The 122,017-nt window shown below is 37.9% G+C and overlaps 4 protein-coding genes and 1 long non-coding RNA gene across 7 annotated transcripts in view; 2 read left to right on the top strand and 3 right to left on the bottom strand.

The window, feature by feature from the left end:
* Nucleotides 1-5,414: 5,414 nt before the first annotated feature.
* LOC115927302 lies at nt 5,415-36,904 on the bottom strand. Its single transcript, XM_030993060.1, has 12 exons — nt 36,454-36,904; nt 19,923-20,081; nt 17,766-17,910; nt 15,947-16,036; nt 14,508-14,885; nt 13,850-13,960; nt 12,527-12,733; nt 11,365-11,721; nt 10,216-10,311; nt 8,862-8,927; nt 7,408-7,569; nt 5,415-6,988 (listed from the first exon to the last, which is right to left on the bottom strand). The coding sequence occupies exons 2-12, from the start codon at nt 20,073-20,075 to the stop codon at nt 6,363-6,365; spliced, it is 2,391 nt and encodes a 796-aa protein (XP_030848920.1). The 5' UTR covers nt 20,076-20,081; nt 36,454-36,904; the 3' UTR covers nt 5,415-6,362.
* A 13,362-nt stretch (nt 36,905-50,266) lies between these two features.
* On the bottom strand, nt 50,267-87,919 carry LOC115927300. 3 transcript variants are annotated; one of them, XM_030993057.1, is made up of 5 exons: nt 87,227-87,919; nt 80,142-80,455; nt 65,672-65,777; nt 64,867-65,020; nt 50,267-55,714 (listed from the first exon to the last, which is right to left on the bottom strand). In XM_030993057.1, exons 2-5 carry the CDS (start codon nt 80,445-80,447, stop codon nt 55,711-55,713), a joined length of 570 nt encoding a protein of 189 aa, XP_030848917.1. In that variant the 5' UTR covers nt 80,448-80,455; nt 87,227-87,919; the 3' UTR covers nt 50,267-55,710. The 3 variants fall into 3 exon arrangements, 2 of the variants coding, with proteins under 2 accessions (XP_030848917.1, XP_030848919.1); XR_004065552.1 differs by lacking the exons at nt 64,867-65,020; nt 65,672-65,777; nt 80,142-80,455; nt 87,227-87,919 and adding exons at nt 69,825-69,920; nt 70,384-70,501; XM_030993059.1 differs by lacking the exons at nt 64,867-65,020; nt 65,672-65,777; nt 80,142-80,455; nt 87,227-87,919 and adding exons at nt 69,799-69,920; nt 70,384-70,775.
* Nucleotides 62,131-64,860, bottom strand: LOC115927301. Its single transcript, XR_004065553.1, has 2 exons — nt 64,212-64,860; nt 62,131-64,170 (listed from the first exon to the last, which is right to left on the bottom strand). It is a non-coding gene; the product is annotated as an uncharacterized LOC115927301 (long non-coding RNA).
* Nucleotides 87,723-98,225, top strand: LOC587189 (arylsulfatase J). Its single transcript, XM_030993763.1, has 7 exons — nt 87,723-87,824; nt 89,607-89,793; nt 90,768-90,952; nt 91,700-91,907; nt 93,039-93,291; nt 95,293-95,492; nt 95,778-98,225. The coding sequence occupies exons 1-7, from the start codon at nt 87,723-87,725 to the stop codon at nt 96,047-96,049; spliced, it is 1,407 nt and encodes a 468-aa protein (XP_030849623.1). The 3' UTR covers nt 96,050-98,225.
* Nucleotides 98,226-116,743: 18,518 nt separating this feature from the next.
* The window catches only part of LOC589185 (arylsulfatase J), a 19,475-nt gene continuing 14,201 nt past the window's right edge, over nt 116,744-122,017 (top strand). Inside the window, exon 1 of the mRNA XM_011669156.2 lies at nt 116,744-117,355. Within this exon, the coding sequence (XP_011667458.2) occupies nt 117,080-117,355 (276 nt within the window). The 5' untranslated portion in view covers nt 116,744-117,079. The remainder of the gene's footprint in view (nt 117,356-122,017) is intronic.

Raw genomic sequence — 122,017 nt, 5'->3', positions numbered from 1 at the left:
CATGGCTCTTGAATGCCTTTATATTCTAAATATGGCATGTAACAGCATACAAATCTGTCCCGATTTTTATGCCACATGTTCGTCTTGTCCCGTATGCATCTGTCTATGTACAGTGCTTGTAACTTTACCAAGACTGGGCCTAAATTCTTATCAATTTGATGATTCCAGAACCTTGCAGTACACACCAATATTTACATGTATATATGCTAGACGAGGTCTTCTGAACTTAGTCTGCAAGCACAAACCCTGGTCAGTCGTAAAAGTGAGTCTGCACTATAAGACTACCATAGGCCATGCAATGTAACTGCTATTGACACAACCATGTGTGTGTGTGTATTGGGTTTTTACAGACGTGTATCAATCAGATATGATTATTTACGTCTGGGACCGACCTTTAAACGTCACCATCCGAAAGACGTGACTCAGTTTCGAACCTGCGTCCTCGGCTGAATCAGTTTGTAACTTCCACTTTTTTAGCTGGATTACAGGCGCACGCCACAACGCCTAGTTGTGGTAGCACAGCTACCAGTAGGTAGCTGTGCTAGGCTTGTCTCAAGGCACAATGATTTGTTGATCAAGTGTCAAATTAGGGTCTGTGCTTGCAGACTATTCTGAACTGTCGGCGCGCGCGCCACTTGTCGCGCTTGCGGTCAGTCGGAGTGGCGCGCGACTGTTTAAATATATATATATATATATATATTTATATACCTCACATACCTCACTTAAGAAATCCAGCCATCTGATTGGTCGAATTGCATTCATAAACTTCAACTGTTCCTGTAAAATTCCCGGTAACCATGCTTAAAACATTTCAATATTTTTAATAACCATGGTTATTAAAAAAATAGGTCAGTCTCCATGGTTACCCCATAGGTTTACATGTTAAAAAATGGTTTGAGCGATGGAGGATACCATACGTGTGCGAAAAATTGGTCGGCAATTTCAATACAATTGAATCTCGATCGATCTTACCGACAATTTTATCTTGCATTGTTGACATGAAGACGAAAATTAACTCTCAAAAACAAAAAAACAACATCTGCCGATAGATCTTGATCTAAGTTCGTGCCAATATGCATTGCAAAAGTAAAAGAAGGGTCCGTTTCATGGAGCTTTTGCGAAGCATCCCTCACGCGGAGCCGTTTTCAATCCATTTTAATGTATATATTGGAGAAAACTGCCAAGCATGTTAACGGCGCGCGATAGCCGAGTGGTCTAAGCGTTCGTTTTCGATACACCTCTTGTTGTACGCAAGAGTTCGAATCCCGTCTTCGACAAAAATGTAAATTATTTTTTATTTTTTATTTTTTAGTCTATTTTTTTTCGGCATATAAAAGTATTAATGACTGCTTTAATATTCGAGAAATAGTTGTTTTCATACGCTCTCGGGAAGGTTACAATTGGGCTATTCCCCTCGGCAAGCCTCGGGGAATAGCACAATTCTAACCTTCCCTTGAGCGTAATAAAACAACTATTTCTCTCAAAGCAGTCATTAATACTATAATATTATTTTAGAATTAAGTACTCAGCTAAATCAAGAAGTAGCAGTCGAATTTTAGCCCCAAATGCCTGCTTAACAAACAGGAAGAAAGTGGAATTTATCGTTTTTTACCATTTTATTCGACTCTAAGCTCAAGCTCTGAACAACAATTAGCTTACGATGGGCTACCAATTTTAACATTGCCAATCTCTGGAAACATCTTGTTTTTGTTTGTTTGATGTTCACTTTATTTTGACATTTCCCGTGTCTATTGCACACACCAAAAAACGACATATAAATTTACCTCCAGTGTAATTGTACCCAGGAATTAGTTTGTTCACATCAATATGAAATTATGATTGATTTTATTATGGAATGAAATGGTGTTAAAAATGCCCCCAAATCCACCAGCTTCAGGGGGCTACACACCCTTCGCACCTGGAACCCCCACCCGTTTTCGGCTCGGTTGCTACGCTCCCTCGCAGCACAGTTAGACATACACTGTGGCACTTCAACTACAAATTCGTTTCGTTTTTGAACTTCTAATAAACTAGTTGAGAAGGCCTGTGCTACATGATGAACCTTTTCTGATCGATTCCACATCGTTTCTTTCACAATGCAATCGCACAACCAGAAGTCAACTTTAGCTTTAATAGACTAGGGAATGTGAGTTTTAATAATAATAATAATACTCAGTTTATATACAGTGCGTCCCAGAAAAAACGAAACCGAGAAGTATCGATGTTTTATCATAACTTAATCACAACCATAATTAATTAATATACATATTTGGAAAGCTTAGAGTCTCCTCTTTTAGTTGATGCTACTCATGTGATGCATATTTCACGCATGAGTAATTAAAAGCAATTTGAAGGAAGGAAACCAAAAAGTAATTTGGCGGGCGGTATCTGAATTTCAAAGAGAAATTCATATATCTAGAAAGTTCATTTTCTGCCCTTTCATATGACACCTCAATCAAGAAAAATGAGCCAGGAATAACAAAGTTCTGTTTGTTTAAAGTAGCCCTTACATTTTCATAATTTTGACAAACGAATTCGTTTTCACTGGGTGCCTGCCGTAGCAAAAAGCAGATTTGACAAAAGACTTAACTCCGTTTCGTTGACAATCAGCCATGCATGAAGACTCTCGTCTACGGCTGATTTGTCAACGAAACGGAGTTAAGTCTTTTGTTAATTTCGTTTATTGATACGGCAGGCAGCCAGTGAAAACGAATTCGTTTAATAAAATTATGGAAATGCAAGCACTATACCTTAAAGAAACATAACTTTGTCATTCCTCGCTCATTTTTCCTGATTGAGGTGTCATATGAAAGGGCAGAAACTCAACTTTCTAGAAATGTGAATTATTCTTCGAAATTCAGATACCGCCCGCCAAATGTCTTTTTGGTTTCCTTCCTTCAAATTGCTTGTAATCACTCATGCGTGGAATATGCATCATCTAAGTAGCATCAACTAAAAGAGGAGACTCTAAGCTTTCCAAATATGTATCATTCATTAATTATAGTTGTGATTAAGTTATGATAGAACATCGATGCTTCTCGGTTTCGTTTTTTCTGGGACGCACTGTATAGCGCGAATTACAATTTAGTCTCTAGAACGGAGCTGCCTATTAATTGGATGATACTCATTGAGAACATGAAAATTGGTTTCTTTTCCAGGTAGTTTGACCCCCCTCCCTCCTTGCTCCCGGACTATAATATGAGGGCTCTTTTGTGCTCTTTAAAAAGAGCACACAATAGGAGCAATTGACTTCAAGTATCAAGGGATGTATCAGGACCAACTTTACAATAAGCCGGCATAATCACCAACGTTTTGTTCCTAAACCTTTACGGTGTATATCAAAATGTCTTTAGGATAACATAATCACACAAACACAAACATACAGCTTCTATGCACACCTTTAAAAGGTATGTTTGTTACATTTTAAGAAATGGTTTAATCACTTCTTCTGACAATATTACAGGAGGTTATGTCCAATTACATTACGCCTACAAACCAAAACAGTTTGGCATACTTTAAACATTTTAACTGATTTGAATGCATAAAGTGATGAACTCTAGCTATCACATTACAAAATACGAAGAGAGAGGATTTATGGTTTAAATCCAACAGTTTGTATTAGGTATATCTGTGAACTAATTCAAATTGTTGGATTTAAAGTATTAATCTTCTATTCTTCGTATAATTTTGCGTTATTTTATGCCAACAAGTGGACTTAATGAAAAAGCTGAGTTCTGGGAAGAGGTGAAAAATTATTTGTGAGCGTTATTGTATTATGCAAGACAGTGTGCAAAAACATCAGATAGAAAATGTTCCCTGAAAAGCATGGCTCTTCAAATGCCTTAATATTCCAAATATGGCATGTAACATCATAATATTCTAGACAGATTTTTATGCCACATATTATGGTAGTCCTGTATACATCTTTCTGTGTACAGTGCGTGTTACTTTACCAAGACTCGGTCAAATTCCTTATCACTTTGATGATTCCAGAACCTTGCAGTACACACCAATTCTTATATGCTAGATGATCAACCTTTCCTGATCGATTCAACAACGTTACTTTAACAATGCAATCGCATGACCAGAACTCAACTTTATCTTTAAGATCGGACATTACATGAAATATATGTGAGAAATATCGAGAAATAATAAGAATGCCCTATTCTAACCCTTTATATAGTACGAAGTCTTCGCGAAAGTGGAGAGCCTCTTTAGAAAAACCGTAGGTAAGGGTTGCGATACATATTCTTTGCGTAGCATAAAAAAACAATAGAAAAACAATTTGCTAGTACCTGTTCATTTAGAAATATAATCATTATCAAATATAGTCATTTACAGGCAAGAAACGATATAAAATGTATAAAATTGTTATTTTAACCAAATATTTAGAATGAGGCATTGCCTTAGAAAAAAATGGTTAAACGCTCCTTGCGTACACACAGACAAATACAATTAAAAACAAACACTTATCACAAAACATTTGTACTACAACGGAAATGTTTTTAAAAACTACTACTTCGAAGGTATAGACCAGTTTCTGAAACGCCCCCTCTCAAAAAATGAAATGGAAGCTCTTATTACCAATCAATGTGAAAGAATATGTTTTTACTAATACAGGATGATACCCATGAGAGAAATAGAGATTACGAAAGCCTTTGTGTTTATAGTTATTGCTTTATGCTCTCACGGTGACCCTAAGTCACCCTATAGTAGGAATACTCCCCAGGGAGTAGAGATGGTTCACATTGTGCGTGAATGAATCCTTTGGCCGGGGTAGTAATATCTGAAAAGTGCGTAGAGACGGTATTTCGTATTAAGCACTATATAAATCAAGATTATTATTATCTTAGTGGCATGTACTAAAAATATAATACGTATAACAAATAAAACTCCTGCCTGTAGATACCATTAATGACATGATATTATATTTCACTTATCATGTTAATAGTTTTCCTTTCACCGATGATGTATCTGGGTGAAATTACAGCAGCCACATCCGTTATTCAATTTATAGATTTCATTTACAAGTCAAGGCTAGAATAAACTCTTCCGAATACACATTACACGGTTTAAAATCACGTGTAGTATATATAAAACAATGTTATCAGCGTGTTCTGTACAGTACTGTATCTCAGACCAATTAGTCCTTGTACAATTCATCCCCAACATAGTGTAAAGCTCCCCTTCTCTTTTTCTCGCGCTCTCTCTCTCTCTCTCTCTCTCTCTCCCCTCTCTCTCTCTCTCTCTCTCTCACTATCAATACATTTAGTTACAACTCAACATGAATGTAGCAGAATTTGCATCTTTTTACCGGAGTATACATTCCCAATGCTTTCTTGTCTAATAACCAACCCTATTGACAATTGCATTCATATTGGTACCACTCAAAATTACGGAAAAGGCTGATATTCTTTTGAAAGACACCCAGGCAGCATTCTTAAATGGATTTATTATGATTGCACTCTCATCTTTTGGTGGGATAAGATCTCGTTATATAGCCATATTAAATTTACATCACAATTAAATATCTCACTGCGGAAGGCCTGGGGCAATGATTGTAATTTTGAATTCCCAGAAGCATGTAAAGTTGGAAGGCGAGAAGTTCGCAGAGATATGCTAGGCCTATTGCCGAGAATATATCATGGCATTATTATTCGATTGTCACTTTTAATTTTAATGAACAAAAAAAATCAAACATGTGATACTTTAAAGCTTAGCTGACGACACTCTCTCAGCTGCAGAGTTTGAATTAATTGTGCGCGCCAAATGTTACCAAACAGACAGAAAGAAACGATTAGAAAAACAAATCAATAATACATGGCGTTTATAAACCAGACCCAAAACGTTTTGGAACAATCTAAAGCTGTTGATTGGAGTCTGGGCCCCGTTTCATAAAACTTGGTATCAATAACAAGTTACAAGCTACTGTTATAAGCTACTGAAATCCTCGCTTCTGATTGGTTATCAGCAGATTTGTCACTGATTTGTGTCATTTGTCATTGAAAAAAGGCTTTATGAAACGAGTCCCTGCACTGAACACAGTTGTTAGGGATCGTAGGCCTTAATAGCTGCTCCTCTACCAAGTAGCTGCTTTTCTACCAAGAGTATGACAGAGCTGGTCATGTTCTTGAAGTAGTCTTTATTGTGACCTGCTCCAGATCCACGTCAAACTAAGGAGGTATTTCCACTACTGGGCCCTGTCTCATAAACAGTTCCGATTAATCGTAATTTATTCAAGGTTGAGATCAATCCAAACTATGTACATAAAACATAGGAGACTGCAAACTTGCAATTAATTGGAGGACTAATTTCTTTTACCAGACGGGGACTTTGTGTTCAAACCAGGTCCAAAACGTTTTCTAGCAATCTGAAGTTGCTGATTGGAGTTTGTAGTGAGCAAATATTGTTGGTCTTTCCACGAGAGCTTGTGGACCAACTGTCATAATGACAATGCAATGGCTCAAGTATCTGCCCGTAACAAGTTCTCTGAAACCCGGTTTACGATCATCAGATGAAGAAACCGATAGAAGTCTCTGGAAGTCATCATCATCCCCCTTCAAGACTATGACATACTCGGTCATGGTGTTCTTGAAGTAGTCTTCAATGCGGCTTGGGTTCAGCTTGAAATCGCGGCATACACGCTGAGATGCTATAGCGCCACCTACGGTCGTCCCAGGATCTATATCCGCAACTTTGAGGACGTAGAGAACATCCACGTTCCCCAGCGGACTCTGCGGATCTTTTTGCATGGCCCAATCGTAGCCGAGTTTCTCTGCTACCATTTGCCGATCCTCGTATCTGCCAGCCTCGATGAAAATACGGCTCGGAAACTCCTTGTCCTTCGTGCGATTGACAACTTCATCTAGCGTTGTTTCTTGGCCAATGTCAATGTGTTGTCGGTTGGTGATGACCCGCGGAATGACGGTTATGTTTCCGGTGACAAACCGGTGTAGGTATTCGTTTTTCAAGTGGTCTTTTATGAGTGCTAAATCGCAAAGAAGACATACGAGAGATAAATAAATAAATGTAACATTATCTACACAAATTATAAATGTCAACATAACAGTATATCTCTAAACCTTAAAGTATACTTTCAGGACGATTTTTTCCCTTCAAACGATACATTTTTATTGTGGGCTCTTAAAGATCAACAAAGTATTGTTTCCAGGAATCTATGCAGGTACGTAAGGGAAACATTAACAATTTATCAAAGAGAAAATGAATGACTTAAATCACGTGTTAGACTTGTGTCTTTCCATTGAGTGATATGGGAACAAATTGACACATCTATTATGCTAAATATCATGATACGAGGTCCCTCTCACGTATGTTACGTCAAAGGCAACGCTAATCGCTGACTTAGTCATGCGTCAACAACATACTCAACCGTCATTATAAACCTACCTATCCATACGGCGTCTGCGATGTCAGTTTGGCCTATTTCATTAAGAGCCTGTGCTAGTTTTATCAGTCCAGCCGTATGGCCCGTGTCACGATCCGTCACACCATAATGGGCTAAGCTGTCCCACGTACCTTCAAGGACAGAGAAGTCTAGGCTGTGAAGTACTAGAAAGGATAAATAAAATAACGAAAGAATATTTTCATCAACTGGAAATTCATCACTGTTTTACCCAGGGAAGCCTCATCAGCATCAATGCTGCTCATCCTGAGGCCCTGTATTTATTTTTCGTTACAATTTGCCAGGTACCCATTTAAACCTGGGTTGAGAGTGGTAAGTGGGGAGCAATGTCTTGCAAAAGGACGCCAGTCCCGCGCTGGGATTCGTACCCTCAACCTTCGATTAAGAGTCCAGTGAATGAATCACTTTAACACGACAGGTCCACGTACCAGGATAGTAATTTGAATTAAGATAAACAATGGGAAAGCCTGTACAAGTAAAATTCGGTCTTTAATGCGACAGGCACATCATACATTATTTTGATCATTCATCCCTGTGACACACGAACTTGACCCAGATAGAAGAATAAAAAAGGAAGAAGAAGAAAGAGGAAATATCAACTACTAAAGAAATTAATAATGATGATATTAACAATAATGATAACAATAATAAATACAACAACAACAACAACCACAAAAATAATAACAAATACTATGAAGAAGAGAAGAAGAAGAAGAAAAGAGGAAGAATAGAAGGGAAATAAACAGGAGGAGAAAAAGCAGAAAAAGAGAGGTGAAGATTAAGAAGAATACAGAGAAAGATAATAAGAGGAAGAAGAAAAGAAAATGTGTAAAAAGAAGCAGAAGGGGAACAAGATGAAGAAAAAGATGAACAATTAGATGAAGAAGAAGATGAAGAACATGAAGAAGAACATGAAGAAGATGAAGAAGAAGAAGAAAAGAGAAGAAAGTAATCGAGAGGAAGAAAAGCGAAGGAAAGGAATAAAGTGATAGAAATAAGAGAAAGAGAAAAAAGGAGGAGAAGATGGTGGAGAAGAAGATGAAGAAGAAGAAGAAAGAGGAGAAAATGGAGAAGCAGAAAAAGAAGTAGAAGAAAAACGGGGAGAAGATGAAAAAAGAAGGAAAAGAAGAACGTAAGGAAAAGAAGAAGAGAAGAAGGAAAGTGTGGAGATAGTGTTTAAGGGGAAGAAGAAGCGGAAGAAGAAGGGGCAGAAGAAGAAAAAAAAGTAGAAAAGGAGAAGGTAAAGATTAAGAAGAAAAAAGAGAAAACGAAGAAGAGGAAGAAGACATGTGAATGAGAAGAAAAGGAAGGAGAAGAAGAAGAAGAAAAGAGAAGAAAAACACAAAGAAGAAAGTGAAGGAGATAATAACGAAAAAGAACAAGAACATCGAAAAGAAGAGGAGAACAAGGAATATAAAACAGTAAATTCTTATTTCACCTGGTATTGTAGAAGTTCCCTGTCGCTTGTCAGATGCACGCTTGGCGGGATCTCTTTGAATGGGATCTAAAGATGTATGAACCAATAGGACACAACTTTGGTTGGAATATTGTTTTCAGATTATCTTTAATATTGCTATCATCGATCAATAAAAGTTTCATTCATAATACAGTACACATACAAAATAGTTTGGAATGAATGCTGTATACCCACAGTTGTGCGACTGAACTCGTCGATTATCAGGACAGCTGGTTTTAGACAGGAGTTTGAAGAAATTTTCATGCAATATTAAAAGAAATAAAGTTTCACGACTATGTTGGACAACATTATATAAGACAAATATTTACGAATGTTAGTGCTTTATGATATATTTGTTCCTTAAATGCAAAGGCTTAGGTGACAGTGTGGTTGACGCTTGGCGTCCGGAACCAACCTTGCCCCCCCCCCCCACCCCCTCTTTGTTCCTATCCTACTTCTAGTTTAGATCACTTATGGTGGTGCCCAAGGAAGTAGATTAGAGCTTATTGACATTATACATTCTTCCCCTGTAGTTCTCGTAACTGCTGATGCTTAATAGCCACCTAAGGACGGGGTGGGGGAGGGGTAAAGGGGCGCTGAGGAACAATCCCTCACCAAAATACGCATTTCCTCAAATATCAACCATCCCTTTATTGTTCGACTGTGCATTCTTCTTTCTTTGAAGAGTGTAGAGCTGCTGTGTAGTGCAGTGCATGACAATACTACATTCCATGGCTAAATAATCATGACAAAAGGGGTATCACTTCAAAGGCCATTAAACACACATTTTAGAGATACTGAACATAGTGATGATTATGCCATTACAAGACATAATCAAGTTTCTAAAGAGGGTTTTAGATGGTAATGATATTTGTTCTGTTAAAGGCATCGTTTAACAATGTTAAATCTGAGATGCATGGCCCTACGTGTTACCAGTGTCTGTGATATGATATTGAAGCCTTAACAAGATTGCGCTTCAAAATAATTATTAAGTGCCTCAAAAAATAAAAAAGATCTTTGAGTGACCGGTTTTACCATACTCATTTTCCCCATTAGACTGTAGTGTTATGAAAACCGTTTGGCAAACGCAAAATTTGGTTTCGATTTCCAATCATAAATATCTTGATAATCAGACAGGCGATCTGCCTGTAAAAGTCATGGGGTGGTTCCCGACTTACCTAACGGTTTATAATTATCATTGCAGCATGAGCTTAATCCAGGATTATGTTTCAGAATCTGAGACAAAGTTACCCTATCCCTTTAAGAAAGAAACATAAATGACAGATTTAATGTTTTCCTTATCGGATTTTGAACTCCGTTTGATAGAAACACTCACGTGGTCTAAGATGTACATCATCATTGACGTATGTGTGATCCACTTCTAAATCCACTGGAGGCGGGGAAGCTTCAAGATCGCTCGGAATCCTTTCATCTACAGGAAAAGAGAACTGTATTTCATGATTCATACAGGTAATACATTCTGGTAATAAACGCTATTCGCAAGAAAGTCCGAAATTTATTTCGAACTTTACATCATGCGGACGTAATCAGGTAATTCTCCTGTGAAATAAATAATACGAGATATGTGTATACAAGGTCAGGTTGCAAGTAGCAGCTGTACTTTACCTTATCATATTTGGACTTTATTATAGAATAACCAACAATATTGGCACAAACATATCTTTGTTTGATGTTTTGCCTGATGTATCAAATATACTGAAATCTCTGTCTAGTCGGTAGCAAATGTTAGCTTGGACTAAATCAGTTCCGTATCCAGACCTTTGCACCGGGAGGGACAATGCATATGAGGTTACGCTGATAGGGCCTTTTTTTATTTGCACGACGATAAAGTGAACTGCTACGTGTGACGTCCATATAAGGCACTATTATGTCCTTTTCAGGCACTGCCAGTGCCTTATAATGACGTCACATGTAGCAATCCACTATGTTGACATGCAAATCTAAAAGTCCCTAATGTCTACAGAACGAGGGTCCACCCAAATTAAAGGCTGAATGTCACTGTTCTACTATCGGCAGAATTTGTATATCTTAAAAATATGTCTGCGTATCCATTTTTTTCATTGGCATATGTAAGAGAAGGCAAATTGGCCCCATGTCTCGCCTTCGAATGCGCTAGTATTCTAAATGGTCCATGGGAGTGTTTCACAAAGACTAGGATCGACTTTAAGTTGGACTTAACTATGGCAGGCTGTTCATGTCACTGTTTGCTCTCAACATTTTTGAAGAAAAAAACGTCTTAGATATAACTCCAGTTTACAATTTAAGTAACTTATTTCTTCAATAATAAACTATCAACAACAACAAGTTATGTACATTTGTGACGTCTCTTGAAGGACCAATGGTGATAGCAACTAGTGGCATGAACGGCCTGCCATAGTTAAGTCCAACTTAAAAGTCGATCTTAGTCTTTGTGAAACACTCCCCAGGAGTGGTGATTGCTGCTCAACACATGGGTCACACTTACAGAGTGGTTCCTCTATAGCTGGTACATCTTCTTGTATACATCCCAGTGGGTTCGCCTGTCCAGTCCGATGTATGACTCTTGCGTAGTCAGGGTCGCCAGCATCCTGTTCTGGGAGAGGGCGCGCTTTATCCTGCAAACTAACGGTGTGTGCGTACGTACGTTGTCCAGAAATGGACTCTTGGCTGTCCTCAGAGGGTGCCGGTTGGGGGTAATTCACGTATCGTGGCAATGGTGAGACTTGGGTAGCTGTAGCATCGGCTGGTCCTGGGAGTTTGGCTCTCGAGAATGGATGGTTCTTCATGAGTGCCTTTAAATCACAAGAAGCTGATGCCCGCTGCAGGTAAGTCCTTCTTTGTTCTGAGTTAAGCAAGAAAGAATGGCAAAACAGAAAAGAAAGAAAGAAAGATAGATAGATAGGTAGATAGGAGAAGAAGATGAAGAAGGAAGAGAAGAATAATATTAAGAAGTTAACGAAAAAGAAGAAGAAGAAGAAGAAGACGAAGAAGGAAGAAGAAAGAAGAAGATAAAGAAAAATAAAAGAGACCCATTACGATACTAGTTGTAGCATTTATTCATTTATTTATTTATTCATGATTTCTTTCACCAGCGTAATTTCATTCAGTTCCACTGGAAGCCAGTGGACCTGTTTTTCAAGAAAGCCCTGCATAATACAATTTCAGTATAACAACATAAGTATATAATGCAATAATTACAAATTGTACATACATGTAAAATATCAATTTAAACATAGGTCTAAAAAAAAAAAAATTGATTATTATTCATACAATATTTATTATCAATTATTTAAAGTACAAAACAATACTGAATTATTACACTAACAAAACCACGTCTAAAAACAGAACAAAAAACAGAGCAAGAAAATCCCAGAACCACACTAAATAGAATAGAAATAATAAAATAATTACAGAAGGAATAGAGCACAGTAGGCCTATTATGTTCATTTATCAGTCTTAAATTCACTTATTCATAGAATCATGACAATTGTTCATTAATGATTAATGATTGGTGACTCCAAGGGATCGATCAACACAAACTTGATAAATCAGATTCTATTTTTTTCTATTGGTTATGGATTGACCTTAGTTTAAATCACATTAAGATTTAATCAATAATTATCTAAATTGGTGGAAATGTAACCAACCTTCCCTTTCGCTTTCTCTCAGCTCTCCTCGCCGGAGTTGTTGGGCTAATAAAGCGGCACCTACCGACTCCAAAATCTCAGCCAGATCGGAAAGGTCATCAATGCACGGACTGTGCTTTGATTTCCAAACAAAAAGCATATGTTCGAATATCGAGCGGCTATTCTTGCCTTGGGTTCGGAGATCACTCATCTCAGACTCCGTTACACCTGGGGAAATGATGGTTGAAATATTGGTAAATTACTATTACTGCGACGTTTATACTATTTGTTGTGCTACTGTTCTACTAACTACTAGTACTACTACTACTACTACTACTACTACTACTACTACTACTGCGAATATAACTAGAACTAGAACTACAGCTAGCACTGCTGCTGCTGCTACAACTTGTACTGTTATTATTACCGTTGCTACTTACTATTACTATTGTTATTTTATTAATTTCATTGTTATGATTAGTAAAGGTAGTAATAGTAGTATTGGTTGTAGTAATAATAATAATAATAATAATTGATAATAATGTTAATGCTAATAATAAGATAATGGTAGTAGTAGTAGCTGAAGTATAGTTATTATCACTTTCATAATCTAACACTCTTATTTGGAAAGAATTGTACCTAATATCGGGTAAATTTTAACGTTCATATTGTGTATTTATGTTCATCAATGTTCATACAATGTTATTATTATTATCATTATTGTTACCATTATCATTATTACTGCTATTACTATTATTCAATTATTATTATCATTACAATTATTATTGTCTTTATCATTACGAGCATCAATCTCTTTATTTTTATTATCGAGGGTAAATCGAATTTACCAAGTTTTGAACCAACTATAGAGTGAGCATACTAGCATCTAATTATTCAATGATTATTATAATTATCACTTCGAGTCTGCTTCTTGTTATTATTTGCATCATGGGTACATCGAACTCACCAAGTTTTAAACCAAGTAGATTGAGCATTTTAGCATCCATTTTTTTTTACTAGTTATCATTACGGTTATGAGTATGATTCTTGTTATTATCCTCATGGGTAAATTGAACTTACCCAGTTTGAAACCTAGTAGAGTGAGCATATTAGCATCCAATATTTTACTAATGATCATTACGATTATGAGTATGATTCTTGTTATTATCCTCATGGGTAAATTAAACTTACCCAGTTTGAAACCTAGTAGTCTAAGAGTGGGCATACTAGCATTCAATTCCTTAATGGTTATTAAAATTATCATTATGGGTATGATTCTTGTTATCATTATGAATATGAGCATGATTATTGATACTATTACCATGTGTATAAAATTGAACTTACCAAGTTTTAAGCCAAGTAGAGTAAGCATATTAGCATCCAATTCTTTGGCTAGTCGGACGATCTCAAAGTTATTTACTCGTAAAGGTGCCGCATTGGAAGATGCCGAGCTTGCTGTAAGAAAACAATACCCCAAGCATTAATTAATTGCTCATTTATTTCTTAATAGATAATATAAATCGTAATAACACTAAAAGCTCGGTGTTGTATAGCGCTCATGTCTCTCTGATTTCATTCTCCCCTGGTGCTACACAATTATTACCCCAGCTTTAGCATGGCTGCCATTTATGACGCTCTAGTATTTCAAGGAATTAATTCATGCCAGGTACCCATTTACCTCACCTGGGTCGAGTGTGGCAAATGCAGATTAAGGTGTATGATTATTATTTATTTATTGCAACCAAAAAGTTGAGGTTTGATTTCAAATAAACTTAATGTCTTGCCAAAGGACATTGAGGCCGCGATGGTACTCGAACCACGAACCATGTGATCCACATTCTGGTACCGTATCCACCCGAAAATTAAAAAAGATCATGATTTCATTTTTGTGTGCACAATTTCGATTTCAAGAGATTTCGCGCCTCATATACCTAATTATTATTATCATCATTATCATTATTATTATCATTATTATTATCATTAAATTGGAAATTGTACAAACCTTCACCACGAAACAATTGGATGACCCGTCCAAACTCTTCTTCAGAGAATGAAGTTTGAAGATAAATTGCAGACTCCTCGATATCAAAGGAAACATATTTGCATATGATCCGCTTAAGGTCTTCTATGAAGTGAATCTGTTGTGACATCAGCCTCGTTCGTAGTTCCTTGACGCCATCTTCATCGATAGCAGCCACGGTGACCTTAATACTACTTCCGGGTCCACTCTGAATCTCCATCCGGACGAGCCGAAGCCCGAGAGCATGTATACAAGCACACAACTTATCGGCGAATTCGCAGGGCATAGAGAGATTTGCCAGTATGAGTGAAGGATGTACCAGCCCCTCTCTCGACTCCATTGAAACATTGAATGATAGTTCTGTAGAAGAAATGGACAGAAATTATGCCAGTGAGTAAGACAGGGTAATAATTATTACCGAAAACATAGATAGGCATGAACTAGGCCTATCTTTTTTCTTTTGAAGTATATTTCCATTTGATTTGATTTGTGAAGCTCGCATATACATAACAACTCAATAGAATAGCACTAAAGACAATATACAAATATACAGTGTCTTGAGAGGTTTTGGTTAAAACTATGCGCAAGAGGTGACTCCAATAGCATTATTTGTTGAGGGGTCCATAGTTTAAACCAGTACCTCGAAAAGAAGGCATGGTATATTTGTTTTATATCCTGCAACAAAATAAGAAAATTTCATAAATCACAATTTTTATTAAAAAAGAATTGAAGAATAAAAACAAATTATTAAATTAAGATTTGAAGGGGAAAACAAATAATTTCAAAAATAAACTAAAATGTCAACTCCCAAATAGTACTTTTTCAGAGTAACCTTAAAATAGTTGAAATATTTCTGGTCATGTGACGAGCTCTCAACCAATCAAAGTCCAATAGTTTTGATGCAGGATATAATAAAGAATGTATAGAGCATAAGAAAATCAACATTTACATGTACTTGACAGTACGGTCCATTAGACTTAAAGAGCTTATTTATAATGATGCCCTTTTTACGAAATCAGCATTTAGCATGTAATTGCAAATTATTTAAAAATTTAGAATATTTCCAGTGATGTTTAATATCAGAAATATACATTTCTTCTACTTTAGTCACCTATCTTTTTTTCCGTATTCAATTTACCTGAGTTTATATCACTGTAGTTAAGATAGTATGAGATATTTTTATAGAATAAATCATGTGTTTAAGATTTGATTTACAAATTAAGAATATTTCCAGTGATATATGAGAAATATACATTTCTTCTACTTTTATCACCTATCCTTTTTTCCGTATTCAATTTACCTGAGTTTAAATCACTGTAGTTAAGATAATATTATAAGATATTTTTATAAAATAAATCATGTGTTTAAGATTTGAAATGAAAATACTGATAGACTCTAACAAAATATTTTAAAAAGCTTACCTCTTTCTTTTTGGCAACTTCGAACCTCATACTCGAATTGTCTTGATGAGTCACTGACTTTAATATGATGAGGTGGTACAAAGCAGACTTCTGAGTATATAAGAGATACGATGAAAACATGGGGGGGGGGGGGTTAATACTGACAAGGGGCTATACATTAACAATAATGACTGCTTCGTAAAAAAGAAAAGAAATCTTTACCAATTAATCAACTTAAGTCGTATTGTGACAATTACCCCCTGGGCAATCACCCCCCCCCCCCCCCAAGGGCAACTACCCCCGGAAAATTTACCATCGAGGAAAAATTACCCAATCCTGAAAGTAATTCCCCTAGGACAATTGTCACCCCGACCCCCAGGACAAGCAAGGACAGCCACCCCGAGGACAATAAGCTCCCCCCCCCCCCCCGCCCCCGTAAATCACCCCCTGTTATTTAATAATAATAATAGCCTAATAGTCCACTCGAAATTTTATTAAACCGAAACGGAAATTGTTTTTGCCCAATTGATCGTGAGCCCGGCAGCCACTGAGCAGCGCCAGATCGACGTTGCTCTATCCCTTATTGTTGAACGCCAAACAAGGTAGCAACAACTCCCATCTTTTAACGTCTTTTGGTATGACGCGGCCGGGGTTCGAACCCACGACCTCCCGGTTGTGAGGCGGACGCTCTACTGACTGAGCCAACACTCTGTGAAAGGGAAAGTCGAGTCTGATAATCAGTTGGTTTTGATCCTCGGGGGTAATTGTCCACGAGTGGTAATTTTAAATGGTAGTTTAGTGGTTTACATGGTTACAGCAGTTGTCAAATTATCTACTGATAAAACAAACTCATAATCGAAAAAACAACGCCTAACTTCAAAACAAAATGTTTCAGTATATTCTTGAAAGACTTTAAGGATAACTATTCTCCATTACATTTGGTCGAGAATGGTTAATGTTTTGCATATACAATTTAAAAGAATAAAGCTTTATTGTTAATGTCTGGGAAATCAAATAAAAAATATTGTTATTCAAATTCATTTCATTGTTGAGAAGAGAGCTATGGAGGCCTTTGATAGATTGATACGTAAACGGGCAGTCCCAAAACTAATGTAACAAATTTCAACAATGGATAAACAAAATGTACATAAATAAAAATAAGTCAAGTATGAAGACATTTGTTGACCCCAAGTATTCGGTGAAAAATACTGAACTGAAAATAACGGTGCTTTGTAGAAAGTCAATATTTGAAAGGGATAGTACATTTTCCTTCGATTCATACTTCTTGACGTTTCTCTTTCTCATTGTTTACTACTCTTTAAATTAATATTCAAAAGACATCCTTTATAGAAACTTCCAAAAGAAAAATCGATTAGACCATATAATGATTGTAGAATGTTTCGTTCTTGCTCGACATGCGAATATATTAACCATCGTATGTCTTGGTGGAGCAACGGGCAAATTGATTCCGTTATTATACGTATTATGCATGTTCATGTATATCTAATATCGGTACAAACATAGCACGGTCCAGGGACATCAGTGTCTTCCCGCGAGGATCGAATCCACGTCCCCCGAATGTCGAGTCAAGTATTAAAACCACTCGACAATGAAACCTGTAAGTGTAGCCCTGAAACAAACTAGGTGTACTGCCTTATCATATATCATACTGTAGATAAGGTTTAAAGACACATATATAGTAGTGAGCTGTCATGTGGAATTCGATACCATTCAACCTTTGGACTCAGTAAAAATGCGCATGGCGAATTTTATTGCAATTCATAAAATATAAAAATTAATGTCTGAACGATACTTTCAAAGAGGCATATGTTTTGCTAACCTGTGTTGATAAGGGAGTACGCCAGGTCGATCTTGTCTATTGCTTTGAACTGATCGGCTAGAAACTTCCTGGCGTCTGGTTTGCTGGAGGTAGGATGGATGCCAAGCCAAGTGACCAGCATATTAAAAATACCATTCTGAATGTTCTGTAGCGTTTGTATGATAAGGAAAATAGAGAGCGGGGAGGAAATGGGAGCGTTAGTGTTTGTGAGACGTAGGGAGGGGTAAAGAGAGCGGAAGGGCCAGTGTTTGAGAGACGTAGAGAGGGGTAAAGTGAGCGGAAGCGTCAGTGTTTGAGAGACGTAGAGAGGGGTAAGAGAGCGGAAGTGTCAGTGTTTGAGAGACGTAGAGAGGGGTAAAGGGAGCGGAATCGTCAGGGTTTGATAGACGTAGAGAGGGGTAAAGAGAGCGGAAGTGTCAGGGTTTGAGAGACGTGGGGAGGGTTAAAGAGAGCGGAAGCGTCAGTGTTTGAGAGACGTAGAGAGGGGTAAAGAGAGCGGAAGCGTTAGTGTTTGAGATACGTAGGGAGGGGGTAAAGAGAGCGGGACTTCAGTGTTTGAGAGACGTAGGGAGGGGTAAAGAGAGCGGAAGGGATAGTGTTTGAGAGACGTACAGAGGGGTAAAGAGAGCGGAAGCGTTAGTGTTTGAGAGACGTAGGGAGGGATAAAGAGAGCGAAAGCGTCAGTGTTTGAGAGACGTAGAGAGGAGTAAAGGGAGCGGAATCGTCAGGGTTTGAGAGACGTAGAGAGGGGTAAAGAAAGCGAAAGCGTCAGTGTTTGAGAGACGCAGAGAGGGGTAAAGAGAGTGAAAGCGTCAGTGTTTGAGAGACGTAGAGAGAGGTAAAGAGAGCGGAAGCGTTAGTGTTTGAGAGACGTTGGGAGGGGTAAAGAGAGCGAAAGCGTCAGTGTTTGAGAGACGTAGAGAGGGGTAAAGAGAGCGGAAGCGTTAGTGTTTGAGAGACGTAGAGAGGGGTAAAGAGAGCGGAAGCGTCAGTGTTTGAGAGACGTAGAGAGGGGTAAAGAACGCGGAAGCGTCAGTGTTTGAGAGACGTAGAGAAGTGGTTAAATGAGCGGAAGCGTCAGTGTTTGAGAGACGTAGAGAGGGGTAAAGAGAGCGGGAGCATCAGTGTTTGAGAGACGTAGAGAGGGGCAAAGAAAGCGGAAGCGCCAGTTTTTTTAGAGACGTAGAGAGGGGTAAGGAAATAAAAGCGTCAGTGTTTGGAAATTGAAGTAGATGGGGTTGCAGAAAACGGCTGTTGTTGCGAGATGCAAGCATTACATTTAATTGTGTTACTGCTTATTTGTTTATTGATCTATCTTTCTATCTTTATCAATAAATAATTTGTTCAAATCCATTTATTGTCTTAGTCCAATATTATACAACAAGATTATAGGTGTAAAACGGCACTACACAGTTGCTTCACCACTTGTGCGAGTTTACAAGGCCCTGGCAATGCATCGTACACGCCTGCCTAAAAATCTGGTATTTCTGTATGAACTCGTAAATGAGCCACTCTAACCAAAACGGGCTAAAAAATGGGGGGGGGGGGGGGGGGGGGGGGAGACATGGAGAATAATTTTTGACGGAGATTCCGGACATGAAAATGATTTTTCCAAGAAATCATCAATAATTCTGGAATCTAGCTTTAAACATTACGACTCAGAACGCTCAGAAAAACGCGCAGTATCGGAGCTGTATTGCGCAACTGTTTATGACGTCGCTGTAGGAGCATCTCCGAAGAAAAGGAGGCATTTATACATGTCTTTAAAAAGGCAATTTATGATATTAATTGGAAGCAGAAAAAAAAACATTTATCCGAAAAAAATATGCACTTGATAATCCCAGTACGTTTTATTTATGAATTACAATGAGATTGTAAGATCCTTAGTTGTAGGGCAAATCGGACATGCCGGCAATGACGTCAAATGCGTCATCAAGGCCACGTAACCGTATTATATATTTTCGAGGGGCGTAGCCCAGCAAGCGTGAGAACTGTGACAAATGGATGGTTATCATCATTTTTTGGTCAATACAGAGATTTTCAGAAGAATCAGAGGCTGGAATATTAATAAGTAGAGGTGTATTCATGTTTTAAATGGCTATGTTAGTTGGGTTAGAGTGGCCCTTTAATGTTTGTTTCAACATATTTCAAGCTTACCCCTTTATGTTCTTCCTTCCACTGCTCTATCTTGTTATACGGGAATCCCAGACGGACTCCAAGGGTTACCCAATCATTGGGACTGACCTTCTCTGCCAACTGGTAAAGTTGCGTTTGGGTTAGCTCCATTGTACCCGCCATCGTTTGGATCATGAATATCTGTTACGACAAAGATTGTATGATAATAAGGAGTTTTCGCAAGCTCAACGCGGACGGAGAATCTGCGATTCATGTGCAAAATCGAGAAGCTAATATGGGTGCGTTCAAGCAATTTTTCGAAGCTAGAATCACAAACATGAATCACAAATCAAAACGCCGTTACAAAACAAGGTCACTACGAAAAGCGTTCAAGCGATTTTCCATTAACGCTGATTCTAGCTCATTTCGAGCCGCCCAGCCACTGCGCATCACACTGCGCAGTTTGGCCCAGGAAGTATAGGTCAACTTCGGCGCGCGCTTTCTGGAATTGTTTAAGGCCAAGGGTGTCGATTTGTATCCGTGGTTGGGGGGATGATAGGTGCCAAAATATTTTCGGCAATGGATCAAAGCAATCAAGAGGTAGAAGCGTGTGGCAAGTTGCACCCCCCCCCCCCCAAGCGCGTAGCCAGGATTTCATTCTAGGGGGCGGTAGTGAGCACGCGAACCGCGGTCCCTAGGGGGTTGCGTGCAGGGAGGGGGAGTCCCCCCCCCGCGAAGCGCGGAAGCTCTGATGTTTCATTAGATGATTAAAGAAAGAAGACGATCACCATTCTCGACTCTTAATCCTTGTTTGAATCAAGTTCCCCTTCCTCCACGCGTAGCGCGGAAGCTCTGGCGTTTCATTAGATTATTAAAGACAGAAGACGATTCGATGTACCATTCTCAACTCTTAATCCTTGCTTGAATCAAAGTTCCCCTTCCTCCGCGCATAGCGCGAAAGCTCTGACGTTACATCAGATTATTATAGAAAGAAGACGATTCGATGCACCATTTTCGACTCTTAATTCTTAATGTTTGAATCAAATTCCCCTTCCCCTTCTGACGTTTCATTAGATTATTAAAGAAAGAAGACGATCCTATGTATCATTCTCGTTTCTTAATCCTTGTCTGAATTCATTTTCGCCCATTCCTACGCGAAGCGCGGAAGTTTTCACATTAGAGAAAGAAGACGATTTGTTGTATCGTGTCCTTCATGAATTCAGTTTATCCCCTACCGCTCTGATGTTTCATTAAATTATAAGAGAAAGAAGTCGATTCGTTGGACCGTTCTCGACTCTTAATCCTTGTTTGAATCGAGTTCCCCTTCCTCCGCGCGTAGCGCGGAAGCTCTGACGTTTCATCAGATTATTAAAGAAAGAAGACGATTCGATGTACCATTCTCGACTCTTAATCCTTAATGTTTGAATCAAATCCCCCCCCCCTTCCCCGCGCGTAGCGCGGAAGCTCTGATGTTTCATTAGATGATTAAAGAAAGAAGACGATCCTATGTACCATTCTCGACTCTTAATCCGTGTCTGAATTCATTTTCGACCATTCTTGCGCGAAGCGCGGAAGCTTTCACATTAGTGAAAGAAGACGATTTGTTGTATCGTGTCCTTCATGAACTCAGTTTCCCCCCTACCTAAGCTTTAACGTTTCAATAAATTATTACTCTTAATCCTTGTCTGTATTCATTTTCGCCCATTCCGCGTTTAGCGCGGAAGCTTTCACGTTTCATTAAATTATTCGTAAAAGAAGACGCTTCGTTGATTATTACGCTTAATCCACGTCTGAATTCAGTTTCCCCACTGAAAATAATTTGTGTGACAAATAAGTTGTGACATAATAATATTTCTCCAAAAATGAAAAATCTTTTAGGAAATATCAGGAAATAAAATGAGCGAAAAAAACAAAAATAAAGATACAATGACGTGAATTTTAAAAAGGGTGAACGGAAACAACATAACAACTAGAGAACTATTTTATAAGTCATACTAATGTCCGAAAATCTTTCTCCTTGTCTCTGATCTCATCACGAAATCGTCACAGAGTTCATCTATGTTTACACTGTCCAGGATTGTCTGATGTGCATTGCAGATTGCTATTTTTGCGCTTCGCGCTTAACATTTAGCTCGTTGCTTTTTGATGCTGCGTCTTTGCATTTGGCGCACTGCATTTCTATGAGCATAAATCGCAATAATAAAACAAAGAATGAGAAGGTGATAGAAGGAAGAACATAAGGAAAGACAGAAAGAGAAAGTCGATAGAATGATTAAAACAAAGAATAACATAAGAGAACGTGAATGTGATATAAGGAAGGAACAATGAATAACATAAGGAATGACAGAAAGAGAAAGTGGTAGAATGATTAAAACAAAGAATTACATACGAAAAGGTGATAGAATTATAAAAAACAAAGAATAACATAAGAAAAGGTGATAGAAGGTAAAACAAAGAATAACATAGAAGGAAAAAACAAAGAATAGAAGGAAGAAACAAAGAATAACAAAAGAGAAAGTGATATAATTATAAAAACAAATAATAACATAAGAAAAGGTGATAGAAGGTAAAACAAAGAATAACATATAAAGACGAAACAAAGAATAACATAAGAAAAGGTGATAGAAGGTAAAACAAAGAATAACATATAAAGACGAAACAAAGAATAACATAAGGAAAGACAGAAAGAGAAAATGATAGAAGGAAAACAAGGAATACCATAACGGAACAGGCCACGATAAAGAGCATGGTATAGTGAACGCAAATTGCATGAAAAGCAGGCGCGAGGTTTTTGCCCAAACTGGGACAGGCCACAAAAATGACGCCATGGAATCATAATTGAAAACTCCGTTCGTTCAATCGAATTTTAGCGACCGTCATTCTGCAGAATCATGATACAAAACGCATCTTTTTCAGCGTTTCATGTTTGTGTTTTTAAACACGTTTATTTTTACGACCGACGAAAAAATCGCTTGAACGGAACGTGTTTTAAACTAAACGGGTGGTATTCCGGTAGCGCGTACTAAGTTAGTCCACACTTTTATGGAGTGCCAGTTGCCAACTCATTTACCCTGTACAGATTATATTAATCCTTCAATGAAAAATGTCCAAAAATAATTTTGCAATGAAATGGGAAGAAAAAGATAATATGAGTATGAACTGAATTTCAACAATGTCTTTGATAGATTATCTTTGTCATGAATATTGAAGGAGGAAGACGAAACCTAGCATTCCATAGAAGTGTGAACTAAAATTCTTGTTAAGTCTGGACTTAGTCCTGGCTTAACTTATGAAAATACCACCCAATGTCTTTAAATATCGTGATTCTAGGGTGAAAAAGTGTCGATTAAGCGCACCCATACCGCTGAGGTATTGAAATCCAGAGCGGTTTTTGGCCAAATCTACGGACGTTCTCAATGACGACCCAAGTGAGTCAATAGCCAATCAGCGGGCTTGCACCAAATTGTACCAGAAACATAAACAAATCTAGTATAATTATAGAAATATCGGATCAATAGACACAATTAAGCGGTTTTGGTATAGACAAACATTCTGAGGTGATACTGTTGCATTGTAAACTTCAGGGAAACGAAAGAGTCGACATTTTAGCTAATCAAGCTACTCTCAGAAAACATATAGATGTAACTGTAACATGGAATAGATTTGGATTAACTAATTACATAATCAGTGGGAAACAATAGAAGAGAATGATTCCTATTTCAGATCCATCCATATATATATATATATATAACGAGACTTATCTGGATTTTGTTAAAATGATGAAGATTATTGAATTAAATGAGTTTAAACTAACTTTGCCAATGTGATGTAAAGAGCAAATTGTATTAAATTTGTTTTACATTATTATATACAGGCGTATACGACAATGTTTATTTTGTATTTATATTAGTTCATGCTCGCCTTCTCTCTCTTTCTCTCTCTCTCGGAGAGGAAGGAAGGGATAAGTATAGTTTAGCACTGCACAGTTAACCTTTAGTAATACTCGCACCCTGTTCACGGTCGACACCTAAATCATTGCCCATACCATCAATTTAACGGTCACAACCAACGAAAGGAAGCTGTGAAACTCAGTGGCGACCATTCGAGGAGCAATGTTGAAGAAAAACAAAACACTTAAAGTACTGAATTAATATTTGAGCCAGAGAAAAACAAACAGTGCTATCTAGTTATAATTCATGATTATGATGTACTCAAAGGAACAGTACAGCCAGGCGGAAATAGTCTTTTTAGCCGGATTGGAAAGCCTCAAAGGTATTACAAAAGTTATGAATTTGGTTCAAATTAAGATATTGGAAGCATATGGCACTGGTTTTTTTAACTATGACCAAATACCTAAATGGCCCTTTGAGAGCCTGAAACTTTTCAAAGATAAAGAATTAGAAATCAATTACAAATTTTTCTTGTAGCATGGACCTAGATTGACCTCCCATAGCTTAATGAAAAATTTTCAACATTGCTTTATGTGCATCAGCTATCCCTGAACAGCCAATTGTTTACGGAATTTTGTAACAAAATTGACATACCATTTTGGTTGGAGCCGAAAAAATATATACCCACAAACATTATGTTTTTTTTCTATTGATGATTAATGAGCATGGGTGGATCTTAAAGAAAGTTAACAGTAATCTGAATTAACTCCTATATTTTGATGGAACAGTGCAATTGAAATGGTGTTTCGGACGTTACATCTTCCGTAAACAATGTAGACCCTCATTTAACCCACTAGAACAATAAATTAATGAGATTGTTTATGGTTTGAATAAGCTTATTAGTTACTCCAAGTCATTAAATTAAAAGAAAATATAATTTAATTGTAGTAGCGCTTATACTAGAAATATACTCAAAATTTGAAAAAGTTGTCTCATTTTCCGTAAACAATTTTGTAACGTCCGAAACAACTTTCAATTTGAAGTAGCAGAAAATATATGAACTACACGACCTTTTTTGTAACATTTGTTAAACATTTCATGGCGGCTACCCACCCCAAAAAAGAAATTTGCAATACATCATTACAATACTATTTTATAGTTAAAACTAATTTTCCGTTAACAGTTGTAACGTCCGAAACAAATGTAACGTCCGAAACAAAAAATACCAAATAAATGATGATAATCCATATTTGAGGGTATCTGGAGTGAATAAATCATTATTAAATATGTTATTATAAGTCTTAACATAAGTCAAGACACAAATCAGGTCTTTCAAATCCAATAATTTTGTGTAAGCTCAAGAAGGGTGTTTCGGACGTTACACTATTTGATTGTTAACACATAGTTTGCAAATTTCAACTAATTATCGATCATATGTGCAAGTTACGATTTCACAATGCACACTCCTGTTAAACACACTATTTTGAGAATTTCATTTAGATCTAAATATAAAAATATGAAGAAATATGATGCAAAAAATGAAATTTTCCGTATAATATCTTAATTTTTCTGCAAATTGACTTATAAAACATCAAATATTGAAGCCACACATTGTGATGCAAGGCATGGCTGGCTGCTTTAGTATATCCTTAATTGTAATTTATCAGAAAAAATTTCAATAAAAGTGACTCATAAAAAAAATTCAGCCATTTTAACAGCACTTTCTGGTATGCTGTTAGCACGTTTCGGACGTTACATTAAACTGTTAACAGACATTTTCATACTTCAACTAGTTCAAATGAGGGGCAAAGATAGATGTGAAAATAGCCAATTTCAATTTTTCAACCTCTCCTCTTGCTATTTACATTGTTGTGTGTTTGCAAATCATCAGGTTTTCATTTTTACAGAGGTTGTTTCAAATTATGTCATATAACCAAAGATTGTATGGTCAATCTAAACTATTTGGAAGGTTACAAAAGCTCAAAATTATCCACTTAAGCAATACACAGTGTACATGTACATGACACGGGTATGATACAGGTACATAAAGTTGATAAAATCAGGCAAATTAAAATGTTTGTCTAAAAATTTATGGGAAATATGGATTTTCATTTGAAAATACCTTTTTAAAAGGGCACTCAGTACACGTAACTAATCTATGTAGAAAGTACATACATCTATAAAAGAATAAGATATTACATTAATACCTTATTTCATGATCCTAAACATATAGTCAGGGGCGGATCCGGGAATTTTTTCCCCGGGGGGGGGGGGGGGGCACAGGGGGGGGGGTACAAACGAGGGGTGAGAGGACATATATATATCTTTGTATTGGTCCCAAAAAATTACAACGACTCAGCCAGCCGCTGAATAAGCAGGGGGGGGGGGGGGTTGGTTGGTAAGAGCACATTTTTAATTTTTTTTTTTTGCTCCCAAATATTTGAAAATCGCGCCGGCCGCAAATTCGTTTAGTGGGGCGGGTGGGGGGAGGAGTGCGGACTAATTTATTTTATTTTATATTTTTTTGGGCCGTGGGGGGGGGGGGGCACGTCCCTGTTTGCCAGTACATTTTGGGCGAATTTGGGGCTGATTTCAACATTTTTGTTTTGGCCGGGGGGGGGGGGTACATGCCCCTGAGCCCCCCCCCCCCTGGATCCACCACTGGTATAGTATCTTCCTCAAATGTATGCATACATACAAAATGTATAAGCTAGTGTAAAATATAAATGGGCTGTCCGTTTTTATTTTCCCTCTAAAAAAGTGTCAAAGTTGGGGGTGCACCGCTGGGGCCTTATCGCCGGTAAATACGGTACATGTTTAACCTACACTGTATACTGTTTGTCACCTGTGATATCGGCACAGCAAGAGTTTAAGCTACAGTCCCATATACGTCCCGGACCGTCCCGGACCATCCCGGACCCCATCCGGGGTGATCCGGGATTCGGTCCGTGTTGACACCGTGTTGACACCGGGGTGGTCCTGGATGGTCCTGGATGGTCCTGGGCGGTCCGGGAGTCGACCCCGGATGTTTTTGACGGTCAAAAACTGCCGGGGTGGTCCGGGACGGTCCGGGACAATAGTTTGATCCGGGGTGATCCGTGTAGCCACCGTGCTTGGTCCGGGGTCATCCGTAGTGGCGCCGGGGCGGTCCGTGTTGATCCGTGGCAGTCCGGGAGTGAGTTATTGACCGCCCAGGACCATCCAGGACCATCCAGGACCACCCCGGTGCCAACACGGTGTCAACACGGACTGAATCTCGGATCACCCCGGATGGGGTCCGGGATGGTCCGGGACGGTCCGGGACGTATATGGGACTGTAGCTTAAGCCCCAGTCCCATATAAAGCCGGACCAGCACGGACGAGCACGGACCACTCCGGACCATCCCGGACCATGGTCTGGGGTGATCCGGGATGGTCCGGGATGTTTTGTTCAAAAAAAGTGTTATGCTTTTAAGCTACAGTCCCATATACGTCCCGGACCGTCCCGGACCATCCCGGACCCCATCCGGGGTGATCCGGGATTCGGTCTGTGTTGACACCGTGTTGGCACCGGGGTGGTCCTGGATGGTCCTGGATGGTCCTGGATGGTCCTGGATGGTCCTGGGCGGTCAATAACTCACTCCCGGACTGCCACGGATCAACACGGACCGCCCCGGCGCCACTACGGATGACCCCGGACCCAGCACGGTGGCTACACGGATCACCCCGGATCAAACTATTGTCCCGGACCGTCCCGGACCACCCCGGCAGTTTTTGACCGTCAAAAACATCCGGGGTCCACTCCCGGACCGCCCAGGACCATCCAGGACCATCCAGGACTTAAGATCTATCAACCAACCAACCAACCAACCAATCAATCCATCCATTCATCAATCGGTCATCAAATAAATAAATAAATACTTATTTAAGAGCATTACAAAATGTTGTCGTTTGAAACAGCCTCCTAATACAAATATTGGTAAAGAATAATTGTTACTACAGTAGTATTATAACCTAAAACATACAAAATTGTAAAATACATCTTAACTGTCTCATTCTTGAGATGTACATAAATTAGGATTCACTTATTTCTTATTACTTACAGGACTGGGGGTACTTTTTTTTTTTATAGTTTTACTTTAAAAGATTTGTCAATGTTTTGCTTACATATATGTATGTGTTAGTGATATTATTGAATGACACACTATATAGTTGAAGAACATTAGCAAGCTGATTAAACATCTATTGTAGAGTTTATAGAAATTGATGATCTCATTGAAATGTTAACATTGTGTAACATCCGAAACAAACCATAGCATGCATGTACATTTCACACTGTTGTTCATAACATGCAATAAAGAGTATGTTTCTAAGTGAATTTTCTAAGGAGTTTTGATGACTACACTTGCTATTAGCTTCATATTTCACTCTGTTAGATCACATAAGCATTTTTAACTACTTGTACACGTTCTTGAAATGAATAATATAAATACCTTACATAAATTGAGTGCTCGATGAAGACAAACTTGGTATACATGTATGTGCTAAACTAATTAAAACTGCACAATTTTTTTCCATAAATGTTACAGAAGTATTTTTCTGCAAACAATTAATGAAACTGAGGTCAATAATATGTAAAGAAAAGCAATTAACTTGAATAAAGTTATAATGTTAACAGAGTGTAACGTCCGAAACATCAGTGGTGTGACATATGACAATTATTAGGCAATGCACTGGTTCCCAATTTTGGGGCATGTATTTACCTTATATCATCAGTTTTTATAATAAAATAAGTTTGACCTAAGAAAAAGCATATTACCTATTGAAATAAAAACTTGTTATTGTCAAAACCCTAATTTAGACCTATTTTTCACTTTCAAGGGATACAAAATCTGTATTTGTCAAGATAGAAACTTAACAATTTGCATGAATAATCTCTGAAACATATTCTTAAAGACCCAACATATTTAAAGGTGTAGTTAATAGCAAATGAGTTTTATATCACAGTTATTAGATATGCTATGGTTCACAATAAAATTGTAAAAACTCAAGTATTCATATTTGGTGAATAAATAAGGAGATAGATTAAGGTCCAGAATTTGCATTTCTCAAAAATATGATTAGTCCTGATCCTAAATATACAAGTTTGAAGTGAGTAAACATATTTTTATTTTGGACCCATTTGTGGACACATTTGGTATAAGTTAAAAAAAACCAGTGCCATATGCGATCCTATAATATTCACAGGTCGTTGTTGCGGTTGAAATCGAGTCTAAAGTTATGAAATTGTAAATGATATACTCTTGATGTTGTATAGCTTCCTCTTAGTTCAAGATATTGATTAAGCTATCAAACAATGTCTCTTGACTAAAATTACCCGATTAGCTATTCCCGTTTGGAAATTATTCTGAGATTTTCATGGTCGCAGCTACCATTGTACGGCCGTAGACGCTATTTGAAATACATCAACATTTATCGGGAGCACCGGTACATTATTATATCCAATTTTTCTCGAAAGCAGAAGTGTTTTAGGGGCTAAATTTTCTAGTGCTTATAATACATCCACAGGGACATCCAAATATATCAAAATTGTAAAGAATCACTATCCACCCAAGTTTCAAAATTTTCAAAAAATGTGTATTACTTTTAAAACCCAACAACAATGGCAACAACAAATTGTATATTATAACGAGACACTTGGTCAAAAAATATTTCTCAATCATAGGAAAAATGATCTTTGCTTATCGCGTTCGTTTTATCCCATGTATTTGGATTCCTTGTCTAAATATCATGTGAGGTCAAATTCTACATGATAATTATGATAAGGGAGGAATGTTTGTAGTCAAGATTATAGCTTTCGTTTTGTACTGATTCACTGCAATATGATCAAATAGCACCCCTTTGTTGATCTTTCATTACCTTTCATGAATATAAGGAAGGGGGCACCCCTCATAATCCAATCTAATTACCGTATCTTCAATAACACTAATATTATGAGCCCGCTATTCAATATCATTATTATATCAATCATTAAGTTGGCAACGACAAGATCAAGAGTCAGTGAGTACTAAAACAACAGTACGATTTGAGGTGAGTCAAATAAATGCCGGAAAAAATATAATAATGAACTGTAAATAACTATAATCCTTCTTCTTTTCCAATCCATGTAATGTTACATATATAAATAGCAAAGAATAGCAGGAGACCTTTTGCACCATACTCCCTCTCATTTCTCAATTTGTAATAACCTAAGTATAAATTAAATATAAATGAAGGAAGCAGCCCCTATTTGTGCCCCTAAAGCTATTTCAACTCCCGCTCTATAAAACGCAAGTACCTGAGTGACATGTGAATGTTAACTTGTAGATATGTGTATGTTAGTGTTTGGTGTTCCATTTTCTAATTTTTGATCATGTCTCTATCTATCTGAGTATCTTCTCCCGGTTCGGAGGTTGATTGCAATATCTCTCCATTTCACTCTATCTTCTGCCATTCTGGTGCACTCTTGCAGTTTTAGTCCACTCTAGTTCTTGACATTCTCTTCCCAGTTGATTCTGGGTCTCCCTCTAGGTCTACTCCCTTCCACCCTTCCTTCCAAATCATCCTTTAAGAGGCTTTGGTGCCTTTTAACATGACCAAAGTATTTGATTTTTCTCTCCTTTACTAATCCTACTAGTGTAAGTTGTTTACGCCCTGCCATGTGCAATATCTTTTTGTTGGTTTTCATTCGTTTCCAGGATATTTTCATCATTCTTCTGTAGATCCACATATCAAAAGATGCTTTTATATGTCCATGGGCTTGTTTATTGGCCATGTTTCTGCTCCATACATAACAGTTTACTAGTCTCAACCTCAGTGCAAATTTCACCTTTCTATTTGTGATCATGTAATTGCTGTCTAGCTTAGACAAGTTTATACCAACACATTTTAGTACATACAGGTTATAACCTCCTTATTTTTCTTGTAATGTTACCATATTGCTTCTGTTTAGAAAATAAAAATAGGCTGATAATTATTATAGTCACTCATGAGGAAGTCATCAGGTGAAATGTAATGATATGTTCGTTTTATGGCATAATAAACGTTGTGGTTGATTGCAAAATATGAATGAATACAATATCGTCACGGATGAATTTCGTATTCTTAAGATTTGATGTATTAGTATTATTAAAGGTATAGACCAGTTTGGAAACGCCCCCTCTTCAAAAAAGTTAATGGAAGCTCTTATTACCAATCATGTGAAAGAATATGCCGGAAACCGCCTACTAATTGATATATTTGGTAAACTATTATATCTATCCGGACTGGATAGATATCGCGTAGTCCCATATACATCTTTCTGTGTACAGTGCCCGTTACTTTACCTAGACTGAGCCAAATTTCTGATAATTTTGATGATTCCAGAACCTTGCAGTAGACACCAATACTTAAATGCTAGATGATCAACCTTTTCTGATCGATTCCAAAATGTTTCTATCACAATACAATCGCATGACCAGAATTGGTCTATAACTTTAATGTTAGATCGAGCCTTTTCTTCTCTGGATAGTGTTTTTCTCTTTAATAGGGATTTTCCCTTTCTATACAAACAAGTCAAAAAGTAAAGTTTGCACCGACGCTGTGCAAATAAAGCAGTGTTTACTCTTTCGAGCTCTGATAAATAAATATTCTTTGATAGTTAGACGTTGGGGTCAAATATTCAATGAGTTGTAATTCATACTCGTCATGACATTAAATTGTTGAATAATATGTATCAAAGCAATCGGGAAAAGTCGACTGAGTGATGGGATGCAGGCGCGGATCCAGGATTTCTGGAAATCAATTTGAAATTTAGTGTGCTGACATTTGAAAATCGTGCCGGCCAATATTTCACTCAGTGGGAGGCGGGCGGGGGGGGGGGGGGTAGTGAGCACTATATGTTTACTTAGATGGGAAGTCTACCCTCATATTCGTTCGTTCGTGTCTCCTTAGTTCAAGATTAATGTATCTTGATCTTCGAAGTATTCCTCATATTAATTTACTTTTAATTGAAACAGAAAAAATGAGAAGAACAGGAAACGATTAAAAATAAGAAAGTTATGAATTTCGAAGTTATCATCAAATTGGCACCAATCTTCTAATTGATCTGTACAGAAATTGTATTAACTTCCATTTTCTTTGTTATTGGTGACGGAATTGATTTGTTTCATACAGGGATTGTATACAAACATAATTGCAGTAATTATATTTACGGTGAATGTATTACGGAATTAATAAGTTTCAAACAAGAATTGTATAAAAACATATTTGCAATAAATATATTTACGGTGAAAGTATGACTGACAATTATATTAAGGGAAAATGGACATTTTCGATGTGTTTTTTTTTGGACAACAAGCAAATGGGGGAGGAGACGTCGAAGAATACGTCACAGAGTTGCCAATTTGTCTTTGATTGATTGCAACTTGTTTTGTTAATCACAAATTTCTTATTTTTAATTGGATCTTGATCAAAATTTTACTTACATGTTCTTATATTTTTCAGCTTCTGTAAAAACCAGGTTAATATCAAAATAAACTTCGCCTTCACGTAAGCACCTTAGGTGGACACATGAATCGCAAAAAAAAAAAAATCATTTTATACACTTTAAGATGTTTCCCTTGTAATCTCCGTAATTAATTCTGCCTATCTTGTATAAAGGGTGTCTCAGAAAAAAATACAACAAACATTTAACTTGCAAATTCTCTTAACTAAACATTGCAGGTGAAGTCAATGTGGTACAATAAAGCATTTAGATGTGATGTGAATACCGTACTCTAAAGAGAAATCAGACATATATTATATGCATTTTTATGTACATGTTTTATTGTGAACCTTAAATTTGTCACATGTTGCATTGACGCACCCTGTAACAGGGGCGGCGGAGCGACTTCCAAAAAAGGGGGGGGGGCACCAAAAAAGGGCACCTACAAAGGGAAATCTCAAAAGCGAAAATATATAGACATTGGTATAAACATGTACCCCTTCATTGTGTTTATATTATCTGGGATGCTTTCGCTTGTTTCTCTTTATACATCATACAAGATATTGCTTGAATATCATACTTTGCAGTTGGGTACTGCGACGGTCTCAATATTCATTTGCGAGCGAGGAAATTTTGAAAGATTTGTGAGGTCGCCCTAGTAGTTTTGTGTGTTGCGAAAATATATTTTTTTCCTATTTTTTCCCTATTTTCTGGAAATGCAGACTATTTTTTTCCTATTTTCAAGTACAAACTATTTTTTCCCTATTTTTTTCACCTATATTTTTTTTCAGACTATTTTTTTCCTATTTCCTATAAGAAAAAACAGGAAAAAAATAGTCCTATTTTTTTTCCTATTTTCAAGTACAAACTATTTTTTCCCTATTTTTTTCACCTATATTTTTTTTCAGACTATTTTTTTCCTATTTCCTATAAGAAAACAGGAAAAAAATAGTCCTATTTTTTTCTTATTTTCAAGCACAAACTATTTTCCCCCATTTTTTTCACCTTCAACTTTTGTGGACTATTTTATTCCTATAAAAATAGGAAAAAAATAGTTCTATTTTTTCCTATTTTCGAGTACCAAACTATTTTTTCCCTATTTTTTTCACATTCATCTTTTTCAGACTATTTTTTTCCTATTTTCTCAAAAAAAATATGAAAAAAATAGAACTATTTTTTTCCCTATTTTTTCATCTTAATCTTTTTCAGACTATTTTTTCCCTATTTTTTCACCTTAATCTTTTTCAGACTATTTTTTCCCTATTTTTTCACCTTTTTCTTTTTCAGACTTCTTTTTACCTATTTGCGATTAATATTTTCTTCCTATTCTTTGCACTTGAATTTTTTATGACATGATACAAATTTGTAAACTATTTTTTGTCTATTTTCTAAACTTGCATATTTTCATTGTTTATGACTGGCATCCTTTTCAAAAAGCCCGCTTCTCCTGCCATTATCTCTGTTGTTCATTTTGCGACTTATTGGTGGTTTTTAGCTGTGGGGTCACATATTGAATAGTGAGCTCAAAGATGACCATAAATAAACAATGTGTAAAAAGAAAATGTACGAAATTTCAATTTTGTTCCTTTATCAATATTCTAGTCCCACTCGTAGAGAAACGAGTTTGTTGTCGAATGACGGACCGTCGACGAGCGGAACTGGCCCCAGAAAACAGCTGAAAAGGTTTATTTCTGAAACTTAATTATATTATGATATACATATTTGTATTGTGTCTGTTGTTGAATATAATGCTACTTCATAGACATAGTAGGCCTATAGAATGTTATTTTACGTATCAATATTCCCATGTAGTGTTGAGGTTGTAGACTAGCTAGATGAGTACTAGATCTACACAACTTCTGAGTGAAGTGTAGTGAATCTCCAAGTGCAGTGTAGTGTCTGTTAGTGAATGAGTGAATGTAAACAAACGTGATTACAATAAATCCACGTATAAATTTCAGATTTTGTACCATTACTACGTCTGTCAATTATATTGCCTTGCATAATGTTTTGATGTGGTTTTAGGCTAAATTGTATCTCAAATTATTTTTCTAGGAATCAGAAAACACAACCTGCTAAAGCACCACGCAAGAAGAAGAGCAAGTCTTCCAAGTCCGAGAGTGTGTCTGCGAGGTATGTCCTTAACTAAGTAGAAATCTAAATCTATTGTTGATAATTTTTTGGGGTTTATTTATTTCATGTTTGTTAGTTAAGATCTGACATCAAAATGTTATAGTAGTTTACCTCATCATTATGCTAGCACAATATTTGCAGGTGGCACAAGTTCTACCTATAGACCTAGATCTACATTATTTTTCTCTTTCCTTTTTATTTTTTTCTTCAAAAAATTGTTCCTTTACTATTTTCTTTTCTGTGTTTTATGTTTTATTTTATGTATGTTCACCCAATATATCTAAGAATAAAATAACTCTATGTTATTCTTTGTGATTGCGAAAAATCACATCTTGTAAAGAGGAAAAAACCCAATCCTGATGGGGTTAAAAGTACACTCTCATAACGGAAGACTGAAAAGACATTGATAAGTAACATAATTATATCGTTTATAAATGTGAGTGAGCGTAGCAAGTGATCTTTGGGGGAAATTGCCCTTAGTCATTTTAAATTAGGAGCACGTTTAATGATGAGAGGAAAAGGGGACACTTATCAGAGGGATAAGACACCTTTTAGAAAAGAAAACGAGCACGTGTCAAAGTACAAAGAGTAAATATCAGAGGTGAAAGTAGGGCACTTCATATACCTGGAAAGAGGCATTCACCAGTGTTGAAAAAACGCACTTATGAGAATGGTAGATGGGCATTTGTCGACGCAAACGGGGCACCCTTCAGTTTTTGATAGGGGCATTTAGGAAAAAGGGATTTGAGGGGGTTTTCATGAGAAGGGGAAAGTGGCTGTTATTAAAAAGAAAAAAAGGGGCACATGTTAAAATAAACGGGGCACTTATCAGAAATGAAAAGGGGTAATTATGAAAAGGTAAAGGGGCACTTGTAGAAGAACGAAAATGGACACACTCCATACTATTCACCTATTAGGTGAAAAGGGGCATTTATGAGAAGGGGAAGGAGCTTTTTTTTTAATGGGGCACTTATCATAAGGAAATGAGGCACTTATTAAATATGAAAAGGGGCACATGTCAAAATTAAAGGTACACTTATTGAAGTTATTAAAAGGGGAGAGGGGCACTTCTTACAAAGGGAAGGGGGCTCTTGTCAACGTAAAAGGGGCATCTCTCAAATGTGAATAGGGTAATTATTAGAGGTAAAGGGGGCACTTATCAAAAGTAAAAAGGGGCACTACTCGTACATGAAAGGGGGCACTAAATACATATTAAAAAGAGCACTTATGAGAAAAACAAATGGACACTTATTGCAAAGGAAATTGGGAACTTGTCGAAGGAAATGTCAAAATAAAAGGGCCACTTATCATAGATAAAAGGGACACCTTTCTAATTAAAATGGGAACTTTTCATATGTAGAAAAGGGCACTTCTGACGAAGTTATAGGGGCACTCTTCATATGTAAAAAGGGTCACTTTTGGGGCACTTGAAAAAGTTGGGGGGATGCGCTGAGACCCCCCCCCCCCCACCGAGCGCCACCTCTGCCCTTTAAACTACTTCTGGTTTCATTATTTCTTGGGAAACATGAATTGCAGCCAACATTTGTTATAAATCCAGGATTAAACTTATCTCTGACACAACACGCATAAAACATCATGAAAACAAATTAAAACATAATCTTTTCATGAGGAAGAATCAGAATAAATATTGCAAGAAAGTTTGGATGCAATATATTACCATTTATTTGATATCTATAATTATATTAATCATTATTACGTGAACAACACATTCGACACTGACCCCCCCCCCCCTCCCACCCCCTCCCCTCCCTAACTGTTCTTGAATAGAAACTAAAAGCTGTCATACGTAGCCTATTTTATATTATTAAATGTCTTCGTGTCAAATCAAATCAACCTTGGTTTAAATTTGGGAGACACATTTACATGTATAACAAGTCTTGAACATGTTTAGGTGGCGATTAAATATAGTTTCTCATGTATACTGCGAAATTATATTTTATTTTTAGCTATCATGCAGGCCCGTTTTGAGAAGAAAAATCCTAGCAAGACATTATTTACTGCCGTTTTATTAAGTCTTGGAGGGGACACATTTGCTGGTAATACTCACATAGTTATGTTGTTCAATTGTCAAAAAAAATCAGCTCAGTAGTATTATATCTCTGCCACACTTCCGGAAGGTCGGATTGTTGATGGAGAAACGCCCATAATTCTCGAAAACCAGTTACTTTGCAGAGGCGACATAAATGTGCATCATGTGAATCCCAAACGTGTAGTGTATAATCCAATCAGAAAGGTCCAAGTTATACTATTCCCCTTTTCTCAGGGTTTTTCCCTAAATGACAACACGAGTTCGAGTCGCGGGGACTTCATGCAGTTCTAATGTGGTGGACTGGTAGCCGCCGAAGTACGTGTGCCTGTCTTGCACCGCTCTACCACATGTAGCAGACACAGAATTATACTCGTGTTATACCATGCCTATGATTATACCAGTTCGTTATACTTGGCTGTACCATGAACCCTGAGCCGCGTCTCACAAAACCGTCATAAGTACAAGTTCCGCGACATCCTGTTGAAACGCGTGTTAAACTTAATACACGCATTTCAAAGGGATGGCGCTGAACGTGTTCTTATGACGGTTTCGTGAGATTCAGCCCAGGTTAATACACAGCTCGTGACATATATAGCAGCGCATCAGACTGTGAGCAATTGTATTGGCCTATTGTATTTACCCATATTCTATTGATCTAGTGGAGTTTGTTTAAATGCCCCATTCACAACGAAGAGCCCGACGCTAGAAGGTTACTTACAAAACACAATTCATGGGGCGCGACGGCTCACTGGTAGAGCAGTGGACTTGTTACCGGGTGCAGTGGCGGAACCAGGGCGGGCGGGGGGGGGGGGGGGGGGGGGGGCGACAGGTAAAAACAGGTTAATTTTACCTTTATTTGGAGACGGGCCTCCTCCCTTGGTGCCACAAAGGGGGGGGGGAGGGGGTGCTTTTTTAATGTTTGTTTTGGGGAAACAAAAATTAGTGCTTAAATACTACCCCCCCCCCCTCCCACCCCCGCTTATTCACCGGCTAGCTGTTTCACCACCTGTTTGGCCCCCTCCCCTGCCGGCGGCTGGATCAGCCCCTGACCGGGAAGTTCCAGTTTCGAAGCTAATTCGATGCACCAAGTCGCCGGGAGAGGACTAAAAAAGGTGCCGGTCCCCTGGTTGCAGGCATTTTAGTAGTCATCAAAACAAATATAGTTCTACCCCTCCATCATAACACAATCAATGTGTTTGCAGTAAAGCAGTCAGCTTTTAAATGCTCTTAAGTACAATTGTTCGTCGATCATCCCCCCAAAATAGTTAGAATGCAAATAAACATTGAAGCATTTTGGCCTATATCAAGATTGTAGAAACCATGGGTGGCATTCTCGAAAGCGGACTAACTTTAGTCCATGGTTTAATTCACAAACTAAGTATGCAATGCCAATTGTCCATATGAATATGTTTTTGAATAGTTTAATCTGTCACTAAATTAAAATAAAATGTAATAACAAAATTAATAAACAACAACATGTCTATGATATAATTATGTTATCATTATAATTTAGGGTCATATCAAATTATTCAAACATAATGGACACTTGGCATTCCATTCTTAGTCGGTGGATTAAACCATGAACTAAAGTTATTCCGCTTTCGAGAATACCACCCCTTGTGTTCTAGAAGCACCCAACTCAAGGGGGCAGATGTTTCCATCTATCAATGGGAAGGGGCAAAATCATTCATCCCCCTCCCCTCCGATGCCCGCAAGGAGAAAAACAATTAGCCATTACAAAATGAATATTTACCGAGTTTGAACATTACAAATTGTACTTTTCTCATTTGCTTGGTACGCTCCCTCGCATTTTAGTAGAAACAGCGAAACATTGTTTCAAGAGACTGTACTGTAGATACTCAGTCCTATCAGGCCATAGAAGCTAGGGTGTGGGTATCGGCTTTCCTCTATTAGACAATAGGGACTTTTAGATTTGCACGTCGACATAGTGGACTGCTACGTGTGACGTCCTATTAAGGCAATGTGACGTCCTTAACAGGACGACGTCACACGCAGCAGTCCACTATGTCGACGTGCAAATTTAAAAAGTCCCTATTTAAATGGGTAACAGGGCAAACTCGCTTTGCCTCCGCCAAGGCTTGCAAGGGGATAATTGCCTTTGAATAATTTTGCAGTATAATAGTATGCTTTTTCGTGCTCCGAAATACAGTTTAAACCTACCCGAATCTTTTGTTCTTCTTCACACAGTAGCTACACCCTCCTGTACAGGGTATGTCAATAGAAGGAGTGTTTCTCACCATGTGTAAAAACGCTGACTACCATAGAGAGGGATGGTGAGAAGGTGCTTCCCTTTATTGAAGGGAGCTCGTACGTATGTAGTCCATAATCTGCTCGGTTCTTTATATTCCCTACACACTTGATTCAAGCGAAGCCGCCGAAGAGGGCGTTATCAACAAACTCATGTTTATGCTCATCAGTTCAGCCATTTCCGACGGGCGCTATTTAATTACTACGCCATCAGCGGCTGGTAGTAAGTAAGTAGGGGGAGGTAGCGTTGGTGTGGTGGAGATCAAAATTAAATAGGCCAGATTTTCGACTAGTACGTATGTGATGAAATCTAAAAATTCTATGTAGCTAGAGTGTTTTCCCTCAAAGCTGCAAAAGAGAAAGGTGAGAATGAAGTAGAGAAAAAGGGAACGGAAGAGAGAATCAAATAGTGAGAAAGAAAGAGAGAAAAGGAAATTTGGAAAAGAGAAGGGACCAAAAGCATGGAAGACAAAAAATGCATAGCAAGGAAAGAATATAAAGATAGTATACAAAACAGGGGCGGGGCACGTGACGCCAATGCGAATTTTGTATATATTTATTTAATATTTGCCTTTTGATCCAGGCACTATTTGTGTACATGTTCCTCGTTTTTAATCATCAATTATCAACAACCTTTAGTGTTTGGTGGGGGGGGGGGGGCATTTTAAGATGTTGTATGTGTTGGGGTGGGCAGGGCCCCAAAGCCCCATTTTTTGGAGCCGCTACTGGCATGGCCTCCCCAAACGTGGACCTGAAACCTGGACCTGGAAACTACATTTACATTGAATTCAAGATGAAGTTTAGTTCTTGTCATGCAATTGCAATGTTAAGAAAGTATGAGAGGGACTAGTTGATCATATATCACATCGATATTTATTATACTGTGAGGTTTTTTGAAACCTTAAAATAAAAAGTGATTAAAGCTATGAGTTACATGCAACGTAAATGTGTATATATGGGACTGCACAAGCATGTGGCATGAGAGCGGTTGTCCACAACCTTTACTACTATTACTTGTCATATTTCGTGACTAGTTGATCATATATCACATAGATATTTCTTATACTGTGAGGTTTTTTGAAACCTTAAAATAAAAAGAAATTAACACAGTCTAGCCATGAGTTACATGCAACGTAAATGTGCATATGGAACTGCACAAGCATGTGGCATGAAAGCGGTTGTCCACAACCTTTATCAATATTACTTGGCATATTTCGAGTATGAGGGCATTTTGAATAAAGAGCCATTCTGTTCAAAGGGGCGGTTTTCTGTGATACTCATCCACACTAACAAACGAAGAATGAAAAAACCTTACACATATAAACCTTACCGAGTGTTTATTTGTTTGCAATATTTTGTGTTGTTCTTATTCTGTAAGTTTGTTGTTGTTGTATTGTTTGAATGGGAATTACACCTTTCAAGTTTTTAAAAACTTTTCTTTGTACTTTCAATTTGTTTCTTTTATTACATACATTTAACAACTAAATTATTCATACCCTTGTAAATGTGATATTTTTGTGTTTTTAATAAATTAAGCAAGAAAGGTGGACTGGACAAATATGAGGGCGTTTGTTGGATTCATTTTAAATGTAAGCTTTAAAGCTTATCTGCCGTAGTTTACAGGAGGGATTAGACCGCTCTGCAAGGTCACTGGACAGGTGGTTATCTCATCAACTCAGCTCTCAGTTAACATAAGAAAAAGAGGATCATGGGGGACCAATGGTCACCGATTATGCGTTGTTTGTTATATAGAGGGCGCAAGTAGCTACCAGTAGTGCAGTGGGCCTTTAATATGTCACATTCTCCCAACAAACATAAATCGGGACAAATCAATTGTTTTGTTATACTTCAACCATTACAACGCTTGGTAGGGGTATGCGTAATGTCGTTGTTAACTGTATGCGTACATATTAATGATATTTACACTGTATATAACATTGTCATTATTTCATTGAGACAAAGCATACATTTTACGGTTGAACATTTGAGCAAATAAAATAAAACGTTGAATGCTTGTCCAGACAGGGTTTCCTTTAAAGGTTGGACTTTGCCCCCAATTTGCCCTAGATATTTCGGCTAAATCTCGGGTCAACGGAATAATAGAAGGGAGCGCTTTGCATACAGAGACAGCTAGACAACACGATGCCAACACGGCACAATAACTTTACAGCCAAAACACTATTTTGTAACATCGTCGTTTTTTTTTTTTTTTTTTTTTTTTTTGGGGGGGGGGGGGGGACTGCTATTTACAATACTAGAAATACCCATAACGAATCGTCGGTGCTTGCTCGGTTCAATTTGTGGTGAGTTGTCCTCATGCGTAACTTGTGACTGTTTGATTGCAGTGTAAAAGCAGCTTATAGATTTTCGCCTTCATCTAGAACCAAACATGCGATACTAGTTTAATAAGTTCAATCATTGCAATAACCCCCAAAATGGCTGTTCGACACCTCGGTGAGATTGTCGTGATTGTATGCCTGACGTTGGTCACATCTGGGTCCTCGTACGCGGAACAATTACCCAATGTCGTGTTCATTCTCGCTGACGATTACGGATTCAACGACGTTGGCTACCATGGTCGATCGCACGGGTCTGCAATACTGACGCCGAACCTGGACAGGCTCGCGGGCGAGGGTGTTAAGCTAGAGAACTACTACGTTCAACCGATCTGCTCTCCAACGAGGAGCCAGCTCATGTCAGGAAGATACCAGGTAAAAACCAGGAATAATTAATCTAGCAACGCCTCTTCAGCCCGCTGTTAATAGTAAGATAAGTAAATTAATAAATTAATTAATGAATATATATATATAGATGTGAATAAATTAGAATAAATACACATAAATATAAGGATTACAAATAGAGAAATTAGTAAATGACTTCTTTATCGTTCGTTCGTGTCTCCTTAGATCAAGATTACTGTATCTTGATCTTCAGAGTAGTTGTTACAACCGGCCGTGTCAAACACGTTGCCCCGTGGTGCGAGATAGGACTCTTGTAGCATGCCCCCACTTTTTTATTAAACTGCTAGACTATAGTTTTGTTCAGACGGAGGCAAGTTACCCTAGGGTAAAGGTCGTGTTAAGAGCTAGTCGGAGTAAATATGGTGAGGTAGGTGTAAAGATAGGAGTAGTGACCGTCTGAACGATGATCGTGTTAGTCACACCCCGACCTATTTACTCCTAGAAAAATCCAGGAGTAACTCACTATTAAATAATAATAATAATAATAATAATAATAATAATAATAATAATAATAACTCTATCTGCGACTTAAGGGGAAGGAAGCGCAATCATCTAAAACTGGCACTTAAGGGCAATGTTCATGGTGGTCACAAGAAAGACCCAATCACTTAGTATTTCGGTCAATAATATCTTCTGGAAATAAATTAATGTTCTGTAGCTTCAAATCCGAATTCGAAGATTAAATGAAGAATATAACTTTTTTTGCCTTCCCTTTAAGTTTTTTAACCATAACTGTAGCTTGCGGAGAATATGTTATAATTCCCCGAAAAGTATCTATTGCTTAAGGGGAATGTTTTCCTCTTTTTTGTTATATTTCCCCGTATGGTCATAATGGGTTACAGGGGAATAATGATCTACAATAATTCCCCCGAAGGGTATGAATGGGTTAAGGGGAATGATTAACAATATCTTTTATATTTCACCATATGGTTATAATGTGTTACAGGGGAATAATGATCTACAATAATTCCCCGTAAGGTTGCAATGCTTTGCAATTAAAAATGGGTTAACCCTTACTGTATTGGGTTATTCTGATGTGGGGGGGGGGGGGGAGAGGGGCTGGGAGCTGAGCTGATCTCTCATGTAAGTAATGGTAAAAAATTGATAAATGTATTTTTATTTGTTCAAAATAGATTATTTTACCGAATCTTTGCCGTCGATATATTATAAGACAAATGTTTTTATACAACCTATGAAATATATTCATTCCTTAATCAAGAATCATGAAAAAAGTAAATTTATGGAATTTTTACCATAAATTAAATGGGAGATCAGCTCGCAAGTGTCGTCACAAATTGCCAATTTATCTTTGATCGATTACAACTTTAGAAATTCATAACTTTGTTATCCTTTATCGGATTTTCGTCAAACCTTCACTAATTATTTTCTCTATTTTTTCTGCTTTTATTCAAACCAAATTAATATCAGGGTGGACTTCCCCTTTGACCTTTTATTTGCCAAGTTCGCCGATCGGCACAAATAATATGAACCAATTAATAGAAGGATTTGCACTGTGCCTTACAATAGCTTTGTGTAATAACCCATTTCCGGTCTTCATTGTCTACACAAGAAGCTTTTTATCACAGGTATATTGTAGTTTTATACTGGAAAATGTAAAATAAGTCTTGTAGCCTTTGGTATAACTACCAGTTGAAAAATACAACTTGGCACAGGGCTATAATTTGCGTGGGTTATAGAGGGTTAAACAGCATATAATTAATTCATTTTAAATCAGTAAAAGCAAAAATAATCATACGAATTTTGGTAGGCAACTCCGCGTAACAATAAATTATGCTAGAAAACAGGTTATTTTTAAATTAATGAGTTTCATTATATATATCTCTGTCTTGGATCATAGACCTGTCAAATCAGTGTAAAGAACCATCTCAATAATTTTACACGCACAAACTAATAACAAGGTGAAATTATCAAATTATGGAATAACTAATATGTGCATAAGTATTCCCCCTGCCATTAAGAGTTATTAATCGGCCGTCCTAAATGATATTAGGAAAATAAAAGTTTGCGAGACTTATCGCTTCGGTATGTAGAGGTTTACGCCCAGCGTAGTCGTATGAAGCGTCGAACCGCGCGATGTCGATCCTTGGAGGGCGTGGCTGGCGTCCCTACTGATACACGACGACGTGGACGACATCTGACGCGATGACTGATGGGTAGCTTGAGCCTTGCATAATAATGACGCCGGAGAGATTCGCGACGACCTTCCCGGAAGGATCTCTGAAGTTGCCTCTCGACGAAAACTCTGCACCCGCAGTAAAGCTTTACATTCCTGGTAATCCAGGAAGTCCGTATCATTCCCAGTAATTATTGTAGTCCTAGTTATCCTATTTATCCCAGTTATCCGCCATCTAAGATACAATAATTATCCAAATAGCTGCCCAATCAATATATCCTAGATCATATAGCTCCGTTTAGTCTCAGAGCCCTTTATACACAGTAAAGGGCTCTGTTTAGTCTCATCGGGCACTGCCCTCTAGAGTCGGCCACTCGTAGCATAGTGTAATATTCTACGGGCTTCCACAAAAAAAATCATAACCGGTTCATTTTTTGGTTAAACAGAAATCACATTCACCCAAACAAACTTTGACACTTGCTCTTTCATTGAAACCCTCATGTCCAAGTTCACCCACCGTAATCTGATCAAAATAGGTCGCCTGCTCGCCATTGCATTAACAACATGTATGAATTAAAGAGACCAATGTTTGGATTGTATTTGCCACAAAACTACACATCCTCCCATCAATCACACGGAGCTGGCAAACATCAACAATCATAGATCAAATTGCACCATTTCGTTTTTCTGTTCTATTCCATACCTTGTAGGGCCCACAAATGTAAAAATCCACCACAAATGTAAAAATACCACAAATGTAAAAAATTGTACCCGCAAATGTCAAAATAACCACAAATGTCATAACATGTCAACCACAAATGTAAAAATAACCACAAATGTAAAACATTTCGCCCACAAGTGTAAAAATTTGTTTAACCACAAATGTACAAACAGTGGCAGAGTGGTCTTGTAGAGAGTTAGCTATCCGAGATAAAGGAATCAATCATACAACGCGATTTATTCAGTTTGTATGATATCAAAACCCTCTTATATAATCGTTGTTTATGTCACCACTTTGAAACTAAATAAACTAATTAACATGTTTATTCCATCAACCCCGCTTTTCCCTCCTCTTCAAGACCACTCTGCCACTTTTAGACAGTTACCTATCCGAGATAAAGGAATCAATCATACAACGCGATTTATTCAGTATGTATGATTTGTATGAAACCAAGATAATGCCTGAAAGTCAGATCAGTATACATTCTCCGCACGACATGGAATACAAATTATTAAATAAAGAGACTTCCTTTATGCAGGCATTAGCAGTGATTTATCACATAAGAAAACAGTTCATCCTACTTTGGAACAACGTCACATGGTCAGTGTTGATCCATATCTATAGCTCCTAATGGCTATACCAATGCTCATTAAACAAGGTTCCAGTACAAAAACTGGACATTTAATATAAGACTAGCTTACTAAAAACAACTAAAATTTCACTTACAGTCTGTTTGGAGAGATTCTACTTTGGCTGGAACGGCAGGATGTCTAAACTGGCATCTTAGCGTTGCTCTCTGGTTAGCTGCCCAGGCCAGCAGTTGGCTAAAAACAACCTTGCTGCCAAATCATACGAAACGAATATGGCCGCGCTAGCATTATGTGCCTTGCCCTAGCCCACTTAACCAGCCAACCTAGCAATATATTCAGAAACTATATTCATAACCGCTCTACCATAACAGCGACAAACACCTTCCCTGAAAATGTATGCCTTGCCCTAGCTAACTTGTGCCCAGCCAACCTAGCAATCCATTCATAACCGCTCTACTATAAGTATGACACACACCTGTCCTAGATAATTATGTATGAGCCTTACCCTGACACTCCCAAGATTTACCTTCAGACCCTTATCAAGCGTATTAGTGTTCACAAAATGCGCTTCATAAGACAGTGTGCATTATTTTTTTTTGCTAGGCCGTATGTAGTTTCGGGAAGAGTGTTATATGCCAACACCAATCATATCGACTGAGATATCGGGAAGATTAGTGTGACTGATGGTGGTATCATATCCTTCATGGAACTGTACAGGCCACATCAAAAAACAAGGAGTCGTCACGATGAGGCTGATACTTTCATATAAAGCAGGATTTCAGATGGCAATAAACCTGGTAACATCCAGTCAAAACAGAATCTCTCTTCATCTTTCTCAACAGGCCTGGGATGCATGCAGTAGCGGGGGGGGGGGGGGGGGGGGAGGGGCGCACCGCTGATTTTCAGATACCAGTGCACCCCATTCAATTTTGTATGAAAAGCCGGCCGATCTAAATATGCTCTCAGTGTGAGGGGAGGGGGCTGGATCCGTGCCTGGAACTATTGGTTGGCAACAACAGGATTGATGTCTCAAAATTTAGCAAAGTTTTTTGAAAGGAAACAGCCCGGTGTTACTGAAACACTGACTGGTCATTAAGCCCTGTCTAGCTTTGACTTAACGTCGCGTATATTCAAACGGACAAAGTCAAAAGCTTTCAAAGCATTGAGATGAACGCCAAACACATTTGCTTTATTCTTTTATTATTTATTAAGTCATGTTTAACCAGGTTGGTCTCATCAGTGGTCGAAACACTGTTCTCAGTACAAGAGGGCCCCGATTCATAGAGCTCAGATCCCTAAGAAGACATAGTGGAGGTGTAATAGCTCTCTTGCAAAATTGAAGGAAATAAATTATTCTTCTGTCATGCGCAAAAACACTCAAACACAGGAATAATTTCTTGGAAATAAGGCTGGAAATCAGCTCAGAACTACGTCGAACCATGCAGAGTGGCATTCAGGAACTGCAGTCCCAGAGTCTCTCACTGACCTAAAGATTCACATACCACACCTACGGAGGATGGTGACATTGTCGAGAACGAGGGGTCACACGACGTTTGTAGGGAGAAAAGTGATTGAGAGCAACTTCGGACTCAATGATGAAGAAGAAAAATGACGCTTAGCAAACTCAGTAATGATTATAAGCCCTTTTGACATAAGTGAATGTTATGTAAACATTATTTTATGGAATTTCAATATCAATTAAGATGGACATGCATGCATTTTTATATTTGCATACCTTGTCGATTTCCTGATAATGGTGAATGCGTCAGAGGTAATATGAGCTTAAAATGTTTCCATATTTCTTTATTTTATTCTTCCATTCGAATATTGACCGCCAATATGCGGTTCACAATCTCAGAAACATAGGAAAGTTATATGGGTGGTAGGGTAAAGTGGGGTTAGTGGGACAGTGGGGTAAGTGGGACAATTGGAGGATTTTTCTCTTTTTCTTGTATTAGGAGATAGAGTTAGTGGAGGGAACATTTTACAACGAAAAAACAAAATACCTAGCCACAAATTGGATGCCTCCTTGGAAAAATTTAATAAACATTAGAGGAACAAGCATAACAAATCTTCAACCTCTCAATATTTTATTCGAAAAATCCCCCCCTCCTTAGCTATTTTAGAAATAACAGAAAATAAATGACGATGTTTGGTGTCTGACTTTTATGAAAAAGAGTAGTTTGGTGACGTAATTGAATGATTGCAAATAAGGTATAAGTAGTTAGTTCAACAAAATATACAAGTATTTGCATATACATTTGTTAATATCCCCCTACATGGTTGTTGTATACCTACATTGTCCCATATACCCCCATCGTGTTGGGGTAAGTGGGACGCGCGTGCAATTCCAATGCGCATTCATGTATCAATCGCGGTATCGACTTTCCCAAGTTCTCTATACGTATTGCACGCTGTCCCACTTACCCCTACATGTTGGGGTAAGTGGGACAATGTAGTGGCCCTGAATAAACCGTCACCCTGACCTTGATTATGAAGATTATTTATCCAAAAGCTTGTCACAAATTTGTATCTATTTTAAGCTCTAATTAAGATGCTTGATTAATTATTTGAACGTTTGGTATTTTTATAAAATGCAATCAAAATCTTAAGTGTCCCACTTACCCCACTTTACCCTAATGGTTTTCCGCACGACTCTATAATGGAAGAAAATAAACAAATTTTATATACTCTATAACTGTAATAGGGTAAACTGGGGGAATATGGAGCCCTTAAGCACAAAATGAGAGTTTTGAACATGTAAAAAATATTCTTTTCACTTCTCTCTTTTACTGGTGGAAGAACTATTTATTCCTTACATAAAAACACATAAGTTAGAAGAAAAAAACAATTGTCTTGTATAAATTAAAGACAACATAAACAAAAGTGTCACAGGATCCATATTACCCCAATGAACGGGGTAATATGGAGCCCACAAACAAATCTCCATATACCAAGATTTTATGAGCTGTTATAGTACAATTAATTTTGTCTCGCATACTATTTATGAATTTTCTTCAGTGACATGGGTTTTTTTTACTTTGATTCAATAATGTTATTCATGTAATAATAAATTATAATACTCCTGGTTGAAAAAAATTCCCCTCAATGCCAGGAAGGCATTATGTCACTGCAAAAACAAGATCAAAGTTTATGGTTGTGATTGCTAAATGTAATTTTGAATGGATTGTGTCCATTCATGTCTGGACATGTCATTAGGCATTATTAAACACCAATACATGGAATGAATCAAGATTAAGTGGCAGTTCCATACAGAAAAACATTAAAAAAACATGGCATTCATAGATCGTTTTTCTCGAAGCAAGCTTCTGCATGTGTGTCCCATGTGTGTACGTACGCTGTGGAATGTCAAGACATAATCCCATGCAAAAGCTGTTGATAAATCATTCACAAAATAAAACTGTAATATCTGAGGTATCAAAGTATTTACTGTTATGACTGTGGTGGTGGGGTATAGGGGGCAGAAATTAACCATGAGTATAGGCCTACATGTACATTGTACAAGAGGGAAACAAACTTGAAATCTTTAACATGTTGGTGATTTATATGGAAAGTTAAATGGGCCTGTCTTGTTATTGTTCATCCACACTACAACCACCTGGCCCCTTGATTAACATCATTAAAAGAAAAAGAGAAGCAATTAGTTAAGCTCTCTCAGTCAGAACAGTAATACTATACTTTAATAGAATATAATAGTTATAATGTTCATGATGATGAATGTATGCGATAAGGGCGGAATGAACGGACAATAAAGGGGAGAGAGGAGAGAAGAGGGAATTGCAGGGGTAGAAAGAGAGAGAGAGAGAGAGAGAGAGAGAGAGGGGATGAGAAATAATGGGGAAGAGAGGAGTGGAGGGGGAGTTATACATCGACAGTGAAAAAGATAGGCTATAGATAGCTATTGGCAGCAGTAGATAAATATGAATATTGTGATAAACAATGATAATATTATTAATAATAATAGTGGCTGCATATGCAACCCAAATGAATGCTCTGCACCTACAAAGTATCACTATTCCCCTGGATATAGGCAATCTGCCTTAGGCTAATTACCCACTGAAGATATTCACGGAATTATTTCCAACCCGGTCACAGGCCTATTCATGTTAAAAACTGATATTTCAAATGATGAATGGTAGTTGAATTAAATAAAGGTATAAAAGAATACAATCTGCAGATGAAAACAATGCATTTTAATATTAGTTTTGTATAAATAAGCTAAGTTTAAAGCATGAAAGTACAATAATCATATGTAACGGTCGGTGAGGGCGCTGTTTATCAGGGACGCAAATAATGAATTTTAAGCCAGAAATTTATTTAACATGCTTTCATGCTCTTGAAAGCGAAAGACTTACTGCATATTCATGTCAAGTTTAAGAGCAAACGGTGAAAACAATCGGAATTGAGAAGAACTTCAAATATTCAAAGCCAAAACTGACATAAAAACAGAAAAAAGTACCGCATTTCGGTGACATCGCCCCCCGCATCGCCCTCGATTTCTATCATCGTAATCGTCGCTCTCAGATGTGCTATCACCGGGAAAAGTTATTGCGTTATCTGGTATACTCTAGGCAAGTCAAACGTTAAACAAAAATCACAAAATTAGCACTTAAATGAGCGAGGGGACGTGTTATGTGTGATGGTGCAAGATACACAGTTCAACCTCCGGTAGTGACGTCACACATTGGGTGATTTTGTCGGGAAAATTAACCCACAGAATTCTGTGGGAAAACCCCGGTTAACCCGGCAGCAATTCATTTTCGTGAGGCCCAGGGTCCATCCTATCGACCTACGAGGTCAGTTGTTCCGGCGCTTTTCACTTGAATAAATCTTCCGGGCTCCCGGTCTATAATTACTCTCAAACGCCTTCTTCCATTTCCAAAACTTCTCCCTCAAACCTTCCATTTTCTCACTTATCAAAAATCATCAGCATAATATACAACATCTCGCTAACCAAACCTTCTCTTGCACTCTCCGCAACCACATCAATCACACAAAAAATATATATATATCAGGTTACTTCTATGTACCGGGCGGCACTCATTACACCCCCCCCCCCCCGGTAATTCTGATGTCCTTTTAGGATTGATTTAGAAACCAGGCGCCACAGTACTCCCAAAATAATGGAAATGTACGACTGAGAGAACCTTATTATGAATACGTAGGGCCTACTCAGTCGTACATTACCATTGTATTGGGAATACTACGGTCAGTTTCAGTACAACCATTGAGTCGCAATGTATGGCAACCTATTTATTTTTTGTATTTATTTTGTTTCCTTGTTTTTTCAATAATGAAAATATTAACATTTTGTTTACATTAACAAAGCACATCACTGCAATATAGAAAAATCTGATCAGGCTAACCGTCTTGTATGTTTAATGTTCCAGGACATAATACAATTTACAACAAGAATTCTGTTTTGTGATATCACTAATTCAAATTTGTAATATCAAGAATTCAGTGTGAATTCCAACATTACTGCACATCACTGCAATGTAGACAAATCTGACTAGTTAGGTTAACAGTCTTGTATGTTTAATGTTCCAGAACATAATACAATTCACAACAAGAATTATGTTTTGTGATATCACAGATTCAATTTGTGATATCACTAATTCAAATTTGTAATTTCAATAATTCACTGTGAATTCCAACATTATTTTTGCGCAGAAATTCAACAATAACAATGTTATGACCTCATAGAAGGCACCAATCCTGCCCAAGCAGCAGGAAAAAGATGTTACTTAGGTGGTGTGATTCGGCATGGTTGCAAATTCAAATTACAAAGAGTCAACCCCCTAATCCAGTACGTGCTTCTCACCCTTTCTTAACTCAAGGCCCACTTTGCCACTTATTAATTTGACAGTAAAGCTGAACTCAAGCTGGTTCATTTTTATTCTAAAACAATGTTTTGGCCATCCTCATGGCCCACTGGTTGAGAAGCGCTGCTCAGTTTAACACTGGCGAAGATTCGAGCAGTGAACCTATTGTTCAGGGGGGGGGGGGGGGTGATCTACTTGAATAGTGTGACGTCACATATCTACGCCCTGCCCGCTGCTCTAATCCATGCTGTTGAGTTTATTACCATAGCCCTCATATCTCAAGGTTTGTTCAGATATGGCGCAACAAACCCAAACAATTTTAATGTACAAGTCAATGGAATATAAGGCGACCAAAAAAAAAAAAAAAAAAATGTTGGCGAGGCAGGAGACAATTTGTTGCCGCCTGACTTCAAAAAGCTTTGGAACAAATAAATTCCTAAAAAGTAAATGCAAAATGATGTCATGAGTTTGTCTGCAAATTTTTTGACAAAGATCCCTTTTATTTGTGATTTAATTCAGGTTCATTAACATAAGTGTGGGGGTTTGTTGCGCTGTATCTATAAACACTTACAATACTGAAGGAATTTTACACATCCTATCCAACAAGCCCTAAAGGCCACCGCACACCTTACGACTGGTCTACGACTGGATTTTGAAAGAAATTATGATAGGATTAGATATAGAATGTTTAGAATGTAAATTCCTACTGATTGAGGTCCCGAATTGTCATGTCAATATCAATATAAAAATTGCAGGGTGTTATGGCCTTTTCAGTTGGAGAAAAGGCCCGATCGGCTGCGAATCGTAGCGACGTCACACAGGCACGACTGGCCACCAACTGGTAACTGGGAGATTTGGCCTTTTCTCTGTCTGAAATACTTCAAATACCATATATTTTCGATAATTATATTGATATAACCATTCTGGACCTCAGTCAGATACAAATTTTCAAATTGAAACTCAATTTCTCTTCAAATTGCAATTTCTTTCAAAATCCAGTCGTAGACCAGTCGTAAGGTGTGCGGTGGCCTTACTCCTAAAGCAACATATGAGACTCCACAGTAAAAATGTCACTTTTCGCTATTCCAGTTATTAATACAGGCATATCATTTCATTTGTCACAGTGTTTATTACAGACCCATGATTGTACTTGTGGACCTACACTGCTTACAACCAGGCCTGCTTACAACTTCCCAATTTTACTGTCTCAGAAACCTGCATCCAAAACTACGTGAAAATTTGCTGTCACACACCAAATTTCAATATCCATAGGATTGCTAAGTGTTCTATGAATGCACAAAAATACATTAATTGATGCAAACCACAATAATTTTCCAATTGAGTCACCAGTTTGATAATTTTCTTGGTGCTATGCAGTTATAAACAATTAAAAATATCTTGTTCTTCATGTAAGGAAAGATAGATAAATAAATAAAATCATAGCAGCAAGCCCAAATGACGATGCATTTACAGATACAGATATTCAAATTGAAGAAATTAACAAAAATATACGAAATAAGTAATATAATTAAATTGGTGTGTCATATAGAATATCAAAAAGATCTTTAAACAAGAGCACCGCAAGTCGGAGCATTATACGCCCGAAGTTTCACCTTTATGCACATCTACACATCAATATCATCCAACCATGCAAGTTTGAGGAAATTTCATTACAAAGTAAATGAGTTATCCACACAAGAATTTTTCAATATTTTTTTAGTAAAATGTGGTTACCATGGCAATGCCTTGTCGTACCCAAGTTATATCACCTTTATGCACATCTACACATCAATATCATCCATCCATGCAAATTTGAAGAAATTTAATTAAAAAGTAAATGAGGAATTATCCGCACAAGAATTTTTCAATTTTTTAGTAAAATGTGGTTACCATGGCAACGCCTTGGCGTACCCAAGTTATATCATCTTTACGCACATCTACACATCAATATCATCCATCCATGCAAGTTTGAAGAAATTTCGTTAAACAATGAATGAGGAGTTATCTACACAAGAATTGGCTAACGGACGGACGGACGGACGTCATACCATAATACGACCCTTCGGCGTATAAAAAGTGTATGTGAAATAATGGTTTATTGGTGTGCTGTTGTAGCACTTACAGTATGTATGTTTTGGACAGTAAAATTACTCAATATTTTAGTTTCAATAAACCAATGATCGTTTTCTTTAAATTGCGTATATTGCATCAGAAATTTATTAACACCATGTATAGTGAATCAAAACATAAACATACACAGTGTAACAACAAAAGTGATAATGAGCATGCATTGGTGTATCCTATACACTGTGAGTAAAAAAAAAGGAACCTAACTTTAGTAGCTTCTTATAAAAATATTATAACATATGAAACCTTGAGATGTATCTAATTGTAAAGAATAACCTTCACTCTGTCTACCGATACCTCATTTATGATGTTTCTGTCACGGATGACTGAGCACTAAGATTTTCAATTTTTGGGGGGTCAAAATCGCCTTGTACCAAGTTTGACCTTAAGCAATGGGTGTGTGTCAAAGGCTTCTAATCACATGTTACTTTGTCTGAAATCGTTTTTAAATGATAAAATATGTTTTGTGTTTCAATTATTCAGAGTTAAGTGATTTTAAGTATCTAGACTTTCACAGGGATTTTATTTTAGGTTTCATTGGCTGTGGATGCACTTTGAACTGCCTACAAACCTCTTATCTTAGAATGTTATCTTGCCACAAAACCATCTGTTTATTGGTCGATTGCACCAACTTAGCTGAATAAGTTATCTAGCTCACAATCTACATTAAATTAATAGTTAACTAACCTAAAAGACTAAAAAAATACAAGGAAGGCCTGTTTAGAACACATATGCTAGTGTTTTGAACTGTGTTTTTACTTCATTTGAAAGAAAGCTTCTTCACTACCAACATTCTGAAGCTGACACACTCAATAAAGAAACTCTTACATACGAGGAATGTTGAGGAAACCAAGATTGTGTCTTAATGACAACAAAGATATCTTAAATATTGCTTGTAATAAGGATATTCTTTCATTTAAAGTTCAAATCAACACCTTTTCTAGTCAAATACACAAAATCAATTTAAAAAGCTTAGCCATTATTTCAAGACTCCAATAACAAATCCATAGTAGCTTTTGACGCACACGTATTGCTTAAGCCCAAACTTGATACAAGGCGATTTTGACAAAGCTTTTTGAAACTCCTGGTGCTCAGTCATCCGTGGCAGGAAAAGTATGAATAAGGTATCAGTAGACAGTAAAGTTACTCTTTACAATGAAATAAATTGCAAGGTTCCATATATGTTATAATATTATCATAAGAAGCTACCGAAGTTGGGTTTCCTTCTTTTTTTTACTCACACTGTATAGGAGAATTAAAAAACAATGTGTGAAGAAGTGGGTAATGGAAGTGCTGTTAAAACATACAGTAGGTATGTTTGATTACATGGAAAAGCTGTTATTTTAAATACGTATATTAATACATATTTTGAGTGGCACTATGCATAGTGGATTGAAACATAAACATAAATAATCGAATGGATAAATCAATATACATGTATAAATCATTAATATTAGTTATGATCATTATATTGGTGTGCCCTATTAAAAACAGATGATTTTAAAAAAATTGTAATTTTCACCTGTAGCAAGTGGATAAAATTTGGTAATTGGGCATGTTTTGTGACATCATTCTTACATCATACAATGGAAAGGGGGGGGGGGGCATACCGAAACTATGTACTGGCAAACATATCAGGGCTTATACCTTTCAAGGGCCTCCTCCCCTCTTGGTACACATCAATACTAAAATGTTTTGGTCAGACCGGAGTTAGCCTGAATTCATGATAAATACTCTTGCAGTGCTAAAACACAACAGACAATGTATGTATACATAAATTTGAAGAACATACTGAAAGATCAATCTAAAATGCCAGCAAACTCCAAATCACTCATTGGGAGTTGAAAACGCTTCAATTTCATATGTGAAGACCCTATGGAGGTATACATGTAGGGGCAGCTAAAGAGACACACAGGCATATATAGTTAGAAAAAAAAACGAGAAATTAATGAAAAGGAGAGAGATGGTTACGCTTAATACTAGGGCCTATTCCTATTGGGCCTAAACTCATTAAAATTATAGTCTACTACATGAAGGAAAGAGAAGAAATGCCAAGAATCTGAGACTTCCCATAACATGACTCTTCTGCAACAGAAAATATCAATCAGTTTGAGGGCTAGTAGTGTAAGCTATATTGTGTGTATACCATAAGCCCGCCCGTGCGCACGGTGCGGTGCATCAGCGCCAAGGGTTACAACATGGTGCCTGTTATCAAGTTGGCCAAACTCTGTGTATAAAGGGCTCTGGAGTGCACTGACAGAAAGTTCTTATGTGGGTGAAACAGGAAGAACACTGAATGACCGATTAAAAGAACACAAAAGGGCCCTCAGATTAAACAATCCAACCCACTCAGCAGTGGCCGGAACACGCCCTCAATACTGGACATAACATTCGCTGGGATGATACACAGATCATAGACTTTGAATCTTATTTCTGGCCAAGGAAGGTCAAAGAGTCTATCTAGATAAAAAGCATTAATCCAGCACTCAATAGGGACACTGGGTACGCATTGTCACCTATCTTCGCTCCAGTGATCGCCAAGACAGCAACTGTGTGACAAATCAGTTGACATGAGGAAGTCTGCAGGAGCAGACGAAAGCTCGCCCCAATCATTTTTAAGTTTGGTAGAAGCGAAATACTTGTATATCAAGAAATCGCTGTGTGTGGCAAACTAAAGAATGAAAAAGTTCACCCGGTGCATTAGAGAATAATTTCCTACTGGTTGCTTTCCATTTTTTTTACCAAGCGATCTCTTTTTGATTTTTCATTCATGACCTTGCTTCTGATGACTTTGAAGTTTCTAATCTTGAAATCAGGATATGCTGCCAAGAACTGGTGAACCTCTCTCTTACCTACAAAAGAAAATGAAAGGGAAAACACATGAAAAAGCATTGAGCAATGTAAACAAAAATAACTAGATTTAAAAAAAACAGAGCGATGATGATGAAACAAAGTTTGATTTTTTGTCCTCTCTAAAGCACAAAATAATTATAATGTACTTCTTTTTTGTTCCAGCAATTTCTAGTCTGTGTATTTCAAAAATGAAACCACTGAAAATATTTCTTCTGGCTCTTCTTGAAATTACACACACAAGGCATGAAAGGCAGTTTGACCACCCTTTGACATTGGATATCCTTAACGATCCTTCTCACAGGCTTTTACCAAAGACTTGGGTCACGTCGCACTCGAAAACACCTGTGTTTTGGCTTGTGCAGCTAATTTTTTTGTAATGGTGTCTGCAATGGGCCAAACACGCTGGGAAAAAAATCTTAATTTAAATTATCAACTGCTCTTAACCATTTTTTTTATGGCTGTCTTCAAAGGGGGCCGTGCGAGGGGAAATTTGTTTTAAAAAGAAGTTAAAGTTGCGATTGTTTTGTTTTTGTCAATGATGAAAAGAAAGAAGACAAGAACTAAGGCTGACATAATACAGAACAAGGCGGTTCACGAACCACGAGTCTCGCCCGATTTCGTGGTCAATAGAACGTGGAAAATTTTACCCCCCAAAAAAGGATTTTAAACAATTAGCATTTTGAGCCCTAGATTCCTTTGACCCCATCCTCCTACAGATCTGCTTACATACATGTACAACTTGACACTCAAACTGCATATACATGTATGTATGCATTTGAATAAATTTGCATAAATTAACCTAATTAATGAATTTCAAAATTCTGTGTACAACTTTTCAACCCTGCACCTAGCCCTATGAGATAAAACAATCAGAATCAAAATCGGTCGAGAAATGAGGGAGAAGAAGCATGTTTTGTGAATTATGAATAAATTTACATAAGCTATAATTACTGGAGTAAAATTTCAAAATTATGTGTACAAGTTTTGTGTAGCCAACGAAGCTCTACCAAATAAAACAATTATAATGAGAATTAGGTCAAGAAATGAAGAAGCATTTTTTGTGAATTTGAATAAATTTGCATAAATTAACATAATTAATGAATTTCAAAATTCTGTGTAGAAGTTTTGAACCCTGCACCTAGCCCTATGAGATAAAACAATCAGAATCAAAATCGGTCGAGAAATGAGGGAGAAGCATTTTTTGTGAATTATGAATAAATTTACATAAATTATGATATTTAATGAATGGAGTAAAATTTCACAATTCTGTGTACAAGTTTTGTGTAGCCATCTAAGCTCTATCAATTAAAACAATCAGATTCAAAATCGGTCAAGAAATGAAGGAGAAGAAGCATTTTTTGTGAATTTGAATAAATTTACGTAAATTAGCATAATTAATGAATTTCAAAATTCTGTGTAGAATTTTTGAACCCCGCACCTAGCCCTATGAGATAAAACAATCAGAATCAAAATCGGTCCAGAAATGAGGGAGAAGAAGCCTAATTTAACATTTTGTACACACACAGACACACAGACAGACAGACACACAGACACACGTACGGAGCCCGTTTCATAGTTTCAAAATGTGTAAAAAAATTGTGTATAAAGCCAATGAAAATTTGTCCAGGTTGTGACATCAAGGAGTTGCCAATTTAAGAGTATGACAATAAGTTGAAGTTGTACATGAAAAAGTTCATTGACCCTTGACTATAATGGACTTCAGAAAAGGATAATATTCTTTACATAACATTCATATGAAACTATAACACTACTGAGCTCTCCTACCTGAAGTTATGGAAGAAACCAAAACTTCAACATTTCCATAATGTCTGTACAGTACATACAGTATATGTACAGTATATATTGTGTATACAGGACACTGGCCTGAAACTTTAACCAAAACTTTAACTAAGTTTAAAAGATTATAAAATCCCTATTCCTTGACAAAACGCAGAGCATGGGGGTGCATATGAAAGAGGACACTCTACTGAATCATTTGAATTAGGTTTCAAGACAATTGGTCACAGGGTATTGGAATTATAGACATCTGAACTTAACCATGCAAACTTTAACCTGCAACAGACACTGGCCTGAAACTTTAATCAAAACTTAACCAAGTCTAAAAGGTTATAAAATCCCTATTCCTGGACGAAACACAGAGTATGGGGATGCATATACAAGAGAACACTCTACCAAATCATTTGAATCCAGTTTCAAGACCATTGGTTGCACGGTATTGGAATTCAAGCCATAGGAATTTGACCAATCAAACTTAAACCTGAAATGTTGACAACGCCGCCGTCGCCGCCGCCGGAAATAGTGACGCCTATGGTCTCGCTTCTGCTTCGCAGGCGAGACAAAAATTAAAGATTTTAAAGGATTTTCTAGACTGACATATGAAAATAAAATGAGGAATGAAACTTAAAGGTATTGCGCAGTGTTGGTAAAAGACGAAGGGGTAAAAAAATAGATTTCCTTCACTTTCTTATTTTTTGATACACTTATGAGGGTAGAACACAACTCCGTAAAAGTTCACTCTGAAATGCCTCCATTTTCGAGAAATCACATGTTTAGTGTTGATTTTTGGGATTTATCGGGTACCCGATGAATACGGCTAATTCGCTTGATGCTGAATATCTCACGGATAAAAGTGTTTCTGATCTTACAAATCACAGGTAAGGTTCTTTTTATGTTGATACATCTCAAAATAAAGAAAAGTTGGGAATTTTTGAAGGAGAACACTGTTTTTAAAGGGGAAAACAGATTTGTCTGGCCGGACAGATATCGTCGAATGTACTTGTCCTTTTACAGCTTCCAAGGCTATTTGAAGAAAATTGATAATCGATTTGGTCTTAGATCATCTAGATGCACCAAGAAAAACACATTTAATCAAAATCCGTGACCTTGGCCAACACTGTGTATTACTTTTAATAGGTTGGCAATTACTAGGAATGATGGAAATATAGAAAGAGAAGATAAATTATGGAAAACAAAGAAAAACTTATAAAAGAAAAAAGGAAAAGAGAGAAATCCAGACACAAAGAGTACTACAAGACGAATGGAAAATTGCAATGATTGAAGATAAACAAAAAAAGAAATATGCATTGCCAAAAGAAAGAGTGATGGGAAAACAAAGGAATACATCAAGAAAGGGACGATAAAATGAAGGACAACCAAGAAATTACATCAAGCAAGCATTTATGATGGGAAAACAAAGAAATACATCATCAAAATGAAGATGATGGATTGAAGGAAAAACAAATCACTCTATCCTCTTCCTTTCATCAATGTAATTCTTTATTTTTTCTCCAATCAGTGCAATTTTCCATTAGGCCTATAATATTCTCTGTGTCTGTAATTCTCTCTTTTTATTTTTTCATCTTTAAGTTATTCTTTGTTTCCCAATTCGGCCAACTTGAAATTCCAATATGTATAGTGCTAACAACTTTCAAAAATGTATAACTTTCTTATTGTTTGTCCGATTTTGTTCAAACTTTCACCAATCTGCTTCTCTGAAATTTCTTTTTTGTTTTAGAACTTGCCATATGGGTTGGATTCCCCTTTAAATGACTGTAGACCACTATCCTTGATGTTGCAACCATATAGATATGCATTAGAGTCAAATAATTCTCTAAGGCTTTGCAGTTAAATGAAAACAAGATGGTTCTCGAACCACGAGTCTCGCCCGATTTCGTGGTCAATAAAACGTGGAAAATTTCACCCCCAAAAAAGGATTTTGAACAATTAGCATTTTGAGACCTAGATGCCTTCTAAAGACCCCATCCTCCTACAGATCTGCTTACATACATGTACAACTTGACACTCAAACTGCATATATATGCATATTCATGCGCATGTACATGTAAATGCATGCAAGTACATTGCATATATATGCACATGTATGCATATTTATGCATAATTATGCATAAAGTTGTATGTAAGCATATCTGTATGCACCATATATGTTCCTATACCCAAGGGTCATTAATTACCACCAAGTTTGATCCAAATTGATGGCAGACTTTACAAATGAGCAATTAAAAGTTGTCCAGGTTGTGACATCAAGGAGTTGCCTATTTAAGAGTTTAATAAGTTAAAGTTGTACATGAAAATGCTGAAGTTCATTGACCCTTGACCTTTGACCTTTAACAGTGGTTACCTCACAGTCTTAACTGCAGACTGCAAAAGGGTAACCATCCTACAAAACATTGTCACCAGTAAATAATCCTAGTTGAAGTTGTACATGAAAATGCAAACATTATGCAAAGTTCATTGACCTTTGACCTTTAACTCTAATGGACTTCAGAAAAGGGTAATATTGTTTACACATAACATTCATATGAAACTATAACACTACTGAAATTTCCTACCTGAAGTTATGGAAGAAACCAAAACTTCAACATTTCCATAATGTCTGTCCAGTACATACAGTACACAGTATATGTACAGTATGTATATTGTGTATACACGACACTCCTGAAACTTTAACCAAAACTTTAACTATGTTTAAAAGATTATAAAATTCCTATTCCTTGACAAAACGCAGAGCATGGGGGTGCATATGAAAGAAGACACTCTACTGAATCATTTAAATTAGGTTTCAAGACAATTGGTCACACGGTATTAGTGATTGAAATTACGGGGAAACCCGCACTATGTCTGTTCGCCACAAAAGACATGAAGAGCAATATGGAATTATTGTATGACTACTCGCTGCCAAAAGATTTCAAGTTCCCAGAACCCTATTATTCGGATCTAATAAAGCAAGCGAGCACATGGGGAAATGCATGTAAGGAGAAGATGCCTCAGGAAGTAAACACAGTAAACACAGAAGACCAAGGGATGCCTGAACAAGTCAACACAGCGGACCAAGGGATGCCTGAACAAGTTAACACAGAGAACCAAGGGATGCCTGAACAAGTCAACACAGCGGACCAAGGGATGCCTGAACAAGTCAACACAGAGAACCAAGGGATGCCTGAACAAGTCAACACAGCGGACCAAGGGATGCCTGAACAAGTCAACACAGCGGACCAAGGGATGCCTGAACAAGTCAACACAGAGAACCAAGGGATGCCTGAACAAGTCAACACAGCGGACCAAGGGATGCCTGAACAAGTTAACACAGAGAACCAAGCGATGCCTGAACAAGTCAACACAGAGAACCAAGGGATGCCTGAACAAGTCAACACAGAGAACCAAGGGATGCCTGAACAAGTTAACACAGCGGACCAAGGGATGCCTGAACAAGTCAACACAGAGAACCAAGGGATGCCTGAACAAGTTAACACAGAGAACCAAGGGATGCCTGAACAAGTTAACACAGAGAACCAAGGGATGCCTGAACAAGTCAACACAGCGGACCAAGGGATGCCTGAACAAGTCAACACAGAGAACCAAGGGATGCCTGAACAAGTCAACACAGCGGACCAAGGGATGCCTGAACAAGTCAACACAGCGGACCAAGGGATGCCTGAACAAGTTAACACAGAGAACCAAGGGATGCCTGAACAAGTCAACACAGAGAACCAAGGGATGCCTGAACAAGTCAACACAGCGGACCAAGGGATGCCTGAACAAGTTAACACAGAGAACCAAGCGATGCCTGAACAAGTCAACACAGAGAACCAAGGGATGCCTGAACAAGTCAACACAGAGAACCAAGGGATGCCTGAACAAGTCAACACAGAGAACCAAGGGATGCCTGAACAAGTCAACACAGCAGACCAAGGGATGCCTGAACAAGTCAACACAGATAACCAAGGGATGCCTGAACTAGTCAACACAGAGAACCAAGGGATGCCTGAACAAGTCAACACAGAGAACCAAGGGATGCCTGAACTAGTCAACACAGAGAACCAAGCGATGCCTGAACAAGTCAACACAGAGAACCAAGGGATGCCTGAACAAGTCAACACAGATAACCAAGGGATGCCTGAACAAGTTAACACAGAGAACCAAGGGATGCCTGAACAAGTTAACGCAGAGGAACCAGAGGTGCCTCAAGGAATATATACACAAAAAGTAATTATTACGATTGTTGAATTTGAGTGTACAAATGTGCAATTTTGCAACATTTGCGTGCAAAGGGTTTATAGAGTAAAACTAAACTTATGCAAAACAGTGAAAATTTCATTAAAGGTAGGGTGTCCCTTTTGCAGACCTCCCCAAATCCAGCAAAACCTTACATGAACCTCAGGCTAGTTATGTTGGACATGTCTGTGAAATTTGAAAGCTAACAGTGATCAGACAAAAGAGCCACATAGTGATATAATATTTGTCTTGCATTTTGCAGCTCGACATGAGTCTGTGGGGGCATATCGGTCATGGCCAACCTTCGACCACTTCACTGGGTGTTGCACTTTGGGCTCATACCACAAATATTTGGACTATTCAAATACTTTTTCCATAAATATTTGAATAGCAAATTTGGTATTCATTCCCAGGCCTAGAGTGTACATGTACATGTATGTCGTCAGTCATACACACTTATACTTAGTTGTGAGGGGAGCTTGCTAGTATCAGTACTACAAGTACACAAAATAATAAAATACATGTAATAGAAGGGCTGGTCAGGGAAGTGTAATTGTGGAATATGATACAAACTGATCTGACATGAAAGCATACATTTTTTTTTTTAATTCCCTCTGTTAATTATACAAATAAATATAAGGTTAGAATATTAAATAATATCTTGAACAAATGATTTTCCCCCAACTTTCCAGAAGTATTAATGAATTCCATGACTTTCATTGACATTTTGCTGTTTGAAAAAGTATTTCAAATTCCCTGACCCATAATTAAGAACCCTGTTCTGTTTATAAAAAAAAAGTTTTTAAAGAAAAATGTAATCTAATTCATTCTTGTTTAGAGAACCATACATTTGAGCTACATGTATCTATTATTTTATATATAGTATATTATTCAGTGTTTAGGTGAGAGATTACTCATCTTTAAAGACAACCTCTCAACTATTTCTACCTATCCCCCTTCCTGGGTTAGTTGGGATCTGTTGACTTTTTAAAGGGTTAGAGGACATCTATGATAATTGCACACCCATTTCATACTTGTTTTTTCTTGCTGCCAAAGTTGGTGTGGTTGACATCCATCATAGAGAACATCATAAACCACAAATCTGGATTTAATTCATCGGAGATCAATCAACATGCCAGCATTTGATGCTTCTTTATAACTAATATAATCATATTTCTTAATTTGGACAGAAATTAAATTCTTAAAGGTAATACACAGTGTTGGTCAAGGTCATGGATTTGGTGGAAATGTTTTCCTTGGTCCATCTAGATGACCTAAGACCAAATTGATTCCTAATTTTCTTCAAATAGCATTGGAAGCTAGAAAAGGACAACTACAGTCGGCGATATCTGTCCGGCCAGACAAATTTGTTTTTCCCTTTAAAAACAGTGTTGTCCTTTGAAAATTTCCCAACTTTCCTTTATTTTGTGATGTATCAACATGAATAGAACCTTACCTGTGAAAGTGTCGTGATATCTGTTTGTAAAGTCTTTGTAATGATAAGCCTGAACAAAGACTAGCCAATGTTTATGTTATTGTGTCATGACCTATGAGTCATACCCAGGTCAGGACACAGGGAGTGTGTTGTTTGGTTCTTTCAACATGGAACCACATATTAAAGACTTACACGCGTGGCGAGCGATTTCATTGGCCACGAGAAATGTCATGTACGCTGACGCCGTCCAACTCCCTTGTGAAACCGTTTCGCCTAATGCAAACTACGCGTGCTCGAGGGGCAAGCGAACACCAAAGTGGTCGTCTTTCCCGCAGCACCCAATTTCAAACATGGCCGTCCGAACTCTTCCGAGCGACGCACACACACAGACGCACGATATAGAAATCAAACCGTGTGCATAGGAATCGCCAGCTCGCTATCCCCGCTCGAGCTGTCTCAGCGATCAGCTCACATTACGTACGCACGAAAGAAACGTGCACATTGCGCAATATCGCAATCTGTGTATGTTTCTTGTGTTGTCAATTGCATCTTAAAAAAGCAAAGAAAATATACTACATTGTTACCGCACAGTTATTTTTTTTCACATTCTAATAATATACTGTATAAGCTATAAATTAGTTAGTAGATTTATAATCTGGATTCTTATAGAGGGTCTAGTTATAGTATACTACTGAATTGAACAGCTGTTGTACTCGGCCGCGCTTTATACTACCAAACGTAAACAAGACCGAAAATTACTGCTGCATGCTGTATGCTGCAACCTGCGATCGCGATTGCACGTCTACTTTCATGTGCGGTGTAAATTTTGGTGTTTGTCTTTATCGAGATCTCGTCACCGGTAATTGTTTTATTATATATCCGATCGTCTCTAGAGGCTTTATTAGAACGTTAAGTTTGAATTATATTTGCTATCTTGCGCACAAAGCTTGGTCTTTGATGTATTTTTGCAATGCAGTGACACTCGACCTGCTGACACTCGCTGCAGTGACACTGACAGGGACACTGACCTGCTGACACTCGCTGCAGTGACACTGACAGGGACACTGACCTGCTGACACTCGCTGCAGTGATACTGACAGCCCTGGACACTTTGATTTTGAAACTGAAAATTTGACTTGAGCAAATTTAGAGTGTCAGGACAGATCAGACAGACTGTTTTGCAGGTCTGATACTGACACTGACAGTGCAGTGACATGATATGACTGAGAATGGTGCGCATACGCACGTACAGAAACTGGACACCCGCGCACGTACAATTCCGCTCGGTAAACAGCTTCGTGACCGTACTTGTGTGTCGCCATCTGCGGCTGAAATTAATCAGGAAATCCCCTGCGTGACTGCCTTTAAATAGTTGCTACTACCAAGCTTACAAATGACTGTCTGAGCCTCATCATTACATTATAACAGTAAGATCAGAAACAATTTTATCCATGAGATATTCAACATCAAGCGAATTAGCCGTATTTATCGAGTACCAGATAAATAACCAAAATCAACACTAAACACGCGATTTCTCGAAAATACAGGCATTTCAGAGCGATTTTTTTTTGGCGGGGGTGCGTTCTACCCTCATAAGTGTATCCAAAAACTATAAAATTAAGGAAATCTAATTTTACCTCTTCGACTTTTACCAACACGGTGCAATACCTTTAAAACACTTACCACAGATTCTTCCCTCTGTACTTGAAGAAATATCTGAATCCGGTTTCTTCAAATCTTTCTCTTTCTTCTGCCTCTGCTTTATCTATTAATTCCCCATGGTAATGGAGTAAAAACTCCCCACTATGAAAGTTTTTTGTAGTGAAAACAGCTCTACCTGCAGAGTACAAGAGATAACAATAAATAATGCACTGTTTTTGAAGATGGTATTACAAAGCCAAACTACATGGATTCTCGACTGAGCGCAGTTAAAATGTATGCCTCTGCTATTGCCAGATCTAAAATATATTACACATTTAACTACTAAAATTTTCAAAAACTTAAATCATCTAATCAGATCATCATCACTTCCATAAGCCTATATGAGCCAAGATTGAAATTGATCCGTCAAACGGTTCTTTATTTATCGCGAGAACGTAGACCTCTGTCACCTTTGACCTTAATACCCCCAAAACTAATCAGATCATTATCCCTCCTACATTTGTATATGCCTCCTATCAATTCATTTCATTATCTAACCATCAAAAAATATACAAAACAAAATAGAAAATTTACACTGACAGACACATGATCAAAATTAAAGTGAAGGTTCGGAGACCCTGGAAAAAGCAAAGCTTACAAAAAGGGGCCACCAAAGTAATGCATAATCACTATTAAAAGGTACAAATTATTCAACAAAAAGAAAATACAATTCAGACTACTTATCCTGATATTGGACACATTGGACACTTAAAATAATCTTGAAGGATGTTAATTCATGAAAAAAGGAGCCTTTCGAAATCACTTATATCTGCACTGGATACCTTACCCTTTCCTGGTAGAATTTTGACACAAAACCCCTTTCTGTCCTTTTCTGTGTAATCTTCTGGGCGGTTGGTATCTGCAGGCTCTCTCAGTCGTCGAGACATTCTTGTCTAGGATAGCGAAGGCAAACAAAACAAAACAAGGAGATTACTGTAATGTGTCTTTCCTATCTTTCCTACTTGCATGTACTCCACCCCGAGATCAAAGATCAAAGATGATTTGATAGTGTGAAATCAATCAAGCATAACAGTACAAATTTCATTGAAATCAGATGGAAAATAACAAAGTTACAGCAATTTGAAATTTGTATTATTTCAAAAAACAATGAATGAGGCTGTGTCCAAAAGTGATGATGTCACAAGCCCGCTTTTTCTTTTGTATTTTATCATATGGAAATCTAAAATATTTCAAATGTCAAACATGGTTTGGCTCCTCATGGAATGACAGAGAAGGAAGGTAGACAAAAAGAGTGAAGTAAAAAAATCAGTGATGGCTGATATGCGAAGATTGGCCAATCTTCATTCAAAAATGAACATGGCAGAACAAGCCATTGGGAGTCTCCCAGACAAAAGTGGGAATATCTGTGATTTGTTCAAGAGGAAAAATTTCCGTCACCTGGAAGAGGCAATTGATGCTTATACGAAGGTGGAGAGTTCGGAGGGTGTAGGTGTGAAGGCAGGCCTAAAACTTGCTCTTTATTACCTGCTCAAACGAACCAGTAAAATACTGAGAGGGATGTTTCTTATTGATGACGAGGATGATAAGGCCAACGATATCGCAAAGTGGGTGACAGTGTTCGAAACGAGTAAAGATATGATTTTTGGTGATGCTGAGTACAGTTTGAGCAAGACTCGCGAAGAGAAGCTTCGGCGACCGGAACAACAGCCAGAGGAAGAAGACCTACGGAAAGTTAGAGACTACACAGTGAAGAAGATAAATGAGCTTGGTGTCAGAGAGAATATTGATGTTCATGAGTTTATAGAACTAAGGAATTGTGTTGTAAGTCGTTTAACACTCTTCAATGCTAGCTTGAAAATGAAACTCGCCCCCATTTATTTCTCTGTTTTTATAACTTTGCACCAATAATACTGGATATTATGTTATACATGTAGATGTTACTTCAGCACTCAGGCCATTTTTTTCTTCTCTAACTAGTGAAAATGTGATGGTTCACGAGTCGTGCCAACACAGGCTCCTTCTTGCATGGCTCCATTGTCGCATCAACACTGTAAAATTACAAATGAAAGAATTTTGAATCCATATATTGTATTTCAAATAATGTTAGAAAGATCGGAGATAATTATTTGATTAGAAAACAACTAGATATTGGCACTCTATAATACTTGGATTGGATTAGATTGGATCCTTAAATTTTTTGCTTTTACTGATTAAAATTAATTTCTTGCTGTTCATGATCGTAATAGTGCAGCCAACATATTTAATAAAAAAAAACAAAGAAATACATAAGAAATACATAAGAAAAAAAAATGATACCAAAAAACTTGTACATTTGATCAGAATCCTACAAAAGTATCTAAAACCAAAATTTAGCAGTTTTGGAGATTTATTGAATGAATTAGAGCATAATTATGATTTTATGCAAAATTAGCTTAATTTATTTATGATTAAAAATTAACTTTTTTGGACCAATTGACTATGCAAATGTGTAGATTACGTCTTGGGCAACGTGCGTGCCAATTTTCATCGCAATTGGTTGACGGCCGAGATCTCCCCCCCCCCCCCTTCCCCCGGGCCCCCCCCCCCCCCCCCCCCGCCATAAGATGGGTTCAAATAACTCGGCTTTCTAGGGTCAAGTTTGTTCAAAGTTTAATATGGTTGACTTGATAGTCTTCTGCAAGTACCGTTACTGGTTTAACATGGTCTTTTAGTTTGTTTTAATTTTTAATTTTTTTAGTGAAAATTGGAAATCGTGGTAGTACATGTAATTACAGGCGTTGTCTCATTGTGACTTGCTTTAAAAAAAAAATGTTGTATACATGTACAACCAGGAATTAGTGCCTATTCAACTTGCATTTTACATACCGGTACATATTTTACTTTCAGCCGAAAGACCAGAAAAGATGACAGAGGCACAAATTGGAAGGCAGGTGAGCATTTTAACATTAGTCCATTTACACTTACTCCACTTAGTACCTCATCACTGGGGGACCTCATCAATGTTGTAATTATTTGCTTCAACTGAAAATTTTGAAATCTTTCACAAGGGACTGGATTACAATGGGGAGTGAGTCAGTGAGAGCGATAGCTCTCCTACATGTACATGTACAACTCTCCTTAATCACTTTGTGGGAGAGTAATTAAGCGCTCCTTGGGTATTTACCATAAAAAGGGATGGAAATTCATACAACAACTCCCTGCTGCCCATTCTGTTTCATTTACATGCTACAGTAGTGAAGGCTGAATTTTAGTTGCAATACTTGCACATCATAAAAAAGCTGGAAAATTTCACAAAATGTATTGCCATGGAAAGTTCACCAACAGATTTTTATGGATATGGTAGGCTGTTTTTTGTTGTCAAAATACACTACCTGTATATTATATGAAGGACAAAAATCTGTAAGGTTTCTGATGGTATGATGCCCTGTCATCACACATGTACATTGACTTTAATAACACAAGTACCTCTTTATGAGATCATCAAAGTATGGACTTATATTTTCATGACGCCATCTAAGTATCATTTGCGCATTGCATTGTAAATTTTGTGCTTTTGCGCAAGGACCAAAGTAACAAGCCAGGGGTCCATCTTACAAAGAGTTGCAATCAATTCAAATCAAACTCAAATCTAAATTGATCTCATTGGGCCGTATGCATAAAAAGTAGCAATTGCTTGCAAGCAATTGCTTCAAGCACAAGCAATTGCTTGTCAAGCAAAAGATCAAGCTCAAGCAATTGCTTAAATCCGTATGCATAACATTTTGCTTGTGCTCAAACCTTTTGCTTGCCTCCAGCAAGCAATTGCTTACGATCTCAACATTAGCGACGTCACGCCGGTTCGAACATCATTCATGGGAGAACAAAGGCGGGTTTCGCATACTAGTAGTGTATTCAAATGTCATGCGTGTGGGGTAGCCTTTCCTGACATGGCAGTATAACATTCCAGGATGACATATTTCAGAACAAAATGAAAAAAAAACACCGATACATGCACACACAAGCGCACACCCAAATACACACACCCGTTTTTCATCATGTTCAGGTATGAACCTGTGTGCTAACCACTCAACGTTCTCTTTGTCGAAATGGAATAGTTTCCGATAGGTCTCGGGAGCAATTTCTTCTCGATTTATTCTACTCCTGTACAACTTTGGTCTTTCTCTAACGAGCATAAACATGATGCTTAACCGCGAACGTCCCGATTAAGCAAGAGCTCAAGCTGCTATGACGGAGCTTAAAAAAACGTAAGCAATTGCTTATCAGAACAAGCAAAAGGTTCGTTTTATGCATACGTTTTTAAGCAATGCTTGATCTTTAAGCAATTGCTTGTGGACATTAAGCAATTGCTTGTGCTTGCTAGCAAAAGCATTTGCTTGCAAGCAATTGTTTATGTTTATGCATACGGATTCAAGTAAAAGGCTAGCACAAGCAATTGCTACTTTTTATGCATACAGCCCATTATCTCTTAATGAAATTATAGACATCTGAACTTAACCATGCAAACTTTAACCTGCAACAGACACTGGCCTGAAACTTTAACCAAAACTTAACCAAGTTTAAATGGTTATAAAATCCCTATTCCTGGACGAAACACAGAGTATGGGGATGGATATGAAAGAGAACACTCTACCGAATCATTTGAATCCAGTTTCAAGACCATTGGTGGCACGGTATTGGAATTCAAGCCATAGGAATTTGACCAAGCAAACTTTAACCTGAAATGTTGACAACGCCGCCGTCGCCGGAAATAGCGACGCCTATGTCCCGCATCTGCTTCGCAGGCGAGACAAAAATCAGGAACAAGAGGTCAAACTACTCATTTACATCATAAGCATTTTATGTTTTACAATTGCAAGGGTTCTAAGCTCTCCAGAAAAACAAAGAGCCCTGGGAAGTTTATGACATTCCTTCTACTTTATATCTCTTTTCACTTTAAAAAGTCCTTGCATGTACCCTTTTGTGAATAGCACGACACATACCAGGTAACTTCTTTCTCGTATCTCTTAGCAGGTACTGCTCGAAGTAGTTGCATACCAATTTTTTGGAGGAAGTTTCCCAGTGGGTGTACCCCCGACCTATAAAGAAAAGAGAAATAGAAAGAAAATCGATGAGGGAAATATAATTTATATCAGAGCAAAATATATATTTTTTGTTTTCAATATTTGCCAGCATCATAACCATGGCAGATCTGAAGTTCCCTATTACGAGGGTATCATAGATAAACGAACAATGCACCAGCCAAACGTCATTAGGGAGCTTCCAATTTGATACCAGACTGATAATTCGGGCCATGTGCACATGTATTGATTTTGTAAGGAATAAGTGCTCCAAATCCAAGACAAGTAAAGTGGCTAACAAACATTGCAGTTGGCAAAATAATGTTAGGTGTACTGCCAATTTTGAATCATCTGTCAAGACTACAAACAAAAAACAAAAAAGTGAATTGGTAAATAATGTTATGCATAATATGTGTCCTGCGTAAAGTGAAGATCTTTGGTTCCTTTTAAAAATAACATACATGTATGTACTAAGACATACCTGAATACGCAATATGGTCCTTTTCCTCCTCCTGCTTCGTCCCTTCTTCCTCCTGATTCATCCCTCCTTCCTCCTGATTCATCCCTCCTTCCTCCTCCTGATTCATCACTCCTTCCTCCTCCTGATTCATCACTCCTTCCTCCTCCTGATTCATCCCTCCTTCCTCCTCCTGATTCATCCCTCCTTCCTCCTCCTGATTCATCCCTCCTACAAACAAGTACAATAAGCATAGAAGCAAAAGATAAGGAGCAGCATGTAAGATGGGGTAAAGACAAGGTGAGAGAAAGCAGTGACAATGTATTAAACCTTCCAGGTACCCCCTTGATGCTTTGCGGAACAAGTCTGCATCGCGAAAACTCGCGGCGACGTTTCACGACTTTTTTCTTTTGGGTCTAGCGCATCTGTTTTGAACAACATTGCAACGCCCAGGTAGGTGGTTCTGAAGTTACACATAAGTTTATACATGCACGTTAACCAAAAATGGCTAAAAAGCATGATTTCATGCAGGATTTCAATACAAATTGTGCTTTCAGCCAAAACTCATAAATGTATGATTATTTTTGCTTCTAACGATTAAAATTAATTGATAACATGCTGTTTATGATCGCACAAGTGTAGCCGACAATTTTCATCGAAAAACAATAACAGACAAAAAGGTCAAAAACATAAGAAATTAATTTTGATATCATGTTTTTGAAGTATATTTGCTAAGAACACTAAAAAGAGTAACTATACCACAAATTAGTATATTTGGAACTTTATTTATTGATTAGGAGCAAAAAGTCTGATTCCATGCATAAATTACACATAAATTAGCATAATTAATAAACATTATTCTTCACAAAACGGATGACGTGCATTCCAATTCCTCGTCGCGATCGTGCAGTCGACGGCCCAGATCTCAAGGAGGCATGGAGCCCCCCCCCCGATATCATCTACCAAATTAGCCAGGCCTAATTCGGGTTAAGGGGAAATATAAAATTTCCCCCTAATTCGGGTTAGGGGGAAATATAATATTTTCCCCTAATTGGGTTAAGGGGAAATACAATATTTTCCCCTAAGTCGGATTAAGGGGAAATATAATATTTTCCCAAAGATGTACATGTACAGTATGTATGTGCATATATATATATACACATGTAAATACAGTTAAATTTGCATGCCTAAGTCAAATCCCTTGGGACCACAGAAATCTGAGAAATTCTACTTCTAAGAGGTAAACTAGACATGAATTCGTCACTTGAGATGAATTAGGTGATCCGCCATGATTTTAATAGATGACGCAGGAAGTTACGATGTAATTGAGAAAAAAAAATTGCAACAAAAATAGCAGCAAAAATCTTGAATATGAAGTTTGGAAATGATTAAAGACTTAAGAGATGATTTTTTTTAGAATAATTCATTTGCCATAGGCTTTGTACACAAATTTTGAAGTGCAATATTTCAATAAATGATAAACGTCTGGAAATGAGAATAAACAAATATGAATGTCTTTAATAACCCAGTACAGCTCTGGAAACTTGGGCATGATTGGTAACGTTATGTATTTATTATGATTTTTTTTTGATAATTAACTTGTCATAGGCTTTGTACACAAACTTTAAAGTGCAATGTGTTAACAAATGATAAACGTTTTGAGACGATACTAACAAATATGAAAGAATTATTAAATGCAAAACTTATTTAAATTGCCCACCAAAAAACAAAAAAACAAAATCCTTCAGCGGATTCGAACCCGGGCCACAAAGACGAGAGTCGAGTGTCAACACCAATATACCACGGCGCTTCCACATAGACATAACACGTATATCTGAAAAAGTCTATGACCGATTCTGAATTCACACGTTAATTCGAATTTTTTCACCATGATCCCATAATCTAAATCAAAAATAACATTTCTCGTAGCGTACAGTCTCAGCTACAACATATCAAATTTTGGTATAAACAACTGAGAAAAGTAAAAAGAAAGACTATGCAAATTGTGACTTAGAAAAAAAAATCACCCTCCATAGACATAACACGTACATGTTGCAGATTCGGACTTTTCACCTTTAATCAAAAATTTGACCATGATCCCATCATGTAAATGAAAAATAAATGTCACGTTACTTGTAGATAACATTCTCAGCTACAACATATTGAAATTTGGGACAGTCAAAAGAACATTGTCAAATGTAATGTAAAAAATCAAAAATCAATTTTCTTACTTCAGATGGCAATATGATGATGTCACAACATCCGGTGACCCAAAATGATGCATGAAATGGAATCTACAACTCATGCCCTTTCAGAATATGAAATAAAAATGGAGGTCACATGGCATTCTGAAAAGTTACAGCGAATTCAAAATTTGCCTTTTTTTTACAATTTTTTCAATTTTTGGCATATTTCGCGCGCGCGCGGATTTTGAGGTTTAGCGCGCGCATATTACGTTATTATAGGTCAAGAAGGACTGGAAATTAGTTAAAATTGTTGACAATAGTATTAGGAACCCAAAACATGTAAAAAAACGGCGTTTCCACGTTCCGTACGTGCTACACGCGAAAAAACGCGCGCGCAGACGCGCACGCGCTGAATTTTTTTAAATGCTCAAAATGGCCTGAAACGTATAGTAAACTCAAAATAAATTCATTTGGAGCATTTTTCAATTTTGACGCGCGTGCATGCGCGTAGGTTGAAGAGTTGAACCTTGACCTGAAGTTAATGTATGCCAAATTTGGTCAAAAAATAACGTTCCGTTAGGAAGATATGGTCAATAAGAAGATTTTACAAAATGGCGCCTAGATGACGTCACGGATGGGTGATCACAATGAAAACAGATGACCCGTCAAGATTTTATGATGGGACATGACTATGGGAAATTTCATGATGATTGACATTGCCGTTTTTGCATGAATTATGTCACAAAAAAGTGACCAGAAATAAATAATAATAATAAAAAAGATTCTGACGAAATCAAGAGGTTCTCCGCCAATGAATGGCGGATCACCTAATAACACATATTTTGCACAATCTGGTCTAAACAATGCTTCCACGGGCGATTATTTGACGACTTACAGAAGGTCAACTAATACAAGGTTAACTGTAACCTTTATGCAATAATAAACTCACAGTTTGCCAATTTTTTTTTTAATTGGTGGGGAAAAAGAGCTGCTCTCTGGTTCTTCATTCTTTTAAAGCTACAGTATTCCCAGGACCCAGAAATAGCTCCATCTCAGTCCTGAACTACCCATATTGTTCCCGTCAGCGCTCCCAGGATGCAACATTCTGATCTCGTAGTCTTATGATTTATGCTCGCTTGAATGATTGCAAATTTATTTGGCATCCTTTACATCCTTACAATAAATTCATTACCAAGTAACAAAGTGAGTATTATGTCTCTTCCAAACATCCCTGTTTTCCCAGGTCGAAAATCCCATAGAGACCAATAGAGACCATTAGAAAAATTCTATTGGTCTCTAATGGTTTCTGTTGGAGTCTATTGGTTTCTGTTGGACCCATAGAATTGAATCCAATAGAGACTATTCAAACCATCAGAAACCAAAAGAAACCAATAGCACCCATAGAAACCAATAGAAATAGAAACCAATAGGACCAATAGAAACCAATAGGACCAATAGAAACCAATAAGACAAATATAAACCAATAGGACCAATAGGACCAATAGGACCAATATAAACCAATAAGACCAATAGAAACCAATAGAACCGAAAGGACCAATAGGACCAATAGGACCGATAGGACCAATAGAAAACCAATGAGACCAATAGAACCCAATGGGACCAATAGAAACCAATAGGTCCAATAGAAACCAATAGAAACCAACAGCTAAATCTATCTCATGCATATTCATGATTACTTTATACGTGTTCACAGAAAATTACATTTATCATAATTTGTCAAGCAACTTATGACAATGTACATCAATTTTATGATTTTTATTTTCTTTTGGCAACTAATGACTCATAGATTATTTGTTTAATCATGTTACAATTTCATTCACGTTTTAGCAATAGATATATTGATTATAATGATTACTATAAAACACTAACCAAGAAACAATTCATGTATGTTTATTATATAGAATAGTAGAAGCATTCAGTCAAAATAAAGGATAATCTAATACTCACTCCAAGTGATCTATGTGATGGAGTTGATGCAATTGAGATTAGAATATACTTTTTTTTGGTGGACAGTTGCTAAAATCGATTCTGATTGATCATTATTGATTTACCAATAGAAGCCATTGGACTATTGGTTTCAATAGGGAATTCGGAACATGGGAGCATTAGGAACCCATTGAAAGATCTCTAGTGGACCAACAGGAACCCATAGAAAATATCTAATGGACCAACAGAAACCCATCATAGAAGAAAATATCTAATGGACCAAGAAACCCATAGAAGACATGGGTGGATGCTGGTCCAATAGAAGCTTTCTGTTGGTCCATCAGCATTTCTTCTGTGGGTTTGTGTTGGTCCAATAGATATTTTCTAATGGTTTCTGTGGGTCCATCATTTCACTTTCCCTATTGAAACCATTAGACACCAATAGCTCTAATGGTTTCTGATGGTCCAATAGGATCGGATCCTAATGGAATTTCGACCTGGGTTCTGATACAAACCCCATTATAGGCTAATTTACTGAAATATATATCGTTGATCGTTGTGTAAAAAAGGCATAGGGTCCATTTATCAAAACTTACTCTTATGCACTGATTCCTATTGGGGGTGCTCTTTAGTTCTATGAGAATACTTTCCCTTTGATATGATAAACTAGATGGAACTTTGACTGCGCGCAGTCAAGAAAGATGCCTCCGTCATAGAGCAAGTTTACAAACCAAAACAGAAGAAATTTTTCAAATTCAAGTTTCTTGTAATCCATTAACAGGTTCTCAGAATATCGTGATTACAACCAATTTCTCATATACATATATGACCCTTTGATCTTTGATCTCATGACCCAAGAATCTACTCAGTTCATTGGAAGATAAGCAAGATACATACATGATCTAAGTTTGGCAGGAATCCATCAATCTGTTCAAATGATAATGCGATCACAAGCTATTTGCATACATAATGAGCCGCATGACCTTTGACCTTGACCTCATGACCCCAAAATCTAATCAGTTCATCGGCTCTGCGAGTAACATACATGACCTAAGTTTGGCAGGAATCCAACAATCAGTTCTTGAGATAACGCGATCACAAGCTGTTTTTGCATACATAATGAGCCCTGTGACCTTTGACCTCGTGACCCCCAAATCTAATCAGTTCATCGGCTCTGCAAGATACATACATGACCAAAGTTTGGCAGGAATCCATCAATCGGTTCTTGAGATAACGCGATCACGAGCTGTTTTTGCATACATAATGAGCCCTGTGACCTTTGAACTTTGACCTCGTGACCCCAAAATCTAATCAGTTCATGGGCTCTGCAAGATACATACATGACCAAAGTTTGGCAGGAATCCATCAATCGGTTCTTGAGATAACGCGATCACGAGCTGTTTTTGCATACATAATGAGCCCTGTGACCTTTGAACTTTGACCTCGTGACCCCAAAATCTAATCAGTTCATGGGCTCTGCAAGATACATGTCTTGATATGTAACGTTTTTCTATGAATGCTTTGCACAGATGACAAATGACCAGTTTACCCTTTGTCTTTGAATCATTCCTCCTTTCTCTCTCAAGCACTGGATTATCTGGATTTTTCCTCAATCTTATCTTGTTCAGTTCCAATATGCCCTCTTTTCTGAATGCATCAAATACTAAATCCCTTTCCTTCTTTCTCATTTTCAAGGCCTGGCAAACTCTCTTGTGATCTTTGTGCTTTTTCTCTATGTGATTCCGTAGCTTTGACCACATTCTTTTGCAGAATATGCAATAACGGTAAGGTTTCTTGTATGTACCACATGCAAGAGAACCTTGACCTGGTATGTTTACTGGCCTACATGTAGGTATCTCTTGGTCCTGTGTGTTTACTTGTTCACGCATCTCTTGGTCCTGTGTGTTTACTTGTTCATGCATCTCTTGGTCCTGTGTGTTTAGGTTTTAGCCTTGCTATTGCGATATCTCGAGAACAACTAGAGATATAGGGTGGAAACTTGGTGATAGTATGTCTCATTGTAATAATTTCATCGATTTCCTATATTGCCTTTAGGGTAGCTTAGGGCGGAGGCATATAGGAGACGCAGTCGTATTTGTCTTGTTTCCTGTGATATGAATAATTATACACATTTTGTTTAAAGATTATCAAATGAGGAAAGTCAAAAAGCATCAAAGCAGAACATTGTAGTTTGGTAAATTTATTTCCATCTACATGCATGTATCTCGCTGAATACATTTAATGCATTTTGGCTGGAACACAATTTGTATTGGAATTCTAGGCCTACCCGGTACATGAAATCACGTTTTTGAGCAATTTTCGGTCTGACATGAAAGTATGAAATGCTGCGTAACTTCGGAACCGGGTACCCGGATATCAGTGCGCGAGGCTTGAAAGTAAAAAGTCATGAAACATCATGTCAGCTGCTTTGCGTGTTGCGAACATATTGCGCGAATATGTCCTCATATTGTTCCAATTACATAAGAATAAACATGTGCCTGATATGTTTATGTTCCGTGTATGGGGTGTATTATTTCCGATGAAATTAAGAGTAAAGATCCGATGGGGATCGTCAAAAAAGAGGCCACCACTTGCCATGCCCGCCGCGCGGAGCTATGGGCGAGACAGCCGAGCGCGATTTGCGTGTGTACAGCGGGTGTGTCGTTACTGCATTTGTTTTCCATGTGTTTGCCGCGTAGCCATAATGCAGTCTCTGGTCGGAGATCGATATAATTTCACTGTTTAATTGCAAAATTTCCAGTCTTCAAATTAATTTTATGACAAATCCTTTTGTTCATGCGAGTTTATTAGGGTATGCTTTCATATCATTGTGCAATGGAAGCGAACTATTACAAAAAATTTGGGGGTCTCCCCAGAAACTTGATTTGGGCTTTAATACATGTATGTATATATATATTCAATCTTTTAACCCTTTGCCTTCTGAATTGTTTATTTAGGCTCAATACAGGGATCACTTGGTTCCCGTAGCCAACGGATTAAAATAATTTTCAAGTGTAATTGCAAGTTCTACATATAGAAAGGGCACTTGACATGCCCCAACATATAACAAAGCATGAATAAATTGAATAAGTTAAAAGGCAAAATGTGTATCTTAATCCTAAAAAGACTACCAGACTATTTTGAAGGTATTGATAGCCTCAATCAATAGTGTGCTTTCGTTTTGGACGACGGAGCCTTCTGCGACGGTAAATAAAATATTGACCCATCTGCGCATGCTCAAATCTGCATGTTCGTCCGTCGTCCAAAATCTATGACGGTATTCGGGGTATTTTACCGTCGTGCCGACGACGACAACGTATAGCAAGGTCTAACAGTATGAGGCCGTGCATGGTACCTTGCTTTTAATAGAAAATCAAGGAATAACATAAGGAAAAGAGAGAAAAACAATGAATAACATAAGGAATTAGAGAGAAAAACTATGAATAACATAAGGAATTAGAGAGAAAAACAATGAATAACATAAGGAATTAGAGAGTAAAACAATGAATAACATAAGAAAAAGAGGGAAAACCAATGAATAACATAAGAAAAGAGAAAAACAATGAATAACATAAGGAAAAAAGGGAAAACCAATGAATAACATAAGGAATAGAGGGAAAAACAATGAATAACATAAGGAAAGTGAAAGAAAACAATGAATAACATAAGGAAAGAGAGAAAAACAATGAATAACACAAGGAAAAGAGGGAAACACAATGAATAACATAAGGAAAGGGAGAAAAACAATGAATTACATAAGGAAAAGAGAGAAAAACAATGGATAACATAAGGAATAGAGAAAAAAACAATGAATAACATAAGGAAAAGAAGGAAAACAATGAATAACCACTTGACTGCGACTCACTAATTTCCCATTTTACCCCGCGCACAGTGGGCCAGAATGAGACCAAAGTGCGCCAAAAACAATTAGTGAATATGTGTAACGATTCCAACAATCTGGAGAACCTAATCTGTACACTTCCAACTAGAGCAACGGGTATTGTTGGACTGGACTGCGGGCATGCTCCGCGTGCACTCATGTGTCCCATCCCATCTATTGTGTCTATTGTACTTATTGTTCGCTGCTTTGACGAATGGCTCAGAATGCTCAAAAACTGTGAAAACATTGCTTAGGAAAATGGCGTATAACTCAAAAGTATGCGGATATATGCAGCTAAATTTTACATGACAGAAAGCCAAGACTCTGATCATGAGGCCAATATATCAGTTTACGTGGGACTAGGTGGGAATCAAAACTTATTCATTGCACTGTTCAAGAAAATGTAATTTCATAGTATGTTCTTGGGGTTTATATCTAATTAGTTATGCAAATTTATGCATTTCAAGCCATTGAAACAGGACATATTTCAGAATGTGTTGTTACTAGAAGCCACACAGATTTATAGCCTAATCTGTCAAAAAATTTAGCTAGAATTACGTATGCGCCAAAAAGTAAAAAGTTTCTAGTTTTGGTCCAAATCTGACATAAATTTCAACTTCAAGATAATTTTTAGTATACTCAGTCCGTTTCAGAAAGAAATATTGGAAATAGATATTGTCCAATATTTTATCTTTCATATGCATGCAAGAAAAGTAGAAAAAATTTCACTCGCCAAACTGACTTTTGGCGCAGTTTGGGGTCTCCCTGGCCCACTGTGCCGCGGTGCTCCAATGCAATTTCCCATATAGGCAACACACACACTTTCACCAAAATGCATTTAGTGGGACGGCTTGTAATTATTGGAATCAAATCTATCATTTTCAATTCAAAATCACTCCCCTAAATTCATTATCACATCGCCACACTCGTCCGATGCTGCACTAAAATCATCCTTACTGCAATCATCAAAAGTCTCATCCATTATCACTGTTTTTTCAGAGAAATTGCATCTATCGACAACCATCGAAAACCACCGTGAACGCCATTTTGTACAAAAAGTATGTTGGCTGAAGTTTTCACCCAAAAGATTTGCTTTTTTCAGAAGCTAGAGTGCCATAAATTTTATAGCATTAGCGCCATCTGTTGGCCACATTATAGAGGCTGAATTTGATGTGCTATAAGCCTAGGGGTACAAGGCATTGCGGAGTGCCGTTGCCTACAACAAGACAATGCATGAACACGTCATATGACGTGCTCAGCACAGAACGGCAAAACGGAGAGCACATCATATGACGTGCTCCGCAGCCAAGTGGTTAAGGAAAGGGAGAAAAACAATGAATAACATAAGGAATAGAGAGAAAAACAATGAATAACGAGGGAATAGGGTCAATTCGTCGCCGTCCTGAAAAACGAAACAAGTTTTAGGGAGGATGGACACGTTGCACGCCCGACGGTAAAGTCACTTTTTTTATCCATCGTAGAATGCTCCGTCGTCCAAAACGAAAGCACACTAATATCTCGACCATGACAAAGCCAATCAACATTTTGCCCTGATTTTAAGAACTGTGGAAAGGCAAATTCATCGTTATTTTTTTTAATGTTAATGGGCAATTCAAGCATGACGGATGGGACATCCAACCCTCACTTTTGTGTATCTTGGCCTCATATTTTGAATTTTATGTCGCAGTATTGCTTTCATTACGATAAAAAAAATCAGAAAATGTGGTTAACATTTCTGCAATAAAATTCTTCATTTTTATTTTACGTACCAATTTTTGATGCCTCAAGTTGACGGGCTCGCTCATCCAACATCCTTGCAAAAGATTCCACTTCTGAGTCAGAAACCAATGACTCTTCATCATCGCTGTTGGTCTGCTCAACTGCAGTATGTGCTTTGCTCTGTGTTGACATATAGATATTTTCAGCTCAGGAAGCATCTGCAAGCCTGGTAGCTCTGCATCATCTACATGTACATGCACGTTGTTAGTCTGTCCATCTGCAGCCAGTGAATTGCTCTGTTTAGATGCTTTTTTGAGACCGAGAGCTAGCATCTGTCCCCCTCGAGAACTATACATTTTAGATACTTAAGATAAAAGGAAGGATAAAATTAGTAGGTAATAAATAGAAAACTACATGTACTGTAGTGATGCCAATACTCTGCCTAGCGTGTGAACTCGGCCAGGTAACCCAAATTGGTTCAGTGACGGCGCGTTGTGCTACCCACGCGTAGCGCATGACAGCCAGGGCATAGCGCACAGCGTTAGCACAACAAATACGCTAACAATGTGTGAGTGAGCAGCACAGCGCGCTGTCACTGAACCAAGGCAGGTGAGCTGGCCAAGTTCACCCGCCAGGCTGAGTATTGGCATTACTACGGTATTTTCATTTTAATAGAGGGAGTGATGTGATAATAAACAAGACAAATTTGACTGCATCTCCTATGCCTCTACCCTAAACTACCCTAAATGCAGTATAGGAAAATGGATGGAATTATTACAATGATGAGACATACATGTACTATCACCAAGTTTGAACCCCATATCTCTATTGGTTCTTGAGATATTACAATGGTAAGGCTAAAACCTGTAATTTCAAAAATTGACCTCTGTGACCTTTGACCGTTGACCACAAAATCTAATCAAATCATCTTCTTATGGTGATACACGCTATCACCAAGTTTGAGCCTCATAACTCCAGTGGTTTTCGAGGTATCGCGATAAGGCTAATATCAAGGATTTCAGAAATTGACCTCTGTGACCTTTGAACTGAAACCTAGTTACTCCAAAATCTAATCAGATCATCTTTATGTGGTGGTATATATTATTACCAAGCCAAGTTTGAAGTTCATATCTCAAGTAGATCTTGAGATATATCGCGATAACGAGGCCAACACCTGGAATTCCATAAGTCGACCTCTGCGACCTTTCACCTTTGACCTTGTTACTCCAAAATCTAATCAGATCCTCTTCCTATGGTGGTACATACTATCATCAAGTTTGAAGTTCATACCTCAAGTGTTTTTTGAGATATCGTGATAACGAGAAAGCAGGACGGAAGGACGGACGGACGGACAACCCGAAAACATGATGCCTCCAGCACCACCTTCGGTGGCGGAGGCATAAAAATAGAAAGGGGTGGCAGCTCAACAAGGAAATCTTTACAGTAAAGTGGGGAACGGACAGAGAACTGGCGCATGTGTTGCATCACTTGCATGTATTTTGTTTTGTTTTGTTTTTAATAGAATACTTTAACTCATGCTTTTTATCCAAAATCAAGAGAAAACGATGATACTTACATTTGTATCATGACATTGCCAGTGGTATATTAATAAAAATTGGTACATGACTTTAAATTATAGGTGTCAAAATCTATGTTTTGGCTGTTGTTGTTTTTTGTCTAATTCTTGGATGATAAAAACAGGGCTGTTTCATGGATTTTCGGGGTCAAACACTGCAGCTTACCAAATGTATATACATAAATTAAAAATTGAGCAAGTGTCACAGGAAACTAGGTCTGAATATATTAAATTTAAAACTAGGCTAGTACTAGGTGGGATATTCCAGCTTTAACACTGGAGTAAGTAAAGTAGACTGCCTGAGATTTGATCGCTAGTTAGCCAATTATATTTCCTGGGTAAATCCTGGCCCCGAAATTCCATAAATCATGTCTAAAGTTTGAATATATGCGTGCAAAATGAGTTAGTGCGGCGACATAGGTACCTGTAAGTCAAGTTTTGCCGTATCAAAATGACATGCCTGTCTTAAATGGTGAAAAAACATTGTTTTTGTAAATATTTTTGTGAGATTTTTTGCATTAATGTTTATAAGAATATGAAAAAAGGCATGACAGTGATATTTTTGGACATAAATATTTACCTTATATTGAAATTTAGGTAGACATTTAAGGTGCGCAGACGTCACATAGGGCCCCCTGTAATACAGACAGCTGGTATCCAGACAAAATTGGCAATTTCAAGAACTTTGCAAGCAATATTATATTTCATAATTTGTTTGACTTTGACTTTGACAATTATTGCAAAGCACGGATATTCACAATTATCTGTGCTAGTATTTCTAACTTAGATCTAGCCATAGCCATAGACCCTACACAGTGACTTTTTGTGACTTTTGTAGTGACTAACGCGACGGTGTCCATTTTCCTTTGACAAAATCAAACGGTACATTAAGCTACGCACCAGTTTTAATACAGTAAATGAATGTAATTTTTTTTTGTCTGTTTCAATGTTGTGAATTCATGATGATTTCATGAAATGATGAAAATACAGTACACAAATGATTTTCCCCCAAAGTTTTTGTGATATCTTCGATAGACTTGTTGTTTTCTAATCTATCCCAAACATTGAGCGCATAGAACGCGTATTAAGGAGTGCGTAGCTTAATGTACCACGTAGCTTAAGGTACCATCACCATATGGTGGGGGTACCAAAAGCTACGCGGGTCCTAAAGCTACGCACACCATATAATACGCGCTACTGTATGCAGTGCGTAGCTTAAAGACCCGCGTAGCTTTTGGTCCCCCCATCATACATAGGATTAGGAGATTTCTTTCTATGGGAGACTGCATGTGTCAATCTCCTCAGCAAAATCACTGGCTGGAATGCCAAAACAATCTTATTTTTAATTAAATGCCAAAGAAGTTACAAGAGATTCAATCTGAAAAGATTGTGATGGAAAAGGATATTGAATCGTACTTTATTATTAGGTAGTCTAGGTTTTATCCCCAATTTTGCTGGTAGTCTGGACACTCTATCCTCATCAGGCACCCAATTCAGCGGCAGAAAGCAATAAAAGCATTGGTAAGTTTGAAATATTATATTAATATGAGTACTTTTTAGGACTTGAATACGTACATTATGTTACCAAGTTATAACCTATGCAGTAAATGCAAATATACAGGGTTTTTTTTAGTAAAATAGTAGCCAAAAGATTACCACGCTGCGAACCTTTTTAGTCGCAGGTGTGGTATATACGGTATAAAAGTTTTAAAATATCATTGTGGCAAAATGCGTTTTTTTTCCCCCATTACTTTAGCCGTAATATTGATGAAAAGTGAAAAAAGGTCTCAGGAGGCAGGCCCCTGGACGGTCTCACGAGGGAGGCCGGAGGCAATGAGACCCATGCCTGCAGGGGCCGGAGGCGGTCCGCCTACTTTAAACTAGAAGTTGTAATGTTGCTGCCACTGTGATTCTAGTCACACCTGCAGCCCTAAGTGCAATATAAGGGGGTATTGCATTGTATATGGAGTTGTGCACTATCTGAGGACTGTACAGTACTCAGCTTGAATGAACTATTGGATAAAATCCTTTTTTTACTATTCAAATGTTATTGCCAAGTCGTGTTTTTTCAACCTTATGTTTATTTGGTACTAATTTAATAAGAATATTATTTTGGATTAGTGAAATCAAATAGACTCTACAGATAAGTAGTAATTTTGAGGCAAAGTTTTATTGACCAGAGGCAAATTTTTACTGTTGGGCGAATGGTATTGGTTGCAGGTGTGATTCAAGACCGATAAATTTGTCTCCTTCAGGGTCTTTTTAAACAAATTCTGACATTAATGGCTGACCCATTCTAGAGACAGATCGCTACGTATGCCAGCGCTATGCGGGCCTCCTGTTCGAAAAAAATCAGGCCGGAAAAGGTGCATTTTAGCTAAAAATAAATCTGCTTCCAGTTGGGTGAAAATCTAGTCATTTTCCACTCGTGTACGAGTCCCACTCGCGTCAACTAGCGAACGGGAAGCTGCCTGCAGTACCCGAAGTTTCGGCAGTGAACGTGATCGCGGGCTGGCAGTAGGCCCGCATAGCGCTGGCATACGTAGCGATCTGTCTCTAGAATGGGTCAGCCATAAATGTCAGAATTTGTTAAAGAAAGACCCTGATTCCTGAAAGAGACAAATTTATCGGTCTAGAGACTAGATCTAGAACTTGTGTGATTCTACTTCTAGTCCAATAAAGCAGAAAAGGAAGCAAATGCCTGGTAATGGTAAATAGTCCTTTGTCGTGACCTTTACCTTGCGTTGTGTAGTTGTTTGGATCATCCTCAGAGACTCAGATTCAGAAGCATGCCATTAAATTTTGCATTTGAAAAACTCAGAATGATCTTATTAATTTGAAAATTTAAGATAGCTTTGGCCTTTTGCCTTTGCCTTTTGCATGGACTGGTTTATATTTTACGTACCGGTAGATCTATTCTAGTCTAGATCTCTAGATCTATCTCTCATCTAATTACAGTACTGCCACTAAGGGGGAATGTACAGTTTAGCAGATGAGATCTAGAGTGACGTAGGAGGCGGGGCCTCCGTTACTAAGGCTCTATATAGAAGCGATTTCAGCCCGAAGGGCTGAAATCGCTAGAGAGCGTTTTGGGGCCCCAAAAAGTCGAAAATCGGGTTCCCCGTCAAAAAGTAGTTTAGTAACCTACTTGTAGGTTGTTTTTAAAAATTAGAGCAAAAAACCGTCGATCTGCCAAAATAATCGGCAAAAACTAAAGTAAACAAAAATACGGAACTATTTTCATGACGTCAGCTTGGAAGAAGAATCTAGCTGGAAATTATTGAAGTATTGAAAAACATGCACTGCCACTGCGCATGTCAAGCATGAACTAGCTAGCTCTTGCGCGTAGTTAAGTGTGTGAACTGTGCAATGCATTATCACGTACGCAGCGCTGAGCGCTTATGCACACAATATATAATACACAAGACGTAGACTAGACAAACGCGAATTTTTAACAGCTGTAGACTCTAGCCTAGGTTTTCTTAGCCATCTAGATCATCAAATCGGATTTGGATTATCAAAAAAAGGTAAGCAGTATCTTGAATATAGGTCTTAGCCTTAGCTAGACTAGTTTTATAGTGATTTAATCCTAAAATCAGGGGGTAAACCCCCCAGACCCCCCTCGGCATTGATGCAATTTTTTTACAAATCGCCGACGACGCTGTTATGGCTGCTAACTAGATCATGTTAAGCCCCATATTATACAGTCCAGTACCTCGGCCAGACTAGCTACATGCGCATTAATATCTACCTTAGCAACGTTACGTCACATCCTTTTTGATCGCCGAGTGGCTATCCGCTAAACTGTGCTAGTACAATTAATTAATAACATATTAATTTTGTCCCATTAGTCTAGAAGATCTAGTCTAGCCTACATAGATTCTACATAATTTTTTACCGTCTGCCATCTGGCTCACATCTACGAGGTAAATGGTTCATATGAACCATTTACAAACCGTTAGTGTATTTTTATAGATATAGACCTAGATCTACTCATAGCGCCACCTAGATCTATAGATGCACATACATGCCAACATTTGAAAATCATAAATCTGTACAAATTATGCTATTTTCCAAAAAAAGAGGAACAATCCTAACTCTCCTATTCAATGCTACCTACAGACAAATTTGTGTACAGGAAGAGGAACACCTGCATTAAAATGATAATTATCTTCTCCCAAAAAGAGGAATGTTCCTCTTTAATCTGAACAGTTAGCATGTAGAGTAAAGTACCCGGTTTTCGGCCACTTAAGACAAAATCCTATTTATTGGACTCTTTACTTCCTATTTATTATCATTTCTTGTTCAAATCATGAAGCAAATATTATTATTATTTAAACAAAAAAAGAATCCCAAAAAAAAATCACGAATTGCCATGACAATATTCATTTCAATTTTCACTGTTTTGGAGCCGGTTATCGGCCGAGCGTTTCAGTTTACGGCCGCATGTACAAAGTCAATAGGAAGCGCTCGCGCGCGCCGTGCGTTTCTGCGCTGATGTATAGCACAAGCGGGCGGAGCAGGTATCCCACGCCGGAGCTCGCGGGTGCTCGCCTGGCCGAATACAGGCACAGCGGTGATCGGAAGTTGGAATCTGAATTAGACAGACATATCGTGTGTGCGTCGCGGTGTGCGGCTGCATTGATTTAATACATGCGATGAGATACTTTTGAGCTTGCGACCAGCACAAAATCGGGCTCTATATCTGAAAAATACTTGAAATAAAGCTCATTTTATGGTACCCATATTTCTTACATACACGCGTAAGAAACTCGATTTTTCAGATTTGGGTAGCGGGACCGCCGATTACATCGCTAAAATGTGATATTTTAGGATATATTTTTCATTGCAAATGTGGTTCTTCAGTGACACTGGCATGGTATGGTATGTGTGGGATATGTGTTATGCTATTATGCGATGTATTTTAAAGTGATTTTACCATGTATCCAACCAATTGGCCGAAAACCGGAGCTGACCGATTACCGGGTACTTTACTCTATGGATGCATCGAATATAGAGTTGTGTTTTACAAAAGTTCATTTATGAACTTTAGCTTGAGTAAACTTTGTGATTAAATGTTTTGTTAATAGACTAGATCTAGAGTCTAGGCCTAGACTCTAGATCTAGGCCTATTCAAATGAGATTGCTAAGTCATCTATCTAGATCTAACTAGACTTATGAATATTTAGAACTGTTTCAACATGAATATTATTTTGAATTAGCCTAGAATCTAGTGTCTACGTCTACGTCTATGCTGGTACTCGTCAAAAGCCTAGTGAGAACAAAAAGAGATGGATCATAATTTTCAAGAAAATTTCCAATGATCAGAAGGCAACTAGACTCTAGATCTAGTTACCATTGGCCGAATGGTAATGGTCCCTTGTGTGATCTGGCTTTCAATTTTTCCTGTGCAAGATATCTTGTTACAACATAAAATTAAGTGTATGGGACTAAGCTAAGCTATGCGTCTATTCGTAGCCGCACGGAAAGTCCGAAACTACTCAAAATTCGAATCTTTATTTGAATCATATGCATGATTTACACATGAAAACTACTTACCCAGGGCAGAATGAAACACCGGATTTCAAAATTCCGCTAAACTTTCCACTAAATATGCTTCATTTTACTAAGCACGAAGGTTTTATCTGGTCAAAACAAATATTATCGCTATTTTTCGTCAGCGCTGTTTATTGAATTTCGTACGGTACGATAGCTTAGGCCTATCGATATCCAGACGCGCGCGCATGTTCGATCGTCCGAAAACGCACGAATAATCATAATTTCCTGGAGCTCTAAACTGGTCAATTTACAGGGGTAAAATTTTCGAAAAACTGAAAAAATCCACCGAATGAGATAAAAATCTCCAGATAGGAAAAACAAGAGTCCCAAAATATGTTAGTAAAGAGATAATAAAGATATAATCCCAAGTTCAGGTAGATTCGCTAGATTTGTCTCTTCCCCTTAGAGCTGACTTTTAGACGACGCAAGATATAACGATGCCAATTCTCCCAAGGGTTTAACACCCCTGTCATGGAGAGATTATGATTCAATCTAAATGTCGATTTCAGTAGGTGATAAAGTCCCGTTTATAGCCTTGATTGAGTCTCTAAACAGCTGGGATCGTACCAAAACTGCTATGCAAAACGTTGCAGGCAAGGTAATTATTCCCCCTAACTAGACATTCCCCGTAAGCCACAGTTTCGAAGCATAGAAATTGCCCGCAAGTCGCAGTTAAGGTAATAATAATAATAATAATAATAATAATAATAATAATAATAAAAATAATAATAATAATAATAATAATAATAATATTAATATGTCTTGTTTATCCAGGGTAGCCTCATCAGTATTCATACTGTTCTCCCTGACGGCCCTGCAATCATATCAGGGACTTTTAGATTTACACGTCGACAGCTTTGACTGCAACGTGTGACGTCATTTTAAGGCACTGTGCATACTATATACTAGTGAGCTGGCCTTGCCCCCCCCCCCTTCCGCAAAAGAGAGAGAGAGAGAGAAGGAAAAGAAGGGAAAGGGAAAGAGGAGAGAAAGGGAAAGAAAGAAGAGGAAGAAGAAAATAAAAGGGGGAAGAAGGAGATCGGGGGGTGCGAAAGGGCCTTGCCTCCCAGGCTGTTGCCTCCCCCCGCCCCCGCTAAAAAAGAGAGAGAAGGAAGGAAAAGGGAAAAAATAGAGCTAAAAGGGACCAAAAAAGAGGAAGAAGAAAACAAATGTGAAAAGAATTTCGATGCGGTGTTCGAGTAGAATTCTGTGAGATGATGATATACTTTCTCGTAGCTTGATGTGACGAGGTGTCTCTATCCAGATATCTGTTGATAGTATTATAGAATATAGATGCCTGAAATGACCTTCTGCTCGTAACCGACAGATCTCCGCATTAAAATTAAATTGCAAATAGTGTTCAACAACACGATGGTGGATGTAACTGTCTAATATTCGAAGATATATGACCTTCAGACCATATTGTTTTATTATTTTTTATCAACGTCAAAGAATTGATTTATCATCGCTCTTCAATTTAGCATTTCACCTTTTAATGTACTTTCATTCTTATGAAACACGAAAGAACACTGAATTGGATTCTTCAATGTTTGTTTTGATTAATTTCCTCCCCTTTCCTTCTCCCTGTTTAATACTGATAAAATTTCAATTTTTCTTAATCAAGGCAAAATATTATTTTCATTTTTTCTTTATGCAAGACAGGAAGAGAGAGAGAGAGAGAGAGAGAGGGAGAGAATATGTTAAGTGAGAATTATCGAGTACAACTATGAATTGCATCATTTTCAATACTATTCAATTCGCTGAAGATATTCAGAATATGAATATGATAAATCGTCATAATACACCAACGCTGTTCAACGCATCCAATGCTCCAACCATAGCCCATACGCCAATGCACCATATTTATCAATATGAAAAGATTTTTAAATGAAATTTGAAGAAAAATCAAATTTACAATGCACTGACAGGCATCAGTTGAAATCATGAATTCTCTGTGACTGGCTTAGCACTAGTTTCTGAGGGACCAGTCACTAAAGAGGAAATAAAGGGAAGGAAATTGAGAAAGAAGTAAATAAAAGAAGGGGGATATCAGTTGCAATTTTCCCGCCAACAAGTTGCGGATCGGGATGGGGGTGGGGCAAAAGTACCATTTGCTTCGAGGCAGCGCCTCTCAGCAAATAGTACTATTGGAGTCACCTCTTGCACATAGTTTTAACCCAGAACCTCTCAATACAGTGTATATTTGTATACTAAATCCACACAGGTATCGAACACGGAGTCATGAGACACCCTTAAATTATTAATAAACACAGTAGCATTTTAGGAAACGAGCTGTTCATATAATGATTATCAACGAGGAGGAGGGACAAAGTTTCTCTATAATGTATCCACATCATCATAGTGATATATTCTTTACCAGATCCACACGGGTCTCCAACACGGCGTGATCAGACCTCCCCAGCCGAACTGCCTCCCGTTGGATGAAGTCACGCTCCCGCAGAAACTCAAGGAGAATGGCTACGCCACTAACATGGTCGGTAAATGGCATATTGGCTTTTACTTGGATGCTTGCTTGCCAACTGAGAGGGGCTTCGATTCTTACTTTGGTGAGGGCTTATTTTAATGAGCATTTTTTAACGAGTAATAAATGTACCACTACTACTAAAATGTTGATAGTAATAATGACAATAACAACAGAAAATACAATAAAATGATAATACTATTGATAATTTCTATAAAAAAAAATAATGAAAATAATAATAATATTTATAACAATAATATTGATGATAATAATACAAATAATAAGGATAGTAATAATATCACAAATATTAGATATAATGATTGTTATTATTATATAGTGTTGTTAATTATTGTGATAAAAATAACATGGTTAATAAAAATAATGGCAAAAACAAGAATAATAATGATTAAAGTAATAATAATAATGTTAACAATACTAACAATAATAATAATACTATAAAAACAATAATAGTCATACTCAAATTAAATTATAATACTAACACTAATAATCATTGCAATGGTATAATAATAAGTAAGATCTAGAGTCAAACGTGCTTTAGCAGCAACCTGTATAGACAGACCACCTGTCTATACAGACCATATTTTCTGCAACCCTCGAAAGTAATTAATTATGTAAACATATATGAAAACATATATAAAAACATAGGCCTATGCTAAAGGAAACTGTACATAAAGATCACCTGCCTGGGAAGATCACTTTTCGTGTCTCCCGTTAACGATTTTTATGTACAGGCACTATGAATATGACGGACAAAGAAAGCAGACAAGATATACAGTTCATCATTCTACCCTCAACAATTGCTGTGGTATACAAAGGAACATCCCTTCACTGTTATTATGTAAAAATAAGTAGCACAGGTGAATATGCATTTGACACCTGTTCTACACATTTTTACATCATAGCAGTGAAGGGATGTTCCTTTGTCTACCACAGCAATTGTTGAGGGTAGAATGAGGAACTGTATATTTTGTCCGTCATGTCCATAGTGAGGTTTCACTGTATTCTCACTGAACATTTTGTTCTTCGTTTTTTTATCAGGATACCTGATAGGAGCTGAAGACTATTACACGCACATGCGCTCCTACAATGTCGGTTCCAAGACCCTATCAGGACACGACCTACACGCCAACAAGACACCGGTCTTTCAGTACGAAGGACAGTATTCCACCCATCTCTTCACGAATAAAACAATTGATGTCATAGAGAGGCATGACAAGACAAAGGTACGTTTACGTGTACAGTTTTTGAAGAGCTCGTTCCCAAAATAATATTTTTGTTTTCATTTTTATTTTTTAAATTTTACTCGTTTGCATCATTATTTTTATTTCATTGCTAATTAAATGCACATATTTTTCCTTTTTTTCAAAATTCTCCCAGCCCATAGATTAAGAGTGATTTTTTTTAGAGGTTGGTTTTATATATGCTTTCTAAACACAAAATAGTTAAATGGTGTTTGGCACACTTTATTTAAAGGCAACTCATAAAGACCGTCAACACTACTGGGCCAGAAGGGATAAGACCACACAGCGAGGTCACTGACAGGTGGCTATCTCATTAACTCAGCTCTCAACTAACATAAGAAAAAGGGGATCATGGGGGACCAACAGGCACCGATTGGGGAAGTTTTCTATATAGAGGTAGTAAGTAGCTACAAGTAGGACAGTGGGGCTTTAAGGGCACTCTTTCTGTATCTGACTTACTTTAGTTGGATAAGAAAATCTTCACGTCTTCGAGCTCAGCCAGTTTGCAGGGAAAGTGTTTCTACGGATTATTTGAGCATTAATCGTATTCGTTCTTTTTCATTGTATCCTTTTGTATTTGTACCTTAAAGCCATTGTTCATGTACATTAATTACTGTAGGTAGTAGAAAAGTTTCCCCACCTCAGAGCTTAGCCACCTTTCATGAAACATATTTCTATGGATTATTTGAGCATTATTTTCATTTTTTCTTTTGTATTTGTACCTTAAAGCCACTCTTCATATACCTTGCATATCAAGCTGTACACTTTCCTTTGGAAGTACCTGACAGCTACATGGACCCATACATGAACATCACAGACAAAAACAGACGTACCTATGCCGGAATGGTATCTTGCATGGATGAAGGTGTAGGAAACGTCACAAGAGCTCTAAAGGAAGCTGGTCTTTACGATAATACCATCATCATATTCTCAACAGGCAAGGAAATGCACGTATTTATATTTATATGTAACCCTATCGAGACAGCTCTCTCCCCTCCCCCCCCCAAAAAAAATAAAATAAAATAAAATAAAAAAATAAAAAAAATAAATAAATAATAAAATAATAATAATCATAATAAAATAAAAATCATCAATGAAAAAAGATGCAACTAAGAACAAACCTTTAAAGGGAAAGGGGGAACAAAACAAGGGAAGAAATACCAGATGCATAAGTAGAAATGGCATTTCTGTTCATATGTACATGTCTACTAAATCTATTTAGGTTGAGTGACCATGATTTAAATTAAAACAAAAAAAATAAACTTTAACATCCTTCAAACAAAGGAAACAAAAAGGGAGGTTCAAAGTAATTTTTTCGAGCATAATTTGTAATTTTCGTAGCTTTTCAGGAAGGTTCATAGCCATGTATAGCTTTGTGAGACAGCACACTACATTGCAGCAATGTAACAATAATGGAAAATCATTTGTTGTTAATTTGAAGAACTTCAAGTGATTAGTTAAGCCATAAAATCCTGTTATGAAGATGGACAGGACTTATTTTATACACTTTAAACATGTCCACTGTGTAAGGTACAGGTAAACGACCTTTACAAAATGGCTGGACAATAATTGAGCATAATGTAAACACAATTTTCGACAGTAGATGGCGACATTCCTGCCACATTGTACAAGTAACACATGCGAAGATACAATACTGGGGAAGACGATAAGACAATGTTTTTTTTTTTCCCGGCTTCCATAGAGAATGTACCGCAATGTCAACTAATTCCTTATTTTACTAATTTATTTTTCAGGTTTTATGAACTTCCCCGATGGTTTAATGAGATCTATGTAGGCACCATCATAATCTGGTACTTATAGTTTATTGGTTCTGAAATTATTATTTCTTCCCAGTTCTCGAGCCATTGTATTTGCATTGGAAACGGAAGAGCCTTTGCCGAATGTACCAATGGTCGGTACTGCCCTCTATGGCCGAATACCGTAGATGCGGTAGCGAGAATTTTAGCAGGATGGTATGGGTAATGTAGTGTTTTGCAGTTTTTGAATGCACATTTGATCACTTATTATTATAGAATTCAATTTAGGTTTCCTTCTTTTTCTTATACAGATAACGGGGGTCCAATCCAAAGCGGTGCCAACAATTGGCCACTTCGGGGAAGCAAAGGATCCCTCTGGGAGGGAGGGATCCATGGAGTGGGGTTCGTACACAGCCCTCTTCTACCAACGTCAGTCAAAGGAACGGTCAATCATGAATTGATTCATGTGAGCGACTGGCTACCGACTATTGTAGCAGGCATTGCAGGTGGAGCGTTGAATGGAACTAAACCCTTAGACGGCTACAATGTCTGGAGCTCTATCAGGTACCCTAGCCACCAGGAACTCTCCCTTTCCCTCTACTTCTTTTTGAATCTAGCGAATCGTTATATTTGAACTCATATCAGGGATGTTTAAAGGTATAAGAATCTTCTATTATGTACTTTTTTCATTAATGGTACTATGTCCTATTTGCAGGCCCCAAAAACTGAAAAGGTTAAATTCCAATGGCATTTGAAAGATGATACTGATTTAGAACTTCCCAAAAAGTGGGCTTGAAAATGTCTTTAAAGGTGAAATTCAAAGAAGATCACAAATATGTCAACTAATGTATCACTAGAAACTGGTAAGCTAACGGATGGCCATCATACAAGCTTTAGGTCAACTACATATCGGGTGATTTATAAAAATACAAATACAACCACCTCCATAGCAGCTGGGATATACGAGAGATTCGCCGGAAAAATAACGATGTTTTAATGACGTTACTATATGGACCAACACTGCCCAAGCAGACGACATCCCATAGAGAATGAACATAATTGCAAAGCTATTATTTCTCAAATTATAATGAGTTTAGTGTATATAAATGTAATAAATGTCAAACCATTCAAAAGGGAATATGGCCCCATTCTGATAACTAAAATCGTTTGCTTGTAAATACTCAGGATAGGGGTTAATTAACAATCAAAGAAACCAGACTTTCGAATTGAAAAACCCCCGGAATGATATTAAGGACGGCATTTGTTCCCTCTTGAAACGCCGAACATACCGCGTAGTGTGCAGCTGAATATACAACGACGTCTTATTTTGCTTACAAGCGACAGATTCCTTTATTTTAATATCGCTGCATTTGTCATCAAAATAAACCATGTGCGGGGTTTAGAGTGAGGCAATAGATTATACATTTAGCCTGACGGTAGTGAAGTAAGAGAAAGACCTCAAGAGAAGATGAAAACACAGGCACTGAAAATGTGTGAGATGTCATGGGACATCGTCTGCTTGTACAAGTCATGTCCATACTGTGATCTCACACATCTCAGCAGCGTTCGGAGAGCTCTTCGGGTGCTATGCCGGGGCTGTATTTAAGCGTTTTGTAATTTATGATAATCATAACTTCGAATGTTTCCTAGCATTGAATTGTGATAACCTTGTCGAATCAAAGTTTGAACTTGCAATAATGAAAATAAAGTTAGTTTTTTTTAAATCAATGAATATCTACTTTAAGTGGGAAAATAATGACTATTAGTTGTCGAATCGACTAAGTGATAACAATACAGTACGTAATAGTCTGATTTTCAGACCATTGTACAGAATGGTCGTACGTTTTGTGCTGCACAAAGATTCAAGCAGTTTAATTTTGGCCATTACAAGAAGTGGGTTATTGATGTAGACAGATGCTCATGTACCCTTTACAGCTCTGTTTATGTATGTTTTTACCAAAGAAGAAGAGAAAAAAAGCCAGTCAGTCACTCAAGTAACAGTGAATTCTAGCAAGTAAACGGGTTTCCTTGCATAATTTGAATATTAGGACACTGCTAACGTTTAAATTTCACAGATAGGACATACCAGACATATTCATAATGGCTGCAAAAGGGACAGAGTATCTTTAAAGCGCAACTCCATTTTGGGGAACTTTTTTTGTATTATTAAAAACTTTACGTATTTTGGTAAATTCTTCTCTTCCGAGACAGAACTTTCCTTTGGGACTCAATTAATCAAATATTGTTTTTCTAACTAACAATATTTTTCTTTCAATGCTACATTGTTCAAATGAAAAAAGTATATTTGGGTAAATTTTTGATAGAAAAGTTGAACTAAGGGCAAATTTCGATCGAGAAACATTGATTGTGAAATTTCTCAATTTGTTGCTTATTTAAAGATTTGGAAGCCTATTTTCCCATTAAAAAAACCTGGCGTCAAACGCAATGTGGTTGTGTTTTAAACATGGACTCAATGCGCGAAGGGATTTTTGCCGATGTCAATAGGTGAAACTCAAGGATATTGAAATCGCGTTTTTATTTACTTTCGCATTTGTAATTATTCAGTGGTACAGCCTCGTCCCCTCGAAAGGAAATCTTGCACAATATCGACTCGCTTTACATCGCTCCCGAGATTCTACCGAGTTACTTTGATGGCGAGGATTTTCTGTGGCGATTTTTGGCGCGAGTTTTGGAAGACAAATTCGATACGTCAATAAGAGCTGCGCTACGCGTCGGAGACTGGAAAATAAAGACAGGGCCAGACGGTGAGTGCCAAATTATCTCAAAGTTATTCGCTCATGTTCGCAATATCACAGATAAACTACGACTACTTCTTGTAGCAGTACTGGTAAAGATACTTCCAATTCTACTATTAATACTACTACGACTACGACTACTACTTCTACTACTACTACTACTACTGAAACTTTCAACACTAGTACTGCTACAACTACCACTAGTATCACTAGTACTACAGCAAATTTTGTCGTCGTTGTCATTTACGTAAAAAAACGTTATTTCTCCATCCCATCCTCTCTTTGTGACAACAGCATCGGCATCCGATGTGTGGCAGCCGCCAGCCGAGTCCGGACTCCATACGATATATCCGATAGAGAAACCGAACCAAAAGGTATGGCTCTTCAACATAACCGCCGATCCTCTGGAGCGAACCGATCTTTCAGGAAAGTATCCGGATGTTGTCGATGAGTTTCTTCAGAGATTAGAGGAGTATTACAAAGGTTCGGTTCCCGTGCGGTATCCAGATCCGGATTTGGAAGCGGATCCAGCCTTGCATGGCGGTTCATGGGGTCCATGGGAGTAAATCCATAGCAGGTTTAAGGTGAAACTGCTTCAAACGATAAAAATAGCAGTGGTTCTACTAGGACCCGACCCCCCCCCCCCCTGACCCATATATGACATGAAAATGGTTGGATAGAGAAGAGGAATGAACAGAAAAGGAAAAATAAAATGGAAAAAATAAACTGGAAGAAGAAAAGATGAAGCATTGGCTGAGCTAATTGATTTGTCAGATAATTTCGTAGCAAAACAGCTCATCAAAATCCAGGTGAAATTTGTGTTTGTTTGTCGTAGAACTTTCGGACTTTCCCTCCATCCTGTGGCAGAAAATCCTTGATCCACCAATTCACGTTGCAGTAACCCAACGGCTAACAAGACCGACAACAAGTAATTTTACGACAAGTATTAACCCTGATTTAAAAAAAAAAAGAAGTTGTTGTTATTTACAACGACAAATGAATACAATTGATCTAGACATCACAGAAGAATCTGTTAAAAAGCAGAGGTAAAATAAAAATGTTATTTATATTTACTATTTCATTAAACTTTTGATGTAAGGTTCAATTGATACATATTCTGAATAAATTCTAAACTCGGCTTCTAAACGAGCGTTTAAACTAGAAATAAGAGGCAAAAGTATTGCTAGCTTGTTCCCTGTTAAAAAAATGAGTTCATTAATGTTCCACAAGACAATTTATATCATGAGAAACATGTTCTTTCTTTCTTATAACATAACTATTTTAATTTACTACACTTCTATTTTCTCTATGGCTTATATATATATACCATACAACGACAGTATAATGCAATGATTGTGCACTCATATTGATATGGAATTTACAATACTCTTGTCTATGGAAGAACGTGTGTTTCCTGAAAAAAAATTCAAGAAATCTGAAGCTGGTCAAATTCACGAAAAATGAGATACATTTAGGTCTTGCCTTAAAAAATAGAAACATTTTAAACTATAATTGCAGAATTTATTTGGAGAAAAAAATGGTGCTCATTATATAAATGTCTTACGTACCGAAAAAATAATAACCTATGGTTTCTACAGTTTGGTTTTAGACACGGTAATACGACGAATATGGCTCCTCTTGAATTTGCTATTACGATATCAATGTTTATGAGACTAAATATTTTTTTTTGGTGATATTTTTTAAGTATTCAATTATATTAATCACAACAAAATCTATCGACGAGATTTATCGTCACGATATCCATGGAATAACACTAAAACGGTTTTAAAATGATTTCAATGACAGCAAACATTTTGTATTTGTATACAATAATAAATAAAATAAATGAAATATGTGTGATATAAATATAGGAGTTTCCCAAGGATCGGTAGTGGGACCGCTGTAGTTCCTTGTTTTCATTAATGACTTGCAATATGTAAGCCACATAATTGTTTGTGTTATATTTACAGGTCGCAAAATCTTGTCCATCTTTGTAAAAGATATCACTTAAATTAACCATTCATTAAATGTTGAATTAAAGTCTATTTTTAAATCGTCTACCAAAAACATATGGTACAAAATCAAAGAAGAAACGTGTTTTGTAGATTTCAATAAAAAATAAAAGGATAAATGAAAAGGGGATGAAAAGATACGTGGAAAACAATGACATTCAGCCATTAAAATAAATTGTTGATGCCTTTATTCACGAAACTTTACCTAGAGAGCACACAAATATATTGTTGGTTTGAGATGTCTACAACAATAATTGGTGCAACAAGTCGTCTGAAATGTACATTACCGAATCAAGTACTTTTAACTTTGTATCGTACAACGATTTTTTTTCATACATAATGTTGTGTTCTACCTATGGGCTCAAAGTGCCCGTTGCCTCCTAGACCGAGTTTTAGAATGTTAAAAAGGTGACATTCGTATTATTAGCAATTCAGCACCTCTTTCCTGTGATTCTGACCTTTTTAAAACGTGCATTTCCAATCGGAGCTGTTCTCTTAATATCAAAAAAATGTATCTATATGACAACTTAGACGTGCCCCAAATAATTAGATTTTGGGGATGTTGTTGCTTCTTAGTGCTTGTGTTTTAGTTGTTCTTTTCATTGTAATGTTACTTAATTCGGCCTAATTAATCGTATATATTTTCTTATCCCAATCTCGCTTGGGGATTATCCCGAAAATGGCATTAAAGGTATTACAAAGTTTTGGTAAATTTTGAAAATTGGTTGGATAGTGATTCTTTACGATTGTGGTATATTTGGATGCCCCTATGGATGTATGTTAAGCACTAAAGAAATTAGCTCCTAAAACACTACTGCTTTCGAGAAAAATTGAATATAAAAATTTACCGGTGCTCCCGGTAAATTGTGTTAAATTTCAAATTGCGCCTTCGGCACGATCAGCGCGAGACCTCCGCGCGATGCCCTTGCGGGGATTGCGCAATGCCACCTACGACATGTCTACGTGCTACGGGCTTACGATTTTTTCAACTTGTATAACTTCTCGCGAAACATAATCGTAGATATTGCGTAGCCCGTGAATCCGTACGAAAATCTCACAGCCGCCGCCTGCCTCCGCACGGAGCCCGCACGAAAAAGGGGATACGGGCAGGATACGGGCTCCGTAGACTAATCGGAGGCTTAATGTAATCCAGGCATTAGTTATGAGCTTTCAAAAGCTTGCAACAGGACTGCACTACTTATAGCTATTTACGCCCTCTATATAGCCAGCGATGCCTAAGCGGTACGCGTATATTTTTTCTTCACGCTAGTGAGGGAAATTTCTCGATTAATTCCAATGAAACCGCTAGCGGAGAGCATATGTGCATATATTACCATATGTGCAATATGAAATATTTTGCTTATCGTAATCCGGGAAGCCTAAACACATGGGTAACACCACTTCAAGAGTTTTTTATGACGAGGAAGTCATTTATGACACCGGTTCTTATTTTTAAGTAATGCAATTGTCTTAAATAGCATAATTAGCATAATGAGCTAATTAGAATATGTACAACATATGGTCTTCATACTCATGAGCCTGAAAAGGGGTCAATTCAACATTGTAAATCTCTTTTTAAAGACAATACATTAATTCACGAGAAGATATTCCATCTAGATGTAATACAATTAGCACGATTAACATAAGTAAATTTGCATATTTGCATTTATTGATATAGGTCTAGTTTATCCAGAAAAATTTGGAATGACAATTTTAATGTGATTTTTGTTATGACAACCAATATTTATCTCAGAGGTTAATCACGTTGCTAGCATAATTAACCTAATTAGCATATTAATCAGGCAATTGCCTAAAGGAATTGTGATTTTCTGTCTGAAAAGACAGAATACATAGGTATTCATATTTAATTTCCCACTGTAACAGTGATAAGAGCAGAAAAAACAGTCATGACAGAGGCCGTGAAATGCCGGGCCAGAGCCTGTTTCGAGCACTGGACGGCACTTGTGTAGGGACACGATAAGAGAAAAGACTGGGACATCTGCTTCCTCATGTCCATAGATGCTATCATTCTGACTGTCAACGATTGTTCGCTCTCCATAGTCAAATGTTGAGAGGAGTGCAGAAAGTTGCCTCTTATTGTTCATACTATTCATGATTGCTTCTCTCTTAATTATATCCCAATACTTAAACTCAAAGAAGAAAAGAACAACATTATAAATATATTTGCCACCATAACCATATTTTAGTCGTCCCAAACCATTTCTCTTTATCTTTAATAACTGACTGGTCTCTGTCATGACTGTTAATTCTGCTCGTATCACCGTTACAGTGGGAAATTAAAAATGAATACCTATTTTGGATAAACCTACAGAAATCCACAAGGCCATTAAGCAATGGCCTGTTTAAAATGCCAATTACGTTAATTATGCTAGTTAGGCTAATTAGTTTGCGTTCAACGTGATCAACCTCTGAAATAAATATGGGTTGTCATTTAAAAAAAAATCACATTAAAATTGTCATTACAATTTTTTCTGGATAAAAATAGACCTAGGCCTATATCAATAAATGCAAATATGCAAATTTACTATTATGTTAACTAGGCTTATTGTACTATATCTACATGGAATATCTTCTTATGTGTTAATTAATGTGTTGCCTTAAAAAAGTGATTTACAATATTGCATTGCACCATTTTCAGGCTGTTTATTTCATAAGAATGAAGTCCATATAATGTACATATTCTAATTAGGTTAATATGCTAATTATGCTATTTAAGACAATTGCATTACTTAAATATAGAAACCGGTGACATAAATGAAATCCTCGTCATAAAAAAATCTTGAAAAGTGGTATCATCCATGTTTTTAGGCTTCCCGGATTAAGATTGCACTTATGCTAATTTGATGATTATGCTAATAAGGCTTATAAATAGAATTGCCCAAGGTTGCCAAGATGGCAACCAAGCTGAATTTACCTCCAAACCCATCTAGAAAACGAATCAACAAAAAACACCTGGTACTTAACACCTTTTCCGGGTCTGAAAAACTTCTACCGGACTATACTGAAATTGTTTTGTCGATGGGTTTTGTGTGTACATGTGTATGTATGTTCACGCTCGTTGCGCTGATTTCTGCTCTCATATTCAACAGCAAATTGCAAAATAAATACCAATATTTGTGTTTAATATCTGTAACTGCTCCGAATCTTGTGATGTTCAAATGGTTGAAGGGGTTGCAATTATGAATAACTTGTTTCGACCGGTGTGACCGCGCCGTTTGTCCTACCAGTTTCGTTTGTCCGTCGGACATAATATGCGGGTTTTCTGCTCGCACGGATCGTCCGTGACTCGCACGGATCGTCCGAGGGACGATCCGTGCGGATTGCTATCCGCGCAGTCTGTCCCCCCCATTGTTTTACGTGTATATTTGATAAAAAGGAAGAAACTCGGCAAATCAATGTATTTAGACTCATTTTTTCTAGAAATTACATAATAATAACTCTCTACAATTTTTTAAAGCAAATGGGCCAGTCCTTTTGAAAGTAGAAGTGAATATTTTCTTTAAAACATTTATTATATGAAGGCATACTCGTGATATTGGCCCCACAATTACTGTTGTAATCGATTGTACGTGGCTTCGTACTTACGGTCAGATGAGCATATTTTAATACCATATCCATGACACTGGCAGGTCACTAATTGGCGTATGGTCCAAGGGGCGGAGCCCCCGTAAGCGCAGGGGTTTTAGGCATTACAATTAAGGTCAGATTAGCATCCAGGGGCCAGCCTTAGGGCCCAAGATGGGGTCCAGGGGGCAGAGCCTCCGGAATTAGCTCAGGGGTATGGGCATTTAATTACGGTTACATGAGCATACTTTCTTTTCTATTTCTTTCTATTTAATTCTCTTTAATATACTTTTTCAAAAGTGTGGGGTTGGGAGGGGGGGGGGGCTTGAACCCCCAAGCCCGCCGTTCCGCGGGACCTGACATGTCGGCCTCTAAATAGTAAATAGGCACATTTTTTGCCTGACTGTAAATTGTGATATATGTCATTCTCCAACAAACGCATAAAAAGTATTCAGCAACATCTGTATATCACTGGTATCAAATTAGAAAAAAATAATCACTTTTAAAGTTTATATTGGTGGGGGGGGGGGGGGAGTAGGAACTGGCTGAATGCTTACACCTATGGTGTCGAGGGGCTCTTTCCCCATTTTTTTGTTCGGTAATAAATAAGGTTAGTTGTGTGGGTGTCACTCAGGCGCGGATATACGGGGGGGGGGGCGATGGACCCGCCCCCCCCCCCCCTCTTTGAAAAAATAAGAAATGAAAGGAAACAAAAAAGAAAGGAAAGGAAAAAGTAAAGAAAGAAGGGCTAAAAACACGAGTTAGAAGTAGACCCATCAGGGCACTCACTTATCCGTATCAGGAGGAAAAATACACGGGGGCTCGGGGTGAATTAGCCCCCGAAATGCCAAAAAGAGCCCCCGAAAGTCATAAAAGTAACCCCCGAAATGTTTAAAGTATTTTTTCTCTGATCCGTATATAGGAAAAGGCCCTGGGGCAGCTTGCCATACTCCGATATTTGGGTCGTTTTCCGATCAGAACTAGCCCTAACTATCATTCCAGGATTTTTTGTTTCAGAACCAAAAACAAAGTTACCCAATCCCTTTAAGTTTAACAAATAGACTTCATTGAACTGTAATTAGGCTTAGGAATCGGGAGGAGGGGGATTGGGGGGCGCAGGAAAAAAATAGTGGGGGGGGGGGCTCAGAGATCATTGAGCCCCTCCCCCCCCCCCCCAATATTTTTGGCGGGGCTTATAGATATCATTAATTGAGCCCCCCAATCTTTTGGTGGGGCTTAGATATCATTGAGTCCTTAGGGGCTAAGATACCATTGAGCCCCCAATATTTTAAGTGGGGCTCAGATATCATTGAGCCGCCCCCGAGACTTATTGCGAGGCTCGGATATCATGAACCCCCTCCTCCCCAATGATTATATTCTAGGCATGAAACTCATGTATACCTATAATCTACAGACGTACCATTCAAATATAAACATTTTATAAATATTTATTTAGGGAGGAGAGAGGGGGGCTCAGACATCGGATCTCGCTTATCATTGACCCCAAAAATATATTTGGTAGATCTCGGATATCATTTAAACCCCCAAATATTTTGGAGGGACTCTGATATCATTGAGCCCCCCCCCCCCCCCCCATATGTTGGTGGGGCTCAGATATCATAAGCCCCCCCCCCCCTCAAGTATTTTTGGTGGGGCTCGGATAAAATCACGGAGCCCCCCGATATTTGTGTGGGGCTCGGATAACATCACGGAGCCCCCCGATATTTTTGAGGGGCCCGGATATCATTGAACCACCCCCCCCCCAAAAAAAAAATATATATATATATATTTCAGCCGGGCTCGGTTATCATGAGCCCCCTCCCCAATATTTTGTTCGTGCTGATGAGTTGAGGGAAATGTATGCCGGATATATTGACTTTGTAGCATTAACTCGGCAGCTAACAAGCCTCCAAGACGTGTGCGACGATGAGAGTAAACCTATCAAATATACATTAAAACAATCTGTGAGATTTTCAACAACAGTCCAATCTATCAGAGATCATTCTCAGAGGTGCACATCCTTCTTCTCATTTACCTTGCAATCCCGGTTACAACGGCAACTTGCGAGAGAACATTTTCTGTCTTGAAACGGATCAAAACTTCTCTGATAAGTACAATGACCCAAAGAAATCTCAACCAAAGCTTAATATTACACGAAATCTCGTAAAGATAAACTGAACTTGAAAACTATTGCCCAAACTTTGTTTCCAGAAATACAAGAAGACAGAACTTCTTTGGCACATTTGTCTGAGGCTGCATGAAAAGAAGAAAAGTCTGAAATTTTTCGCCGCGATGACATAGACGAGGAACAAAGAATTTATTTTCAGGTGCAAATTAAAGACAAAGACAAAGTGCCACATTTCCGTTTTTAAATATGTCCGATTATAGGCATGTGTGACAATAAAAGTTTTGTTTTTCACGTTCCTGGGGTATCATTTTTTCCAAAGGTGTTAAATGTGTGTTTTGTCATACTTAATAAAATAAACTGAATATCTTATAATTCAACGATTTCTTCAAGTAGGCCTACTTTTATTAATTTCTTCAACTGCTTAAAAGTAAGGCTACAAATGCTTTGTTATTGTAGAGCTGGAGTGTGAACAGGCTACTTAGTAATTCACATGTATAGATTGGTGCACATCATTATGCTTGATCATCCTCTCCTATCTGTTTGTTTTCATTCCTCTGTTAGTCATCCTTTATTTGCTACCTATGATATTTGAATATTCATTATTTCCTTTTATTATATAAATGATCATGTAAATCCCTATATATGCAAAATAAACCCTGGAGGTTTAAAGTTGTAAAGCCCATGGCAGTTCAACACACGCAATCATGAAATAAAGGTGTCTTCATCGAAGTGTCTCTGTAAGTTTAGAACCACGCCCTGTGCCTACCCGCTCAGGCCACTCTACATTCAGGGGCGTCGCTAAAGGGGGGGGGGGGGGGGGTGGGGTTGAAGTCGGTGGTATTTTTTTATGTCGGTCGGCCAGCAATTTGTTCCCCTTAGAGCTGTGACTTTTTATCGGACAAAGAAACATTTTTGAAACTTCAGACAATGATTTAGAGTCGGTTCAATGAATCGTCTTCTTTTTCTAACAATTTAATGAAACGTCGAAGCTCCCGCGCTTCGCACGAGAGGGGGAGAAACTGAATTCAGACAATTAGGGTTAAGAGTAGAGAACGGTATACAACAAATTGTCTTCTTTCTATAATAATTTAATGAAACGTCTAAGCCTCCGCGCATCGTGTGGGATGGGGAAACTGAATTCAGACAAGGATTAAGAGTCGAGAACGGTACAACAAATCGTCTTCTTTTCATAATAATTTAATGGAACGTCTAAGCTACTGCGCTTCGCGCGGGATGCCTTTCACCCATCCCCTCCCCCACCTAGGGAGCGCTTTGCGCACTCTTTAAGTGATTCGCTTGCTCAATACCGCCCCTCCCTGAAATAAGATCCTAGCTACGCGCCTGCATTAAAATATATAGCTATGATGCTTACTAAGTTGACGAAAAAAATTGTATATTGATGTCGTCGACGACAATGACCATTTGCGCATAACAATTTAGCCTTTGGCCCCGGGTTTATAGGGTTAAATTTGTAGATATTGGAACATTTGATTTTGTCGGTAATTAATTGGTGGCTTGTTTTGTCGGGAATCGTTGACCTCTATCCCCCCCCCCCCCCCACTGAAAAAGGACTAGCGACGCCACTGACGACACGTCAGGCCTATACTTGCGTTTTGTGAGAGGCTCAAGTATCCGGGCCAGCTATTTATAGTTGAGTAAGTTTTGAAGAAAAACAAAAACGAGTACTCGCTCTCCAATCGTATTGGTTATTGGGGAATTTCGAATGTCATGACATATGTTTTTTTCCTTTTAACATAATAATTGTTTTGCGACTCAATTCAGGCCTGACTAAATATAAACTTTTTCGTAAGGCAACAGACAAGTAATTTAGTCATATACCTGATTAACATTTGAAGATTTCCTACACTAGTGCCTGGCCGTGCGTGTTCCATATTTGAACACTAAGTTGCACCTGAAATTGCAACATGTGCATTATAAGCTCCAAACGCTTTCTTTCAAACAAATACACCAACAAAAAATCCCCAAAGCTTGAATGCATACTATTTCACAAGATGTAATTAAACAATATGAATTATATTAATGATGATACACTGACATGTACATGCAAATGCATGATAATTTTTGCGCTTCTTGCTCCCAGCAAGAAAGTTTCCTTCTACATTTAATTTTGTTGCTGTTATGAGTTTATGAGTTTATATTCATATTTTTGTTATCAAACAAGAATAAATAAATGAATATATAAATACATTTGTACAATGATAATTGTAAAATGATGATGGAAGAACCAATGAAAATCGCAACTGATCTTCCCTAATTCCTTTTCTTTTCTTCCTCTTTGTTTTCTGTCCCTTTCTCTCCTCTTTCCCTTTCACTTCCCTTACTTCTCTCTCTCTCTCTCTCTCTCTCTCTCTCTCTCTCTCTCTCTCTCTCTCACACATTTAAGTTTGCTGAGGGAGGCAGGGGCCTTTCGCCCCCTCCCCCCGATCCACACGATTTTGGTGGGATTAATCGCAACTGATCTTTGCTTCTTTTCACCCTTTTATTTTCTTCTTCCTCTTTTGTGTTTCATTTTAGCTCTCCTCTTTCCCTTTCCCTTCTTTCTCTCTTTTTTTTGGCGGGGATAGGGTGGGGTGGTCGGGGAGGGGAGGGGCAGAGACAAAGACCTTTCTCCGCGATCCACATCTTGTTTGCAGAAAAATTGCAACTGATATTCCTTCCTTTCTTTTCCTCTTTTGTTTCTTTCCCTTTCCTTCCTTCTCTCTTGTTTTGCGCGGGGGGGGGGGGGACAACAGCATGGGCGGCAAGGCCCTTCCGGCCCCCAATCTCCTTCTTTTCGCTTTTTTCTTTTCTTCTTCCTTTTCTCTTATTTCCCTTTCCCTTCTTTTCCTTCCTTCTCTCTCTCTCTTTGCTAAGGAGGGGGGGGGGAGGGGTATAAATCGGGACAAATTGCAACTGATCTCCCCTTCCTTTCTTCTTCCTCTTTTTTCCCCCCTTTCCCTTCCCTTACTTCTCTCTTTCTCTCTCTCTCACACACATTTAAGTTTGCTGAGGGAGGCAGGGGCCTTTCGCCCCCTCCCCCCGATCCACACGATTTTGGTGGGATTAATCGCAACTGATCTTTGCTTCTTTTCACCCTTTTATTTTCTTCTTCCTCTTTTGTGTTCCATTTTAGCTCTCCTTTTTCCCAACTGATATCCCTTCTTTTCTTTTCTTCTTTTGATTCTTACCCTTTCCTTCCTTCTCTCTTGTTTTGCGGGGGGGGGGGGGGAGGCAACAGCATGGGCGGCAAGGCCCTTCCGCCCCCCCCCGATCTCCTTCTTTTCCCCTTTTTCTTTTCTTCTTCCTTTCCTCTTCTCTCTTCTTTCCCTTTCCCTTCTTTTCCTTCCTTCTCTCTCTCTCTCTCTTTGTTTGCCAGGGGAGGGCAGGCGAAGGCCTTTCGCCCCCGATCCACACCGCGTGATGGGAAAAATCACAATTGATCTCCCGTACCTTTCTTTTCTTTCCCTTTCCCTTCTCTTCCTTTCTCTCTCTTTTAAGTTTGCTGTAGAAGGGGGGGGGGGGGGGACAAGGGCCATTTGCCCTCCCCCCGATCCCCAACTTGTTGGCGGGAAAACTGCAACTGATATCCCCCTTCTTTCCCTTCTTTCTCTTTATCTCCTCTTTTCCCTTTTTTCTTTCCCTTCTCTTCCTTCTCTCTTTCTTTTTGCTTTTGGGGGGGGGGGGGCAACAACCTGGGAAGCAAAGCCCTTTCGGCGGCTCCCCGATCTCCTTCTTTCCCCTTTTATTTTCTTCTTCCTTTCCCTTTGTCTCTTCTTTCCCTTTCCTTTATTTTTCCTTCCTTCTTTCTCTCTCTTCTCTCTCTCTCTCTCTCTCTCTCTCTCTCTCTCTCTCTCTTGCTGAGGGGAGGGGGGAGGGGGTGGCAAAGGCCTTTCGCCCTCGATCTCCTTCTTTTCCCCCTTTTCTTTTCTTCTTCCTCTTCTTCCTTTCCCTTACTCTCCGCTTTACCTTCTCTCTCTCTCTGACTCTCTCTCTCTCTCTCTCTCTTCATTTTTTTGTTGGCGGTTTGGGGTCAAGACCCTCTCGCCCCGCGCCCCCCCCCCCCTCCCCCATGGACCCGCGCCGGGAAGACCTGTAGTGTAGTCCCTAGCTAGCTGGCAAAGCTGAATATGGGTTATCCAGTCGTTTCATTCATTAAGTATAATTATACTTGTATTAGTGGGGGCTGTTAGGGATATTTTGGTGCAGATTCTTCTAAAAGCACCAAATTTGCCCCAGAGGTAGATTATACCACACTATTACGATTTCTGCCGGACGCCAAGAAGGGCGCTCTCTGGGACTGCCATCTTGGGCAAATCCAAAATGGCCACTATCTGAGTTAAAGGTCAAGCGTAGTTCCAAAAGGAAAAGCGCTTGTATGATTATAGTTTATATATTTATGGGGTTTTGGGGGTCAGAGAATCTGATTTTGATGTTCTTTCATTGATTTGAGGTCTCCTTGGGGCTGCCTAGCTTACTCGTCATATTGGTCAAATCCAAAATGGCCGCCATCTGAGTTACAGGTCAAGTATAGTTATGAAAGGAAATGGGCTAGTATGATAAAAGTTGATGAATTCATTGGGTTTTCGGGGTCGGATAATCTGATTATGATGTTCTTTTATCCATAAGCGAGTTCGTAATTGCACACTCCGCATGCGCCAAAATCGGGAACGAACTTTTACAAAGATTACATGAACATAAAGAGAGCTGACAGAGGAACTGTAATTTGTTTTTGTGTGCTGGCCTTTCCTTTGTGAATGATCACATCTGACACATCAGTCACCGAAAATCATTTCTGAATGTCGGAATTGGTTCTTTTTAGTAAACTTTACTTGAAATCTGGTCATCGGTAAAGTATTATCGGCATTATCGTGATCCAAGTCCCCAGGGACTCGATCTTTATGTCTAGACGTTGCATAATGCAATTCGTATTGGTATTTTATTCCATCTCAGAGTGATTATAGACGTTATTTTTTAAGGATAATAAAGATAAAGCTGTCTGGGTTTTTAAATTGATATTTAAATTGCACTGCTCCTACTTCGTGCTTTGTTCACACTCTCCCTGTTCTATAAAGGATGCTTTCTCTATTTGATCATCAACAGAAGCAAAATGCTAGGCCACGAACTTTTCGAAGCGTGACCAGATTCTAAGTATGCTTAAATGGGGGCATTGATGTATGTAGAAAAAACAGGATTAAGATCCCATGCAACGCTTCGAAATTTAAAAGAAGAATAAGAAAAATAAAGTTGAGATTTCACCTTTATGTCTAGACGTTGCATAATGCAATTTGTTTTGGTATTTTAATTCCATCTCAGAGTGATTATTTCTTAAATGAAGTGAAAGGACTCTTGAAAATAAAATAGCCCTTTCAGTTTCATTTCATTTTAGAAATAAACTCTAATCCATCCTTTGATATTTTAACTGCACTACTCCTACTGTGTGCTTTTTCACACTCTCCCTGATCTATAAAGACTGCTTTCTTTATTTGATCATCAACAGAAGCGAAAGGCTAGGCCACGAACTTTTCGAAGCGTGACCAGATTCCAAGTATGCTTAAATGGGGGCATTAATGTATGTAGAAAAAAAAACAGGATTAAGATCCCATGCAACGCTTCGAAATTTAAAAGAAGAATAAGAAAAATAAAGTTGAGATTCAAACTTTATGTCTAGACGTTGCATAATGCAATTCGTTTGGTATTTTATTCCATCTCAGAGTGATTAAAGAAGTTATTTTTTAAGGATAATAAAGATAAAGCTGTCCGGGTTTTTAAAGATAATGCGTCAAAACAAATCGAACAAGCTGTTTATTTCTTTATTCATGGTCTGTTTCTACTGTTTATCTATTTTCATTGCCAACCCTCGAAAACGAATTTTGTATGCATTTCACAGAGGAAGTTTGCATAGGAGAACTATATATATATATATATATATATATATATATATATATTTAACCCTACATGGTACATTAGGCGGACATCATAAAAATCCTAACCCTAACCCTAACCCTAACCCTAAAACCTAACCCTAAACCTAAACCTAACCCTAACCCTAACCCTAAACCTAAACCTAACCCTAACCCTAACCCTTACCCTAACCCTAATCCTTACCCTAACCCTAATCCTAATGTCTACTTAATGACTCATTTTTTCACTCCAAAATATGTCCCTCCAATGACGCCTTTAGTGAAATTACATATATATAGAGAGATATATAAACAAATTGGGCCTTCTATGAGAAATAAAACGTAAAAAAACGTTAAGAGGAGACCATATTGTCCTTCTAATGACAATGTCTACTTAATGACTCATTTTTTCACTCCAAATGTCCCTCTAATGACGCCTTTAGTAAAATATATGTATACATACATACATACATATATATATATATATATATATATATATATATATATATATACAAATTATTTATTGGGCTTATTTTGCTTTCTAATGGATCCGTACAATATGGCACAGCTTTAGGGGCCTGGAAGAGCCCCTTCCAGGGGTTCCAGGGCGGATCCCCAGGATGCTCTCGAGTTTATTTGACTTTCAAGAGAAAGTGTCTCTAAGATATAAAGAGAGGTTATTTCTTCAATGAAGTGAAAGGACTCATGAAAATAAAATAGCCCTTTCATTTCATTTTAGAAATAAACTCTAATCCATCCCTTGATATTTAAATTGCACTGCTCCTACCTCGTGCTTTGTTCAAACTCTCCTTGATCTATAAAGGGTGCTTTCTCTATTTGATCATCAACAGAAGCAAAATGCTAGGCCACGAACTTTTCGAAGCGTGACCAGATTCAAAGCATGCTTAAATGGGGGCATTGATGTATGTAGAAAAAAGGGATTAAGATCCCTTGTAACGCTTCGAAATGTAAAGAAGAATGAGAAAACTAAAGTTGAGATTCGACCGTTATGTCTAGACGTTGCTTAATGCATTTCGTATTGGTATTATCTCCCGTCTGACAGTGATTAGAGACGTTATTTATATGGATAATAAAGATAAAGCTGTCCGGGTGTTTGAATATAATGCTTCAAAACAAATCGAACAAGCTGTTTATTTCTTTATTCATGGTCTGTTTTTACTGTTTATCTTTTTTCCTTGCCAATCCTCGAAAACGAATGTATTATGCATTTCACAGAGGAAAGTTTGCATATTGATGAAACATATGGGCGCAGGCCAAGATTTAAACCCACTCAAGTGTGAATTTGGCGCATCTTCACTCATCTTCTTCAACTAGGAAATGGACTTCATTGTAGCCTTAGGACAGGATGGTGAAATAAAATTGATAAAAGAACATCATAATCAGATTATCCGACCCCGGAAACCCCATGAATTCATCAACTGTTATCATACTGGTCCTTTTCCTTTTGAAACTACGCTTGACCTTTAACTCGGATGGCGGCCATTTTTTATTTGGCCAATATGGCCAGCATGACAGCCCCAAGGAGACCTGCAATATTGATACAAGCAACATCATAATCAGATTCTCTGACCCAGAAAACTCCCTTACTATATAATTTTTTGTTATCATTTTAGCTCTTTTCCTTTTGGAACTACTATTGATCTGGAACTATCAAATGGCGGCCATTTTGGATTTGACCAATATTACCAGTATGACCCGAGGAGATCTCAAAACGATGAAAGAATATCATAATCAGATTCTCTGACCCCGAAAACCCCATAAATATATAAACTTTTATCATACTAGCCCATTTTCTTTCGTAACTACACTTGACCTGTAACTATCAGATGGCGGCCATTTTGGATTTGACCAATATGACCAGTATGGCAGCCCCAAGGAGATCTTAAATTGATGAAAGAATATCATAATCAGATTCTCTGACCCCCAAAACCCCATAAATATATAAACTGTTATCATACAACCGCTTTTCCTTTTGGAACTACGCTTGACCTTTAACTCAGATGGCGGCCATTTTGGATTTGCCCAATATGGCATACCCAGAGGGTACCCTTCTTGGCGTCCGGAAGGAATCGTAAAAGTATGGTAATTTTATAATCTACCTCTGGGCCAAATTTGGTGCTTTTAGAAGAATCTGCACCAAACAATCCCTATTTAGCCCTAACAGCCTCCACTATATTGACTATTTATATGTGTGGACTAGAGTACGGACATTCGGTGCGGCAGGCGGACTATTGGTGCGAGACCTCTTCCGCATGGATTGTCCGTCAGACATTTGAGGCGCGCACGGAATGTCCGACACGGACATTCTGCGCGGATAAAATCCGCACCGATCGTCCGCTCTCGATCGATCTCTAATAGTCGAACGATCGGTGCGGGTTACATTCTACGCGGTCACACCGGCCTTTTCCCAGGACGTCCCACCCTTCTCTCTCTCTCTCTCTCTCTCTCCTTCTCTCTCACTCTTTCTCATAACTCTTTCATCTTTCTCTCTCTCATACGCCCATCTACCTACTCTTCTCTGTCCTCCTTATCTTTGCACCCCCCCCCCCTCTCTCTCTCTCTCTCTTTCTTCTCTCTCTCTCCCTTGCCCTTTTCTTTCCCTTCTTTCATTTCGACTCCTCCCTTGTCTGATGGAATTTGTCTTTCATCTTCTTCAGTAAGATATCATTATTGAAGTTTACACAAAACATGTTCAAAGTCTGGTTTTGAAATATAGTATGTTTAAATCTTTAGTGTGATATTACGCATTACTCCCATTTCATTCAAAGTACAACTTCATTTATTGCATTTTAACTATTTTAATCTGTATGAATGACATTAAATGCGGTACTATAATCTGTAATTTTGCATACACAGTATGTATACTTCCTCAAATTCTCTCTCTCCCTCTTTCTCCCCCACCCCCTTTTCAATCTCCAACGGTTACCTGTTTCTTACATTTACTTCGTTCTTTCTATTATCCTCCTCTCGATTCCCTCTTCTCCAACTCTCATTTTCTCCCATTTTCCTCTCCTGTTTTGCTATATCTCTCAGTGCAATATGTGAACATAGCTTGACCCTGTTTTAAGAATACTGACTTAATTATTTTGATTGCCATATTGTCTTTATGTTTTGATGTTCTAATAATAATAATCATAATAATACATAAGATTTTTTTTTGTCGCCAAATCCACTTGACAATCAATTGCTCAAGGCACAGCTTGTGCGAAAGATGAAATACGTGATAAATATAAACAAAAGTGCAATAGGAAAGTTACAGACACGAAAGGTAATGGTAATCAATTATAGGCTAAATTAAACAGATATTTCTTAATGTTATTTTGTAACACTTCACCAGAACTGCTTTTGTTTAAATCCATTGAGGAAGAGTATTCCATAAGGAAGGCCCAGCATGAGCGAAGGTTCACCCCCCCCCCCCCCCCAACACTTAGTTTTAACCCTAGGAATAACAAGTATGCCAGAGTTTTGAGAACGTAGCTGTCTAGAGGGAATGTAATGATTGATAATTGTTACAACATTGATGTGCAAGTACAATTATTTATATCATGTAATTCAGCCTACGGACTGCCAGGTTCAGTATTTTAATAAACCGTAAACCAAATATCGTGGAACATCGTTAAATATAAAGGAACTTTCAGTATTTTGAAATACACGATACACGATCGGGAGTATGAGTAAAATTGAATCAAAGCTAAATTTAAAAGAATCAAAAGGTTAAGCACAAACAGACGATGTGGAGCATTTTCACAAATGGGGGGGGGGGGGAAGGGGGGGGGGCACCATAAAAAATGACACTTTCTGGAAGATAAGGGGCACCTACAAAGGGAAACATCGAAATGTAAATCTACCATATTTAGACATTGGTTTGCCTATTTACCCCTACTTTTTCATGATTGAGATTGCATTAGCAGGGATGATTTCAATATTTGTTTCACTCTTTACATGGTCCAATATACTGTTTAAGAATCATACATTGCAGTTGGGTGTGATGGTCTGAATATTAAGAACATTTTAAGATTTGTGACGCCGCAGGGCGAAAAGTTTAATAATGAGAAAACGACAACAAATTCTGGTGGGTTTTAAGCAGGCGCGGATCCACGGGCCGATTTTACCGGCCCCTGCCCCCCCCCCCCTAGCCTCCCAAACCGGTAAAAAAAATAGGATAGTAACGTAGATTTTACCTTTAAACAAAATATATAAAAAACGCCCCCCCCCCCTGACCTGCCAGTGACACAAATGCGGCATCAAAATATTTGTGCTTCTCTGACCGTAATTAAATGCCTTAAACCCCTGATCTTCAGGGGGCTCCGCCCCCTGAACCCTCACACCAATTTACGCTCGCTACCCTCTACCTGATCGTAAATACTTTTGCCCCCCACTTTCATAAACGTTCCGCGGGGCCTGTGTATATAATATACTGTATACGTATACAACACTGATCTTTATGATGTCTTTAACGTGACATATCTTCTTCTCCCCTTGCAAACGAGAAAGAAAACAAGGTCATTAAAAGGGATTAAGCGACAAACAATGATTGTGATTCAAATCGATGCGAATATTTGTTTGAATAAGCACTGCTATTCATCCGAATCTTCTTTGTAAAAACAACTTTTACAAATCTCAGCCATGCTTACTGAGTTGAGACGTTCCATTCAATGTAAAATATTCATTAAAGAATACACTTCTCCTAATCTGAAAGTGATCTTACAACACAGTGGCAGAATTGCATGGCTGAGATTTGTCAAAAGTCGTTTTTACAAAGAAGATTCTGGTGAAAAGCATTGCTTATTCAAAAAAAAAATCCTTGCATCAATTTGAATCATAATGATAATTTTGTCGCATGATCCTTTTATTAAATAACCTTCTTTTCTTTTTTGTTTGCAGGGGGAGAAGAAGCTATGTCACGTTAAGAAATCATAAAGATCAGTTGTATTATGCGTATATAATGACAACAGAACAAAATGTTGATTATCAGAATGTCATTTTGGAATACCTCTAAACAAATGCCCGATGTTACTGTGCCGACACCACATTGTCTATACCCCGTATCAGTATTAGTATGAGCCAATATAAAGTTATTTTTTATTCAGTTCAGTATAATGCTTTTCCTCAAAAACAGTTTCGTTATTTGTTTAGGGTCGAGACGCTAACAAATGGTTTCAAATGTACATTACACAAACCCCGAACCATTGCATAATGATGGTGGTTCTCTCTCTCTCTCTCTCTCTCTATTTATTTTAATCATGCATTATCAACTACATATAAAGCAGCAATAAAAAACTTAGGGTTATCTGGAATAGGTGAAAGTGAGAGTAAAAAAGAAAGTCATGCTAAAACGTCGCTTCATCTCCTCCCCCCCGAAAAAAAAATTAAAAAATAGTGGTCCTCCTCTCCAGCATCACCCCCCCCCCCCCCCCGCTTTAATATTCACCGGCCGGCTGAGTCGGCGCAAAAATGTTCCCAAAACACTGGACCCCCAAAACAAATGTCCTCTTATCCACCCCCCCCCCCCCCCCCTGCTCATTCGCCGTTCGCCGGCTGGCTGATTCGCCGCTAAATATTTTTCTCAAGATTTGCCCCCCCCCCCCCCCTCCCCCTCTTGCCGCGGACTGGATCCGCCCCGGGTTTTAAGCACAATTCAATCATGAAAAACTGAAAATACATTTCATAATTATTGTAACAATTATAAATGCGAGTGAGCTTTGGGGTCTTATGTTATGGAGAAAAGAAAAGGGTTACCTTTCAGAAAGAAAAGGGATACTTATTAGAAAAAAGAGGGGTAAATGTCATAACAAACCTCAAACCTGAAAAGGGGCACTCACCAAAGATGGAAAAGGTACTTATGAGAAAGGAAAAGGGGCATTTGTCGAAGAAAAAGGGGCACCTATCAGATTTTAATTGGGGCTTTTATCGGAGGTGAATAGGAGTATTTATGAAAAGGTGTAGGGGCTGTTATTAAAAAGAAGGGAAAAGGGGCATTTATTAGAAGGAAATAGAGTAATCAATGAAAAGGGGACACGTGTCAAAATAAAAGACGCACATATCAGAGGTGAAAAGAAGCGCGTATTAGAAGGGGAAGGGGAACTTTTCAAACGAAACATTTGCCCCCCCCCCCACCTCCTCGGGGGCGCCGCCCTGAGCACACAGCTGTTACATGCATGTCTTTATTTCCCAATCTGTTTTATTTCCTTCTTTTGCTTTGTTTTCCTTTTGATGATTTTCTTTATTTCCTTTTCTATGTGTTTGGCAAAAATGTTTCCTTTAGTTCACCTTATCCCATTTTTATCTCTAGCCACTTTCTTGACATTATTATTTGTACCTCCTCTCTCTTTCTCTCTCCCCCCCCCCTCTCTCTCTCTCTCTCTCTCTCTTTCTTTCACGCTCACTAATTATATAAATCGAACAAAGAAGAAAGCCATGAAAATCGAGATCGGTAACTTTCTCCTTGTCGAGTTGGTCCTGATGTTTATAATTCATAGGCCAGGGGTTCCCAAATTAGAGTTGTTATCGATCTTAAAAGTCAAATAGCCCTTTCATTTCATTTTAAAAATAAAATCTAATACACCCCTTGGTAATGAGCACAAAAAAGCCCTCATATTTATAGGCAGTAAATAGCAAAACACGCATTTAAAGGGATAGTTGAAATCTGTTGCAGAGGGTGCTACACAAAATAATTTGTTTGTGAGATAATGAAAAAATGAGTGTCAAATTTGAAAGAACATAGTTTTATTGACGGAATCAGCTTTGTTTGATCAAAATTGGTTCAGAGACGGCTGACATAACGATTTATAATACCACCACAAATATTAGATAATTTGAACCAGCCGTTGAAAGTCATTGGAGCCAATGCCGATCTTGGCTTTTTTGTGGCTTTTTCGTGTTGGTTATATTTCGCACAATCAGCCGGCTCATGTATTGTTATTATTTTTCAATTAATTAATTAACAGTCACCGTATTTTGGGGAAAGTGGAGCTAAATTGGTATCATCGTATTGGCTAAATTTCACACATGTTGAGGTCTAAACTTCCCTTCATAGCAATTTTAGGTCCTAAAAGGGCACTAGAAATGTCATAGATAAGAATACGAGCAATAACCATGCACGTTGAAGGTATTTGCGATCTGAAAACAGAACTCAACTATCTCTTTAATACTGGACACAACATTCAATGGGATTATGCCCAGATCATTGAGTTTGAAACGCACTCCTGGTCAAGAATGGTAGAAGAGGCATAATTTGCATTAAAAAAAGATGAATTCTTCGCTGAAAAGGGATTCTTGCTATACATTGTTACCTTTCTTCGCTCCAGTGATCTCGAGGCAGCAGACAGCAAAAGAATGTGTAAAGCCTTTGCCGGGAGTCTTGGGGCGGAGCCCTAGGAGGTTCTTGAACTTAAAAGAAAAAAGGAAATTCAAAATGGTCGTTACGTGCGATATAGATTGTAATCACTTCATACAAGTTGAACCCATTTATGCAGTCACAAAGTCTCTAAAGGCTTTTAAAAGAACACGTTTTGCCTTCTATCTCATAAACTCCAAAATGTCTGTTATGCTGTTTTTTCAAGGGGGGGGGGGGGAGGTGTTTGCTCACTTCGATTTTTTGGTGGGTTGTGCTCATGCGTGACTTGTCGCTGCTCTGCATGTCACGTGATCGCTTGGAAGCGAGGAGAGGAAAATCGGGTGACAAAAGACCTGTATAATATATTCACCAATGTTTTGAGAGCGGGCATTTATACGGAAACAATCCGCCGGCGTTATACACAAAAACACTCCAAAGGTGGATATTTCGATTGTTGGCGGTTTAAGTACTTTTGACGAGTGAAATCAACTTTTGACAAATGTAAGAAGGATCGATTTTTAATCGAAGTGTAAATGCAGCTTATAGATTTTCGCCTTCATCTAGAATCAAACTTGCGATACTAGTATATAGTTCAATCATTGCAACAACAAAAAATGGCTGTTCGGCACCTCGGTGAGTTTGTCGTGATTGTATACCTGACGTTGGTCACATCTGGGTCCTCATACGCGGAACAATTACCCAATGTCGTGTTTATTCTCGCTGACGATTACGGATTCAACGACGTCGGCTACCATGGTCAATCGCACGGGTCTGCGATACTGACGCCGAACCTTGACCGGCTCGCAGGCGAGGGTGTTAAGCTAGAGAACTACTACGTTCAACCGATCTGCTCTCCAACGAGGAGCCAGCTCATGTCAGGGAGATACCAGGTAAAAACCAGGAATAATTAATCTTTTTTTTTTGTCTTTGCCTCATCAGAGGATTGATTAGATATACATGGTTTATTTTACTTTACTTACTTAATACTTACTTTACTTTACTTACTTAATACTTACTTTACTTTAATACACGATGTTGTAGGTCTAAGTTTGTTCATTGATCCAAGATTCTTCCATGGTTACTATTTGTGGAGGGAGGAGATTGTGTAATAACATGAGACAAATCATACTTACATAATCACAAACGCATCATAATTGGCATAACAAAGAAATGAATTCAAGTTTATGCAAGGCAGTGTAGCCTTGTTGTCAACCCGGTTGGTTAAGTGGCCTGGGATTTTTAAATGTTCATTTTTGTCTGGGGAAAATAATCATGAACACCGAAACCTCTTATACATTTAATGACGAATTTGGGGTATTGCTCCAAAGGGGTGGGCGTGGGGAATGAATTTGCCATTTTCATTTCTGAATATTTCCCGGACGGGATTCACTAAAGGCTTCTTGTGGTTCTGAAAAAGGAAGAGTTCGCAGACCAGTGTTTTACTCCCATATTGTTTTAATATATATTTCAGTATTCACCTTGGATTTGCCTGAAGCAGAAAGGAGCGACATTATGAAAATGCCTTAATATGCCTTTATTTCCAAGTTTTAACGTCTTCCGATCACACTAGCACAACTTCACTTTCAAAATGAATTTAGTATATCTTTGGATGCCATTTTTGAATGACAGTTTTTAAAGGTCGATCGTATACTTCAACCTAAGTAGAACAACGTACAGTATGATTGCTGGAAAGCTGGGCACGACTCAAGCCTTACTCAATTTTGTTTCAGACTTAGACAATCTATTCCTAAATTTTACAGTAATGATACTTGCATACTGTAGAGAATGAGGCTTGTTTTATGTCTATATCTGATCAAAGGAGAATCGTTAGTTTTTACAAAAAAATATAGCCGCTAATGCATCCAATTTTCTGGAATTTGAAAGAATTTTCTTACAACCTTTAAAATGCCTCTTATACATGGATTTTATATTTCAATAAATTGCTATGACGTTCAAATAAACATATATATATTTTATGTTGTTATGTATATGAATTATTTATTGGGCTCATTTTGCCTTCTAATGGATCCGTACAACATGGCAGAACTTGGGGCCTGAAAGAGCCCCTGTCAGGGTTCCGGGCAGAGCCCTAGGACCCTCTCGAGTTTTAGCAATAGGCCAGTTTCGTAATGTAACCACATTTAATGCATAAGTCTTTGTAAAGTGCCTCAATACAAATTATTTTATTTACCTGATAAGAATAATAGTATTTCAATAGACAGAATCCGAACTGCATACATTAGTTGTTGCCAGGTTGGACAAACATTATGGCTCGACCTACCTAGCAACACTTATTATTATTATGTGCATTTGCATTCTGACTATTGACATTCTATTATTCCTAGCAGGTGAATGAAATAATTTGTATTGAGGCACTTCACAAAGACGTATGCATTAAATTTGGTTACATTATGAAACTGGCCTATTCAGAACCTATAGATGACCATCTAGACCGAAGGAAACTCAGTGGCCCGAATTCACAAAGGAGGTTTGTCGACAAACCTTGGTTTTCGTACGTCATATGACGCGTTTTACGCGTTTTTTACAAACCTGGTTTGTAAAGAACAAAAGGAGGTTTGGCGAAACAAAAGGAGGTTTGAGCTCAAACCTTGCTTTGTGAATTCGGGCCATACTCTCTCCTAGGGACAATTGTATACAACATCGGGTTGTTTTTTCTCTTCTCCAGTGATCTCGAGGCAGCTCCTTTCAAAGAGCACAATAAGCCCTCCGACTTAGCATTCCATCTCATCGATCAATAACAGAGACGCCCTCAACCCATTGCCTATTGGGACCGGTTGGCCCCTGTATTAAGCCAATGGGTATGAATGAATTCAGCAGTCAATGGGTTACTACTGGACACAACTTTCAATGAGATGATGCCCATGCACAGTATTTCTTTGATCCATCTAGATACAGAGGATTAATCCTTTACTGAATAGGTACTCTTGCTTTACATTATTGATACATTTCTTCGCCCTGGTGACCTCGAGGCAGCAGACTGCAATAAATTGCGTAACGGTAACAAATAAAGTCCACAGGAGTGGTTGTTAAAACTTCATTCAGCAATAACAGACACGCCCGATATAAATTTTATTTTTCTTCTTGAAAGTCAAATAGCCCCTTTCATTTCATTTTAGAAATAACCTCTCTTTCTCTTTTAACGGTATAGACTGCTTTTGGAAACGCCCCCCCCCCCCCTCTCCCCCAAAAAGATTTGGAAGCTCTTATTACCAATCTAAATGTGAAACATGTTTTGACTAATACGTGATGATAATTATGTAAAATCTATTCATTTCTATATACATGCACATGTTTTCTATAATTCTTCACTAATAACAAAAGAAAACACTTTTTGGCTCAATCTTGATATCCACATGTATTGAAAAGAATTTACATCACATTAACGCTTCGGCATTCTGCATGGTATTCTGAAAAAGAAATACTTGAGGATTTACAAAACCGGCATGTCAGTTTAATGGGCATCCTGACAATTAAAAAAAGATCGCGACGGTAGCCAGTACAGAAACGGTCATAGCTCATTTAAACACCCCGTATTCAGCACTCGCGTCGCCGTTTGAAAACTCCCTATTATTGGTCTCGTGGGCTGTCTATATAATCCCAGCTATTATCACAAGCAGGATTTTTTAGTGATCTTTCTATGATTATGTTGAAATATTTGTCTTTATCATGACACTAAGCAGACAGGTGGAGGGTGTCATACACAATTTAATTGTATGTAGGAGGGGGGGGGGACACCTACCCATGCTCACATTTTTCCAAAACATCACACAGAGTACAGAGGTATACTTATCAATTGCACTCAGCACTCTCCTGGCCTAATCCTTTGAACTGTCTGGACTGTCTGCATTACTTTATTTGTGTTTGTTGATGGTCTTGGTCATGGACAAGAATATGATAAGGGGCTGGAGAGGCGGGGATAGTGGGGGGGGGGTGCAACTGCCAATGCCCACATGTCCTGAAACATCCCAAATTACATAATAAGTACTTATCATTTGCACTCAGTGACTCAGCACTCCAAATCCTTCGAACTTTCTGCACTACTAAATGTCCAATCACTTTTGTTCATTCAATATACCGAGATACTGGCCAAAATTATTTCGATTATTTTCATTATCCATCTTTTGACACCAAATTAATGGTGATTAGAGGTTTTACTTAAAAGTTATCTTTGAAACACGCGCAGGTCCACAAAACACTAAGACATGTATATGCATACAGTTAATACACATGTGGGCAATACTGTTGTTTTTGTGAAAATCGAATCAATAACATTGGGTTGACGGTTTCCCGTCAACATTTTTATCATCATGTATTATTCAAAACATATTCTTTCCCATGATTGGTAATAAGAGCTTCCATTTCATTTTTTGAAATTGGGGCGTTTCCAATACTTGTCTTTACCTTTAAGTAGAACAACGTACAATATGATTGCTGGAAAGGTGGTCACGACTCGAGCATTACTCAGGTTTGTTTCAGACTTTGACAATCTACTACTAAATTTTACAGTAATGACACTTGCATACTGAAAATAATGAGGCTTGTTTTATGTCTATATGTGATCAAAGGAAAATTGTTACAGTTTTTAAAAAAACAGAGTCGCCAGTGCATCCAATATCCTGGAATTTGAAGGAATTTTCTTAAAACTTTCAAAATGTCTCTTACGTGGATTTTCTATTCGGATAAATTGCTATGACGTTTAAATATTATACATAAATATATATTATGTTTCTATGTATATGAATTATTAAATGTGGGCTTATTATGCATTCTAATGGATCCGTACAACATGGCAGAACTGGGGGGCGGCTTAAAAGAGCCCTAACTGCCAGGGGTTCCAGGCGGAGCCCTAGGACCCTCTCGAGTTGTAGCAATTCAGAACCTATTAGATGACCGTCTTGAGCGATGGAAACTCACACTCTCTCCTAGGAACAATTTTATACAACATCGGGTTGTCCTTTCTTTGCTCCAGTGATCTCGAGGCAGCTCCTTTCAAAGAGCACAATAAGTCCTCCGATTTAGCATTCCATCTCACTGATCAATAGCAGAGATACAACTTTCAATTGCCCCGTTGACCTCGAGGCAGCAGACTGCAAGAAATTGCGTAACGGTAACAAATAAAGTCCACAGGATTGGTTGTTAAAACTTCATTCAGCAATAACAGACACGCCCGATATAAATTTTATTTTTCTCCTTGAAAGTCAAATAGCCCCTTTCATTTCATTTTAGAAATAACCTCTCTTTCTCTTTTAACGGTATAGACTGCTTTTGGAAACGCCCCCCCCCCCCTCCCTCTCCCCCAAAACGATATGGAAGCTCTTATTACCAATCTAAATGTGAAATATGTTTTGACTAATACGTGATGATATGTAAAATCTATTAATTTCTATATACATGCACATGTTTTCTATAATTCTTCACTAATAACAAAAGAAAACACTTTTTGGCTCAATCTTGATATCCACATGTATTGAAAAGAATTTACATCACATTAACGCTTCGGCATTCTGCATGGTATTCTGAAGAAAAAAATA

Source organism: Strongylocentrotus purpuratus, unplaced genomic scaffold (genome assembly GCF_000002235.5).
Source record: "Strongylocentrotus purpuratus isolate Spur 01 unplaced genomic scaffold, Spur_5.0 spur5_scaffold_20, whole genome shotgun sequence".
Taxonomy (NCBI): domain Eukaryota; kingdom Metazoa; phylum Echinodermata; class Echinoidea; order Camarodonta; family Strongylocentrotidae; genus Strongylocentrotus; species Strongylocentrotus purpuratus.
The sequence above is the reverse complement of the archived record's forward strand: the minus strand, read 5'-3'. Positions and strand labels throughout refer to the sequence as shown.

Coding starts and splice junctions, on each gene's coding strand:
- LOC115927302 (XM_030993060.1), bottom strand. CDS start 20,075: ATGATCCAAACGATGGCGGGTACAATGGAGCTAACCCAAACGCAACTT. Junction 7,570..8,861: donor GGGAACTTCTACAATACCAG/GTGAAATAAGAA, acceptor TATCCTTTCTAG/TACTTCACAGCCTAGACTTC. Junction 6,989..7,407: donor CGCAGACGCCGTATGGATAG/GTAGGTTTATAA, acceptor TTTGCGATTTAG/CACTCATAAAAGACCACTTG.
- LOC115927300 (XM_030993057.1), bottom strand. CDS start 80,447: ATGTATAGTTCTCGAGGGGGACAGATGCTAGCTCTCGGTCTCAAAAAA. Junction 65,778..80,141: donor ACTTGAGGCATCAAAAATTG/GTACGTAAAATA, acceptor TCGCTATCCTAG/ACAAGAATGTCTCGACGACT. Junction 65,021..65,671: donor CAAAATTCTACCAGGAAAGG/GTAAGGTATCCA, acceptor TGTACTCTGCAG/GTAGAGCTGTTTTCACTACA.
- LOC587189 (XM_030993763.1), top strand. CDS start 87,723: ATGTCGATTTCAGTAGGTGATAAAGTCCCGTTTATAGCCTTGATTGAG. Junction 87,825..89,606: donor TGCAAAACGTTGCAGGCAAG/GTAATTATTCCC, acceptor ATTCTTTACCAG/ATCCACACGGGTCTCCAACA. Junction 95,493..95,777: donor AATAAAGACAGGGCCAGACG/GTGAGTGCCAAA, acceptor TTGTGACAACAG/CATCGGCATCCGATGTGTGG.